Source organism: Mesoplodon mirus (assembly GCF_964341445.2).
Source record: "Mesoplodon mirus genome assembly, chromosome: 4".
NCBI lineage: Eukaryota > Metazoa > Chordata > Mammalia > Artiodactyla > Ziphiidae > Mesoplodon > Mesoplodon mirus.
Window position 1 is genome coordinate 112,898,474 of NC_138979.1, and position 143,276 is coordinate 113,041,749.

Sequence of the window (143,276 nt, forward strand, 5' to 3'; positions counted from 1 at the left end):
CCCCCAGCCTTCCCCATGTGCCTTCCCCTATGCCCTCAAAGCCAGACTGTTCTTCAGAGACCATCTGGCCCAAGTCTTCATGCCTCAGAGAGAGGAGACATTTGCCCAAGGTCACCCATCTGGTCAGCCACCTCTAGCTTGGTCTATCTTAGGGTCTCAGCCTCACCCAGTCCGGGAGCTGTAACACTTATGAAATACGAGATCCAACTGGTCCTTGGGTGATAGACGCTTCCCCTTTATCCCTGGCCCCATTAATCCTTCTGGTAAAAATGCAGAGGGTCCAGAAGGGACAGGCTCAGATACACTTCTCTGACTGAAGTGGAAGGACAGGAGCTGGAGGGCAGCAGGGCAGGGGTGGGATTCTTCCTTCCTGAGGCCAAGGACAGCCCAAAGGTAAGAAGAGGCTAGAAAGGTTTCTGGATGAAGACCAGTCTGGGAGGAAGGAGTGTCCCCTGGGTTTGAGGAGCCCCTGTGCTGAGGGGGGTGGATGGGGGGGAGGAAAGAGACATTGCTTTCTGGTCTCCTCCTCTCTGGTGTCATCAGCACACTTAGTTCCAGCCTCCTTGTGAGAAGTCCCGAAGTTCTTGGGTTTCCTTTGATGTCTTCTCTGGTTCATAGGCCATGCTCCTGTGGAAAGGTGACAAGGAAAGCACCGTCATGTTCCTGAGGAACAAAGTGCTGCTTATTCCTGACCCTCAGAGAACAGAGGGTCTTCTGCCCTCTCATCCCACTCACTAGATTCCCGGAGGCCAGGTACGCAAGGGCCTCCCGCCTGAGTGCTGGGTTGAGAAACAAAGACCTCGGTGTGGACCCCCCCACCAACCCCACCATCAACTTCACTCCAATCGTGATCACACTGACACTCTCACCTGTAACCTCAGGCCCTCTCAGAGTCACAGCACTCCTGGAAATCTATGCATGATGACCCCGAAGCCTCAAACTTGTCAGGTGGGATTAGACAGCATAGCCTGGACTTGAGGGGGTGTGGACCGCCTGTGTCCAGCGGATCAGATTCTTGCTGTAGTTTGTCATGTTGGAAACAAGGGCCAGGCTCCTAACTCTTTTTCATCAACACCTGCCCCTTCATCAGAACCAAAGAGCTAGCTCCCCAGAGCCTGCCAGCCACAGTTTATGATGCCCACAGGCCTCTCAGCCTTGCCTCCACGCACCTGTTGTCCAGGCTGTGGGCTTAGGACACCTTACCATTCTCTCCCTGGAGAGCAGGAGAAGGGAGTCAAAACAGAGAATGCTGAGTGTCCCAAGGCCAGTGTGTAGTTCAGGAAGGGTGGGGGGCACATGAGAGAGACGCATGGGTGTTCCTCGTTCACAGCCCCCGTACACTTGCTCTTTCTGACAGCACAAAGCAGAGTCCAAAACTGAACCCATCTTTCCCCAACTCGCTTTCCCTCCTGCCTTGTCCCTTTCCTCAGTTACTTATGCAAGAAATCTGAGTGGTCCTCGACCCCGCCCTCTCCTTAATCCCACCTGTTTGGAGGCGGTACTGCATGGTGGTTAAGAGCAAAGCTTTTGAGTAAAACAGACCAGGAATTGCATCCTGGCTCTACTGCTTCCAGGCTGTACACCATCAGTCTAAGTTCACTAAACCGGTATAAGCTTCAGCTTCTTCATCAGTTAATGAGGATAATATTCTGTACCTCGTGGCAGTCTTAGGATTCGTTAAGATGTATATCAAAAGCTCTTAGCCCAGCGCCTGGCACATGGTGAGTACTCAATCCCAGCATGAGTCCATCAGTCACGCAGCTCTGACAATCTTTTTTTTTTTTTTATTAATTCTTTAAAAATATTTATTGGGCTTCCCTGGTGGTGCAGTGGTTGAGAGTCCGCCTGCCGATGCAGGGGACACGGGTTCGTGCCCCAGTCCGGGAAGATCCCACATGCCGCGGAGCGGCTGGGCCCGTGAGCTGTGGCTGCTGAGCCTTCAAATCTGGAGTCTGTGCTCCGCAACGGGAGAGGCCACAACAGTGAGAGGCCCGCGTACCGCAAAAAAAAAAAAAAAAAAAAAAAGTATTTATTTGTTTGTTTGGCTGCACGAGGTCTTAGTTGCAGTGTATGCGATCTTCATTGTGGCACGCGGCTCTTAGTTGTGGCTTGCAGGATCTAGTTCCCTGACCAGGGATTGAACCCAAGCCCGCTGCATTGGGAGCACGGAGTCTTAACCACTGGACCACCAGCAAAGTCCCAGCCCTGAGAATCTTAACTAAAACTTTTCCCGAACCAGTCTCTTCCATTCCTATTTCTTCCCCTGCTCAGGCTTTCCCCTCTCCTGGACACCACACACTCTCCAACTCCAGAAGGACTCTACAACTCATAGGACAGAAGACCTCCATGACCTGGCCGCCACCATGTCTCCAACTGCATCTCCATCTCTGCCTGCTTCCCCCACTGGTGCCCACCCCACCTCTCGCTCACGTTATCTCCTCTACGCAGCACGCTGCTCTCTCCTCCCGCTCTCACCCCCATCAGTTCCACTGAGCCAGCTCATGTGAAGATCAGCCCGGATGTCCTGTTTAAGAAGCGTCTGCTCGGAGCACCTCCCCAGGGAAGTGTGCACAGCCAAGTAAGTGAGGATAAAGCCTACACTGGCAGGTAGCTCATCTGTATCCTTCAGGCTGGTGTATCAGCCAACACCCAGTGGGAATCCATGCAGGGTGGTGCCAGAGCCTGGCTGACTCAAAGTCTTTGTTTCGAGGAAGCTAGCACTTTGTGGCCCCAGATTCAGAGTGTGCCACCTCTTCCTTATTTGCTCAAGGCTGCAGCTTCCCTTGGAAGAGAACGGGGCTTGTCATGCCTCTTGATCTTCTTCTTTCTTCATTCCTACCCACCCACCACCGCTAACCTCTGCACACAGTGTTACAGAGATGGAACAGCACATAGTAGAGGAAAGAGTTTAGGACTTGATCTCAGATAACCTACTGAGCTTCTGTTTCCTCTTCTATAAAATGGAAGCCTTCCTTACCTCATGAGGCTGCAAGAATAAAATGAGATGGTCAATATGGAGGTGACTTTTAGCCATTAAACAATATATAAATGGAAAATTGGATATGGTCTCCTAGGTCTTATAACAACTCACTTTTCCCCCCAACTCACTTAACATCTGCAAAGCCTTCCATTTTTTAAAAATTTATTTATTTAATTTATTTATTTTTGGCTGCGTTGGGTCTTTGTTGCTGCGCGTGGGCTTTCTCTAGTTGTGGCGAGTGGGGACTACCCTTCCTTGCAGTGTGCAGGCTTCTCATTGCGGTGGCTTCTCTTATTGCAGACCACAGGCTCTAGGCGTGTGGGCTTCAGTAGTTGTGGCACTTGGGCTCAGTAGTTGTGGCTCGTGGGCTCTAGAGCGCAGGCTCAGTAGTTGTGGTTCACGGGCTTAGTTGCTCTGCGGCATGTGGGATCTTCCCAGACCAGGGCTCAAACCCGTGTCCCCTGCATTGGCAGGCGGATTCTTAACCACTGTGCCACCAGGGAAGCCCTGTAAAGTCTTATATTCCCCAAATGAGCCAAGTGACCTCCCCACATCCCCACTCTGCCGATCTAGAGCCCTCTTTAACACCTGACTTAAATTCATCTTCACCAAGCTTTCTATTAGTCATGCCCCACATTGATTACTTTTAAATACTTTAAATTGTTGAATACTATCTGAAAAGCACTATGACAAATGTTGGGGAAATTAGAAAGGTAAATAAGATAGTTCCAGTCCAGATTAAATTTACAATTCAGTAGGAACAACACACATATGAACATATGTTACAAAGGCCTGAGCACGGGCCCAGGAAAAGTGCTGAGTGTGCGATGGGCCTCCAGGTTCCAACCTACTGTCCTACTGGTCTGGTCTTTAAAATCCTATCCCAGAGGAGCTGATCCATAGGATTGCTTCATCCATTCTGACAAAGCCTGAGATTTGTGGAATTGTTACCCCATTATACTGGACTTTACATATGCAAGAATCATCCTAGAGATGAAGAAACTAAGTTTTAGAGATGGGTGGTAGCTTGCTTGAGGTCATATGTCTAATTCAGTGGTTCTCAATGGGGAGCAATTGGATCACGTCTGGAGACTTTTTTTTGGTTGTCACAACTGGGAGGTGCTACTGGCATCTAGTGGGTAGAGGCCAGAGATGCTGCTAAACATCCTACATTGCACAAGACGGCTCCCACAGCAAAGAAGTATCCAGACAAAAATATAGATGGTACTGAGGTTGAGAAATTCTGGCCTAATGAGAGAATCAGATTTCCTAACAAAAGCAGACTTATTTATACTTTATATATTGAAAAGGATTGGTAAATATCCAAGACTGAGAAATATTTTTGTTAGACTTTGCTTGTGATGGTGCTGTTTCTTTTACCAGCAAAAGGATTATTGATAGTTCATCATTGAAACAACTTTTTGTTATTTTTCCCGTAAAAGTGACTTTCTGCATATAACCATCTACACATTCTTTCCCTTCTCCCCTCCCCAATGGTAGGATTTCTAGAACCACTGACTAGAGTGACAAGTGCAGGGGTGATTCCCTATGATTGACGGGGAGGCTCAAGATTTTGCCCCAAGTGAGCTCACTACAATCTCAGTGGCATCACTTTTGCCCTGTCCAACTCATATTGTTCAAAGAGCAAACTGTCCTGGGTTTTCCTTGAACCCAAAGGATTGCTTCAGCCATTTCAACCTTCTTGTCATAGGTTCACCTCCACCCCAGGGTTAAAGTTCAGGAACTGCCTTGTCAGTTCCTCAACTGGGACTGGGATCATTCAAGGGCAGAATGAATGCCTTCTAACATAGAATTTGAATCATTTAGGGTCCCTTATATGCAAGGCACTATGCTACATCCTGTGGGAGGTACAGAAGTAGTATAAGAGATGGTCCTTGTCTTCTGGGAATTGACAGTCTAAACTGGAGGAAAGCAATACATATATATGAAGAAATAACCAATGATTCAAGGCAGAAAATTATACACCTTGAAGACAGTAAGTGTACGAATTTAGAGGTGAGAGAGATCCCTCTGAATTAGGAGGGTCAGAGAAAGTTTTCTGGGGAGAGAGGGAGTCACCTGGGACCTCGGGATGTGTCTCAAGGAACAGTTGAGTTAAGCGGAGATAAAGAGAATCATGAAAGGTATGTTTGAGGAAAGAGAGAAAACCAGCCTGGCTGGGGTTGAGGCAATCAGTGGGAGAAAAGTCAGAGATAAAGTTAGAAAGACGGGTTTGCCAGATTACGGCAGACCTTGAATATCAGGCTAAGGAATTTATATTTTATTCTCGAGATAAATGAGGAACTGGCAATGGCTTATGAGACAGAGTGACCTGGTGAGGCCTCTCAACCCCAGACCAGGTCCCCCACTCCTACATCCTGGCTTGTCTAAAGGCATCGCGAGCCAAAGATTCCAAACTTCTGTCCCTGCTGCTTCCTCCAGATCCACAGCTGTTCCAGGAAAGGTCATGAGAATTCAAAGACCCAAAGTGAATCCCACATCTGACCCCGAGTTGCTGTTTTTTTCACTTTCCCCGTCTACAAAAATGAGTCAGCTACCTTTATTTATCCCGGGAGCAACACAATCAGGATCACAGAACTTGGATATGCTCCTGCTTGGAGGGAAACTCTCACGGGCTTTCCATCGGTATCCAGAGGCCGTGTGGAACTCCGGAAGAGAGAGAGGCTGGGCTCTGAAGGGTGGGCACCAATCCAGGCTTGGCCCTCGTCTCTCCCAGCCCCCCTCACCCCCTCCCAATGCAGGCTAGAGGAAGTAGCAGCTGTGGTCCTGTGGGGAAGACAGGCAGAGGTCCACCTGGCACTATTGGCATTTTCACAACACCCACCCAAACAACTTTAAACACACACACACACACACACACACACACACACCAGCCTGGGGAGAGGTTAGGCCAAGAGCAGTGACTATGCCACTAGAAGGAGAAGGAGGCTGGGGAGCTACCTCACATCCCTGGAGAGAGGCTGCCATGTGAGGGACTTTCTTCCCTCCCATCTTCTCTCCCACCATTTTATTTTATTTTATTTTATTTTATTTTTGCGGTACGCGGGCCTCTCACTGTTGCGGCCTCTCTCGTTGCGGAGCACAGGCTCCGGATGCGCAGGCTCAGCGGCCATGGCTCACGGGCCCAGCCACTCCGCGGCATGTGGGATCTTCCCGGACCGGGGCACAAACCCGTGTCCCCTGCATCAGCAGGTGGACTCTCAACCACTGTGCCACCAGGGAAGCCCGTCTCCCACCATTTTGTCTTCTGCTCTCCCTTCTTTAATTTTTCTCTTTTCTCTTCTGCCAGACTCCCTGCCCAGTCCTTGGCCTGACGCCTGACTCCTTTTGTTCTCCCTAACCCTGTTCCCCTTCCTCCATTCTTTCCTCTCGCCCTATGAATGTAGTGAAGGAAACATGGCAAAATTATCCTACCGAGTGCAAAGTGAAGCGGATCTTGGAAGCTGGATAGTTTCAGCGAAAAAATTAATCACCTGCCTTATCCAAATAATGGAGGTGAAATAAGGGTTTCAGCTTGAACTGTGCAAATAGTAGGTTCGACTTTTCAGTTTTCACACGCAAACCTAACCCTTTACTCCCTCTTCCCTTTGAACTGGGACCGCACGGCTGTGTTTACTTTCACAGAGCACTAAGGAATCCTGCTGGAGAACCCCACATGATGAAGTTAAAGGGCAAACTGGGATAATTATAATGACAGGAAAATACAAGAGCAGAGGGCAGTGCAAGCCATGGTTTGGAAACATCTCACCCTAGAATAATGAGAAGTGAGGAGGAGTCCGGGCAGGCGAGGAATCCAAATGAGCTCCTGGCCTCCCACCCCCTCCTCTTACCCCAGCCTCCAGTCCAGGGCTGGCCTGATCCACATTCTGTCCACAGTCTTCTTTAAACCATGGATTTTATCTCCAAACATTTGCATTTCTACAGCAGCAGAGGCATAATTCTCTACCCAGAAGTTCCAACTACAAAGATTCAGGCACCTGAACAAAGCAGTGAATGCTGCTCCCCAGCCAAGGCCTCACAGAGCGGGAACCAGAGAAGCCAGAGGCCTGTGTGAACTGGCTCCTGCTTCTCTGTTGCCACCTAGTGGTGCTTCTGCCTCCAACACCATTTTTTATTCCAAAGATACTTCATCCTGACCCACAGCTATGCTCTCTATCTGCTAAAATGATGTCCCCTGACCTCAAAACAAACACCCATCTTTCTGACTCAGAACCCTAACTTCTGGACCAGAACACAAACTGTATGACCCATATGGTTTGTGTGGGCCTCTCTGCAGTCACATCCACACAACAGCCAGGGGATTTTTTTAAAATTAATTAATTAATTTATTTTTGGCTGCATTGGGTCTTCATTGCTGCGCGTAGGCTTTCTCTAGTTGCAGAGAGTGGGCTCTAGGCGTGCAGGCTCAGTAGTTGTGGTGCACGGGCTCAGCTGCCCCGCGGCACATGGGATCTTTCCAGACCAGGGCCGGAACCCGTGTCCCCTGCATTGGCAGGTGGACTCTCAACCACTGTGCCACCAGGGAAGTCCCACAGCCATGGGATTTTTAAACAGATAGGGCTTTTACTCCTCTGCTACTTTTTTTTTTCTTCTTTGGCCATGCCGCACGGCTTGTGGGATCTTGCAGGATCCCAATTCCCCAACCAGGGATTGAACCCGGGCCATGGCAGTGAAAGCCTGGAATTCTAACCACTAGACCACCAGGGAACTCCCTTTATTCCTCTGCTTAGAACCCTCCTAGAGCTCTCCACTCTGTGCACAGCAAAACTCTTAATGGTCTCTGAGGCTTCCCATGATCTGGCCTCTGGTCCCTCTCTGACCCCATCACTCATCCGCTCCAGCCACACTGGGTTCCTTACTGTCCCTCCAACTCCCCAGGCATCCGTCTGCTTTAGAGCCTTTACAGTGCTGTCCTCTATGCTTGGAGCATTCTTCCCCAGACAAGCATAAGTTCACTCTCACCTTGAAATCTTTGTCCCAGAGTCACCTACTTCAATGACCCTATTTAAAAATCACTGCCTGAACACTCTTTGACATAAATCGCAGCAAGATCTTTTTTACCCACCTCCCAGAGTAATGAAAATAAAAACAAAAATAAACAAATGGGACCTAATGAAACTTAAAAGCTTTTGCACAGCAAAGGAAACCATAAACAAGACGAAAAAATCCTCAGAATGGGAGAAAATATTTGCAAATGAAGCAACTGACAAGGGACTAATCTCCAAAATATACAAATAGCTCATGCAGCTCAGTATCAAAATAACAACCCAATCAAAAACTGAGAGGAAGACCTAAATAGACATTTCTCCAAAGAAGACGTACAGATGGCCAACAAACACATGAAAAGATGCTCAACATCACTAATCATTAGAGAAATGCAAATCATAACTACAATGAGGTATCACCTCACACTGGTCAGAATGGCCATCATCAAAAAATCACAAACAGTAAATTCTGGAGAGGGTGTGGAGAAAAGGGAAGCCTCTTACACTGTTGGTGGGAATGTAAATTGATATAGCCACTGTGGAGAACAGTATGGAGGTTCCTTAAAAAACTAAAAATAGAATTACCATATGATCCAGCAATCCAACTCCTGGGCATATACCTGGAGAAAACCATAATTTAAAAAGATACATGCACCCTAATGTTCATTGCAGCACTATTTACAATCACCAGGACATGGAAGCAACCTAAATGTCCATCAACAGAGGAATGGATAAAGATGATGTGGTACACATATACAATAGAATATTACTCAGCCATAAAAAGGAACAAAATTGTGCCATTTACAAAGACATGGATGGATCTAGAGACTGTCAAACAGAATGAAGTAAGTCAGAAAGAGAAAAACAAATATTGTATATTAATTCATATATGTGGAATCTAGAAAAATGATATAGATGAACCTATTTGCAAAGCAGAAATAGAGACACAGATGTAGAGAACAAACGTATGGATACCAAAGAAGGAAGGGAGGGGTGGGATGAATTGGGAGATTGGGATTGACATATATACACTATTGATACTATGTATAAAATAGACAACTAATGAGAACCGACCGTATAGCACAGGGAACTCTACTCACTGCTCTGTGGTGACCTAAATGGGAAGGAAATCCAAAAAAGAGGGGTTATATGTATAAGTATAGCTGGTCCACTTTGCTGTACAGTAGAAACTAACACAATACCATAAAGCAACTATACGCCAATAAAAAACGAATAAAAATAAAAATCATTGCCTACCAATCTCCATTTGTTCTTTTTTCCTTAGCAATGGTGTATTTTTTACTGCCTTTCCTCCAATGAAATGTAAGGATTCCAAAGGTAGGGATTTTTGTATCTTTTATTCACTGATATATCCCAAGCACCTTGGAACATAGTAGATGCTCAATAAATATTGACTATGTGAATGAACCTGAACCCACTATTCTGAGACCACCTACTACTTACAGGTGAAACCTGAAAACAAGAACACTGTTCATCTCAGTTTTCCAGGCCTTCCCATCCACAGATAGTGTTGCTTCTCTTCCTCAGTGTCTCAGTTCTTCTGAGTCTCCCATGCCAAGCTCACTGGAGCTGCCGGAGCAGCATGGACCCAAGCTCTCCACACAACTGTAACTGCTGCAAGGAACAGGGAATACACGGTAGAGGAAGGTCTAAGCTTGCTGTGGAGCAGCACCACCATCAATAGCATTTTCAAATTAGGACACTAAGCATTGCAAATTTTAATAAAGTAGTAATGGAAAGAGTGAAGGGCGAGAGGGGTTGGGTGCCATCTCCAGGTAAAGCCAGATGACCTTGCTTGACCTTGGAACGGGAGGGACCCAGAGGGATGAATCACTGTAGAATAGCTGAGGTGGGATGGTGCTGTGACTTGTGACTCTGGTGATTGGTCCACTTCCCTGTCTCCTCCATCTCCTCCAAAAGATAAGCAGTAAGTCCTGATGACAGGAAGTAACTTTCTAGGTTATTCCATCTTTATCTCAGATCAGAAAAAGCAATCCTTACCACCACAGTGATTGGCTCTTCCCAGAATCAGAACCAGAGGTGTATATAGGAGATGATAAATGGCAGCTCTCATTCAGGGTTGACACCTGAGTCAGGTGCATTATTAGAGTCATTAGAACCATGTGGCTAGGAGTCAGGTCTAGTCTTTGAGTGTGAGGATTCAGGCTTCCTCATTGCTGAAGATGTTTAGGCAGGTGTACTAGCTCCACAGGTATCCACTTAATTGGGACATGTAAGTGAAGAGGCACGAACCTGATTCATTTCCTGATCCACGGCTATTCCCCAGCCTGCCCCCAAACAGAAGCACCACAAGCCGGGCCAGCTCTTAAGGAGTTCGGCGGTGAGAAGAGGCCCTCAGAGGTCTGAGGCCCAGCGGAAGGCAGGTGTGTCCCGGTGAGCCGAAGCCACAACACGAGGATTTGGTGAGGAGGTAAGGCCTGTGGCGGGACGTGAGTGAGGAGATAGGACAGGGAAGGGATGGGTTCTGGCCAGAAAACAGTGTACTCAGGTAAGTGACAAGGTGGACAAAGGAGGGACTCGATGTGGAGGGGGTGAGGATACACACAGGGGAGAGAGGAGAGAGATGCTGAGGGATGGAGGCACAAAACAGGGCTATGGAGGAGATGGGGATGGGGTCATGGAGGGTGTGAGACACAGAGAAAGGAATAAGGACATAGGGACACAGAGGGATGGACCTGAGGGAGAGGAGATAGAGCAAGGAGCAGGAGGCATGAGGGACAGAATGAAGGAGGATAGGGATTCAAGGTGAGGGGGATGGAGCCCTAGGGTTAGGGGGTGGGGTCTTAGTGGTTTGGGGCACCCGGAGGGGAAGGGAGGGGAAAGACACAGGGTGAGGGAGGAAGGAGACAGCAGGGGAGAGAGATGGTGATTGGCTAGAAGGAGCAGGTTTAGCAAGGCTAATTTCCACCTCCTCTGTGCCCAGAGAACCCAGCCCTCCCTTCTGACTGTTCCCCCCAAGAGAGATGGCACCAGCCAGAGCAGGATTCTGCCCTCTGCTTCTCCTGCTGCTGGGGCTGTGGATGGCTGAGGACCCAGTCGGTGCCAAGCCCAGAAACAAGACCTCAGCTCAGTGGTTTGAAACTCAGCACGTGCAGCCCAGGCCTCAGAGATGCAACATGGCGATGCAAAACATCAACAAGTACTCCAATCGCTGCAAAGGCCTCAACACCTTCCTGCATGAATCCTTCTCCGGTGTGGCCGCCACTTGTCAGACTCCCAGCATAACCTGCAAGAGAGGCCGTAAAAACTGCCACCGGAGCCAGAAGCCTGTATCCCTGACCATGTGTAACCTCACCTCAGGGAGGTACCCAGACTGCAGGTACAAGGAGAAGCAGCTGAATGCTCCTTACATCGTGGCCTGTGACCCTCCCCAGAAAGGGGACTCTAGGAAATCCAAGCTGGTTCCTGTCCACCTGGATGATGTCCTTTAGGTTTCCAGCCAGCCACGTGCTTGGGCCGCGCCTTAAATCCCTCTGCAGGCCCCTGGACCACTCCTCCTCAACCCAGAAGGTTCTCTTCTGACATCTCTTGGGGCCCTTCCTAGCTCAGGCTCCTCTGAGAGGGTGGGGCTTCAGGGAGTTGAGGTGATACATTAGTAGGCTAAGCTCCAGAAGAGATGGTGATCTCTCAACTTTTTGTTGCTGTTTTTCCAGAAGCTTATCCCGATGAAGCTTAGGGGTGTGGGTTCCTTAGTCTATGCCTCCTACATCTTTCCCCTACCCCATCTTCTCACGGCAGCATGACGAGAGGAGGAAAGGAATGGAAAAGGAGTGTAGGAGATTTATGGCGAGAGCCACTCCTATTCCTAAACTAGGCCTCTTCCCTAGCTCTGATTGGTAGTGACGTGGCTTGTGGGCAGGGAGGTTGCCTGAAGGGAAGAAGACAAAGCAGCACCACTTCATATTTACATAGCATTTCATGCTTTTCACAGTGTGTCCACGTGACTCCCTTGTGAGATAGACATGACTAGGATTACTCATCTTTAGGGATGAGGACGTTGAGATTATTTTTTTTACATCTTTATTGGAGTATAATTGCTTTACAGTGGTGTCTTAGTTTCTGCTTTATAACAAAGTGAATCAGTTATACATCTGTTCCCATATCTCCTCCCTCTTGCGTCTCCCTCCCTCCCTCCCTATCCCACCCCTCTAGGTGGTCACAAAGCACCGAGCTGATCTCCCTGTGCTATGCGGCTGCTTCCCACTAGCTATCTATTTTACATTTGGTAGTATATATAAGTCCATGCCACTCTCTCACTTAGTCCCAGCTTACCATTCCCCCTCCCCATATCCTCAAGACCATTCTCTAGTAGGTCTGTGTCTTTATTCCTGTCTTACCCCTAGGTTCTTCATGATATTTTTTTTCTTAAATTCCATATATATGTGTTAGCGTACGGTATTTGTCTTTCTCTTTCTGACTTACTTCACTCTGTATGACAGACTCTAGGTCCATCCACCTCATTGCAAATAGCTCAATTTCGTTTCTTTTTATGGCTGAGTAATATTCCATTGTATATATGTGCCACATCTTCTTTATCCATTCATCTGATGATGGACACTTCGGTTGTTTCCATCTCCAGGCTATTGTGAGTAGAGCTGCAATGAACATTTTGGTACATGACTCTTTTTGAATTATGGTTTTCTCAGGGTATATGCCCAGTAGTGGGATTGCTGGGTCATATGGTAGTTCTATTTGTAGTTTTTTAAGGAACCTCCATACCGTTCTCCATAGTGGCTGTACCAATTCACATTCCCACCAGCAGTGCAAGAGTGTTCCCTTTTCTCCACACCCTCTCCAGCATTTATTGTTTCTAGATTTTTTGATGATGGCCATTCTGACTGGTGTGAGATGATATCTCATTGTAGTTTTGATTTGCATTTCTCTAATGATTAATGATGTTGAGCATTCTTTCATGTGTTTGTTGGCAATCTGTATATCTTCTTTGGAGAAATGTCTATTTAGGTCTTCTGCCCATTTTTGGATTGGGTTGTTTGTTTTTTTGTTATTGAGCTGCATGAGCTGCTTATAAATTTTGGAGATTAATCCTTTGTCAGTTGCTTCATTTGCAAATATTTTCTCCCATTCTGAGGGTTGTCTTTTCGTCTTGTTTATGGTTTCTTTTGCTGTGCAAAAGCTTTGAGGTTTCATTAGGTCCCATTTGTTTATTTTTGTTTTTACTTCCATTTCTCTAGGAGGTGGGTCAAAAAGGATCTTGCTGTGATTTATGTCATAGAGTGTTCTGCCTATGTTTTCCTCTAAGAGTTGATAGTGTCTGGCCTTACATTTAGGTCTTTAATCCATTCTGAGCTTATTTTTGTGTATGGTGTTAGGGAGTGATCTAATCTCATACTTTTACACGTACCTGTCCAGTTTTCCCAGCACCACTTATTGAAGAGGCTGGAGAATGTTGAGATTTCAGAAAGATTTGTTAATTAAAGAGATTGTCAGGTTGGTTAGTAGCAGCAGGTGGACTTGAAACTGGGTCTCCTGACTCTAAATACAGCGCACTTTCTACTTTACCACTGGGTGGAAAAGGAGAGTCCTCTGCAGGGACCACAGGGGAACCAGGTAAGATTTCACCTGGGAAACAATGTCCCGAGAGCTCTGAAGAGCCAGTTACCCCATGTTGGCTGCAGTAAAGGTCATTACCTCTCTAGCCAAGGGACTGTTTATGAGATGCTCCAAGGATCTTAATTCTCTCTCTCTCTCTCTCTCTCCCTCTCTCTCCCCCTCTCTCTCTCCCTCTCTTTCTCTCTCTCTCTCTGCCCCACTCCACCTCTCTGCCCTCCCCCTTCTCTAGTCCACTGCTCTTCCTTCCTGGGCCCTGGTCCTGGCTCTAGCTTGATCGCCTATAGCCCTGAAGGCACAGTGTCAGGGGGGTGTCCCAACTTCATCTCCCTGCTCCGGGATCACATTTCCCTTGACCTCAAGGGACTTCCGTGGCCCAGTGCCTGCTTGTCACAAACAAGCTGGTGGGAGCTGCCAGAGCTTCCTTCCTCCTGATAATGATCTCTCCTGCCTTGGTGCTTCCCTGGCTCTCTGCTCTGGCAGTCCGCCCAGGCTGGAGGGGTTGAGATGTGGAAATGCCATCTCCCCGTCCTCCCCCCACCCCTCCAAACCCCGGCTGCAGACACCACTTCTCCCTGGTGAGCAGAACTGGAGAAGCTATGGCTTTATGTAGACTCGGTCCTGATAGCTTCCCACTCCTAGCCCACACCCAGCATTGCCTACAGCCTTGACCATCACCAGCCCCTTCTCTCTTCCTTAATCTCAGTCCCAAACTGCACTAAGCCCCATGCCCGCCCCACGCCCACCCTACTTGAGCACCCAAATACTACCTTGTTAGACCTTCCCTTCCCAGCTCTGGAGTCTACTATCTACTTATCCCTCTCCCATACTCCAGTGCTCCCTTATGCCTTACCAGAGTCAGAGTAAGCTTTGGAGCCAGATACCATTGGGAGTAAATCTTGGCTCAGTCCTTTGTGGCTACATGACCTCAAGAAAACTGCACCTCTTTGCAACTATGTTTCCATATATGGGAGTAATACTACCTACCCAACAGGATTTCAGGAAGATTTAGAAATGACATTTATGAGGCCTTAGTCAACCCCAGGCACTGGTAAGCATTCAATAATGATAGCTAGCTGTAGGTAACAGTAGCAATAGCCCTGTCCAGTCATATTCACCTTTGGCAAACATGCAGATACCCCTTTGGCAAATACCCCATTCAATTCTCCTTGAGGTCTTTCTTCTGCTAGAATGATGTTTATGAGTAGGCTAGAGAATAAGTCTGCAGGCAGAGTCCTGCTAGGTGGGCTGGGTGGTTTGAGATGGTGAGGAGAGAAGGTAGGGAAGGGATGATGAAAAGAAAGGGGAGCAGAACATTGAACAATTCAATTCAAGCAGAGTGAGGGGCCAATACGTTGATGAGTCTTGAAAGTAGAGGGGCAATAAATATACTTTATAGCCAAATGCCAAATGACTGAATGTAAAATCTATATATCCTGTGGTCACTGTACTAGACATTTATCATTCTAAATACATGATTTTCAACTGAGGTGCATAGAAAACCAAGTCTCTTAGGGGTAGCTGATTTTTCTTTTCACTTTATTCTTTCTTCACAACTCTTTTTTTTACTCTTTATTGATGATTTTTCTTATGGGTGTTATGGTTTTGGAGACATCCTCCTCACAAACTATTTAAGTGGCTAAAATTATGCTTTTATTGTATCCTTTCGAAATAAGAAGAATTTCCAAATATGGCTTTTTCTTGAAATACTCATGATCTAAATAGTATTAAATAACTAAACATTAAACATAATTCTAAAGCAATCTATGGTGTGGTGATAGCGGTCAGAATAGGGGTAACCTTGGGGAGTGCTAACTGGGAAGGTGTAGGAGGTAAGCTGGAAATGTTCTATTCTTGCTCTGGATATACTTACTTTGTGAAAACTTATTGAGCTGTACACTTAAGATTTGTGTACTTTACTGTAAGCAAATTATACCTCAATTTTAAAATCTTCCTAAAAAGTATATTTTTAAGGATTAATTTATTTAACATGAGAAATGCTAATATATCAATTCACAAAGATTATAATATAATGAAATCATGGACTCATGATCTAATCTAATTTCTATTGTTCTGCTTTGTACTATTTGTTAAATTAAATAGTAGTTGTGCTAATTATTAAATTGTTGTAAATATTTTTGGTTCAAAAAAATATAAGGTTTTTTCCTAAAGTTATCCAGCTAATCCATGCTCTTCTATTAGTTGTATAACTGTCAACTAATTTTCCTATTTAACTATGTGAAAATTCTTAATAAAATTTATATGCAGTATAAGATTTTACAACCATTAATTATTACAACATTTTTCTTAAAATAATAAATATGCATTTATATTTCCCCTGACTGATAGGATTTCAACATTTTTAAAGCTCATAAGGAAAATTTCACTTCCAGTCACATTCAGAGTACTCACCAATATCTGATTATTCAGATATTAACAATGAACCCAAATGACCTGCCTTGTTTTCATACCAATGCTTTAACAGATTAGATTTGACAGTCACCCATTCCTTCACATGATCCTGATCACAGCCAAGTTCAGGGATGCCAGGAATTATGTTGAAATAAGCATTTGGCTATTCAGCCTTTCAAAGGCTGAAGCTGAGGTCCAAAACGAATAACAGGTTTGCGCCAATTACCAAGGCTGCATCTTGATACATTCCTACTTAAAGGCTGAAAAATGGGGAAAGGAGACTGATTACTTATGAGATTTCTGTTGCTGGGGGTGGGAGCTTGGAGGGGGGAGGAGGGTGTCTAGGGGAGTATTGTCCAGCCTTGTGTAGATGGCTCTAAAGAAAATTGTTTCGACCTGGATCTAAGGAGCAGAAACAGAGTTCTGTAAAGAATGTAACCCAAGAACTGGAGCTAGTGTGAACTAGCTTTCTAGGAGTAAGACTATCTGAGATAGCCTAGGTAGGATACTTTTCTACATGACCCTAGTTCCCCAAAGTCTCCACACTCTGAAGAAAATGACCCATAGACACTATGAAGAGGGCCAGCTGAGTCAACAGAGAGAGAAGGGTCCTGATCTCAAGGGCAGAGTGTAGGAAGAGGAAGTGCCCTTGAGTCTGGGACCCTTTTGCTCACATTGATTCAGACAGCCCTCTTCATAGTGTCTCTGGCCCTAGGGGATGACCTTAGAGCTACAGCAGCAGAAAACAGACCAACGCAGTAACAGCAACCAGGGAGACTTCCCTGTGAGAACCCTGGCCCATTTCACCACATTCCTCCTACGCTCCTGTACAACTGGGCCTCCAAAAGGGCTTCGAAGACTTCAGATCCTCATTTTAAAGTCCTCCTCCTACACCATCCGCCCACCCCCACCCCCACATTCTACCATGGAGAGATAGAAAGAGCAGTCAGAGCTCTTACCAGGATGTGTTCCTGTGCAGGACTCCAAAGCCAGTAAGCTTGGGAGCATCCATGAAGCCATGGGGGCATGAGAAAACATTGCTAGTGAGGTCTTGTAGGAAGTTCACAAGAGGTGAGATAAGGAAAGATGTCTACCCATAATGGATATACACCCATGATGAAAAGTCCTCTTGATTTAGAGAGATTGGAATTTCCTCATCTATGCAAAGATCACCTACTTCATAGAGTATTATGCAGATTAATGTGACAACATATATAAGGGGCTTAGTACAGTGGCTGGTGTGTAGGAAAAGTTTGAGAGATGTAATCATTTATATTTATTACTGTGATGTCAAATGTTGACAGGCCAAACCTGTGATGGATGGAGCAGGCCTGACTTCCATGACAGAAGAACAAAGGACTTAAACAAAGGAGGCCAAACTCCTCCTCAGCCTCCTCTTGCCAAAAAAACCTTCCTAGCCAAGAGTATATAAGGTAGGGTTCAAGGTCAGACAAAAAGGACAATATGTATTAATTTCTCTAGGTAAGGTAATTTGGAGTGGGGTGGGTGGGGGTAATGCTTTCAATTAGAGGGGGAAGAAAAGGCTACTGAGTATTTATATTAAGACTACTTAAGGGGTGTTTTCTCATCTCTACCTTCCATGAATCCAGAGATATGGAAAGAAGGCAGAGGATTTAGGGCCACTAACTTTTGAGGGTGTCCTCCTTACCAGCTCCTCTCCAAAGGGTTCAATTATCACAGCAGTTGATGGAGAGAAGGCTCTAGTGACATTTCCAACTTCCCCTCCTGAGTCATTTAAACTAGTCTTTAGGTAAGCTTACTGTCCCTTCGCCTCCTTTGTGGAAGATCACTTGTATTTTTCCCACCGTCTGATTCAGCTCCATTTCCTAGTTTGTCTTCCATTACACAAGACTACCACCAATGCTGGTTCACTGCTTTCCAATGGATTGGTTACAATGGGAAAACATCACACTTGTTACTTTCTATGGTCTTCACATAGAAACTTAGTTGAAGTTACACCTTTAAAACATAAACTGCACACCTGAAATTAACACAACATTGTAAGTCAACTATATTTCCATTATAAACAAACAAAACAAACAAACAAGCAAACAAACTGACCTAGTGAGAATCAATACAAATTCCTGCTTGGGCCATGGCATTTAGCACAAGACAGAACTTCACATCTGCATAGCTTTAGGCTCTTTCAGTGGATATTCATAAAATCATGTCTTAAGAGATTGTAGGGCTTCCCTGGTGGCGCAGTGGTTGAGAGTCCGCCTGCCAATGCAGCGGACATGGGTTCGTGCTCCGGTCCGGGAAGATCCCACATGCCACAGAGTGGCTGGGCCCGTGAGCCATGGCCGCTGAGCCTGCGCATCCGGAGCCTGTGCTCCGCAATGGGAAAGGCCACAACAGTGAGAGGCCCGCGTACCGCAAAAAAATAAATTAATTAATTAATTAAAAAGAGAGATTGTATCCAGTGACCTCAGAGATCATCTAGTCCTCCCCTCCGCATTTTGCAAATGAGAAAAATAAGACTGAGGGGACCCAAGATCACATGATTAGTTAAGTGAGAATTCAAGTTTCTTGAACCAGTCCAGTGATGTTCCCAAAGTGTCATTCTAGTTGATGGTCCCAAATGGATCTCAGACATCTTCCAAGGCCAAACTCACTATACCTGGACTGGCAAATCAATCAGCAAATGGGCAGGTTCCCAGATTGAGACAAAAATATGTTCATTCAAAAAAGAGTGTTCAGGGCTTCCCTGGTGGCGCAGTGGTTGAGAGTCCGCCTGCCGATGCAGGGGACACGGGTTCGTGCCCCGATCCCGGAAGATCCCACATGCCGCGGAGCGGCTGGGCCCGCGAGCCATGGCCGCGGAGCCTGTGTGTCCGGAGCCTGTGCTCCGCAACGGGAGAGGCCACAGCAGTGAGAGGCCCGCGTACAGCAAAAAAAAAAAAAAAAAAAAAAAAAAGAGTGTTCAGTGCCCATGATCCTGAGGTGTTTACATTTCTGCCTCTCACTTGCGGACCACATCCCCTTCACCTGAATGCTCACACTGTATCAGTGAGATGGAAAAAATAGTAGCACTCCAGAACTTGATGGTAAACTAGTCAAACATGTCCCTTGACCATGCCATTGGCTGTTGGAGACATAAATAAGGGCATGCAGCAAGAACAAAAGTCTTCACTTCCAATCTGCTATTTGGGGCCAGGGTGAAAACATTGCAGAGATCCCATTTGGTGGACCTCCAGATGGGCCTGAAACATCCGAAATATTTTATCTTTGGTAAGTATAATCATTCTTTTTGTTTGAATTTTATTTTATTAATTTTTTATACAGCAGGTTCTTATTATTTATCCATTTAATGCATATTACTGTATATATGTCAATCCCAAACTCCCAATTCATCACACCACCACCACCAACCCCCGGCCACTTTCCCCCTTGGTGTCCATACATTTGTTCTCTACATCTGAGTCTCTATTTCTGCCCTGCAAACCGGTTCATCTGTACCATTTTTCTAGGTAGGATCAACATTCTTTACCCTCAAAGTTGGCACATCCAGGGCTGGGTCTTCATGGTCAACTAGAGCCCACAGAGCAATGTTTCTCAGACTTTTCCCCGAAGTGCTTAGTAATGGCCGAGGGGAATTAAGCACCTAAAGTGATGCCCAGCAGGAATGAGCTTTCTCTGAAGCCTCTTTCTTTTACTTAACTAATATTTATAAAATAACCAAGTGCACAGATTTTTTTCCCCCCATACTGCGAGGCTTGTGGGATTTTTAGTTCCTCAGCCAGGGATCAAACCCGGGCCCTCGGTAGGGAGAGTGCCGAGTCCTAACAACTGGACCACCAGGGAATTCCCCCAAAGATGTTTTATATGTTATCTTCAAACATCATTTGTGGTAATAATGGATCAATATTAATTTCCTGGTTTTGATGGCTGTACTGTGGTTATGTAGGCAAGAATACTTGTAATTAGAAAATATTCATTTCTGTATAAAGGGATAATGGAGCATTTTATCTGTAACTTAGTCTCATATAGTTCAGAAATGTTAATAATTAGGGAATCTGGGTGAAGTAGATAGGGGAGCTCTGTGTACTATTTCTGAAACATATATAAATTTGAAATTATTTCAAATCAGAACCATTTAAAATTATTTTTTGAGGGACTTCCCTGGTGGCGCAGTGGTTGAGACTCTGCGCTCCCAATGTAGGGGGCGGGGGTTCAATCCCTGGTCAAGGAACTAGATCCCATATGCATGTCTCAACTTAGAGTTCATATGCCACAACTAAGGAGCCCACCTGCCACAACTAAGCCAGTGCAACCAAATAAATAAGTAAATAAATTTTTTTAAGTAGTTGATTTGAATTTTTCAATATACTCCATCAAAGTTTTATTTTATATAAAAACAATGTTTTAAATCACTTCCTTTCCCCAAAAAAATAGTTTTGGTAAAATTGGGATAGAAGACATTTATCTTGTGGCTTTGTGTGTACTTTGTGCATATCTGTATTCAACCTAGGATAGGAGTATACTGGCCTTAATGAGGTTTTCCTTAACTTGTTCGCTATGGGTTATGCCTCTGACCAGTATTTCTTTTTTTGTGTGTGTGTGTGTGATCGGTATTTCTCTTTAGGAACTGAATGAGGAAGATAAGGTAGCCATGGAGCCAGGGCAATAGGAAGGTTCCTCATATGCTAAAAAATGAGAAAATAGACATCGAACACTTGCAACAGTGACTGGGACCTAGAAACCCCTCAGTAAGTGTTTGCTCTGCTTTTATCATTGTCATCATCATCCCTGGGAGGTCCAAACACTGAACACAGGCTTGAAATAAGTCAAAGGCAACAAAACACATGTGAGGGGAGCCACATGCCTCCACTCTGGCTGGACAGAAGACTACATCCTCTCCTTCTTGAGGACAGATCCTATAGTCAGGAACTAACAGAGGCATTCCACTCACTGAAGCAAGATCATGGTGGCACTGGGCTCCCTGAGCAGGCCCTAAAGAGCTACACAGTAAAGAAAAATGGACCTGGTAAGAGAGAGAGGGTCAGCCACTGGGTACAGAAGGAGGCTTCCCAGTAGGAGTGCAGCAACCAGATTTCCTGTGATAGTGCTCTGAGGCTCGGAGTTTAGAAACCAGGATCCAGGACATCTCAAGGCCATGGGCCTTCAGAGTCAGGGACCCCTCTTGGAGGAGACTCCTTCTCGGAGAGATTCCCTGTGAAAGCTTCTGGCAATCTGAGACCAACCCAACTCCTCTGGCCTGGCTGTTGACTCATTGCCAAGACCAGAGGTCTCAGCAAGCAGAGCAGGAGAACGTTCGGAGAAGTGGGGCAAGGTAGCCCTGCTGTCCTCCAGAGCTGCTCCGGAGCAGGACACTGCCCTGCAGGCTGCCCATCCTTTTCATTTCCCTCTGGGCTTTTCCAGCCAGAGCTTGCCTCTACCCAGTTTCCTGGACTGTCGTTCCATTTGCATTTTTCTCTTTTTTTCCCTCTTCTCTCTCTCCTGGGGATATCCTTATACATACTCACAAAGTAATCAAGGAGCTGAGTATTCACAGTCTCAGTTTTCTTTCTGAATTAGCATCGCAATAGTGTTTCACAACAGAGCTAGTCAAACGCCAGGGTGGCAGGGCATCCATCATTACGAGTAAGTGCTGCTTCCAGTCAGCTGTCCTAGCCCTAGGTGGTCCTCCTGGATGTGTGAGCTGTTTGGCAGAAGCTAGCTGAAGATCTTCTGTGCTGTGCTCGGAGAAACAGAAGACTATCAGCAGCCACCTGCCTCCTGAAGCTAAAGTTACACCTTCATTCAGCTTGTCTCTCCGGTGAATTTCACTTCAGGGTATCTGCACCCCAGCCCATCTCAGCCTTGACACCTTCAGAAAGCGGCAAGCGGCGTCAGCAATAGCTCTTCTCACAGGCTGTCAGGACTAACTTAGCGGAACAGCGAAGCTTCCAGCTGGTTACTCACAGTGGAACCTGTCCTCAGACACAACCTCTATGAAAAGATCCCATCAGTGCCCTCTACTGAGGGGCCAGGAATCAGTTCTGGACAATCTCACACAGGACCCAAGCAGAGGATCAGAAAATGCACAGTCCCTTCTCCCCTTAGCCACAGCTGGTCATTTGTAGTGGCCCCGGCGCCCCCTACACCAGCCCCGCTCTTCCAGAACCCGCTTCTTCCTGAAGAAGCTACCTCTCACCTCCAGGGGGAAGCCTGACAACCATACTGGAGGTGGCATTTGGAGTTCAAAGGCTACCTCAGGCCAGCAACCCAGACAGACATTTCTGGTCCCCTCACCCATATGCCTCTAGGCTATCCTGAAAAAACTAGTCTCTACAGGATCATTGCATATTCTCTACTCCCCCTCTTCTGAGCTACCTTTGGGGTCTTCCTGAAGGGCCTCTCCTCACATTCTAGCCTAGCTACTAGCACTTTGATGTTTCATCTTGTCTCATAAAGTCTTAGAAGCGGGCGGGGGGGTGCTTTTTAGAAATTATTCAGCTGAAACTCTTTGGGTTACAAATGATGAGGAGACTAAGAGGACCAGAGTGGCGATTCAGTTCAACACACAGTTAACTAAGTATCCCTCTGAGCTATCCATATGCCTGACACTATGGAGATACAGAAGCATGAAAGGGCCTGATTTCTTTCCCACGAGTTTACCATCTAGTTGGGAAGACCTGATACACACGTAAGAGTCAGATAACAAAACAAGGTAGTACACGATGGAGCACCCAAATGAGTGGTACCTGGAGTTAATGCCGAAGGCGGTTACGTTCAGGAAGCGTTCACCCGAGGTAGAGTTGTACAGGAAGGTTCACGCAGGTGGTTATGCACAAGCTCATAGGACCAAGCGGAGATCTGAAGGATGGTAATAGTTGAGGGAGAGCCCTTAAGGAAGAGAAAGAAAAACAGAAGTAAAGTTGAAGAGAGCAAAACCTGTCCAGGAGATGAAAAGGAGCCCTATCTATTAGAATAGTCACAGAGTGACTGTCAGCCCATAAGGTAACTATCAGTAAACAGGGAAGCAGTGTGGCAGGAAGAGAACAATAGCTTTGGAGGCAGACCTCCCTCATTTTCAATCCTGGGCCTGTCACTTAACACATCTGTGACCTTAGCCTCTCTAAGCCTCAGTTTCCTTTTCTATAAAATGGAGGTAATAACATGGAACACACAATATTGTTTTGCATATAGCATTACACATAAAGCACAAGGCCTTGGCACACAGAAGGCACTTTTTAAAAGAAAGCTATTATCCGTAACCAAGTACCTAGCACCGTGCCAAGTGCATATTACATGTTCAGTAAATGGTGGTTAGCAGTATTCCTTTCTTCCTGCAGCTGTGGTACAGCCCTGTGCTGACCTGATCCTAAAGTAAGGTGACGTGTATTCTCCTGGCTGACTTTAGGAGAGTAGTAAGTGATACACTCAAGGCAGCTGGCCCTAGAATGTCAAGGGCTATGTTTAATACCCCCATACCACACTAGACATTTTAACATTTTATCACGCCATATTGAATATATAAAATGTATGCTCCTCATTCAATATCATTCTTGCAGATGTGTACCTGAAATGATTTTTAAAGTTTTACTTCTGAAATTGTTTGACTTCAAGTAATTTGGGATTGGCACTGCTCCTTCTGCAATTGTGGTATTGAGAATTCCCATAAAAGGAGAAAAAAAATCTAACCTAAGATTGTTTTCCAGCATAATAAACTTCTTATGGGTGCCAAATTCCCAAATAAGTGAAATCAACTTACCTGCTACCACCACGTGACTGTGGTAGCATGGAAGTAAATATTTTAAATTTGATTTTATAGTTGACTTTTCCTATATTGGATCCCATTTTTTTTTCCTAGTATCAAATATTGTAGGCCCCTGAAAGCCTCCCAGACCCTAGTCACTGGGCCTCTAGTGCTTAATGGGTACAACAGCCCTGAGGCTGTAGCACTTGGGAAGACATGTGATGAATAACGAGGATCAAATACACAATCAAAGGAACCCCTTCTTCAGGCCTCCCTGAGTGGGGCTGGCCAGCGGCAGGGTCAGCACCTACTTGAGGAAAAGCATGTTTGCAACTTAACAGGATTCAGAGCTTGCAGAGTCTGTGGTCAGTCATCTTGGTCGGCATGAAATGTTCGTGCCAACCCTTGTCTCCTGCCGCCATCCCTACCCTCTTGCACAAAAGCCCAGAGGCTTGGGTCTGCAACTGTAAATGAATAATCACATGGGAATCCTTCCATCCCAATGGGAAAGGCTCAGCTGAGGGCCTGCAAAAGAGAAATGACTTCCTGAATAAATATATATATATATTTGCTCTCTGAGGCCCAAGTCAACTGCTTGCTGGATAATGTTCTCCTGGGTTGAAAAATCAATGTTTTGTTAGCTTTGTGGGGAGGAATGCAGGAAGGGATTCCCCACTATGAAAACGGTGAGCTCTGTTGATGAACCTGGCTCCACCTTGGAGACAGAAAGGCAAACATCTCAGAAGTTTCCCATCTGGCAATGCAGATCATAGGAGCCTAAGTGATTTTTGTCACTTTGCAGAGCATTTTATCTCAAAGGCAGTGAAGTCACATGGAGGTCAAGATGCTGGGGAGGGCTCAACACACCAGCAAAAACCTGAGAGGTCGGGCTTCCCTGGTGGCGCAGAGGTTGAGTCCGCCTGCCAATGCAGGGGACATGGGTTCGTGACCTGGTCCGGGAAGATCCCACATGCCGCAGAGCAGCTAGGCCCGTGAGCCATGGTCGCTGAGCCTGCGTGTCCGGAGCCTGTGCTCCGCAGCGGGAGAGGCCACAACAGTGAGAGGCCCACGTACCGCAAAAAACAAAAACAAAAACAAAACTTGAGAGGCTATAGCCAAAGCAAGATCCCTCACTTCAGTCATTTGCTTCCTCCCTTGATAATTGCTGGAATACTGCCAGTATAATAATTTACTAAATATGTATGTATGCATTTAGTTCAAATAGTTCTTTGAAAATGAAACTGTGTAACATCATATTTCAAAGAATACTAGGGTCACTTAATAAATAGAAGCAAAAATAAATATAGTGAATGCCATCCAATTTTTAAAAATTCTATCCAGATATTGCTTTCAGCTGAAGACTCAGCCTGAGGTCTGTTGTCTGTACTGAAAAGTGGGGAGAAACAAAGCCTAACTTTCTTGCTCTAATAGGAGACCTTCTTCTAAATGTCATCAGAAGGATTAGAAGAGAATTACCGAAAGCAATGTTCATGTTTCATTTAAACCACAAACAGACACACACTGCACTCTGTTTCTACGGGAAACACTTCCTCCTTCCCTTTTCAACCTGGCACTAGACCAAAGGGATGGGCTGAAAGTCAAGAAGCTCTGGCCCCAGCTCTGCCACTCACTTGGTGGCCTTCGGAAGGGCAGTTGCTCTTTCAGGCCCTCCAGGCCTTTCATCTGTAAAATAGAGTTGCTTGAGATGATCTTGAAAAACTCTTCTGCTCTGATTCTCTATGATTCCAAGACTTTCTCCAATAGAGCAATATGTCAGCCACAGAAAGAACCCAACTCACCATACTGCTTTGCTGGCTAGAGAAGTGAGAGTGACTTTTTCTAGCTTCAGAGAGAAATTGGACCACAGAGCAGAGAGGAATTAGCCTGACCCCACAATCTTAATACTGACTTTCAGGAATGACTGAGCTAGACTGGGAGGGTGAGGTACGGATGCTTGGCCTACTTTTCTTCCAAGATTAGTTTCCTTTTGTGGTCTGACTTCTCAGAGTTTCAAACAAGAAACATGGGAGTGTAGAAAGAACAGGGGGTTTGGAAGCCAAGAAGCATTGATTCAGATCCTGTGTTTGACGCTCCCTAGCTGTGCGATGATGGGCAATTTCCTTAACTTTTCTGAGTCTCAGTTTGCTCATATATTAAAAAAAAAAAAAAGAAAGAAAAGAAAGAAAGAAAGAAATCATACCTCATAAAACTCTTATGAGGGAAAAACAGTATAAGTGCTTATTGGGGGCATAAAAATGTACATTATCTGCTGGAACTGAACAATAAACAGCCAGTAGTGTTTTTAAATATCTGAGGCTATACGAGCCCTGCAATAATTGACTTACAGTATGAAATTCTTAGAAGGGCTAGCAGGGCAACACCCATGGTGACCCAGTCACATACCTCCCACTTCTTCTGTGCCACTGTGCCCCTTGGGAGAGATGGCACCAGCCAGAGCAGGATTCTGCCCTCTGATGCTGCTCCTGCTGCTGGGGCTGCGGATGGCCAAGGACCCAGTCGGTGCCAAGCCCAGAAACATGACCTCAGCTCAGTGGTTTGAAACTCAGCATGTGCAGCCCAGGCCTCAGGGATGCAATGCTACGATGGCAACATCAACAAGTACTCCAATCGCTGCAAAGGCCTCAACACCTTCCTGCATGAATCCTTCTCCAGCATGGAGACTCCCATCATAACCTGGAAGAATGGCTGTAAAAACTGCCACCAGAGCCAGAAGCCTGTATGCCTGACCGCGTATAAGCTCATCTCAGGGAGGTGCTCAGACTGCAGGTACAAGGAGAAGCAACTGGATGCATTCTTCATCATGGCCTGTGATCCTCCACAACAGAAGGATGGCCTAAGGTACCAGCTGGTCCTGTGCTTTTGGATAATGTTGTCTAAGGCCAGGTGTTCCCCCACCCCAAGCTCTGCAGACTCCCGATGCTACAGCTGCATTTCCTCCCTTGAGTTCTTCACTAATCCTTACCCTTTTTGCAAATACCACTTCTCTCCCACGCAGCCAACTTCACATACTCTTAATTCCTTACGGGGTTTTGTGGATGCTCCAAATGGTGAGGGAAGAGAGGTGATTCTCCTTAGCCCTTCACTGTTGCTTATATTGCTTTCTGAGTGTGGATACCATGTGGCCCTTCAAGCACTAAGGCTCTTAGCAGAGGTGCATCTAGGTTTTGTGGGGCTTATGGCATATGAAGTTTTGGAGACCATCTTTTTTTGTTGTTGTTGTTTTGTTGTTTGTTTTTGCGGTACGCGGGCCTCTCACTGTTGTGGCCTCTCCCGTTGCGGAGCACAGGCTCCAGACGCGCAGGCTCAGCGGCCATGGCTCACGGGCCTAGCTGCTCCGCGGCATGTGGGATCTTGCCGGACCGGGGCACGAACCCGTGTCCCCTACATCAGCAGGCGGACTCTCAACCACTGCGCCACCAGGGAAGCCCTGGAGACCATCATAAAGAAGAAGAATAGTCAGAACCTTAGAAGAGCTGTGGTTGGACAGTTCAGAGGGAACCCCGTCGGGGGAGGCAGAGATTATCTAAGGACGGAGGGCTGGAGAATCTGTGCCGGGTTCCCTGTGTTGGGCAAAGGAATGTGTCTGATTTTGTTGCAATAAAAGACCCTGCTTTTCCTGACTGAGTGTGTGTATTACTATCCAAGTGAAAGTATGGAGGTTTGGAAACCCCTCCTTATCTCTGTGAAGCTTCAGTATCACATGCCCTGCAGGCAGAAGGGAGGGCAGCTCCCTCAGCAGGCTTGGGCTTGGAGGAGCAGCCTGGGCTCTGCCTTCCACCCCCTTGAAAATTGCCTGGTGGTGTCATGTCATGTGAAGGGGAGGAAGGCAAGGAAGGGCAGGCGGAGCCCTGGGATGCCAGTCAGACCTGAGGCTGGACCCCCTTGTTTATGCTCAAGACCTGACCTTATGCCTCATTGGTATGACCCAGAGCAGGAACCTCAGACTTCTGAAGTGAATTTACCCCCCTTGGAAATTTCAGAATCAGGACCTTCTAAAAATCTTGATCTGATTCTAATTAGTGCTTCTCCAACTAACTGTGATGATGGAGCAGTTTTATATGAATCTGCCATAGACCAGCACTTTCATAAAATACAATAAGATGAATTGCTGGAAAAATGAAACAGAACATACAGATATAGAAAACACAAGGCCAAATTTTTTATTATTAGATTCAATTAACATAAAATCAGCGTATCAGATTGGCATAAAAGTTTCTCAGTGCTTTCTCTCAATTTCTATACTTATCATGATAGATACACAGCGAAAAATATATACATGTACACATATAAATTAAACACCAACATAAGACATACACGCCCACACACATATACATACACAGGGGCACATACTCACATACGTGCACGTGTGTACACAATACAAATGCACGTATACAAGTACACACACTCAACCATAAGGCAACCACTGTCCTTCCCTCTTCTGACTCTGCCTCCCCCATACACTTCCCTTCCCATATTTAGAAAGAGATTTTCCTACACAGACTAGGGCTCAGAATAAGAAAAGGATGATTGGTGAAATGGGAAATGGCAGGAAAAGCAGAGAATCCAAAAATTCTGACTCCCAGCCTGCTTCCCTGCTTTCTAGAAAGAGATCTAAGGCAGAGCTCCTTGCTACCTACCACACCCACACTATCCTATCCCAAATATAGCTTCCCCAACAGCGGCCCTGCCATACCACAGTCTGCCCATCACCATCACTATTGAGCCCACCCTGTGCTTCTGACCAAGGAAGACATACTGAAAATGAGAGGAAAACAACATTCTTGTACTCCTCTGGCTTCGCCCCAGTATCGTGGGCACGCTCCACTTTCTCCGTCTGCACCTTAAATGATGGTGTTTCTCAGGGTCCTATTCTTAGCTCTCTTTTCTTCCCACACTGTACTCTCTCTTTTTTTTTTGTGGTACGCGGGCCTCTCACTGTTGTGGCCTCTCCCGTTGCGGAGCACAGGCTCCGGACGCGCAGGCTCAGCGGCCATGGCTCACGGGCCCAGCCGCTCCGTGGCATGTGGGATCTTCCCGGACCGGGGCACAAACCCGCGTCCCCTGCATCGTCAGGCGGACTCTCAACCACTGCGCCACGAGGGAAGCCCCCGGAAGCCCCCGGAAGCCCCCGGAAACCCCCACACTGTACTCTCTTGAGTGACTTGATAAAGTTCCATGGCTTCAAGTGCCACTTACCTGCTCCCAAAAGCACCTCCCCAGCTCCAGTCTCCCAAGTTCCAGGCACATATATCCATCTCCCTACTGTTACTAGCTGCCTCAGCATCCTGCAGACATCTTAACAAAAACACTCAGAACTGGGCTCAAATCTGCCTGGCTGCCAAACTCGCCCCTCCTCCTGCCATCTCTCAGTCTTGGTTAGGGGAAACATCAGAGCCAATCATTCAAGATCCTAATCTAAGAGACACCTGTGTCTACTCATTCTTTTTTTTGTTTGCTTGCTTTTCCAGTAATTCCCCATCTATCCCAGATACTACCTTAGGAGGGCACAAAGGTTCTTGGATTTTCTTTTTTCCATATATCACTGGGTTCCTAACATAGGTCAAACACACATTATGATTTTGGAGGGGGTTGTGAATTGAAGCTAAGCAAAGACACCTAGGTGGTTGCAATCAAGGATTTACTGTCTAGCTTAGGAGGCAAGAAAAAATAATACCTTTAAAACACTATCAAACAATAACAGAAGAGTATAATGAATCAAATGGATTCTGTAACATTTTTCTGCCACCTCTCCCAGGGTTTCATTCATCCTAACCTTGTTCCCTGTTAAATGTTAATATTCCTGATACATGTCTCTGACATAATGTTAGGTCTGTAACCAGAGTCAGGCAACACCAAGAGAAATTAAACCACTCAATATCTGTAAGAGTTGTGGCTCCAGAAGCTGGCAAGAGTGTGGAAAGAATCCAGAATAGAATGGATCCTTAAATAGATTAATTATATCCAAACAAGTGGTGTAGCAGCCTGGGTAGGAGTTTCTGACTTCCGTGTGTAGGTTGAAGAATTAGAGGGAGTGTAACTTGAATCTAGGGGCCATGGACTATGAAACTGGCCCATTCAGAGACTAATGACACAGCATCCATAAAACAGGGCCCAGTGGGGAAGCTGAGGCCTGAGAAGAGCTACCCAAAAGCCTTGGGACTAAATCTCTGCTGGTTATACTCTCTGAGCCACTGAGAATGTGTTTGCAAAAAAGTCACTCAGGAAGGAACTTCCCAGATATTTAGGATGACATAATTATTACCTAGTGGGTAAGTTTGTTTTAATATCCAGAAATTTTTAAATTAAGGATAAAAATATTTACGTGAATCAAATACATGGCATTAATGTGTCTGTATTAAGGACTTTGTGCATATTTGGTATTTTAGGTATTTGCAATGTTTAAGAGAATTTAGCCTGTTACAGTAAGAAATTGGTCTTGCCATTCTAATTTTTTTTAACTTTTAAAAAATACATTTGTTTGTCTATATATTTATTTGTTTGTTTGTTTGTTTGTTTTTGGCTGCATTGGGTCTTCATTGCTGCACACGGGCTTTCTCTAGTTGCGGTGAGCGGGGGCTACTGTTCGTTGCGGTGCGCGGGCTTCTCATTGCAGTGGTTTCTCTTGTTGCGGAGCATGGGCTCTAGGCGCGTGGGCTTCAGTAGTTGTGGCATGTGGGCTCAGTAGTTGTGCCTCGTGGGCTCTAGAGTGCAGGCTCAGTAGTTGTGGTGCACGGGCTTAGTTGCTCCACGGCATGTGGTGTCTTCTTGGACCAGGGCTCCAACTCGTGTCCCCTGCATTGGCAGATGGATTCTTAACCACTGCACCACCAGGGAAGTCTGCCATTCTAATTTTAAACGTATAATTAGTTTAGATGTGTGGTTTGAAATAGAATTTTCCTTTAAAATTAGTTTTGGAACATTTAAGAAAACAGGAATTTAATCACCATATTCATAAATTGTCAGATTTCTAAGAATTTTTTTAGGTATTCAGGAATGTGTAGTTGGTTAGCACGGATAACTGAATTACTTTGTAAGGACATGGAATATGTTAAACTTATATAGTATATTTTTAAATGTTCAAAGGAGTATTTTAAACTACATTTATAAATGGTACCAAATAGTCATCAAATACAACCATTTAAAGTGATTATTAAAATATACTTGTTTGTAAGTTAAACATAAAAGCTTAAGGAAGAACTGAGCTTCTGATCTGCATCTTTAACATAGGGAACATACATTTGAAAAAGCCAAAGTAGCCCCCTAAATGTTCTTTCCTGGGCACAAAAGAACATTTTAAAAATTTGCATTGACCCTGCGAGACCAGTCCATTTTCTGGACTGTTTTCATCTACACAGTGCAGAGTAGTTTCATTGATTGTATTTCCTGGTGTTCCCATGTTTGCTGGTTTTACTGAGCCTTCAGAAGAGAGAGTGGCCTCTGATGATGCAATAGCTGAAGCCAGGGACTGGCACAAAGCTGGCAGTGGTGGCACTGGAACTGAACCCGGAACTGTCTCTCCCCAGCGCCCCCCTTTCTCTGCATTGTACTGCCTCCAGGTGGATCATTCTGCTGACTTGAAGAGTGTCTCCCACTGCATTGTGGAAGAACTGAGAAACGGGAGCAGGGCTCCCCTGCCGCCGGTGTGGTGGTTGCAGAGGAGTTCAGCTAAATATACTCTAAGAAAAAGTAAAACTCAGAGACCATATAATTGAGTCTCCATCCTCAATAGGGACTTTTCCTCCCTGGTCAAAATTGGAGTTTTGAGACTACATATTTCCAAGTAAGGTGGCTTTAAAAAAACAAAAACAAGAAAACAACAGATTGTTAAGCAACTGGTTTCTTCAATAAATCAGGCTGCTTGCCTGGAAGTGTGTGTGTGTGTGTGTGTGTGCGTGTGTGTAAACACACGTGCTCATGGTGGGGAGAAGTTATGTTAGTGGAATTAGGAGTGCTATATTCCACCAATTACAGATTCTTTGGGGACCAAAACTCCTCATTTGAAGTACAAATATCTTTTGACAGAAATAAAAAACAAGATAATGTAACAATTACTTGGAATCAATCAGTTAGGTACTGGTGCATTTGGCTTGGGAGCATTTGGATGCATTGCATAGTGTATTGAAAGTTTTGTAACAAATGTCTTAAAAATAGGTGGAATATGGGCAGAGATGTGGAAGTAGAAAATGAGCACAGAAAACGAGATGTCAAGGAACTGGAGACAAATTTGCACCCACCTGCTTAGCAGTTCTGAAGACAGGGGTGTTGGGAGTGGGGATGGAGGTATGACTTCATGCTGTTGTATTTCCCAGGTTGCCGGCCCCTGGAGGCTCAGGTGGGAGTCTGCCAGTGAGAGCTGCAGCTGCCACTGGATATACCTGGCACATTTAGATCTTAATAAATGTTCATTTAACACAATTTGTTTTCAGAGCAAAGGAATGGGGCTAGGAAAATATACAAATCACAACTCTGGAAAGTTTATAAAACAATTTATTTTAAAACTCTCGGCGTTTCCGTGGTGGTGCAGTGGTTGAGAGTCCGCCTGCCGATGCAGGGGACACGGGTTCATGCTCCGGTCCGGGAAGATCCCACATGCCGTGAAGCAGCTGGGCCCGTGAGCCATGGCCGCTGAGCCTGTGCGTCTGGAGCCTGTGCTCCGCAACGGGAGAGGCCACAACAGTGAGAGGCCCGCGTACCGGAAAAAAAAAAAAAAACAACAACTCTCTCATTATGCTTTAAAATTTCCAGAGAGGGGGAATTTACTACCTATGGAGACAGCCTGTGCCATTTTCTGGCAGCTCTAAATATTAAAAATTCTCCTGTAGAGAACCTAATCTATATCTCCATCACTACAGCAATTCACTGATGCCCTATCACTTTGAGCCATTCAGAATAAATCCAATTCCTCATCACACTCAACTTTTTCAATATTTTCAAGAGTGTTTCATGCCCTTTGCCCTCCAAAATTGCCTCATCAGACAACAACACAAGCTATAAAATGGCCTCTAATGTTTGATCCAATAACTCTACCAAGTAAAGTATGCTAAATGGAACTAACTCAAAGTGAGGAGGAGTGAACTTGTGCAACCTGTTTATACTTTTCTTTTCGTAACCAAAAAAAAAGCTTAGAAATAATACAAATTCCCCAAAATTGAGAGTGACTAAACAAATGATGGGGCAACTACTTACAGTGCTTTAACTGAAGTGTCAAGTCATCACCTTAACTGAAGACAAATACACAGAAATTACATTGATGCATGGAAATGTGTGTGGGCAATGCTACATGAAGAAAAGAGAACATAAAACTCTATTTCCAAGGGACTTCCCTGGCAATGGTTAAGAATGGTTAAGTGGTTAAGACTCCACCCTACCACTGCAAGGGGCACGGGTTCAATGCCTGGTCAGGGAATTAAGATCCTGCATGCCTCGTGGGCAAAAAAACAAACAAAAACAAACAAAAAAAACCCCGTATTTTCAAATGGATTACAACTATGTAAAAGAATCCCTGGTTTTGTACACCAATAAAGTCCATAAGTGAATTTGGAACTTTTCCAGAATTCCATCTCCAAACTAATGTTTCCTCCAGATTCAGCTAGCCCAGTGAACCTACATCTGACCCAGAAGACATTCCACATGTGCTTTTTTTTTCTTTTAATTAAAGTATAATTGACATATAACATTTTACCAGTTTCAGGTATACAACATAATGATTCAATATTTGTATATACTGCAAAATGATCACCGCAATAAGTCTACTTAACATCCGTCACCATACATAGTTACAAAAACTTTTTTTCTTGTGATGAGAACTTTTAAGATCTAATCTGTTGGCAACTTTCAAATACACAATACAGTATTATTAATTATCGTCACCATGCTGTACATTGCATCTCATGACTTATTTTATATGTGGAAGTTTGTATCTTTTGATCCCTTTCATCCATTTCACACACACCCCATGCCTCTGGCAAGGCAACCAGCAATCTGTTCCCTGTATCTATGAGCTTTTTTTTTTTAATTTCACATGTAAGTGAGATCACATAGTATTTGTCTTTCTTTGACTTATTTTACCTAGCGTAATGCCCTCCAGGTCTATCCAAACTGTTGCAAACGGCAAGATTCAATTCTTTTTTTACAGTTGAATAATATTCCATTGTATATACATACCATATTTTCTTTGTCCATTCATCTATCAGTGGACACTTGGGCTGATTCCATATCTTGGCTATTATAAATAATGCTGCAATGAACATGGAGGTGCATATATCTTTTCAAGTTAGTGTTTTCGTTTCTTTTTTTTTTTTTTTTTTCCGGCCACACTGAGCAGCTTGTGGGAATCCTAGTTCCCTGACCAGGGATTGAACCCAGGCCCTCGGCAGTGAAAGCAAGATGTCCCAACCACTGGACCGCCAGGGAATTCCTCAAGTTAGTGTTTTCATTTTCTTTGGACAAATACCCAGAAGTGGAATTGCTAGATCATATGGCAGTTCTAGTTTGAATTTTTTGAAGAACCTCCATACTGTTTTCCATAAGGGCTACACCCCACATTTCTTTTTAATTCTGTCCTGTGTATTTTCTACTTGCAAATATCAACCAACAGACAAAGAACTTGGGAGAGCTAAGGCCAGGAAGAAAGGAAAGCTAAGCAGCAGACTCCATGCCTTGGCCTCCCCACTTGCTCCTGGTTTCTATCTCTCACCTGTTCCCACCACAATTCTTATTATATGGGGATTTCTGCTCCCCCTACAGTCTTCACCTGGATTGGTGACATCTTTTGGAAACTTGTCAGACACTATCTAGAATACAGCGGTGACAAAACAGACAAGGTCCTTGACTTCACGAAGCTTGTTTTCAAATGATATGTGGTGGCAGAGGTGGGCCTATTATGAGAGACAAGAAATATCCAAAGAAATGAATACATAAACAAATAGAGATAAATGCTGTGAGAAAAACAAAACAAAAACATACATTATTGGGAGAGACAACAGGTGAGAGACCAGTTTAGTCCACTTTAGGTCAGGGAAGACATTTGAGAATGTAAAACTTCAGTTAGGACCTGAAGGATGAGAGCCAGCCCTTAGAGTTGTGAAAAGAAGCCTCCAAACAGAAGGAAAAGAGAGTAAGAAGGCCGCAAATTAGGAATAAGCAAGGCCTGTGTGAAGAACTGGAAGGCCACCACGGCTGGAGGATCACTAGTGGCTTCCCACAACAGGGTCATGGTAAGAGATGAGGCTGGAGAGATAGGAGAAAAGGAGTCATGATGCAAATGGGAGGCCGTTAGAAAGGGTTGATGTGATCTGATTGAGGTTTTCAGAAGATCACTCTAGTGAGGGTGCAGGGAACGCCTTCTCGGGTGGGGAGAGTGGAGCATGTAGACCAGTATGGAAACTAATGCACTAGTGAAGGCAAGATGGTGGTGGTGTGGGCCTTGGCGACACCCAGTTCAGAGCAGACAAGTTAAATATAAATGTTTAAAGGAATATTAGCAATAAAATAAAACCAAAACTAAGGGGAAATTAAACAAAAAATAGAATCAACGTATGTATACTATACAGATTTCTTATCCTGCAATAGCTAAGGTTTGGCCCCCAGTTTCCTTGGAAGGCATGAGTAACAAGAACATGTTCCCTCAAGTCTGTCCCTTCCTGTCCCCCCAATTCTCCTTTGTGGTCCTTCATTAATTCCCCCTTAACTTGAGGCATGCAGCTCAAGCAGAGCCCTAGTCACTGCTACTCTCCAAGTGGACAAGTAGTGAGCAGCCTGAAGTCCCAACCCTATGTAGAATGGCCATTACACCTCTTGGTGCACATAAGCCAGGTAATAAACATTAAAGACACAAATGTTTCTTTCACCATCTCTCATGTTTGCATAACACTACTTTCCCATAAGAACCACACTGGAAATTTCTTGGGGATTATTTTAACTATTACTTACTCTAGAACAAGACTAGGGGGGAAATGGCTTCAAATTCTGACCCACAGTGACATATTTAACACTTTTAGAAACTTTTTCAGCACTGGCTACTATAAAAATAAACATTTTTTAAACATCTTTATTGGAGTATAATTGCTTTACAATGGTGTGTTAGTTTCTGCTTTATAAGAAAGTGAATCAGCTATAAAGTTAACACTTTTTAACATGATGGTTAGGTGGTGGAAAAGGTGATAAAGTGTTCAAAATGCTTCTTTTATGGACCCTTGACAGCTTAGATGAAACCCTATAACTTAGTGGTTGAGAATGAAGCCTCTGGCGTCAGACTGCTGGGTTTCAAATCCTGGCTTCTCCAGTTACTGTGTAGCTTACAGCTAGTTTTTTAATTTCAATAAGCCAGAATTTCATCTGTAAAATGGGAGTTTGAGGGCTTCCCTGGTGGCGCAGTGGTTGAGAGTCCGCCTGCCAATGCAGGGGACATGGGTTTGTGCCCCGGTCCAGGAAGATCCCACATGCCACGGAGCGGCTGGGCCCGTGAGCCATGGCCGCTGAACCTGCGCGTCCGGAGCCTGTGCTCCGCAACGGGAGAAGCCACAACAGTGAGAGGCCTGCGTACCGCAAAAAAAAAAAAAAGGGGGGAGTTTGATAAGCTCCAAAGACTCTGAAATTGGAGAAATATAGTGAGAACTGTTTGTGAATGCTGGAGAGAGCTTCTAAATCTGGTCTATTCCCAGCCTCTATTTCCTTCATTTTAATCTTTCCACTTCACATCTCCCCAAAAACATACACATCAACACACACTCTATTGCACAGACACACAGGTAGCACACACATACACCCTCTATTAGGTAAGAGCCTACAATCTTGGAGAAAGTGGTATTTAACCACTGTAAGCATGTCTGTCACCTTATTTAATAAAATAAACCTTTCTAATTTAGCACAGATTAAAACTCCTGGAAAGGAATAATTGGATCCCAGACGCTGCATCCAAAATCCCTCACCCCATAGGCTCAAAAACTTTCAATAAGTCCCCTTTTTTTCCCATGGGGAAAAAATGATCCACTCATTTTTTCCCCAGGAGTCCACAGACTCCAAGAGCCAGTTTAATTTGTATGCCACTTCCTAATTGTGGGAACCTTGGATTCTACAAACTGTTCCCCAATTTGCTTGAGTATAAAGAATGTAAGACCTGGTAAGGGAAGGTTCAGACTCTGTCAACACTAGGAATGGGCGAGCTGGGTTTGAAACAAGTGAATAAGGTTCATAATGCACCCCCTAAGAAAGTTCCCTAAATTCTGGTCTCTGTAACCAACCGCTGGGCAGCATTTACAGAGTGGACACCAGGGGGTAGCAAAATCTCACTCTCCCAGTTCTCGGCACTAATTATAAGGAAGCTGGAGAGTCTGGATGACTAGAGGGCCCATAACCCATTGATGGAAAAGATCTCCAGCTCCCTGCCTCTAACTCTGCTGGGAAGATGGTCACTGAGGTTCGATGCCCTAGATTATGTTTGGGGTTTTTTTGTTGTTGTTGTGTTTTGCTTTGTTTTGTTTTTTTGATGCTATGGAGCAGAGGGATTTTCTTGCCTCCAAGAAAGATGAACATTTTCTCTCTCCTCTTTTCCAGACCCGGAGGAGTGGAGAAAGGACGGAGATTAGCGTTCTGAGGAGGTGAGAGAAGAGCCCATCACCTAGGCGACGCCGTGCCCCCCTGCTTCCCCCCCCCCGCCCGCCTCTGTGCCAAAGACTTCCCTGAGGCTCCGGCCTCCTGGCTTCGTAGGAGCTGCATCCACGGGCAGGACGTTTTCCAAACGCCACCCCGCAATCGCAGTGGTACTTGCCTTCACGTCTGTCTCTGGGGTCTATTTGGCTTTCCTACCTTCTCAAATGCCCACCCTTTAGAAGCGCCCCTCCCCACGCCCCCCAGCCCTGCAGGGCTTCCCGGTGCCTGCTCAGAGGAGGGGCAAGGCATCTCCCTGCTATGTCTAAGCCTCTTCCAGCCCTCCTGGGGGACCCTCGCCAGGGCTTCATTTCCCATCCAGACGCGGTGGAGGATGGGTGAGAATAGAACTTTCTTAACTAGCCTACCCCCTTTGTCTACTGCGTCAGACAGCCATCCCCGCCGCCAAGAGCCCTAGCGACCCTGGGAGACTCTCTTTCGCCACCCCATAAGAAGGAAGGGTCTGGTATCCAGTGCCGGATCGTGGGGCTGAACGGGGGTCTGGTGCCTTCCCTCCGCTAGCTAAGGGAGAGATAGGGGATGCGGAGGGGAAGGGGCAGCGAGGAAAGAACTCAGAAAACGTCCGCCGAAGCGCACGCCCCTGCAGGAGGATCCTAATCCCGGGACCCTGCGCGCATTCAGCCTCGACACCCACCCCCCTCCCCAGGCCTTCACCGCTCCCTAATTCCCCCACGCCTCCGCCCTCCCCAGGCCGCACAGAGGAGCCCATTGTCGGAGCACGAAGGCTCGAGGCCCGAGGAGATGGGAGGGGAAGGAGGAAGGCGGGCAAGTCCCTGGAGAGTGGGAGGAATCCCCCGATTTTCCTGCCCTCGGCTCCACGGGAAGCGGGCAGGGATTTGGGGCGGAGGTCTCTTCTGATCCCCAGGTGCTGCCAAAGTCTGGCAAAGGAGGGGTGAAGAGGTTCCAAGGCGAGTTGGAGTCAGGAAGCTTCCGGCCATCAAACGACACCAGTCCTAGGCTGGGGACCCCACGGATTTCACGCACGCCCCAGCCTCTGGACTGTCCCTTGCGGAGACTAAACTGATCCCGTAGGGAGCTAGGCGGTGGCGGGAAAAGAGGGGCGTCCTCGGCGGGACGGGCCTCCGAGGGTCAGGGTCGGGGCTACCGGCTGGAGGGCGGGGAGAAGGAAGAAGAGGGTTGCGGGAGAGCTGGGCAGATCGGGTGGGGGCGTAGGGGGAGCAGCCAGAGGCAAGGCGCGGGAGAGGGAGTCCCGGCTGGGGGTCCGACGCGGAGGCGGAGGCGGGCACTGAAGGGCGGGGCGGGGAGGGGCGGCCGTCTCGACCCTCCCTGGTGGGGCCCCGCGGCCTGGGAGCCCGAGCTGGCCGAGCCGCCACCGCGGCCGGAGCTGTCCCCTAGCCAGACCCGGCGAGACGCGAGCGGTGGGAGGGAGGCGGCGGCGCGCCCGGCCCCGCCCGCCCGCCCGAGCGTCGGACGCGGCCCCGAGCCGAGCCATGGTGAGTCCCGCGTCGCAACCCGGTGTCCCCTCCGCCTTCCCGCAGCCCGCTGTGGATCGCCAGACCCCAGCTGGGTGCCTCTCGCTCTTGCTTGGAACTCTTGAGCGCTCCTGGGACTCTCCTCCCTCCCATCCCCCCTTCTTTTCTTTGATCTGTCTGTCTGCCCCACTGTCTGGCTCTGTCCCCACTGGGTATTGCCCTCACTCCTTTCTTCCTCCTCTTCTCCGCCCCTTCCCCCAACCTCCCTTAGGTCTCTCCCTCTAATCCACACACCTCCCCTCGACCTCCTCTGTCCCGACCTGTGCCTTCCTTTGCAGGATCTTCCCTCCCCCTCCCGGTCCCAGCTCCTCACCCGCGGGAGACCCCCGCGGGATTGGGCTGCAGCGGCCCTGGCAGGGGCCCGGGCTCAGGTCATGAGAACTGACCTGCCTGGCACCACCATTTTCCATCCCAGTCCCCAGCCCGGTGAGCCGGGCCCACCCATCCGGCCCTGGGGGACCGGCCACAGCTGTGGCTGGGCTGGGGCCAGGGACCTGGCCAAAAAGGGAAATTCCCGCGGAGAAAGAGAGGCTGCCTCAGAGTGGTGGACAGAGTGGGGAGAGGGCTCACGGTGCCCGGGGGCGTGACGCTGCCAGAGGCGACACGAGATGCTGTGCGGGGGGAGAGGAGTGCCCCCGAGCTCACGCTGCAGGGGACAGAAACACTGTCCCAGAGCATTCCCGCTGCAGAGGGGAGGGGACACCGGCAGGAGCTCCCTGCCGCGGGTTGGGGACCCTGGCAGCAGCAACTCAGGGCACAGGAAGCAGGAGGGCGCTGTTAAGGGACGTCCATGCCAACAGGAGTGGACACTATCCTGTGAACTCTCGCTCCAAAAGTACTCTCTGAAGAGTAATTGCAGGTGTGGGCACTGCCAGGGAGAGCGCCCACTGCGGGAGGGATGGGTGGATGGGGGGGTACGGCCAAAGGGGCGCTCACCGCAGGGAACAGAGGAGGGGGAGAGGCCCTGCCAGGGGGCGCTCACCGCAGGGTGGAGAGGGGGAGGAGAACCACCGGGGCTGCTCCTCTACAGAAGGAAGGGCACCCCCTGGCAGGGAGGCTGGAACAAGAAGAAAGAGGAACTGGGCCAGGGAGAGCTGACTCAGTCTCTCTGGTCTCCTCTTTGGTCCGGGCCGGCTGGAGGCCGGTCTCTGAGCTCCTGCCCGCCCTCTCCCACCCCAGACCCCTCCTCCCCTCCTGCCGCTGCCGTTTCCTGTGGCTGAGACTCTCACTCAGCCATGAGCTCACCGCCTCTAATGGGTTGCAGCTGCCTCGCAGCTCCAACTCTAGCTCCCCCTTCCAGGCCTCGGAGAGGACGGCCCACTCTGCCTCCCTCCCGCCCATCTCCACCCTCCCCCCACCCACGCTCCCGGCGCTGGCCGGGTCCCCGGAACACTGGGGGGTCTGTCTGCTCGCCCACACACCTTGGGGCCGGGTCTCTGTGCTGACGCACTGACTGTCGGTCTCCGGAGTGGCTGCCTCGCTTCTCAGACGGTCGGGACAGGCAGGCAACACTCAGGCTGAGAGGACTTAAAGTGAAATATGCAGTATTGTCCTCAGGGCGAAGGCGGGCGGTGGGGGCGGGTTGCAATGGGGAGTAGAGAACTAGATAAACACTTCAGCGAGCATCCCCCTTGCCCGGTTACAGCAAAGAAATCGGATAAAAGGAATTTCACAGCCACCTTGAAAGACAAATAGGTTTGCAGAGGAATAGCCTGAGGGGTGGCTGTTTGGGGTATGAGATGGAGAAAGATATCCAACTGATTCACTTAGGGATGCGAGTCTGGAGGAAGCAAGGCTGAGACTTTTGAGATAGTGGCTCCGGGTGGAGGTTGGTGGAGAGGCCCTACAGGAATCAGAAAATATTTCAGCTCCAGTACATACCAGCAAGGCCTCCTCCTCCCTTCCCTACAAGTTCCCTTTGTGGCTTTTTCCTCTTTCAACTGTCCCCACCCAGGTCTTTGTAACCCAATCCCACATGCTCCGGGAATGGGTGATTGCTTTAGAGCCACTCTGGGAGAGGATGAGGGGTGCTCGAAAGACTCAAGACAGATAGCCCTTCAGTCCTTCTTCCCACCCAATGAGCATCTCTAGCATATGATTGTTCATGGGTGGTGGCACCTCTACTTAAGATGGGGGTCTCTGTGGGAGGCCCTGAGAAGAGGGACTGGCAGGAGGGCTGTGTAAAAGGGCTCCACCCTCCAGCGCTCTCAGCCATCAGTGACTTCCCTGATGGCCCAGGGGCCCATCTCTTCCTGAGGAGTGCCTATTCAATCCTTGCAATTTACAAGAACCAGGCTCAGCCCTAATCAAAGTCCTTCACAAAAGAGTCTCCTCAGATCTCCAAAGCCAAGGTCTCAGAGTACACTGCTAAGGCTGTGCACTCTGACTGGGCCAGCCCCACTCCCATCTCATTCAGCCAGCCTTTCCTGTCGTCTCTCTGCACACACTCTGTACATGATGGGGCCCCTGGGGGACACAGCCAGCCTCCAAGGAGCCATGCTCGGGTGATCTCTAGGGATCTGCAGCCCGGTCTTGTGTCTCCCAGGAGCCTGAGCCAGTAGAGGACTGTGTGCAGAGTACTTTGGCCGCCCTGTACCCACCTTTCGAGGCAACAGCCCCTACACTGTTGGGCCAAGTGTTCCAGGTGGTGGAGAGGACTTATCGGGAGGATGCGCTGAGGTACACGCTGGACTTCCTGGTGCCCGCCAAGCACCTGCTTGCCAAGGTCCAGCAGGAAGCCTGTGTGAGTGAATGCATCCCTGTTCTATCTCCCCTAAGAGCCACTGCCTCACCCGAGACACCAGTCAGACTGAATAATTTCCCCTCACCCAGAGACATCGCCTCCCCTGATACTGGTCCCCCCATAGGCGCTTGCCATTTGCATGCTAACACATAGACACTCATCTTCCCCAAACACTGACCCCTCAGAAACATCAGCTCCCAAAGACCCTGACCCTCCAGACCCAATTCCAGACATTCCCTCCTCATATCAATTTTTCAAGGTGCTAACTCCCCCAGAAATGACTCAACAGAGTCACTCCTACAGATATAAAGAACTTCTAAGAGTCTCCAGCTCCTCCAAGACAATGGCATCTGCTGACCATGTCTTTATAATGACTCAGTTCTTACTCTCCCACTCATGGAACTAGCTTCCTAGAGAAGCTTCCTACCACCAGAAAACTGATCAGTCCCAATCCTTTCCTCTGTCACATGCACACCCCAAGATATCTCCTCCCCCTCCCCTGGAGTTATAACCCCCCAGGCATAAGGCCACTCCTGCCTCGGGTAGCGCCATTCTAACTGCCCCCTCCTGCTGGTTTCATCAGCAGAGGCCTGAGCACAGCCTGCCACCTCTCTCCCCAGGCCCAGTACAGCGGTTTCCTCTTCTTCCACGAGGGCTGGCCCCTCTGCCTGCACGAGCAGGTAGTGGTGCAGCTAGCAGCACTCCCCTGGCAGCTGCTGCGCCCAGGAGACTTCTACCTTCAAGTGGTGCCCTCAGCAGCCCAAGCGCCCCGCCTGGCACTCAAGTGCCTGGCCCCAGGGGGTGGGCGAGTGCAGGAACTGCCTGTGCCCAATGAGGCTTGTGCTTACCTGTTCACACCTGAGTGGCTACAAGGCGTCAATAAGGACAGGCCGACAGGTCGCCTCAGCACCTGCCTTCTGTCCGCACCCTCTGGGATTCAGCGACTGCCCTGGGCCGAGCTCATCTGTCCTCGATTTGTACACAAAGGGGGCCTCATGGTTGGACATCGGCCAAGCACACTTCCCCCAGAAGTGCCCTCCGGGCCCCCAGGGCTCCCCAGCCCTCCACTCCCTGAGGAGGCCCTGGGCACTCGGAGTCCCGGGGATGGGCACAATGCCCCTGCTGAAGGACCTGAGGGCGAGTATGTGGAGCTGCTGGAGGTGACGCTGCCTGTGAGGGGAAGCCCCACGGACGCTGACGGCTCCTCGGGCCTCTCCAGGACCCGGACGGTACCCACACGCAAGGGTGCTGGGGGGAAGGGCCGGCATCGGAGACACCGGGCGTGGATGCACCAGAAGGGCCTGGGGCCTCGGGACCAGGATGGAGCCCGCCCACCCGGTGAGGGGAGCAGCACTGGAGCCTCCCCTGGGTCTCCCCCGGGAGCCGAGGCTGAGGCTCTCCCTGCGGCAGCAGCCCTGGAGGTATCTGAGCCCCCAGCGGAGGCACTGGGGGAAGCCTCTGAGTTTTGCCCCCTGAGGCCAGGGGAGGTCGGAGGAGGAGCAGGCCAGGGGGCTGAAGGGCCACCCGGTACCCCTCGGAGAGCAGGCAAAGGAAACAGGAGAAAGAAGCGAGCTGCAGGCAGAGGGGCTCTTAACCGAGGAGGAGACAGTGCCCCACTGAGCCCTGGGGACAAGGACGAGACCAGCCACCGGGAAGCCCTTGTCAGTCTGCCCCTACCAAGTGAACACGAGCTTCCAGGATGCGGCCCAGTTAAGGAGGAGCACGAAGGCTCGGGGAAGCCAGACCCTGAGCCGAGAGAGGAGCTCAGACCACCAGATGAAGAAGAGCCTCGGCCCCCAGAAGCCTGTGGGCCTGTAGAAGAGAGGGCCAGAGAAAGAGAGCAGGAGGGGCCGAGGCTGGTGCGCGTGGCAGGTGAGATGACACCAAGGCCCGTGGGGCAAGGGCCAGGGTAGGTGAGGCCTAGGGAACGGGGCTGCGGGAAGAGCAGAGGTGAGGGTGGGAGCAGAATAGCCAGACCTGTCCTCACTCCAGGCCCATAGCTCTGCCTGTGCCTGCAGGGCCCAGCAATCCAGAAAGGCTCCTGTCTGAGCCCCTGGCACCATCCCCAGAGACTGTGCAGGAAGTGAAAGGGGACAGCATCCCGGAAGAGGCCACTCCAGTCTCCAGCTCTGATGACCCTGGTGTAGCTTGGGACTTAATGTCGTCTGGATATCTCGTCCTGACTGGTCAGTGGGCAGCAGTGGCTGAAGGGAAAGGGGTCGAGGAAGGAGAAGCCTCCAGGGTGGGCTGGGGAGGGAGGCAGGGTGGATGGGAGGTAGCCAAGGCCTGCCCCCAGTCGGGACCATTTTGTGTCTTCAGGAGGGGTGGATCAGAGTGGGCGAGCTCTGCTGACCATTACCCCACCGTGCCCTCCTGAGGAGCCTCCACCCTCCCAAGACATGCTGAGCACTGCTCTTCATTACCTCCACTCACTGCTCAGGTAACTGAGGCCCAGGCTGGCAGCTTACACACTAACCTCCTGGGGTCGTGAGCACCCTGCCCTCCTCTCTCCTCAAGATATTGACCTCTAGGATACCTACTTCTTCAACCCTCAGATTTTCAAGTCATTGCTCTCTGACCTTACCGACCCCTGACTTGCAGCATATCTTCATCAATCCTCAAAATCAACACTGCTGACTTTCAGTATCCTAAGACACAACCTAGTTTATCAGAACCTTGATTAACTCATTCAACAACTCTTTCTTGAGCACCAGAACCGATTAGGCAGTATGCTAGGTGCTGGCATTGAATTCATACCCTTCCAGAGCACAGAATTCCTAACTTTTATTTATTTATTTATTTTTATTTTTTTTACATCTTTATTGGAGTATAATTGCTTTACAATGGTGTGTTAGTTTCTGCTCTATAACAAAGTGAATCAGTTATACATATACATATGTTCCCATATCTCTTCCCTCTCGCGTCTCCCTCCCTCCCACCCTCCCTATAGAATTCCTAACTTTTTAATCCCTGATCCCATGACCCAGTAGCCATGTGAATATAGACTCCTAATTGCTAGGTCACTACCTCTTGGACACATGTCTGAGACTTTGACACTTTGCCCATCGCCAGGAACTAACTTCTCCTGAGGATGAGTAACATTAATACACACACACACACACACACACACACACACACACACACGCACAACCTCCTTGGCTCTTCTGCCCCCACAGGCCTGACCTACAGGTACTGGGGCTGTCCGTCCTGCTGGACCTTCGCAAGGCACCCGCACTGCCTCCAGCACTCATTCCTGTCCTGAGTCAACTTCAGGTAAGCAACCGCTTGAGACAAATACTTCTTCTGGGTCCTGACTCTTCCCTAATGGTCATTCCAGGCTACCCCGTTGCCCACAATCCAGGGTTATTCTTCTCTGCCTTCAGGACTCAGGAGACCCTCCCGTCATTCAGCGGCTGCTGCTTCTCACTCATGATGACCCTCCAACTGAACTCCATGGATTTCAGGTTTGAGCCCCTCACTCCCACCTAGAGAGAAGAAGAACTGGCTGGAGCCCCAGGCCAGTCCCTGAATCCCTAGGTGCCCAGGCCAGAAACCCCCTGCCTTCACATGTCTACAGGGTGCTGAGTTGCTGTCAGAGAGTGATCTGAAAAGAGTGGCCAAGCCAGAGGAGCTGCAGTGGGACTTGGGAGGTCACAGGGACCCCTCTCCCAGCCACTGGGTAGAGACACACAAGGTAAGCTTCACCTCCCCCACCCAGGACACTGGGAGCCAGGAGTGACCCAGCAGAGGACATTTTAGGAGAGAGAGGACAGATCTGAGACATGACCAAGGGGTTGAGAAAAAGTGGTTTCCCTTCCATTTAGTTCAATAAATATTTATGGTTCACAATTCAACAAGTGTTTATGAGCAAATTCAATTCAACAAGTATTTATTAGCAAAAGACTGTGCATGTGCCCTGGGCTACTGGGGAGATGAGACGAGTATGTTAAATAAATTCTTTCTTTTTGCTTCTAGTTTTGAGTTATAATTGAACAAGCACTGAACAAGTTTGAGGTGTACAACATAATGATTTGACTTACATACAATCATGAAGTTGTTACCACTAGTTTAGTGAACAGCCATCATCTCCTATGGATACAAAATTAAAGAAATAGGAAAAAAAATTTTTCCTTGTGATGGGAACTCTTAGGATTTACTCTTAACAACTTTCATATATAACATACAGCAGAGTTAATTATATTAATATTTATCATGTTGTACATCACATCCCTAGTGCTTACCTGTCTTATAACTGGAAATTTGACTATCTTCATCCAATTCCCCCTCCCTCTCATCTCCTGCCTCTGGTAACCACAAATCTGATCTCTTTTTCTATGAGTTTGTTTTGTTTGTTTGTTTTTGAGGTATAATTGACCTACAACACTATGTTAGTTCTTGGTACACAACATAGTGATTCAATATGTCTATGCATTTCACCATAATGTCTAGTTGTCATCTGTCACCATACAAAGATATCACATAATTATTGTACATTTTATACCCGTCGCTCATTTATTTTGCAACTGGAAGTTTGTATGTCTTGATCTCCCTTACCTATTTCTCTCCTCTCCTCACCCCCCTCCCCTCTGGCAACCATCCGTTTGTTCTCCGTATCTATAACTCTGCTTCTGGTTTGTTATGTTTGTTCACTTGTTTTTAAGATTCCACATATAAGTGAAATCATACAGTATCTGTCTTTCTCTGTCTGACTTCTTTCACTTAGCATAATACCCTCTAGTCCATCCATGTTGTCACAAATGACAAGATTTCATTCTTTTTTATGGCTGAGTAATATTCCATTGTATGTATATACCACATATTATTTAGCGGGAATTTAAGTTGCTTCCGTATCTTGGCTATTGTAGATAATGCTGCAATTAACACAGAGATGCATATATCTTTTCTAATTAGTGCTTTCACTTTCTTGGGATAAATACCCAGGAGTGGAATTGCTGGATCCTATGGTAGTTCTATTTTTAATCTTTTGAGGAATATCCATACTGTTGTCCATAGTGGCTGCACCAATTTACATTCCCACCAACAGTGCATGAGGGTTCCCTTTTCTGCACATCCTCACCTACACTTGTTATTCTGACAGGTGTGAGGTGATATCTCACTGCGGTTTTCATTTGCATTTTCCTGATGATTAGTAATGCTGAGCATCTTTTCATGTGCCTGTTGGCCATCTGTATGTCTTCTTTGGAAAAATGTTTATTCAGATCCTTGGCCCATATTTTAATTGGGTTGTTTGTTTTTTTGATGTTGAGTTGTGTGAGTTCTTTGTATATTTTGGATATTAACCCCTTATAAGATATATCATTTGCAGATATCTTCTCCCATTCAGTAGGCAGTCTTTTCATTTTGTTGATGGTTCCTTCGCTGTGCAAAAGCATTTTAGTTATACATAGTCCCATTTGCATATTTTTGCTTTTGTTTCCCTCGCATAAAGAGAAGTATCAAAAGAAATTACTAAGACAGATGTCAAAGAGTGTATTGCCTATGTTTTCTTCTAGAAGTTTTATGGTTTCAGGTCTTACATTCAAGTCCTTAATCCATTTAGAATTTATCTTTGTGCATGGTGTGAAAGAGTAGTCCAGTTTGATTCTTTTGCATGTAGCTGTCCAGTATTCCCAATACCATTTATTGCCGAGGTGGTCTTTTCCCATTGTATATTCTTGCCTCCTTTGTCATAGATTAATTGACCATATGTGTGTGGATTCATTTCTGGGTTCCCTGTTCTGTTCCACTGATCTATGTGTCTGTTTTTGTGCCAGTATCATACTGTTTTGATTACTGTAGCTTTGTAGTATAGTTTAAAATCAGGGAGCATTATACCTCCCTTGACTTTGTTCTTTGTCAAGATTGTTTTGGCTATTCAGAGTCTTTTGTATTTCCATACAAATTTTAGAATTATTTGTTCTAGTTCTGTGAAAAATGCCACTGATATTTTGATAGGGATTGCCTTGAATCTGTAATTGTCTTGGGTAGTATGGACATTTTAACAATAATAATTTTTCCAATCCATGAGCACGGTATATCTTTCCATCTGTTTGTGTCATCTTCAATTTCTTTCATCACTGTGTTATAGTTTTCCAAGTACAGGTCCTTTACCTCCTTAGTTAGGTTTATTCCTAGGTATTTTATTCTTTTTGATGCAATTGTAAATGGAATTGTTTTCTTAATTTCTCTTTCTGATAGTCCAGTATTAGTGTATAAAAATGCAACAGATTTCTATATATAGATTTTGTATCCTGCAACTTTACTGAATTCATTGGTGAGATCTAGTAGTTTTTTGGTGGTGTCTCTAGGATTTTTTATGTATAGTATCATATCATCTGCAAACAGTAACCATTTTACTTCTTCCTTTTCAATTTGGATGCCTTTTATTTCTTATTCTTCTCTGATTGCTGTGGCTAGGACTTCCAAAACTATGTTGAATCGAAGTGGCAAGAGTGGGCATCCTTGTCTTATTCCTGATCTTAAAGGAAATGCTTTCAGCTTTTCATCATTGAGGATGATGTTAGCTGTGGGTTTGTCGTAAGTGGCCTTTATTATGTTGAGGTATGTTCCCTCTTTATCCACCTTGTTGAGAGTTTTTATCATAAGTGGATGCTGAATATTATGAAAAGTTTTCTCCACATCTATCAAGATGATCTTGTGATTTTTATCCTACATTTTGTTAACGTGGTGTATCACATTGATCAGTTTGCAGATGTTGAACCATCCTTGCATATCTGGAATAAATTCCACTTGATCATGGTGTATAATCATACACCATGCACTGTTGGATTTGATTTGCTGGTATTTTGTTGAGTGTTTTTGCATCTATGTTTATCAGTGATATCAGATGATATCAGTGATATTGGCTTGTAATTTTCTCTTTTTGCAATTCTTAATATGACATTAAACAGCATATCATTTTTGGTGGATGATAAGTCAGAAACAACTGGAGAAGAGTACAAAATAGTATCACTGGGGTTCTAGAAAGAGCTGAGAGTCAGAGAGCCTGGTTCTGGTTCCATGTGATCTTGAGCAAACTAATGTACCTTACTTCCGGAGATGGTGCCTTTCTGTACCTGCTCCCTGCACCAGCATTCCAGCCTCAAGATCATTGCCCTCACAGTACAGCAACTGTGACATAATCTCTGATTCTATGAATCTAAATTCTGTGAGTATTCAAGAAAAGAGGTATGAGCATGATCTGAGCCAAGTATTAAAGGGGGTCTGTAACATGGCCTCTAAGCTGTGGATCAAAGGGGAAGTGCATCTGAAGAGGCAGAGAAAAGGGTTTTATAGGGTCAAGAGCCAGTGCAGATGAGGGAAAGGAGATTCATGTTTACTCAGCTGTAAGATGTGCCAGGCCCACGATACCTGCTTACCTTTAAACCTTTAAATCCAGTGTGTCTTATCATGACTTTACAGTTGAGGAAACTGAGGTTCAGGAAGGTTTCTGGACCTGCCTAAGGTCATACAATTAGTAAGCGACAAAGTCAGGAACTGAACCCAGCATTGCCCCCATAACAGTCTCTGGGGTTGCCCCTCCTCCACCCTAGGGCTTAGGCCCCTTATCCTGAACTCTGTCCCTGGACTCCATTCCTGTGTGTTTGTCTCAGGAAGTGGAAAGGTTGTGCCGCCTGTGCCGAGGTGTGCTGGGCTCTGTACGGCGAGCCATTGAGGAGCTAGAGAGAGCAGCAGAGCCAGAGGGAGAGGTAGGAAATGAGATGGGACAAGAGGGGATGAGGTGGGGATGGGGCTGGGCTGAGCTGAGGACCTCCTGGTGGAACCCCAACTGTCAACTTCTCCCTGCCCCGCAGGAGGCGGCAGGAATGCCTGAGCCCCTACAGAAGGTACTGGCAGATCCCCGGCTGACGGAGCTGCAGAGAGATGGGGGAGCCATCCTGATGAGGCTGCGCTCCACCCACAGCAGCAAGTACGAGGGATGGGTGTGTGGGTGCAGGTGGACGTGGAGGATGGAGACACAGCAGAGGGCCGCCAATTCACCTTAGCTGCCAGATAATTCTTACTAAGCATGTATCTGGACAAGATATGCTTCTCCACTCATAACTCTCACAACATCCCTAGGTGCTAGTTATGATTATCAATGGGGATTTGGAGGATCAGAAATGTTTAATGTCTTGGCCAAGATTGGTCAGTAAATGGAAGAGTAAAGATTCAGATCCAGGCCCATACTCTGACCCAGGATGCTGTGCCACTCCTCACGTTGGGATGCAAGGATGGGATGGGGTTGTGGGGCAGGCTTGACAAAGGCAGTGGTTCATTCTGCCCCCCTCCCTACCCAGGCTGGAGGGCCCAGGCCCAGCTACACTGTATCAGGAGGTGGACGAAGCCATTCACCAGCTTGTGCGCCTTTCCAACCTACATGTGCAACATCAGGAGCAGCGGCAACGCTTGCACCGACTCCAGCAGGTGAGCCAGGACCTCCTCCCCCCGCATGCTTAACTCCACCTGGGGGCCTGGCCTCCAGCACCCTTTCCCACTGATACTTACAGTTGATGGTGTTCTCCTAACCTGGCTTGGTCGAAAGGCCCTCCCTCTCTCCTCATCTCCCCTGGAAGTTGACCATGGTCAGTGTGAGATTCAACAAGAGGGAGGTAGCATCTCAGCACCCGCTAAGAAGAGAAGCCAGATCTCCCCCTCCCACTGTTGATGTTTGATCAAGGATCCTTAGAGACTGTGAGAGAGGCTTAGGTGCCCTAGGGGATTCTGGGAAGAGCCGATTGATTCTGAGTGCCTACCTCCTTAGCTTAAAAGCAACAAATGTCTATCGATACCAGCTCCTTCCACCCCTTGTGCAATGTCATCCCCAAACCTGAGGACGGAAAGGTCCCATCTCCCTCCACCTTGGAAGGAGAGGACAGTGGAAACTGCTAAAGGCCTTGGAAACCAAGGCCTCGTTGTGGGTAAGATTCAGGAATAAAGCTGGCTTCTCTGAGCCTTGATTCTTTTCTCCTGGGGTTAAGAACTCCATAGGGATTTGCTCTCCACCCTACCTTGTGGGGTAGCAGGGGCACTGAAATCTGATTGCTCCTCCATAGCTCCTAAGTGTGGTAAGTGAACACCTCATGGACCTGCATGTGGCCTTAGGGGAAAGGTCATCTCAGGGTCAGTGTTAAAGCAGGGTGGGGGCAGGGGTCTCTGTTCCTGAGATTTCTGCATATTTAGCTTCCTCCATCCCAGCATCCAAAGGTTTTTACCTCCTACTGTTTGTTTGTTTGCTTATTAGCTGTTTTCCTCCTGTCTAAAAACTATTAGCACACAGGATCTGGAGTCTAAAGTGTTCAGCTTGAGTTCTCTGCTAGGAGTGAGATATTGGACAAGTCTGGAAGCATCTCTGAGTCCCCAGGTCCTCATCAGCAGGATGGGGGGTGATAGTAAGGCTTACCTCACAAGGGTGTTCGGGTGATCAAATGATTTCAGCAAAGGACTGTAGAAGTGTTTATTGTTGGCACGGGTTATTGGGAACATTCTCAAACTTCCCGTCCTCAGGCTGTCTCACCCCAGATTCCAGCCTTTCTTCAGAGGGAAGAATTACCATCCCTTTTTGGTCAGATATCCCAGAACCAACACGAGAGTACCTAGAGCCCCATAATAGGCAACTGGAGCTACACACACACACACACACACACACACACGCCTGGGGTGTCTCTCCAAGCCTGGTCCCTGTCTCTAGGCTCTATGAATGTGAAATTTCTCCTGGCCCTCGTGCCTCTGGCTCACCCCAGTTTTATCTATTTCACCTGGAGGCATAGCCCTGGAACCCTAGCATGCGTCTCTCAGGGCTTCCTGCCAGCCCAGCCTCCCCTTCAACTGGTGCTTTACAAAGATGGCTTACTCACTTTACTTGACCCTTGTGGAAACTACCACCATTCCCTGTTATCACTTCCACTTTACAGCTGAGATGAAATGGTTTCCCCCAAGGTTCTACAGGGTGGGGCGGTGGGGTCAGAGCTGGATCTCAGCTTTCCTTTCCACTGCACGGCCCCTTCTCCCTCATGGCCCCGCTCTCCCACCCTGTCTGCCCCAGGTGCTGCAGTGGCTCTCGGGCCCGGGGGAGGAGCAGCTGGTGAGCTTTGCTGTGCCCGGGGACTCCCTGTCTGCCCTGCAGGAGACAGAGCTACGATTCCGGGCTTTCAGTGCTGAGGTTCAGGTGAGAAGGGGGAGAGGGGCAGGTGAGAGGAAACACGCGGGGAGGGAGGGGGAGACTGACTGGACTGAGGGCCAGGTCTGAGAGCAGCCTCCCTTCTCCAGGAGCGCCTGGCTCAGGCGAGGGAGGCCCTGGCCCTGGAGGAGGACCCTGCCTCCCAGAAGGTTCTGGATATCTTTGAACAGCGCCTGGAGCAGGTTGAGAGTGGCCTCCACCGGGCTCTGCGGCTACAGCGCTTCTTCCAGCAGGTATGTGCTGAGCCTCTTCCTTCTATGCCCACCACTGCCTTTCTTCTGCCTGGAGAAGCTAATGGGGTAGTTGTTAGAAGCAGGGACTTAGGAGGCCGTCTTCTGGGCTTTGACTCTTGGCTCTGCCGCCTACTTGATGAATGACCTGGGACAGGATACTAAACCTGAGTGTGCCTCGTGGCACCTACCTCACGGGGCTGAGTGACGATTACGTAAGCAGTATGTAACAGGTACTTAGTACAGAGTCTGCCACTTGTAAATTCTGTGTAAGTATCGGCCATCCTTTCGTCTAGGCCCCTCTGTCTCCATACCAGCTCAGAGTGACACGCTAGGCCGTGATGCCGGGACAGTGAGGGGAGGTGTTCTAAGAGGACTGGGGTGTGGTGGGCCTTGGGAAGCCATCAGCGAAGGAGGACAGGAGCTGTCATCGGGCAGCGTGTGGGAGTGGCACAGGACCTCACTCCTTCCCCTTGCCACTCCCCACCCCTTTGGCCTTGTAGGCACATGAATGGGTGGACGAAGGTTCCACGAGGCTCGCAGGAGCTGGGCCGGGGCGGGAAGCAGTGCTGGCAGCCCTGGCCCTGCGGCGCACCCCGGAGCCCAGCGCTGGCACCTTCCAGGAGATGCGGGCCCTGGCCCTGGACCTGGGCAGCCCGGCGGCTCTGCGAGAGTGGGGCCGCTGCCGGGCCCGCTGCCAAGAGCTGGAGAAGAGGGTTCAGCAACAGCTGGGAGCGGAGGCGAGTCCACGGGGCCACCGGCGACGACGGGCAGACAGTGCCAGCAGCGGAGGGGCCCAGCGGGGCTCCCACAGCCCCTCACCCAGCCTCCGTTCCCTGCTGCTCCCCAGCAGTCCCGGGCCGCGGGCAGCCCCGTCCCACTGCTCCCTGGCGCCCTGTGGGGAGGACTATGAAGACGAGGGCCCCGAGCTGGCTCCGGAAGCAGAGGGCAGACCGCCGAGGACGGTGCTGATCCGAGGCCTGGAGGTCACCAGTACGGAGGTGGTAGACAGGACGTGCTCACCCCGGGAACATGTGCTGCTGGGCCGGGCCGGGGGCCCAGAAGGGCCCTGGGGAGTAGGCACCCCCCGGATGGAGCGCAAGCGAAGCATCAGGTGAGAGCCCAGCCCAGCTGGTGCCCAAGAGGCAGGCCCAGCTGGCCCGCGGGAAAAGAATATGATACTGTTGGCATGGTCCTCCCATGCCACAACCTCCCCTGTCACTCATTGTACCTGCAGCGCCCAGCAGCGTCTGGTGTCTGAACTGATTGCCTGTGAGCAGGAGTACGTGGCCACCTTGAGTGAGCCAGTGCCACCCGCTGGGCCTGAGCTGACCCCTGAACTGCGGGGCACCTGGGCCGCGGCCCTGAGTGCCCGGGAGAGGCTCCGCAGTTTCCACCGGACACACTTTCTGCGGGAGCTTCAGGGCTGCGCCACCCACCCCCTGCGCATCGGGGCCTGCTTCCTTCGCCATGTGAGTCAGCCTCTGAAACTCCTTCCAGGGCTTCTCCCTTCACATGTCTCAGCCCCATCTGCTTGTCCCTCCTTCTCAGTATCTGCCCCCCGACCCCACCCACCACCAGAACGTGTGGCCCCAAACGCCGGCGCCTACTGCCGTTTGCTGGGCTCCTGGATCCACTCAGCTCATGTGTCCCTGACATCCAGTGCTGCCTGGCCTTCACTCTCTCCACGGGAGCCTGTCATTCCCCAGGCAGACTGAGTGTTCCCTGGTGGCCTGTCCCTCCTTCGGGCTCTACAGGATGCGGAGGAGGAAAGGGAGAGGCTTGTCTGCAGGGCCTCACTGGAAATGACTTACCGCTTCCCTACCGGCACAGGGGGACCAGTTCAGCCTTTACGCCCACTATGTGAAGCACCGGCACAAACTGGAGAATGGTCTGGCTGCCCTCAGCCCACCAACCAAGGTAACTTTTTCTCCAACCCTCACGAGAAGCGGAGGGGCCGGGAAGACCTAAAATCCACCCAACCTCAAAATCTCTCAGGGAAAAAAAGCTTTCCTGGATGTAACCAGGAACGTCACCTACCAATAATCTCCCAGAGTTGCTGAGGGTGGGACAAGCACTGGACTGGGAGCCAGGTGAACCCGGGTTCTTATCCAGCCCACCTGAGGACTTTGGGCAATAGTATTGATTCCTGTGGGCCGCTGTTTCTTCATCTAGTGAATGGTGGCAGTATTCGCTATAGCTAACTAAGAGAGTGCTCTGAGGGTCAAAAGGCCTCACATCAAAAGATGTGAAAGTGATTTCAAAAGTTAAAAGCCAGAGAATATAAGGGATTACTTGTATTCCTCTTCCACTCTCCCTCAAGATATAGAGAACAGCGGAATCTCCTGCAGCCCTCCTGCCTCCTTTCTTTCTGGCGGAAGGTTTTTCGCCTTACCTTTGGGTGTATCTGGGCTTGACCTACCCCTAAAAACCCGGAATACCGCGCATCTTCCCCGAAGGGCTCAGACCCGAACAGCTCCAGCCCCTCCCCTCATTCCTATCTGTTTCCGCCCCAAACTAGGGCACCATGGACGGGGGCCCTCATCTGCCCCGGGCCCTGCAGCAGCCCCTGGAGCAGCTGGCCAGGTATGGGCGGCTCCTGGAGGAGCTCCTAAGGGAAGCTGGGCCTGAACCAAGTTCTGAGCGCCAGGCCCTTGGGGCTGCCATGCAACTGCTCCGGGAACAAGAGACCCGCGGCAAAGACCTGCTGGCTGTGGAGGCGGTGCGTGGCTGCGAGGTGAGGCCGTGGCTCCAGACACTCCAGCTTGGGCTGCCTAGCCTTGTAGCCTGTGGGCTGGTGACCAGAAAACTAGACTCAGGGTCAGAGGGCTCCAGGCTGTAATTTCTAACCAGCTGGATAGCTTTGGTCAAGTCACTGAACTTCACTGGGGCTCAATTTCCTCGTCTATAAATAAAGAAGCTATGTCCTGCCCGACATCCTGTGGCCCTATATCTGCCTGTGCTTTCCTACTCCTTTCCTAATTCTCATCTCTATCTACCCTGCACTTCATCCTGTATCTCAACATTCAACATATACCTTATTCTCCTCTCCTTAGTCTCTTTCCAGTCCTGAGGTTCCAGAACAGGTTGGAAACCTACCTCCTCTAGGATAGACCTCTTCTCCTTTCGGTTCTTTGCTGATTTGATTCTCTTCCTGGGGCAAAATGGTGCTTTGGTCCCCAACATGCAAAGGCTTACCCATTGGAGGCTATGAACCCTACTGTGTGATGTACCTTCTATCTTCAGGGCTGTGCTGCTGGGCCAGGTGTGCTGTGCGTGGTGACCAGTGGATGGATTCTAGGCCAAGGGCTTCCCTGATTTCCTGACTCTGCCTGAGAACCAGTGCATTCGGCCCCTGGCCCTATAAATCCCATTTTTACTCCCCGTAAAATATATACAAAGGGCTCCAGGGCCAATGACCTTTCCTTTTGCTTTCCCCAGATAGATCTGAAGGAGCAGGGACAACTCCTGCATCGGGACCCTTTCACAGTCATCTGTGGCCGGAAGAAGTGCCTTCGCCACGTCTTTCTCTTTGAGCATCTCCTCCTGTTCAGCAAGCTCAAGGGCCCTGAGGGGGGGTCAGAGACCTTTGTTTATAAGCAGGCCTTTAAGGTACAATGCCTGGGGGTGGGGTGGGGGTGGGAAACCATGGGGATGGGACAGGAAGTCATGCTCTTCTTGGGAACGCAGGATGTTCTGGAAATTCAATCCCAACCCAGGTTCAGAATCTGTATCATCTAGAACAGGCTTTGGCCTGTAATCAAACATCAGGTTAGGGTGCCGAGGTGACAGAAGTCCCTGTCATTGGTCTACTCCATGGGGTTCTCCTTATTCATGCAGGAGATTCATGAGGCATTCCAAACCAGAAGCGGGGAGGACCTTTCCCATTAGGAACACACATGCTTTCTGAGTTAGGGATGGTCCCTGAGGGAGGAAGAGAAAGGACACTATAAATATAGCTTAACTTGATGGAACTGAAGAACCCAAGAGGAGGGAGGCCTTGCTTTAGGGAAACAGCCTTGATATCCAGATAAACATCAATAGCGGCCTAGTCCCAGATCAGGCGTTGTGGCATGACTCTTAAGAGTTTCTGACTTTGTCCCCCTACACTAGTTCCAGCAGAGTCCAGTATAGAGAAAAAAGCCTAAGTTTGGAATAACATAGCCACGAGTTTGAACTCTTTCTCCAATAAGCTATAATAAGCCCTTGGACAAGTTGCTTTGTGTGTCTGGGCACCCCCCTTCTGTAAATCGTGCTTGTTATAAAGACTAAACGCAGAGCACTTGGCTCATGGTAGGTGTTGAGCAAACATTTACTAAGCATCTACCAGATGCCAGGCTAAGTGTAGTGCTTTTCCACGTGGTATCATCTAGCCAGAATGCACTCCGTCTTCACCCACTCTCCTCCGCTTTTTCTCAGACTGCTGACATGGGGCTAACAGAAAACATCGGGGACAGTGGGCTCTGCTTTGAGCTGTGGTTTCGGCGGCGGCGTGCACGAGAGGCGTACACCCTGCAAGCAGCCTCACCAGAGATCAAACTCAAGTGGACAAGTTCTATTGCCCAGCTGCTGTGGAGACAGGCGGCCCACAACAAGGGTACCAGGCAGAGCTGGGAGAGGGTGTGCTTGGGATCAAGGTTATGGCAGGTTAGCTGGAGAGTGTGGAGAGTGCCCAGGGGAAAGAGGATGTAGGATGGAGAATGACGTACGAGAAGACTGAAGATCTGACATGAGAGAGATTGCTGAGATAGAACTTAATCTAAGGTGCACCAAAAGGAAAGAGGAAGCTAGCAAATTTCAGGGAGGCAAGCGCAAATGGCCGGGCAAAAGAGAGTGAGAGAGTGCTCACCGGACTTGCCTTCCAGAACTTAATTGCTGTGTTACCAGGATTAGTTTGTTTGTTTTGTTTTTGGGGGGGGTCTTTTGCTAGTTTTTGTTTTTTAATTCTCTGAACCTCATTCCACTAATCTGAAAAATGGAAAGCAACATCTACATCTTGGTATGATAGGAAGGATTAAATAAGGTGATATATATGGAAGCACTTGATAAACTGTAAAGGTATGTAAAAACGTGAGTTTTGCTCTTAATGTCCAAGATAAAGGGAAGAAGGTATTAGAAGAGAAGTTGGGAAGCCGGAATGACAAATGGGCAGGATGCAACATATAGGAGAGAAGAGACAGAAGTCTGAGGGGGAAGTCGAGGACCACGATCACCATCCATGTCATAACAGTCAACAGGAAGCATAACAAGAGATACCAGAGGAATGAGAGGGAGGAATGAGAGTTGGGAAGGAGCAAAGAGGTTGGTAACAGGGTCTCTGTTCCCTAGAGCTCCGAGTGCAGCAGATGGTCTCCATGGGCATTGGGAATAAACCCTTCCTGGACATCAAAGCCCTTGGGGAGCGGACGCTGAGTGCCCTGCTCACTGGAAGAGGTGAGGGCCAGAGTGCTGGGGGTGGGGGGGTGGCCTCCAGCAGTCAAGACCTTGAGAGTGAAAGTACGGTGAGGAGGCATGGTGGAAAATGAGCAAAGGTCATGAGTGGATATGTCTTCCCAGAAACTGTGGGACTGACTGGGAGGCCCTCTATGAACTGAGGGGCATTTCAGGGAGCCAGGAGGGCTTTCCACACCAGCACCCCACCCCTCCATCCCCACCCCCCCGCTCTCTGCAGCCGCCCGCACCCGGGCCTCGGTGGCCGTGTCATCTTTTGAGCATGCCGGCCCTTCCCTTCCCGGTCTTTCCCCGGGAGCCTGTTCCCTGCCTGCCCGCGTCGAGGAGGAGGCCTGGGATCTGGACGTCAAGCAAATTTCCCTGGGTGAGGCACCTCTCAAGGGGTGGCTCCCAACAGCTGGGTCATCATGGTGATGTTCAGGCTGCTTGCTGCTGAGCAATTCCTTTCTCTAGCCAAGGGGCCCAGCTGCCATGACAACTATGTACAGCTTCCCCATTGCTAAAAGAGCCTTCCATCTGGTTGCTAGGGTAATGCTTACAGCAGCCTGTTGCTAAGAAGCACTTCCTCTGTACCTCTCTCTCTCTAGCTCTCCTTGGGTTTCTATGGAAACTGCTTCAGCTTCCTGTTGTACCCTCCTGGTTCACCACGGCAATCCTTACAGTTTCCTGTCGCTTCCCCTCTGGTTGCTCTAATGATGCTGCTGACAGTTTCCTGCCTCTTGGTAGGGGGTTCTCTTGCAACTGGATTGCTATGGTGACTTACAGCTTCCTGTTGCTCTGGAGCTTTTTCTTCCCTGATGGAGCAGCTTGGTTACTTAAGGTAATCTAGAGGGGTTCTATACCCTGCTCTCACCCTAGCTTCCCCTCCAGCCCCAGAAACATTTGCCTCTTCTGGAGATGTGTCCCCAGGACCAAGAAACAGCCCCAGCCTGCAACGCCCACACCCTGGGAGCAGCACTCCCATCCTGGCCAGTGGAGGGATCTTAGGGCTATCCCGACAGGTAAGTCCTTGCAATAGGGCTGAGAATGGGGTAGTCTCTTCGGACACTTTCTGGGTGGGCTCTTCTGATCATTCAACCCATGAGGGGCAGGGGGACCAGTGAGCCTGTGCTCCCAGCAAGGCTACAGGTTGGAGGGATGTATTGTCCAGTCTACCCTTCTCCTCTTCCCCAGGCCTGGCTGAGAGGGCTCAAGGTCAGAAGTGAATCTTTAATAAGGAGTGGAGGGCAGGAGTGATAGAAAGGGGAGAATTCCAACAGCCTGGACTTGGATTAAATCAGCAAAATTCAGGAACGCTGGGGAGGAAAGAGGGGTGAACTGACAGGCTTGGGAGAGAGAGAAAGGTTATATAACCTCTCTATATAAGAGGTCGTTTCTTATCCTTTAAATTCACCGCAGTTTCTCTTCCCTCAGAGTCATGCCCGAGCCCTGAGTGACCCCACCACACCTCTGTGACTGGTGAGTTGGTACCCGCTTTCTACCACATACTACAGCCTTCCCTCTTCCCTTCCCCAGCGGCTTGGGAGTCAGCTTCTTCTCTCTCCCAACTCATCTTCCCTCTTCCTTCCTGGCTTCTAGAGAAGATCCAGACCTTGGCTACAGGCCCTCCTCTCAGCACGCTTTGGGCTGGGATGCTGGGGGGACATAGTGGAGGACTGGAAGAGCATTGAATTCCTTCCCTCTGCTTCTTGGACAGAAAGGAGGTCAAAGGACCAGTGTGTTTCCCTGCTACTGCTGTCTCTAGCTCTCCCCAGCCAGGTGCCTTCCTGCAGGAACCAGAGTGTCCACACTTGCTTGCCTTCATACCCTGGAGGTGGGGAAATTATCCCTCGTCCAGTCCTTCCCCATCCGGGGCCACTGCATACTCCCAAGACACCGCTCCGTGTCAGCCCTTCCCCGACAGCCTGTGTTCGCCCCTTCGTCCTGCCCCCTGACCCTCCTTGAGAAGACTCATCTCTGCCAGTTCCTGGTGACTCCATTCTGGGGTGTCATAGGAAACGGAGCTATGCAAACCATTATAGAAGGGTGGGCTAGGGAACTGCAAACTTTATATATGTAATAACTGTTATTTTAATACTATTGTTATATTAAATATATTTACTCACACTTTGTCTCTGAAGAGCTAGAGCAGACCTCAGGGTTGAGGTGATACCACTAACTTGAGCACTTCCACTCACCCAACCATTAACTAGAACACAGAAAATAAAACCAAGGCTGCAAGGTACCCTGTACCCCTTACTGGGCCAAAGCTGGGCCCGTGCCTGGGTGAATGTGTGCCCTCCCAGAGGAGTGGCCCCCAGAGGTTCAATGCACCCTTTGAAGTTCCTGCTCTCATGCTGCACCCACTTCTTGAGGCTGAGCTGGTCACAGTCAAGCTGGGGTCCAGCACCATTCAGCAGTTCTCAAAATGAGGTCCTCAGATCACAGTACATGAGAATCCCCTAGGCTACTTGTTAAATGCTAGTTCCTGGGCCCTGCCCCTGAGCTACTTAAGCCAAAGCCTGAGGGTAAAGCCCAAGTTTCTTACCAAGCTCTTTGGGTGATAAAAAGTGCCTGAAAAGATGACTATTTTCTGGACACAGTGGCCCAAGGAGGACAGGACATAGGCAGGCAGACACAGTGCCCTGTGCCTCAAGACACCTGTTTATTGGGGACACAACTCTGCGACAGGGATGACAGGAATCGTACCAAAAATAGCAACGTCTACAGGGCCCCTGGAGGGGCTAGAAGGGTACAGTGCCCCCACCCCCACCCATTGTACAAAAATAAACTCTCACGCCTATGGACCAGCAAAGACTGGCAAAGCTGCCCCTCACCAGGAACACTCCTCTCTGCCAGACCTGGGACCCCGTTCTTTGATCCTCACCCCTGCCACTTCTAAGGCACTGTGACTCTCTCTTGGGCTGAGTGGGTATCGCCGACCCACCCTCCTAACGCCCTCTGCCCCCTCCACCTCTGATCCGCCCGGGGCTGGGATATGGGTCCCACGCTGCCCCCTGCTGGCTGCTCTACCCAACTACCTCTAGCGCGGCCCCGCTCCTGCGGGGTAAACTCACTAAGCTAACAGCCCGTAAGAGGGCTCCCTACCTTTCTTGCCCCCCCAGCCCAGCCTCTCCTGAACGCAACAGCCCGGGGCCCTCCTCCCCTTCCTGCGGAGGACTGGGAGGGGTCTCTCCGGACGGTGCTCGGGCATAGGGCGGGGATGCATCGGCCTGGGGCGGCCTTCGGCCCCGAGCCCTGCGGCTGTGGTGCACTTGCAGGTGCAAGGCCATGAGCTCGGGGGCTCCAGTGGCGAAGGGACAAAAGAGGCATCGGTGGAGGGCACCCCCCGGCCCAACCTCGCCTCCCGGCCCTGCCCGCAGGGACAGGTCGAGGGGTTCGGCCTCACCGCCTCGCCCGTTGCGCAGGGTCCTCCCGGGGCTGGCGGGCTTCCGACGGGACCCCGAAGCGGCGCCGCTCGAGGGAGGCCGGGAGCTCGCTGTGCCCTCCACCCAGGTCGCAGGCTGCGCAGCCGGCTTGGCTCCCGACGACTGGGTTGCACCCCTCTGGGAAGGGGGTGGCGGCTCTGGAGGAGGCCCGGGGCCTGCCCCGCTCTTCTGCTCCCGGTGGTGGCGCTGCAGGTGATACTTGAGCGACCCGGACTGGGTGCCCGCGTAGTCGCAGTGCGGACACTTGTAGGGGCGCTCTCCTGGAGGGCGGGGGGTGCGATAGGGCCCGAGTCACAATCACTGCCAGCCCTAACCCGCAATTCACTCCGAGTACAGACCTCCGGGCCAGGAGGAAAACCGAGCCTCTCCCACGCCTCTCCCACGCCTCTCGTTTAATTAAGAGGCGTTTCCTAACGATCTCATCTGGACAATCCGAAGGCTGCAGAATGTCATCTCCCGGCGTTTCCCATGGGCCTCTCGCCCCCCTTCCTGCCCTCCAGTCCCCTCCCCACCCCGGAGGCTGCCCCCCTCACCTGTGTGCACTCGCAGGTGCACTTTGAGGTGATGCGCTGAGCGGAATGATTTTCCACAAAAGGGGCAGTCCTTGCCGCTGGCCCCCCGGCCCCCTTCAGGCCGGGCCCCTCCAACTAAGAGCCCATTCTCTTCTGCAATACACACATTACAAGAAGTCAGAGGGACCCTTTGCCCTAACCCTATTAGGGCCATTTGTCCCCATACCCACCCACAGGACTGCTTCCCCTCCCAGCCCAGAAGGAAACAGCATGTTTGCGGGAACTTGAGAGGTCTGATTTGCTGTGAGTGGAAATGTACCCTCAAAAGGTTGTAAAGCCTCCAGGGGAGGAAAATTGAGAAATAAGAAAATTCTTAAAAATAAGAAATAAGAAACTGCCCTCCTGTCCCCACTCAAGGAGGGCAGTGGTGGTGACAGAGTGCGCCCAGGATGCCGAAATCCTCAGAGAAAGGGGACCCTTACGTACCCTGCGTGGCGGTGGACCTCGCCGGGGCCCCCGCAGCAGTCGCAGAGTGCCCTGGGCCCTCGCCTGGGCGTGGGGGCAGTGAAGCCAGAGGGCCCACCGCCCTGCTCCGGGCCCAGGTCTCTTCCTCTGCCTCCACCACCTCCTCTTCCTCGTCTGGCTCCTCCGCGCGGTGCCGGCGAGCCCGGCCTGGGAGAGCAGAGGGCAGTGGGCGGAAGCCTCCAAAGCTGCGGCCAGCCCCAGGCTCAGCGCCCTCACCATTGGGCCGGGCCTCGCCGGCTCGCAGACTCAGGTATCCCAGGAGGCTCGGAGGCTCACGGCGCTCAGCTGGGGTGGGCGCCGGGGCCAAGAGGAGTGCGGGGCCCAGAGGCTCATAGGCCAGCAGGCCCAGATCAGGAGGCTGGGGGGCCCGGGCAGGCCCAGAACCAGGCCCCGGGGCACGCAGTGGGCCCAGCTTGCTGGCGTGCACTTTCATGTGGTTCTTAAGGAACCAGGGCTCCTTGAAGCAGCGGCCACAAACAGGACATGCATGATCGAAGGAGGCCTTATGCTTGCGCATGTGGCCCTTGAGAAACCAGGACTGCGTAAAGCTCTGGCCACACACTTGACAGCGGAACTCCGGAGGCGCGGGGGGCTCCTCGGGAGCAGCAGGCGCGGAGACGGGGGTTGCCTCACGTTCAGGCTCCGGCTCGGGCTCAGGGACGGATTTGGGTTCAGGCTGGGGTGGAGGCTGAGGCTGGGGTGCAGCCGAGGTGGCCGCCAGGGGGCGCTCAGGAGCTCCGTGGGCTGTCAGGCTGTGGTGCAGCAGCTCCTCCTCCTGGCTGGAGCCGAAACTGCACAGGCCGCACTTCCAGGGCCTGTGCAGAATGTGCAGGTGGCGTTCGCGCTCCGCCGCGGTGCGAAACTTGCCTTTGCAGAAGGGGCAACGGAAGGCGGACGACGAAGGAGCCTGGGACCGCGCCAGGCCCTCAGTGGCAGGGGTGGCCTGCAGGCCCCCTGAGCTTCGGGGTCTCCCCAGCCGCGCTTCCCGCAGTAGCGCGCGCTCCTCCAACTCCAGCAACAGGCGCGCGGCGGGGCTTCGCGGGCGCTCAGGCTGGTGCGTGCGCAGGTGCGAGCGCAGCAGGGCCCGCTGCGCGGCACGGTGGCCGCAGTGCGGGCACTGGAAGGCCTGGGCGCCTGGGTGCGCCCGTAGGTGCAAAGCCAGGATAGAGTTGAAGCGGAAGCGCTTCCCGCATACAGGGCAGGGGAAGCGCCGTTCGCCTGTGCGACTCTCAGACCAGCCCACTGCTCCCATACCCGGAGACCCGGCGCTTACGCCTGGGCCGTTGGAGTAGCGTTGCAGATCCAGTTCGCCGTCGAAGGCCGGTGGCGACGGCGCTAGGTGGCCGCCCGGGGCGCGGGGACGTGAGCCCTGTGGAGAAAGATGTGAGTAGAGCAAAAGGTGGAGAAGGGAGAGCTGTGGGGAAAGCAAGGGCATGGAGAGCCAGAGGAACCCGAGGGAGGGTGGGTCAGGGCCTGAACCACGAACACCGGGTGCCCCTCCCACTCACCTTGGGGAGGCTGGGGGATGAATGGGAATTGAGCTGTGAGGGCCACGAAAACAACTTCTGATAATGGGAGGCCAGAGAGAGAGAGAAAGAGAGAGAGGTAGGGAGGGGAGGAAGTATAGTTGCAGGTACTCATAGGTTCAGGCCAGAGCTTCACTCACCTCCATGGACCCCCTTCACATTCTTTGGTTCTGAGGAGTGCAGGGAAGAGGAGGAGGAAAAGCTGCTAGTGAAGGCAACAGGTGCTGAAGAGCTAAAGCAAGAGAGACAGATTTGGAGGAAGAGGTGAGCCCTGATTTTCAGCAGTGGGAAGAGTCACCCCGAACCCCAGACTCTTAGCACTCTGAAACCTATCCCTTCTCCTTCCTTACATCCTGAGACAGGAGGGGGCTGCTGTCTTCAAAACTTGTACTCCTTTATTTGCCCACAAGTCTCCCTGATAGCCCAGATTTCTTCCCCCAAATTATTCATATTAAATGCCTTGTCCAGAACAACCACTACCATCACCAAGCCCCCCCCCACTTCCTCTCCACCCTCGTGGTGGAGGAGACCATCACAGTATACCCTTCTCTCATTTAGGTTGGGCTGTGCAGCTTGAAGAGCAAATGGGGTGGGCTTGCCATGCTCCCCAGTTATCCAAGTGGGACCAGTTGCTCTCAGACCGTTAACTGACCAGCCAGCCAAACATTCTTCCAGGCTCCATAGTTCTTCCTTCTGCCTTTACCCTGTCTTTCTGTCTTTCCCCCTCTTTCTTCCTCCCTCCGCCTGGATTCCTGATCCATTCATTTCCATTCATTACAGAGACTCATTCATGCATGGGAGAGAAACACCTCCCAGCAGCAGAGTCTGGAGACAGACAGAGGGGGAGGGGCATGAAGGGGGAGAGAGCCAGAGGGAGACGGAATGAAGAGAGAGTTGGGGGAGGAGTGGAAGTTAAGGGGCGCTGCTGGCTTTGGGAAGGGGTTAAAAACTGCAAATACCAGATAGGATTCATCCCCTTGTTTCAAACCTTGGAGCCTGCAGTTTGATGGGGCATCTCAGCCCCTTTGTCCAGGGCTGTTCCAAAGCAGGCTTTCCTCCTCTCTGCAGGGGAGAGGCTCCCTCACACAAGAGGAGGATTACACAGGCTCTGAGCTCAAGAGGCTGGAGTGAGGGATGGGGGGCGGGGCTGGGCCATCTGCACAGATAGGGGCTCAGCACATACTCTGAGCTGGAAAGGGTTAAAGTTCTCCAGGCTAAAATTCTCTGGGCCTGGGATGTACAGAGCTCCAGTTCTGAGGATGAAGAGCAGTGAGAGGAAGAGGACTTGGTGGCCGGTGTGTGTGGGTGGGGAATCTCCTGATTCTAAGCTGCAGAGGAGGTTAGCATTAGGACTTAGAAGCAACCCCAGAATTAAGATTCATGGAAATAGGCCTAGGAGAATGGACCAGAAGTCATCCAGTCTATCTTTCTTACTTACATACAGAATTGTTTCTGGTCAAGGCTAGACAAATGTGGGCCTAACCTTTTTTTTTTTTGTCTGAGACAGAAAGAATATTTGAGATATAAAGAACTTCCTTACAATAGGCATTGTGAAACTGAAATCGGTTACTGAGAAAGAAAAGGACTCAGCATTACTTTGCTTAAGGATCTTTAATAAAAGAGAACTGAGCCAGGAGTCAGCCCTGCAACGAGAAAAGGCTCTGGAGATCCAAGGCTTCTTTAATTTTTGACATTTAGTAGATAGGATAAGACTCTATGAAGGGGCAGGTACCTGTTACATTTGGAATCTGTGTTATGGGAATTTTATTAAGAGATTAATTAACAAAATATCTTTGTCCAAGGATCAGTAAACAACCTCCAGCACCACTTTTAATATCTGTATTTCTGTAGCTCCAAATTAAGGCATCCACCCTCATTTTCTGGATCCTCCAAATAAGCCCCTTTACTGAGACCAAGAGCCTAGCCAAATTCGCTGAGTAGTATAATGAAAGGTGAATTAGAGTATGACTGAGGGGTGCAAGACTACTGTGGGCCCAGTCAGACCATTAATAGTTCTGCAGTCCTCAGTAAATCACTTAACCTCCTGGTTTACTCATCTGTAAAATAAGAGGGTTGGACTAATTTATACTGATGGTCCCTTCCAGTTCAAAAGTTTTGTGGTTCTGAGTCACAGGACTCTTCTGGACCCCAGAGAGGTGCTGAAACAAATGGTCATTCCTTCAGTACCATGGAGAGTGCAGTGGGCTACCAGAGGAGCCACTTTGGCCACCTCCGTACCATAGAGCAATGAAGTACTAGAGGGGCCACATTTGCCATTTTAGCGCCACAGATAAGGCACTGAGAAAAGCCAGAGGATTTGTAAAAATTCCTATCTGGAAACCATAGAGGGGGAGAAAAAATAGTGGTACCAGAGGGATTATTTTGGCCTTTTGGATGTCACTGAAAATAGACAGATATAATAGAAAATAGATGTAACTAGAAGAATTTTAATTAGCTATAAGGAGTGTTCTGACAGTTACAGTTTGTACATCCTGGAATGAGTTACTGAGGCATCGTATTTGGGTCCATCACATTCTGTTGCTCTCCTGGGGATTCCCGGAACATCCTGGTGTACAGCCAATCTGGTATATTCAGAGGAAGCAGATGGTGGGGGAGGAGGGGGGAGGCTGGGAATACTGCATGGTCATAGCTGACTAACCTATGGGCACATACTCTGATTCTGAGAAGATTCTAGGGCCCCTAAAACTGCCTATAGGATAGTAAACAAAATACCTCATGGGAGGCTGACCTCATATCCAAGGCAAGTAGAGTAGGAATTGGGCAAAAGCTTCCTCCCCCAAAACAAAACAAAAACAAAAAACCTGCTTTGCACATAGCAGTTTCCAGGATGGAAATCCAGTGATATACAAGAAGGCCCAAATTGAAGCTGAATTCCCAAGAAGGGAAAGTTTCCCCAGAGGGTGGCCTCAAATCAACAAAACCACTGAGAGACCCTCCTAGGCCCAGTCAAGGTCTCCTGAATCATCTCCTCACCAAATGGGGTCCCAAGAACCTGATCCCATGAGTTTTTCTCAATAGGAGAAAGCACTGACAGAGCCCCAGATTTTATTAACTGACCTGGGACCTAGATCATGCATGTATTGCCTGTGGGCAATAGTCAGAGTTTTCTATAGTCAGGACAATTTCTATAGTCAATTTCTATAGTCAGGACTAAACACCATCCATGAGACTTAGCCAGACAGTAGCACTGACCTACTTTCCACCCCCACTGGGAATCAAGGGTTATCTTACCCTTATTTGGGTTCTATAGGGATGCAGGGCCAGGGATAGGGATCCAAAATCTTTCCAAAGCAACAGGCCAATTCCTTTTATGTGCTAGGAGAGCTGGCTGGTGTGGACCATCAAACCTTACTGAGCAGGGAAGGATGGAAGGGTTGGTGAGAAGACTCTTAGAAACAACTGGGACAAGTACACAGAAACATCTGCTGACTGGAGGACCATGAAGATTGTCCCTCAAGCTTTGTGGTTCAAAAGTTTTTAGGGTCAAAGTGTAAGGGGCAAGTGTTCAGGACTTGAAGTATATTTGTGACTAGGTCTCCGCCTCTGGTCATTTCTAATATTGTACTTGATGTTTTCCCCTCTGAGAATCCTTATACCTTCCAAGTCCCCTAACAATTGATTAACGCTGCACTAGATGGAGTTAAAAGGGAACTCCTTAGGTGGTCTAGAGTCAAGACCACCTTTATCACCAGACATGCCAGTAGTTCACTTTTATGGTCTCCTCTCCATGAGCCTCTGAACCTCCTTGCTCAGGCGGCTCCCCCAAACTGACCCCACAGCATAGCTTGCCCACCTTTTAGATTGAGTTCTTGGGAAAGACTCCTTCCCTCCATCCTCACTGCCCTGAGTTGGGGTTACAGACCTCAGTCATGGGTTTCAAATGTACAGCATGAGGTGAGAGGAAGGTACACCTGCTCACCTACTGCCACCCCACCATGGAGAATCTTATCCCAGGGGCATGTCCCAACTTGACCCCTCTTCTGAAAGTTCTGGAACACCTGGATTTGGGGGAGGGGGCATGTAGCCAGCCCTAAGCCCCTTTAGCTGGAGCTGACCCTAGAAAGGTCAGAGTCTTGGCACCCATATGAACCTCAGTTCTCAGATTAGGGGGTGGGGAGTGGGTAGGAGAGCCTCTGGGAAAATCTCCCTCCCAGAAGTAGACTGGCAAGTAGGGCAAGACCTTTCATCCTGTGCAAGAGCTTCTTCCAGCAGCACCCCAGACCCCTCCCGGGGAAGATAAACCAGAAGGATGATGGGGGACAGGGTTGGGAGACTGGGAGGCCAGGGCTCAGCTACCCGGGCCGGGAGAACAAAAGCTGAGTTGCAGCCGCCTCCGCCGCTGCCGCCGGCCGAGCTCTTTGTGACACTTTGTTTGGGACGCAGAGAGGGAAGCACCCCCCATCCTCTCCCCTCCCCCACCCCCCCGCTCCCGGAGAGTTTGGGTCCCTTCCCCCTCCTCCAACAGCCCTACCTGGGCCGGGGGGCACTCATCCACTCTGGCTCCCAGCTCTGCCGCCCCGCACCCCCAGGCCCCTCGCGCCCTGCCTTCGGGCCCCTACAAAGACGCCCGCCCCCCCGCCCCCGCTGGCCTTTCCCCTTTGGTGTCCGCTTTCCCGGCTCCCCCACCTGCCCCCCTCCCTCGAGGCCCCCCTAGCTCTCCAGGCTTCCGTGGCCGCCGCCCCCACCCCGCCCCCCAGGAGCTCTGGGCGAAGTTTGCTTGGGGCCGAGCCGGCGCCCCTCCCCCGCCCCCGCCCCCTGCACCTGCTCCGAGCCGGGAGCGCGTAACGGCCCCCCCCTCCGGGAGGGGGGGCGGGGGCCGGGGGCGGGGGCCGGGTGGCGGAGGGGGGGCCGGGAGTGGGGGGAGCGGCTACTCACGAGCCCCGGGCGGGCGGCGGCGGAGCGGGCGGCGGCGGCGGCGGCGGCGGGCGGCGGGCCGGCGGCGCGGGCGTCAGCGTTACGTGGGGCCGGGGGAGATGCGCCGGGCCCCGGCCCCCCCGCCCCCGGCCCGGCCCCCGCCCCCTCCCCGGTCCCCCGCCCCCGGCCCTGGCCCGCATTGTGTGCGGCGGGAGGCGGCCCGGCCATTAGCATGCGGGGGGCGGCGCGGCGGGGCTGGGAGCCGCGCGGGAGCGAGAGCGGGAGCGGGGCTCTGGCTCCGGGGACAGGGAGCTGGGGACCCCGGGAGCCGCCAGAGGCGGCCGCCAGGGGCGGGGTGCGGGCCTTTTGGAGACTGGGGGCGCTGTCGGAGGGAAGGAGGGAGGGAGCGGGGGTGGGGCGCACGGATGATTCCAACAGGAGACTGGAAGAGATTTTGAAAGGTCATCTCGTCCTTCCCCCAGCCTCCAAGCGGACTGCCCCTCCCACCCTAAACCCGGACATACCAGGGAAGGAGCTGGCTCTGCCGCTCTTTCTGCCCCAACATGCACAGACTCGGGAAGTTCTTCCTGGGGTTTTATCTCAAAGCCTCTCCCTTACAATTTCTGTCTCTCTTTTGGGGGAGGAGGAGGGGCGATTATAGAGATAGTTAATGTCTGCCGTATAAGAAACATTATTAAAGTTACTCTCCGGTCCTTTCTCTTCTTGATAAACAATTTCTGCTCCTTCCTCTCGAATTCTATTTTTCCATTCCTTAAGTCACTTTAAAGGCTGTTCAATACAACAAATATTTACTGAGTGTTTACTAAGTACCAGGCACCTATGCTCAGCGCCGTGGGGGATGAACACATGAGGGGAATGTAGTACCCTCTCTGGAGGAGATTGTAATCCAGACAGGGACTACAAATTTGTAAGTAGGATACTTAGATTTAATCAGTATTTACCGAATACCTGTTCACATATTTAATAGTATATAATCTTTCTAATAACACTGTGAAATATAATTGGTCTGCATTTACAGGTAAGAGAAATGAGGCTAAAAGAGTCGCTTTCCACTGGCCTACCAGCTCAGGGATACTCAACCCAACATCTCACATTCTATCAGGCCATTGCCACAAAATAAAATTAATGTACATAAGGATCGAGGAGGGGGTAGACACACAGCAGTTCTCAGGATCCCTTTAAATGTGATTTCCACTCCCCAGGAAAGAAGGGTGGGCACAGTGTTCCCGTGAGTGTTGGCCCAGCACTGAGCAGGGCAGAAGTGGCTTACAAAGGCCACTTGCCTCCCAGGACCCTGCCTCCTGGTACTAACTCCTGGGGGTCTTCTGGCTCAGTCGTCTTCTGTCATCAATAATAATAATAATAGCCACTAACATTTATTGAGCATGTATGTGCCAGGTGCTGGACTGAGTTAGTTCATATGCATTTTCTCTTTTAATATTTAAGGCAATCTCTTGAGATTGGTATTCCCCTTATTGATAAGGAAACAGCGAGATTAAGTACCTTGCCCAAGGTCACCCAGGTAGATCTGGGCTTTGAACATATGTCTGATTGCCCCCAGACCTCAGGCTCTGCACCAATATGGACTGTTCCTATTTTTGATGTACAGAATATATATTTGGGCCCATGTGATTCTGCTTCTTATTGTATGAATAAATGACCCCAACTTAGCTTCTGAATAAGCCCTGTAGTATATGAGGTACATCAGTATGACCTCATCAGCACCATTAATGGTTATTATGCACCTACCCTGAGTTAACAACCCTTCACAGTCATATTATTATCCCCCTTTTAATCACTCAGTTTCAACAAACTGAGGTTCAAATTGGTAGAATAATGTATCCAAGGCCACACAGCTCGGAAAGTGGCAGAGCTTGCCTGGCTGCAAGGCAACTTCTGTCCCTCAAAAATATTAATTGTTGCAATAGTGTCCTTCCCGAGACTGACCATTTAAGGACCATCTTCTATACATGTCTAGCTGCAGGTTATCACTGAGTCAAAAGCAATCCCTACTATAAATAGGGCTCTCCATCCACTTAGTCAGTGTCCGATCCAGAGTAAATCCTTCAAGAAAGGAATGAGAGAGGAGAAACTGTCCAGAAAGTGAGAGACAGGAAGCCAGGTCTTGGCTGGTCTTGGGACAAATCTTCAAGCAGTAATGACGGGACTAATTCAGAGAGTAATGTGGGATTCCCCTAGGGAACAGCAAGTAATTTGAGGAGGAAGCCCCCTAAAAAAAGGAGAAAGATTAGATGGAAATGGGGGGGAAATTGGGGCCCAGGGGGGTAGTGTCCATGTATAAGGTGAGTGGATGAGGTGAGTGATCAGAAGAGGAACCCAGGATGGGCAGAGATGGGGTCAGTAGGAAACAGGAACAGAATGAGTTAGGGCTGGGTGTCTTGTGGAGTGAACTGAGGCTGGTGTCTACCCAGCACCACTCCCTGGATCCTGAGGCCCTCATAGGGACCTTTGCCCCACCACACCCCAGCCCTGATAGCCTGTCTCTGCCAGGACAAGTTTGTCTTCTGCTCTGAGCTACCAGGCCCTACCAGGAGCTCCAGGGCCAGCTGGGACCCATCCCTTTAGAGTAGCTGCTTCAGACTAGGTAAGTGTGAGGCCCTGAGCCTCAACTCCCTGGATATTGGAAGCAGGCAGAGGGGCAGCTGAAAGAGATGTTGCTGTATGTCCTGTCTCCTGATAGGTGCCATAATGAATTTTTCCCAGGCTAGGAAGCACTGAGCTCTGGTGGTCAAGGGAGCCATGGAGGAGAGAGCTGGTCAGCGAGAGCAAGACAGACCAAGCCTTCGTCTGGAAAAGCTACAGCACTGGGCCAGGCACAGGCAGAGTGGGCACCTCTTGGTGCTGGCGGTGAGGCCAGGCTGCCCCACCCCAACTTGTACCCCAGTTCAATTCCACCCATGTTTAGTGAGCACCTATCATCTGCCTGAAACTGTGCTAGGCTCTGAGTGGGAGGAGGGTGGAGGAAACAGAATAAACAATGCAAGACCCTTAATCTCCAAGTAGCTTCCATCATGTGGGGAAAACACATAGTTAAGTAACTGAACTATGACATGAGGCAGAAAAAATTAAATGATATCCCCTTCTTTTATGGCTCTTGGTTGACTACTCTCCACCACTTGGGAGGATGGAAGGGAATCCCTAACAGTTCTCCTTCAACTACCCTGCATCCGGCCTCCAGGTGAGCCAGCTATGGCTGGCAGTGGCTGTGGTGCCCTTTGCTATCTCAATTGCCTGCCTGAACTCTGCTTGTCACATGGCCACAGCACTGCCACTTGGGCCTGGCGTACTGGTAAGAACTACCATATGGGAGGGTGGAAGGAAGGTCCTGGGGGCCCCTCCCTAATGGGCCAGAGCTCACCACTTGCCTTTCTCATCATTCAGGGTCTTGTCACTGGAATTGTAACCCTTGAGCTGCGCAGAGCACCCCGTCTCTGGAAGGTGAGAGGGGAAAAGAATGCAGTACTATTCTCCCACCCCCTAAAACACACACACACCTCAGCCCAGGAAGTGGATTTCTAACTGTTGACTAATTGTGTTAGTTATCTGCCCGTGACTGGTCCAAAAGACTGAGGAGGGAAACAAGAAAGTTAGAGGGCTGATGGTCCCGTTTGGAGGTGGAAAAATAGGAGCTGAGTTTTGTTTTCAGCTAGGCTACAGGTGGGGCTTGGGGTTGCAGTGAGTCCCCTAGGCTGGGCAGGGCTGAACTAACTCACTGGCAGGTGCACGCCATGATGCTATTCAACACCTTCAATCTGATCTTGGGCTTCATCGTGTTGGTGGTCGAAGTGGTGAAGACAGCCTTGTTGTCTGCCCCAACTGTCCCCTCCCAGGTACAAGTGAATAAAGGAGAATGTGGGAGGATGAGGAGGCCAGAGGAGGGGAGAGGGCAGGGGCAAATAGGTGCAGGGTCCCCTGCAGCACACCCTCAGCCCTATCTACCTACAGCTAGCCGGCTTGCTGGTGCTGGAGCTCAGTGCTGAGGCCTTCACCCTAGGGGGAGTGCTGGTCTCAGCATACTCCCTGTTCCTGCTGAGCCAGAGGAAGCCAGGATGCTGCTGGAGCCAGAGTCTGCACTACCAGGAGCTGCAGGAGGTACTGAGGGCAGGGAGGAAGCAGCTAGCTAGCAGTTCATTTTTTCACTGGCTATCCTGGTCGATGGTACTTAAGGGAAAACAATGGGGCAGCCCGGAAAGGAAGGGGTCCTAAACTGAAACTGATTGGTTTTCTGGCTTTGGACATTTCTCCCCTAGTGGTGGGTAAGAGTGAACTGGGTATCTAAATGGGGCTAAAAATGTGGGAGAGCATTAGAAATCTGCGTAAATATTGGAAGGGCTATGGGAACACGAGAAAAAAAAAATGGGAGAGGAGGAAGCTGCATCTGTCTGGGATTCCTCATTTCTCACCCTTACAGTTTGCTTGCCTCACACCTGTCTGGTTTTCAGGGTCTCTCAGAATTAGAGGAAGTTCCTGATTTGGAGACTGGTCCCACGGTGTCTAGCAGAGCAAACAGAACAAATGAGTGAGCTTGCAAGGGGAAGCTACCTGGTGGGAGCATTCTCCAGACCCTCCTGCACCCCATCCCACCGAACTCAAACTAGATGGAGTCCCCTGAGACCCACTTGAAGTCTGGTGGAGTGCCTTCAATCTTCACTCACACTAGGCCCCTTTCTTTTTCCTCCCCTGCTGCGGAAAGCAATACCTAGACCGAGTTTTAAACCACCTCACCGCCCTGAAAATCTGCCCGCCTGCAGGATATCCTTAAGCCAACTTTCAGCTAGACCCATTTTCTCCCTTCTATCCTCACCCTCCTTCCCCACTGCCTCCCCACCCTGCTTCACATGTGCCTCATCTCACTATTTCCAAGATTTCCACCTTTCACAATCCCATCCACTAAAAACCCGTACACGCCCACTCTCTGAAATCAATTCACGACGGGTGCTTTCGTTCTCTCGCTTCGATCCGGTTCCTTTCTACTCTAGCGGAGACTACAAATCCCAGGATGCCCAGCTACCCTGTGGCCCGCTGGGAAATAAAGAACCTTCCCTCCGCGGTAGGGGCGCTGTGCATCGGCTAAGTGACGCGAAACCCTGGAAGTCGGGGCTTAGCTGAGAGTTTCTTCGGACGCGACCACTGGCCCAGCGTGCAGGGAGGAGCCGGACGGGCTATTCTGCGCGGGGGCGCCACCACCCCAACCTCGGTAACGGAGAGATGATTGTGGGTCTACATTCCTACATCCGGCAGCTTCGGAGACGGGCAGGGGCTGAGGGCTGGCCGTCGGCAGAGCTAGGGTTTCCCAGATGCTGTCGCTGTGCCCCCTCCCACAGTGCCCAGGTGCAAAGTCCTGAGACTTGGAGCGCGCGCGAGAAAGGGGTTGGAGATGATGAGTCAGAAGCCCAGGGCACTTCTCATCCCCCTCCCCCAGGGCCTACGCGCCTGAGGAGGACTGACTGGCTGGGCAGACGGGTGGACAGGGCAGGAAGAGGGAGGGACACGGCGACCCGACCTAAGGTTTCCCGCCTCTTGCGAGCACGCCGGTGTAAGGAGCCCGCGTTGCCGCCACCCTTTCTCTCCAAGGTGGGAGCGGGACTGCGCAAGCTCAGCCTCTCGGCAGCCCAGCCGACCTTTGATCCCAGCTGTGGGGCGGTTGCTGAAGTTCTGGTTTTGCTCAAACCCCACCGTTTATGATCTTTGCAAGTGTGCAAGGATGGCAGGCTCAGGTGGGCTTGAGAAAAGCCCAGAAAAACGGGGGCACCCTGTAGCACCAGCCCGACAGCTTACTAGCGGCTAGAAAAACTAGAAGTTGACCAGAGCTACAGTACTAAGAGAACTCACCCCAAATTCACATAGTGCCCAGGATGGGTGTGCGCCTCACACTCATTTTTGTTCCCACTTGAGAAGGCTTCTTTCCCTAGAGAATGCTGCTTCTCCGGGCTTAGCCAAGCCCAGGCACCAGTGAGGAAAGAGCGCAGCCTGGCTGCGTTGCCCTGACATTGCAGTGGCGCCAGCTGCAGCTCCTTTCTGTTTGTGACACCTTGGGTAATAGTCGCCCTATGACAAGATTGTGTGACTATTAGTGGGTGGGAACAGTTCTGGGATTAGGCTCTGGAATGGTGAAAACAAGATCTGGGCCTCCCCCTTCTCCTCCTCCCAGTCTAAATGCCAGAATAATGGAGAGCTCATCTGTGAAGGATTCAAAATGCTTTCTTCAAAATCAGAAGGTGGTGGTAGCTGAGGAAGCTGGGGGTAAAAATCAATTCATTCTCACTGTCTTCAACTTAGGAGCAACAGCTTTTCGTGATATGATCAGATGTCTAGAAATTGCATTTTAGTTCTTGGAGAAGTTCAGTCACCGCGCAGATGAACCTTGTATCAGGTTAGGCTAGGTTATGCTGTGGTAACAATGCCAAAATCTCAGTGGCCTAAAACTGCAAAGGTTTATCTCTCACACTACATGTCTAGGGTAGTCTGGCAGGGTTCTGTGCTCCTTGTAAGTGATTCAGGTAACCAAGCCCATGGAGCGCCACCATTTTGAGATCCTATCATGTAACCATGAGACTAATCCCCCCTATCCCCACCCCCTTCCCCAGTTGTGAAGTAAGCATGAAGAATTGTTCGTGGGCTCTTAAATGTTTCTGCCTCAAAGGGATACATATCACTTCCACACACACTTCATGGGCCAAAGCAAGTCATATAGCCGCACCCAATTTCAGGATGGTTAGAAGGGCAATCTCTTCATATGCCTGGAAGGGGGGTAGAAATACTTCATTAAAAGAAGGGGAGGTAGTAATTTGCAATGATTCTTGAACAGCTTAGCAGTTGGAATTCATCCATTCCAGCAGTTATGCCCACATCTACTTCTTTGGTTTTGTTCCATGAACCACTAAAATGAAGTTCTTTTTTTTTTTTAATTAATTTATTTCTTTTTGTTTGCGTTTGGTCTTCGTTGCTACACGGGGGGCTTTCTCTAGCTGGGGTGAGCTACTCTTCGTTGTGGTGCACGGGCTTCTTGTTGCAGTGGCTTCTCTTGTTGCAGAGCATGGGCTCTAGGTGCACGGGCTTCAGTAGTTGTGGCACGCGGGCTCTAGAGCACAGGCTCAGTAGTTGAGGCACACGGGCTTAGTTGCTCCGCAGCATGTGGGATCTTCCCGGACCAGGGCTTGAACCTGTGTCCCCTGCATTGGCAGGTGGATTCTTAACCACTGTGCCACCAGGGAAGCCCCTAAAATGAAGTTCTTAATAGAAATTTTCCTCCCAGAATAATACTGGGAGTCAAGAAATCTAGACTGTGGTTTTGATGTGTAAGTTTGGGCAAGTCAGACCTCTCTGAACTACATTTTACTTAAATGGAGATTATAATATTTACCCTCTCTACCTTACTGGAGTACCAAGGCTCAAATAAAATCACACATGAAAAAATACTTTAAAACTATAAAGCACTTCAGAGGTTGAAAATAAATTGCCTATAGGGATGAGGAGTGGTGTAAATGAGTGAAGCAGATTAGGTATGAGTTCATAGTGAGTGGTGGGAACTATGGCAAACTAGAGAGCCCACATTCTGTTTAAAGACTAATCGCACTCATCTCTACCCAATTGCCATGTGGGACTGTGGGCTTGGTATTGCCATTGTTCCAATTTTCCTATAAAAGAAATTGACTTTTTAAATGTGAAATCTTCTGATTTTAAAATGTTGATAACTGATTTTTTTAAAATTGAGGACCAGATTTGGCCTATAGTCCTTCAGTTATTGTCTCTCCATTATACAAACATACGGTAGAAATTCAGGTTTTAGATACGCAATATGGTTCTTGTAGGCCCTTGAGGCCTGTTCTGAAATTCAAGAGTCTTGGAGAGATTTAACATTAGGTTCTTAAAACCTTTTTTTTTTTTTTTTATCATATCCCTCTCATATTGGTTCTCAGGGAGGGGGCATTTTGCCCCCAGGGGTTATGTGGCAGTTTTTGGTAGTGACAGCTTTGGGGGGAGGAGGAATATATAACCAAAGGAGCATTAGGTGATAAGTTGGAAGATCAGAGATTTAGCCCCAGTGCTACTGATCCCCCTTTCCTGTGCATTATCCTCTGCCAACTGCAAGTGAAGACTGTGTGAGACTTGGACTGTGGGCCTCATTATGCCCACCCCCATCCCACCCAACACTGCCTATTGCCAGAGTCCCTAGCTGCTCCATGAAAGCATTCTGCTTTGCTGCAATGCTGCCCAGCAACCTCTGTATCTGCCCCTTCATCAGTTTGGCAGCCTCTGTGAAAGTCACTCATATTTTACTTGAATTGCTGCCCATTGGAACTTCACAAAAAGAAGTGACTGTGACAAGGTTCCTGCTGACGTCAGTTTTTAAAGGCCTTGACCCCTATCAGTTCTTTAAGCATTGGAGAAATATGTGGCTTCATATGCAGCTGAATTCTGTGGTGGTTGGGAAATTCTCCATGTTGATGAATTTTACCCTCATTTCTTTGAAATTCAGTAATGTATTCTGGCCTCGAATACATGATTATAGACAAGTGACCTTTCCCCAATGAAATATCTGCTTTTGCAGATGGTTCAGGATTTGTGTCCTGGGCTGTGTCCTCTGCTGCCATCTCGTGGCCTCTTTGCTGCCCCGGTCGAGGTCTCACAAAGGGCCTTCCCGCAAGGTAATGGCGTGTGTCAGCGGCTTAGTTGGAAAAGGAGCCTCTGCTCTTTGCGGGGCGTGCTCCCAAATCCCTCCCCTGCTGTGAGTCCACCTGAGCAGCCACACATGCCGCTTGGTGCGTCGCGAGTAGGCTGGAGGCGCAGGGCCCTTCCGGGTCATTCTCAGCCCCTTGGGCCTCTATGTGTTATGCAATCCTGGACTCGAGCCACGAAATCAGTAAACTCAACTACCCAGGAGTAATCGGAGCTGACCTCGCCTGCTTGGCCTGATGAATGCCCCGCAGCCTCTCACCACTCGCCATCCGGGGCTGGGATGTTCTTTATCTTGGGGCAAAGAGATGATTGCCCCGTCAGGTTTCTGGATTTCGTTTTCTTGTCTAGGCCCATCTTGGGTTGCTTTGTGTACAAGCGCTTCGTTCTTGACTTGCCCAGCAGTGCTGCCTCAATTTCGATGTTTGATTGCTGGATTAAGCAGGATGGTGGCAGTGTGTCACTGTTAGGCAGTCTCCTTTAAATATGACAGGATCTGAGAACTGTAGTGATCAGAGGTCCATCTCCAGGGCACAGGGAATCTAGGAGACTGCCCTAGTAGCTGGGTTACTGGTGACTGAGCAGTGAGTGACTCATGCAGGAGGAAAGGCAGGAAAATTTTATTTGGTGCTCATTTTTTTTCATTATAATAATGTGTTTAAAACCTTCCAATTGTTACAGTAAATGTGTAGAACTGTCCCTTAGTTGTTAGCCTCAGCTGTATGCTTTACACATGTTTGGCTTCTTCTGGAGAGCCCTGACTCTACCAGGCCCCCCTTATCCCTAACCCCAGAATTGGAGGAGGAAGAGGAAAAGGAAGGAAGAGAGGAGGAGGAGGGGGAGGAGAAACCGCTGCCTTTAGTGTTTGTTTTAATCTGCTTTTCCCTGTATAAAAATTCAGGGGGGGCTTCCCTGGTGGCGCAGTGGTTGAGAGTCCGCCTGCTGATGCAGGGGACACAGGTTCGTGCCCCGGTCCGGGAAGATCCCACATGCCGCAGAGCGGCTGGGCCCGTGAGCCATGGCCGCTGAGCCTGCGCGTCCGGAGCCTGTGCTCCGCAACGGGAGAGGCCCCGGCAGTGAGAGGCCCGAGTACCGCAAAAAAAAAAAAAAAAAAAAAAGCAACAAAAAGTCAGGGGGAAGGGCCTCCTTGTATGGCCTCCGCCATTTCCTAGGCTACTAAAACTGGTGTGCATTGCCGCTCTTTAAAATTCAGATGCCGCGTACTTAATGAGAGTTGTCTTCTGTTTCTCTTGTTTTTCCTTCTTTGCCTACATTTTTTCAGCCATATTTATATTTTGTGTTGCATGTTATTCTTGATTCTACTTATCATCTGAATCTTTGGTTTATTTTTCTTATCAGAAACTTCCTGTGTTCTGTCCAGAGGGAATGAGTCATCTTTGTTGATTCTTGTTTGTTTTTCCTTGCCTTTGTAAAGTTTTCTTGTTTATAATATTTTTCCACAAGTCCAAGCTCCCCAGATATGATTTAATTTGTTTTGCTTCTTTATAATTATGTGTTCACTTTATAAGGAAGATGCTCACTTTATAAGGAAAATGCTTTGCACCCACTCTTATGCTTTAGGTAAAGTGAGAGGACTCAAAGTCATGGCATAAGAGAAACAGGATTGATGTCTTTGTAAATCTCAAAGATGATTATGAGGAAGAGAAACTGTTCTTTGTGAACCTAAGAAGTGAAGCTGGATCCAATGGTTATGTATTATAGAGAGGCCAGTTTTAGACCAAAAAAGAGAAGCTGAACACCTTTCAAAAGATGAGCTGCTTTGAAGTTAGGCTGTCAACCTCTGGGTATGTTTGAGGTGTTTTGTGCAATGCACTTCTGCACAGATAGGTTGTTGAAGCAAGTTTTCAAATATCAACTGAATGGTTGGAATAGATAACCTTTAATTTCTCCTCCAACACTAATATTTGGTTTCTCAGCAGTGGTGGTGTTTTTTTTAGTAGACCCATCCATACTCTCTAATCTGAATGACCGGAGCTGAGCGAAAGTGTAAAGTATTCCTCTAGTTCCTAGAACAGAGTTTATCAACTGTGGCACTACTGACATTTGGGCCAGATAATTCTTTGTTGTGGAAGGCTGTCCCTTATACTGTAGGATGTTTAGCAGCATCCCTGGCTTCTAACCACTAAATACTAGTAGCACTCCTCCCCTTAAATGTGACAACTAAAAATCTCTCCAGACATTGCCAAATACCCCTTGGGGAGCAAAATTGCCCCCTCATAGGGCATGAAAACCAACGCCCTAGAGAGATATGATCAGAAAGATTTCAAGAACTTAGTGTTTAACTTCTCCAAGATTCTTATATTTAAAAAGAACCTACAAAGACCTGCAAGAACCATATTGCACACTCAAAACCTTAAATCTTCTCTTTGTGCCCCCATTCTCCCTTCTGGATTTTCTGTCATTTTTTTTCCTTTTTTTTTAAAAATAAACTTATTTATTTTTCGTTTATTTATTTTTGGTTTCGTTGGGTCTTCATTGCTGCTCACGGGCTTTAGTTGCAGCAACCAGGGAGCTACTCTTCATTGTGGTGCGCGGGCTCCTCATGGAGGTGGCTTCTCGTTGCAGAGCACAGGCTCTAGGCACGCGGGCTCTAGAGCACAGGCTTGGTAGTTGTGGTGCATGGGCTTAGTTGTCCTGCAGCATGTGGGATCTTCCCGGACCAGGGATCGAACCCGCATCTGCTGCATTGGCAGGTGGATTCTTAACCTCCGCGCTACCAGGGAAGCCCCTGGGTTTTCCATCTTAACTGGTATTATCACTTGGTCATATAAGCTGAATGCTAAACTCTCCCTCATTTCCTGTAGCCAAAGGCTCACCACACTCTATAGATTTTCTTCCTGCTCTTGAATCAGTCTTCTCCTCATCACCACCACCCCTGCCCTAGTTCAGGCCCCCACCACTTCTCACCTACTACAGAAAAAGCTTCCTAAATAGTTTCTGTGCTTCCAGGATCATCCTCCTGGAGGATCTTTCACATAGCCACATAAACATGACCACATAGCTTCCCTGCTTAAAAGCTCTTCAGTCATCTCCTTCCTGTAAGATCAGCTCCAAGCTTTTTAAAATGGTGCAGTGATCCCTGTGATCTGGCCCATGCCTTTGCAGTGTCATCTCCACATCCCCTCCCTTGCACTACACTCTTCAGTGACAGCAATCTGAGGAAGGTGGCATTGGTGTGCAGCCTTAAAAGTTTGTTTTAATTATTAATTAATATGTATGAGAAGCACTTCCACCCCATCTTTGAGCTTTACCCTCTCCCTCTTATTTTTTCTTTTTGATTAGCCCAAGGATGATGATGATGACAGCAATGACTCAGTGATGGGCAGGGTGGGGGTCAGGGCTGTTTTTTGCGCACGTTAATAAGTCAGAACAATTAAAACACCGGTGATAAGTCAAAGCCATGTCATGTCAAAATAGCTAAGTCAAAACATCTCACTTTGGCACATATGTTTCTTTCTTTTTGGACCTTTAGTAATTTTTATTTTTGCAGTTACAAATAATGCTTCATTGAACATTCCTATACATGCATCTTTTCATAATTCATAGTATTATCAGCAGGTTAAATTCCTAGAAGTAGAATTCTTGGGTCAATGGCACATATGTTTCTTACTTCCATGCCTTATTCAAGCTGTTGTAACTAGTCCTAACCCCATATTGCTAACTGGTACTGTTTCTTTAAGACTCAGCTTAGTCTTCACCTACTTTGGGAAGCTTCCCTGACCGCTCCCATCACCACCAAGACTGTACTCTTACAGTGCTCTACACACAGTTCTATACGTATTGTGAAGAGGATCAGAATTCACCACCCCAAAATATGCCACATTGGCATGGGGATTGTTTTTATTGGAAGACAAATAAGAAGCAGCAAACTCAGAAAATGCTCTCTTCCCTCCCCCATCTGAATAAAAATGAGATGTAAATTTCTCTTTGTGAAGGTCTTCCCTGCCCTCTCTCATAGCAGGAGGAAGAAAAACAACCATTACACTGCAGACAGAGAGTCAGCACCATGAATGGGTCTATACAAACAAACCTTACTAAAATCACACTTACCTTCCATCAGTTTCCCCTATATAGTTACTTTCCTGCAATCTACGACCCCTAGGAGCCCAAAATGCTTTTTCTTTGTCTTGTCACTTCTCCACAATTTCTCACCCTTTGTTAAAATGGTATATAGGACTTTGCTGGTGGCATAGTGGTTAACACTCTGCCTGCCAATGCAGGGGACAAGGGTTTGAGCCCTGGTCCAGGAAGATACCACATGCCGCGGAGCAACTAAGCCCGTGAGCCACAACTACTGAGCCTGCGTGCCACAACTACTGAAGCTCGTGCACCTAGAGCCTGAGCTCTTCAACAAGAGAAGCCACTGCAATGAGAAGCCTGCACACTGCAATGAAGAGTAGCCCCCATGCAGCAATGAAGACCCAATGCAAAAAAAAAATGGTATATAATACCCTGTGTCTAATCACCCCCGAGCCTTCATTTCTTTTCTGTGAAGATCCTCTGTATACATAAAAATTGAAATATTAACATCAAGTGAAATGTGTATGCCTTTTCTCCTGTTAATTTGCCTTTTGTCAATTTAATTTGCAAGCACCAGCTACTAAACCAAAGAGGGTAGAGAAAAGTTTTTCCTTACCCTACAATTGAAATTATCATTTATGTGCCCACCTTTGAAGAGAGAACCGTGTTTTATTCATCTTTATAACCCCAGAACCTAGCTAAGTGAATGGCATAAGGAGACATTCAATACATGTTTACTGAATGAATGAATAAATTAAATCAGAAGGAGTCTTAGAAGGCATTCTACTCAACACAGAAACATCTGTGCAACATTCTGATAGTCATTCAGTCTCTGCTAAAACATTAACAGTAATGGTGCTACTAGAGAAAATCACTCAAACATGGCAGCTGGTGCCACAAAAAATTCATGATCTCAAACTGCAACTAGATCCTAAAGGCAACCCCATAATACTACTATTGGCAGTTCTAAATTTCCACAGCTTCTACTTCAAGTTTTTTGTATTGTTTTGTTTTCAGTAGTTATTCTAAAGTGCATCTGGAAGAATAAACAAATGATAAAGGGAAGGAAGAAAGGAATGAAGGAAGGAAGGGAGAAAGAAGGAAGAAAGGGCTTCTAACAAGAAGAGTAATAAGGTGAGACTTGGTCTATCAGTTATTAATGTATATTATAAAGATGAAAAATTAAAACATTATGGTATTGACATCAGAATAGACAGATAGATGAATGGAATAGAATAGAGTCAAAAAAAGAGCTCAAGTATATACAAAGATTTAATATATTTTAGTAGCACTATTTCTTATCAATCAGTTAATCATAAACTAATTTTTTTCAATAAGTGATGTTGGAATAACTGCATAACTATTTGCACTAAGTTACACTTCTGTCATACTCCATGCACCAAAATAAATTCTAGACTTAAATGGAAAAAATCAAAACCATAAAAATATGAGAAGAAATATAGGTAATTACTTATATAACCTGGGGCAGATGAGAGCTTTTAGATATAACACTAATAGCAGAAACTAAAAAGAAAAAGATTGATTTTACATTAAAAATTTTAGGCTTTCTATCAAAAAAATCACACTAAAGATAAAGTTCAAATGTAAAGTTAAGGAAGGATGACTGAGAGTAACATATAGCTAAAAGATTGTTAGTATTAATATTGAATCTTTTCTTGTAGAAAAACTGATAAAGACAAAACAGCCAATTTACCAAATAAAGAAATTTAAATGGCCAATAAATCTATGAAAGATGATTTGTATTCATAGTAGTTAAATAACTACAATTTATTTATTTTTTGGCTGCACCTTGCAGCATGAGGGTTCTCTGGTTGGGGAACTAAGATCGAACCTGTGCCGCCTGCAGTGGAAGTGCAGAATCTTAACTACTGGACCACCAGGGAAGTACCTAAATAAATGCAATTTAAAACAGTAAGATGCCATTTTGTGCCAATCACATTGTTATTTTTAAATGCGTAAAACCCATCACTGGTGAGTGTGCAAGGAAATAGGCACTTTCTTATACCTCTGATAGGACGGTAAATTGGTACAACTGTAATGGAAAACAATTTAACATCTTGTATATACAGGTTAAAAATTACCTACCCGGGCTTCCCTGGTGGCTCAGTGGTTGGGAGTCCGCCTGCCGATGCAGGGAACACGGGTTCATGCCCTGGTCCGGGAAGATCCCACATGCCGTGGAGCGGCTGGGCCCGTGGGCCATGGCGGCTGAGCCTGCGCATCTGGAGCCTGTGCTCCGCGACGGGAGAGGCCACAGCAATGAGAGGCCCGCGTACCACAAAAATAAAATAAAATAAAATAAAAATTACCTACCCTTGGCCCAGCAATTCTGCATCTAGGAATTTTCTGCAGGAATACTTTTGGACATGTATAAGGAGTTACCTATTGAAATGTTCAGTACAGCATTAATTTTTCAAGTGCAAGCAGTTCTAAATGTCTAACAATAAGGTAGTTGGTCTTTAAAGTATAATAAATGTAGAGATTGAAATATTATACTATATTATACTGGCATAAAAAAGACTAAAAGATGTCCATGGTATATTCCTAAGTGGAAAAAAAAAAAAAGCACACTGCGTCATTGCATCCAGTTAAAAAATGGCAAAAGTCTTGAATAGACATTCCTCCAAAAAATTTGCAAATGACCAAAAAACACATGAAAATGATGTTGCACATCATTAGTCATTAGGGAAATACAATTCAAAACCGCAACAAGATACTACTTTACCACTTCACGGCTACTAGGAGAGCTATAAAAACAACAGCAACAAATGGAAAATGACAAGTGTTGGCAAGAACGTGGAGAAATTGGAACTCTCATGTATTGCTGGTAGGAGCGTAAATGCTGCTGTGGAAAATAGCTTGGCGATTCCTCAATAGGTGAAACATAGAATTGCCATGTGAGCCAGCAGTTCTGCTCCTAGGTATATACTAAATAGGTGTTCAAACAAAAAGTTACACATAAATGTTCATAGCGAAAAGATGGAAACAACTCAAATGTCCATCACCTGATAAATGGATAAACAAAATGTGGTATATATCCATATAATGGAACACTTCTTATTCCACTATGTACAACATGGATGAACCTAACAACTATGCTAAGTGAAAGAAGCCAGACACAAAAGGTCACATATTGTGTGATTCCATTTATCTGAAATATCCAGAATAGGCAAATCCATAGAAACAAAAAGCATTTTAGTGGTTGCCAGGGGCTGGGAGAAGGAGAGAATGGGGCATGACTACTTAATGGCTATGAGGTTTCCTTTTGTGATGCTAAAAGTGTTCTGGAAATACATAGTGGTAATGATTGCACAGCACTGTAAATGTACTAAATGCCACCAAATTGTCTATTTTAAAATAGTTAAAATGGTGAAATTTATATTATGTGAATTTTACCACAATACAAAAAGTGCATTACAAAACAGTAGGTATAGTTAGTTTTGTTTTTCTAGAAGTATATGCATAGGAAAAAAAGTGTAGAAGGATAAATATCAAACTACTCTGGTCATCCATGGTTGTCATTTAGGACTAATGTCCTAAATTTTCTACAATAATCCTCAATTACTTGACTCCTTTTTAAAACATGCTGTAGAATAATATTTAATGAAAGAGAGGAGCGTTCATCATGTAATGCCCTCCAAGTCCATTCATGTTGCTGCAAATGCAAAATTTCATTCTTTTTTTAAGGCTGAGTAGTATTCCACTGAATAGTTATACCATTTCTTCTTATTTGTTCATCTGTTGATAGACCTTAGGTTGCTTCCACCTCTTGGCAACTGTGAATAATGCTGCACTGGGGTGCATCCAAACCAGTATATTTGAACGAAATCAATTTTATTGTAAAAACACACATATTGCATAGAACAAAAACCTACTGGAAGTATATATGCCAACGTATTAATGGTTATATTTCAGGGGGTGATTATAGGTGAATTCTATTTACTTTTAAAAACTACATTTTCAAAATTCTTCCAGTGAAGCTGTATATATATATATATATATATATTACCTCCACAATCTGGGTTTTAATTATTTAAAGTTTTCCTGGGGGATACATGAGGATCGTGGTAGTGTGAGAAGCTCCCTTTGTCTCACCCCTTCAATTTACAACTAGTAAAACATCCCTAACTCAAGAAAATTTCCCTACCCAACACAGCAGGATGCTAGAGAGATCCACACATCTGTGCATGTGAAGGTGGGTGCATTGGAACACATAGAGGAGGCAGAAGCGGGGTGAACAGCAGAGACAGTGCCCATGATCCCAGCCCCCCGGCCACAGCAGCTGAACCCGGAGCTCCAGAGAACCCTGTGGCAGGAGGAGGGGCAGCAGGCACAGCTTCAGCCTCCTGGCTGCACCAGTGCCTATTGGCGCAGGAAACTAGGCAGCAGCACTGGTGAGGCCGAGACTCAGTCCTTCCAACCCTGGAGACGCCCACAACGCTTCCCCCTCCCCCTCCCTCACCCACAGCAGCGGCGCCTGCAAACCAAACAACCCCAGACATGGCGGAGGTGCCCATGACCCTGGATCCCCCACCAATCCTCTCCCCTCACTATGGTGGCAATGCCTGCAACCCAGTCAACCCTGGACAAGGCAAAGGTACCCCCATCCCAGTGCCCCTGGTGGCGACGCCAGCAACGCCAGAGGCACAAGCAGCTATGACAAGGCCACCAGTGACACCTCTGACAGAGGCAGTGGAAGATGGAAAGTGCCGATTCTCAAATATAGACAGAACAGCTCAGGTAAGAGAAACCAAAAACTTGTGCTATAGCGCCACCTACTGAAAAACAAAAGAAAGGCCTTCTAGTGACCAATCTGTTAAATTGTTATAATCAAAGTAAACAAAACTACCTAAAGAAGAAAGGTGTTCGCTACTTCAGATACTCTGGCAGAGGACCAATTCATCAAGCACCATAAAAGAAAACATGCTAACACAGTATCAAAAAAAAAAAAAGAAAGAAAATGACAAGTCTACAGAAATCAAAGTCACAGAAGATTTTAATCTATTAGAGAATTCGAAAATAGCTGTCATGCAGAAATTCAGCAAGAAAACACAAAAAGGAAGCTCAATGAGCTCAGGAATAAAATCAATGAACAGGGGCTTCCCTGGTGGTCCAGTGGTTAAGACTCCACCTTCCAATGCAGGGGACATGGGTTCAATCCCTGGTCACAGAACTAAGATCCCACATGCCAGGTGGTGTGGCCAAAAAAACAAATAAAATAAAATAAAATAAATGAACAGAAGGAATATTTTACCAAAGAGATTGAAACTCTAAAAAAGAACTAAGTAGGAAATCTGGAGCTGAAGAACTCAATAAATGAGATGAAAAATGCATTAGAAAGCACTGGAAATAGAGAAGACCATATGGAAGAGAAAATTCACAAGCTCAAAGACAGAAATCTAGAAATGATTCATGTAGAAGAGGAGATAGAACTAAGTTTTGTGTTTTGTTTTGTTTTTTAATGAAGAAATTCTATGAGAACTATCTAACTACCTTAGGAAAAGCAACATAAGGATAATGGGTACCCCAGAAGGAGAAGGGGGGAAGAAGGGAGCAAAAAACTTATTTAAAGGAATAATAGCTGAGAATTTTCCAAATCTGGGGAAGGAACTGGATATATACATTCATGAAGCTAATACAACACCTAATTATATCAATGAAAAAAGACCTTTTCCAAAACACATTATATTAAAACTGTCAAAAGTCAGTGACAAAGAAAGAATTTTAAAGTCATTGAGGGGAAAAAATACAGTAACCTAGAAAGATACCCCAATAGGCTATCAACGTATTTCTCAACAAAAACTCTACAGGCCAGAAGAGAGCAAAATGACATACTCAAGATACAGAAAGATAAAAACTGTCAGCCAAGAATACTCTATCCAGAAAAGTTATTCAGATATGAAGGAGAAATGAAGTCTTTCCCAGACAAACAAAAGCTGAAGGATTTCATTACCACTAGACCTATTTACAAGAAATGTTGAAAGGAGCTCTTATACCTGAAACAAGAAGGCAAAAGTACACAAAACTTTGAGTAAGGTGACAAATAGAATAAGAAAATTAGAACTCTATATCAGAATAGATTATAGATTGTTAAACAATTATAGCATAAAGGTTAAAGGGGAAAAAGTATTAAAAATAACTATAGCTACTTCAATTTGGTAATGAACTCGTAACATAAAAAAGGACAATTTGTGACAATAAAAACATGAAAGGGAAGAGGAAAAGGACAAAATCTGTATAGGCAAATGAAGACAAGATGCTATCAGCAGAAAAAGAAACTATAGTCCTAAAAAGGACTATTTTATCTATGAGATGTTTTATACAAATCTCATGGTAACCACAAAAAAAATTTGGAGCAGAGACATGAAACATGAAAAAGAGGAAACGGAAAAATATCATGGAAAACCACTAAACCAAAATGACAGACAGAAACACAAGGAAAAAGAAACAATGGAGATAAAGAGGAACCAGAAAACAAAAGGTAAAATGGCAGGACTAAGTCCTCATCTGTCAATATTCACCTTAAATGCAAATGGATTGAATTCACTAATTAAAGGACAAAGAGTGGCTGGATGGATTAAAAAATAAGACCCAACTCTATGCTGCCTCCAGGAGACTCAGCTCAGCTCTAAAGACAAACAGGCTCAAAGTGAAGGGATGGAAGATGATACTCCAAGCAAATGGCAGCCAAAAGAAAGTGGGTATAATTAATACTCATATCAGGCAAAATAGACTTCAAGAAAAAAGGTAACAAGAAATAAAGATGGACATTATATAATGACAAAGGGGACAATCCATCAAGAAGATAAAACATTTATTAATATATATGAACATAATATAGAAGCACCAAAATATATGAAGCAATTATTAATAGACCTATAAGAGAAACTGACAGTAGCACAATAATAGTTGGGGACTTTAACATCCCACTACATCAATGGATAGATTATCCAGACAGAAATTCAACAAGAAAATACCAATCTGAAATCATATGGACTTAATAGATTTATACAGAAGACCCCATTCAAAAGCAGTAGAATACACATTCTTCTCAAGTGCACATAGAACATTCTCAAGGATAGACTAGATGCTGGGATACAAAACAACTCTCAGTAAATTTAAGAAGACTGAAATCACATCAAACGTCTTTTCCCTACACAACAGTATGAAACTAGAAAGCAGTTACAAGAAGAAAGCTGGAAAAATCACAGATATTTGGAGACTGAACAACATGCTACTGAAAAACTATTGGGTCAATGAAGAAATCAAAGGAGAAATTTAAAAAATATACGAAGACAAATTAAAATATGACATACCAAAATCTATGGGATGCAGCAAAAGCAGTACTAAAAGAAAAGTGTGTGGCAATACAAGCCTACCTCAAGAAACATGAAAAATCTCAAACAATCTAACCTTACGCCTAAAGGAGCTAGAAAAGAACAAATGAAGGCCAAAGAAGGAAATAATAAAAATCAGAGCGCAATTAAATGAAATAGAGACTTAAAAGATATCAGAAAAGATCAATGAAACTAAGAGCTTGCTCTTTGAAAAGATAAAAAATAGAGAAGACTCAGACAAAATCAGAAATGAAAGAGAAATTACAACAGAAACCACAGAAATACAAAAGATTATAAGAGAATACTATGAACAGCTATAAAACAACAGTTACACAACCTAAAAAATAAATCCTTTGAATCATACAGCAAAGACTGAATCATGAAGAAATAGAAAATCTGAATAGACTGATCTATAGCAAGGAGATTGAAACAGTAATAAAAAAAACCTCCCCAAATACAAAAGTCTAGGACAAGGTGGCTTCTGTGGTGAATTCTACCAAACATTCAAAGGAGATTTAATACCAATCCTTAAACTATTCCAAAAAATCGAAGAGGAGGCAATGCTTCCTAACTCATTTTACAAGGCCATTATGCTCATACCAAAACCAGACAAGGGCAACACAAAAAAGAAAATTACAGGCCAATATCACTGATGAATATAGATGCAAACATTCTCAACAAAATATTAGCAAACCAAATACAATAATACATCTAAATGACCATGCACCATGATCAAGTGAGATACATTCCAGTTATGCAAAGATGGTTCAACATTTGCAAGTCAATCAACGTGATACACCACATTAATAAAATGAAGGATAAAAATCATATGATCATCTCAATAGATGTAGAAAAAGCATTTGACAAGATTCAACGTCCACTTACGATAAAAACTCTCAATAAATTGGGTACAGAGGGAACATACTTCAACAAAATAAAGGCCATTTATGACAAGCCCACAGCTAATACCATACTCAATGGTGAAAAACTGAAAGCTCTCTCTCTAAGATCAGGAACAAGACAAGGATACCCACTCATCCTGGGCTTTCTCCAGTTGCGGCGAGTGGGGCTACTCTTCATTGCAGTGCACAGGCTTCTAATTGCGGTGGCTTCTCTTGTTGTGGAGCACGGGCTCTGGGCATGCAGGCTTCAGTAGTTGTGGCACACGTGGGCTCAGTAGTTGTGGTGCACAGGCTTAGTTGCTCCACAGCATGTGGGATCTTCCCAGACCAGGGCTCGAACCTGCATCCCCTGCATTGGCAGGTGGACTCCTAACCACTGAGCCACCAGGGAAGTCCCCACTCTCATCATTTTTATTCAACATAGCATTGGAAGTCCTAGCCAGAGGATTTATGCAAGAAAGAGAAATAAAAAGCATCCAAATTGGAAAGGAAGAAATAAAACTGTCACTATCTGCAGATGTCATGATTTTATACACAGAAAACCCTAAAGATTCCACTAAAAAACTATTAGAGATAATAAATGAATACACTAAAGTTGCATGGTACAAAATCAGTATACAAAAATCAGTTCCATTTCTATATGCTAACAATGAACTATCAGAAAGAGAAATTAAGAAAACAATCACATTTACAATTGCAACAAAAAGAATGATATACATAGGAATAATTTTTTTTAATTTTAATTTAATTTTATTTTGCTATACAGTAGGTCCTTGTTGGTTATCCATATTCATAGGAATAAATTTAACCAAGGAGGTGAAAACCCTGTACACTGAAAACTATAAGACATTGTTGAAAGAAATTGAAAAAGACACAAAGAAATAGAACCATATTTTGTGCTTATGAATTGAAGAACAATTTTTAAATGTTCATATTACCTAAAGCAATCTACAGATTCAATGCAATCCCTTTCAAAATCCCAATGACATTTTTCACAGAAATAGAACAAAAAATTCTAAAATTTATATGGAACCACCAAAAAAAAAAAAAAAAAAAAAAACCTCAAACAGCAAAGGCAATCCTGGGAAAAAAGAACAAAGCTGGAGGTATCATACTCCCTGATTTCAAATTATACTACAAAGCTAGAGTAATCAAAACAGCATGGTAGGGACCTCCATGGTGGCACAGTGGTTAAGAATCTGCCTGTCAATGCAGGGGACATGGGTTTGAGCCCTGGTCTGGGAAGATCCCACATGCTGCAGAGTAACTAAGCCCGTGCACCACAACTACTGAGCCCACATGCCACAACTACTGAAGCCCGTGTGCCTAGAGCCTGTGCTCTGCAACAAAAGAAGCCACTGCAATGAGAAGCCTGCACACTGCAACAAAGAGCAGCTGCTGTTGGCCACAACTAGAGAAAATCCATGCACAGCAACGAAGACCCAATGCAACCAAAAATAAATAAATAAATAAAGTTATTAAAAAAAACAAAAAACCAGAAAAACCCAGCATGGTATTGGCAGAAAATCAGACATACAGATCAATGGAACAGAACTGAGAGCCCAGAAAAAAAACCCAAACATATATGAACAACTAATTTATGACAAAGGAGTCAAGAACATACAATGGGGGAACAGAAAGTCTCTTCAATAAATGGTGTTGGAAAAACTGCACAGTCACATGAAAAAGAATGAAGCTAGACCACCATGTTACACCATACACAAAAATTAACTCAAAATGGATTAACAACTTGAATGTAAGACCTGAAATCATAAAACTCCTAGAAGAAAACACAGGCAATATGCTCTTTAACATTGGTCTTAGTAATATCTTTTTGGATATGTTTTCTTAGGCAAGGGAAACAAACTCAAAAATAAACAAATGGGTAGGAATTCCCTGGTGGTCCAGTGGTTAGCACTCTGTGCTTTCATTGCCAAGGGCCTGGGTTTGATCCCTCATCAGGGAACTAAGATCCCACAATCAGCTTGGCACAGCCAAAAAATAATAATAATAGAATAAACAAATGGGACAACATCAAGCTAAAAACATCTGCCTAGCAAAGGAAACCATCAGCAAAACAAAGACAGCCTACTGAATGGGAGAAGACTTTTGCAAATCATATATCTGATAATGGGTTAATATTCAAAATATATAAAGAACACATGCAACTCAACAAAAACAAAAAAAAACCTGATTTAAAAATGGGTGGAGGCTATGAATAGACATTTTCCAAAGAAGACATACAGATGGCCAACAGGCAAATGAAAATAAATTCAACATCACTAATTATTAGGGAAATACAAATCAAAACCACAATGAGATATCACCTCACACCTGTCAGAATGGCTATTATCAAAAAGACAAGCAATAACAAGTGTTGGAGAGGATGTGGAGCAAAGGGAACCCCCATACACTGTTGGTGGGAATGTAAATTGGTGCAGCCACTGTGGAAAATAGTATAGAGATTCCTCAAAAAATTAAGAATAGATCTGCTATATGATTCAGGCATTCCACTTCTGGGTATTCAAAGAAAACAAAAACACTAATTTGAAAAGATATACGTACCTCTATGTTTATTGCAGCATTATTTACAGTAGCCAAGATATGGAAACAACCTATGTTCTTATCGATGGATGAATGGGTAAAGATGTGGTATATATATACCATTCAGCCATAAAAAGATGAAATCTTGCCATCTGGACAACATGGATGGACCTTGAGGGTATTATGCTAAGTGAAATAAGTCAGATGGAGAAAGACAACTATCGTATGATTTCACTCATGTGGAATATAAAAAATAAATAAATAAATGAACAAACAAAACAAAACAAGGGGACTTCCCTGGCAGTCTAGTGGTTAAGACTCCACCCTTCCACTGTAATTGATGAGGGTTCAATCCCTGGTCCAAGAACTAAGATCCCACATGCCACATGGCATGGCCAAACAAACCCAAACAAACAAACAAAAAAACCTCAAAAAACCCACATAGACACAGAGAACAGATTGGTGGTTACTAGTTGGGAAGGGGGTTGAGAGGGAGGGTGAAATAAGTAAGTGGGGTCAACTGTACAGTGATGAATAGAAACTAGACTTTTGGTGGAAGGCACACTGTTGTGTATTCAGAAGTCAAATTATAATGTTGTACACATGAAACTTACCTCAATTTAAAAAAATAAAATAAAATAAATATGCCATTTCCCAATCAAACTGAAAAAGGAAAGTTACATCAACTTGAAGCGGAAAAAAAAGTTTTCCTTATATTGAGGCCAAAACTCGTTTTACTTGTTAAATGAAACCTTTAGTTGGGGAAAAATTGATAGAGTTTTAAAGGTAAGTAACACCAAAGAATCTGGAAACTACTAAAATTATGATGGAAGAGAACATTCAGAGAGACAAGTAAGCATGTGCTTAGAAAGGAAAAAATCTCTTTTATAGCTGAGTCAAAGATGTTGTTATTGCAGGGGAGAAATACCTTTCAAAAAGAGAAAGGCAAGCAAAGAAAAGAGAATAAGGATGCAACAGAATCATATTAAGAGGTACAGAGTAGAAGTTCCTTTTGCAATAGATTGTAACAAACAGTGCCAGGGAATTAAAAAAGAACTCAGGAAGAAATTAGAAAACTATTGACCGAATCTGTGATCTCTGACTACAGCTGCCAACTGGGTTGCAAGACATATGGGTTGCAAGTGTGGTTTGTGTTCATGAAAAAGCCTTCAGAAGGGGTCTGAGAAAATAGCAGTTATGAGCAGTCATGTAGCATTTATAATAATAATAATTATTATTTTCTTTCTTTTTTAAAAATTTATTTATTTTTGGCTGCATTGGGTCTTCGTTGCTGTGCGCAGGCTTTCTCTAGTTGTGGAGAGCGGGGGCTACTTTTCATTGTGGTGCACATGCTTCTCGTTGTGGTGGCTTCTCTTGTGGAGCACGGGCTCTAGGCACGCGGGCTTCAGTAGTTGTGGCATGCGGGCTCAGTAGTTGTGGCTCATGGGCTCTAGAGCACAGGCTCAGTAGTTGTGGCTCACGGGCTTAGTTGCTCCGTGGCATGTGGGATCTTCCCTGACCAGGGATCAGACCCATGTCCCCTGCATTGGCAGATGGATTCTTAACCACTGCACCACCAGGGAAGCCCCCAATACCTTATTTCTAATGATAATATTAACATGTGCCTTTGTCACGCTTACTCTGTGCTTGACCCTGTCTTAAGCACTTCTAGTGTTTTAACTCACTTAATCCTCACAACATCCCTAAAAAGCAGGCATTATTATCCTTTTTTACAGTTAAGGAAAATAAAGCACAAGAAAGTTAAGGTCACACAGTTAGTCAGTAAAGAGCCAATTCACATCCAGGAGTCCCTGATCTAGAGTTCAGGCACCTTAACCACTGTTACACTGCCTCTACAGCCAAAACATCCCCTCCAGCTGTGGTTCACAAAGGACAGTCCTTTCAGGAAGTCCAGGAGGTCAAAACTATTTTCAAAATAATACTAAGATTTTTTTTCTTCCTTTTTCATTCTCATGTTTTTATGAGTACACAGAGGAAATTTCCAGAGGCTACAGGAAGTGTGATGACATCATCACTCTAGATAATAGAAAATGTGTTTGTATAGTCTTGTGTTTTCTGGAATTTTCTAAGGCAAGCTGTTTGGGATCCTGAAACCAAAAAATTTGAGAACCATTGCCCTAAGGTAAAGTGTTCTCTGGTTTCTTAAGGAATAATCAAGACTGATTGCCATAATTTATTTATTCATTCATTCATTCAATAATTATTGAGCACTACATTCCAGGTATTGTGCCAGGTGTGGGGATTACAGTGGTGGGCAAGAGTGCCATGGTCCCTTGACTCATGGAGTTTGGTGAGATGGTCCTAAAACATTAGGGTGCATGGGAATTACTTGGTAAATTAATTAAAAGTACAAATTTAAATGCTGATTCATTTTTTAGGGGATGGGACTCAGGAATTTTTATTTTTTTAAAAAACAGCTGTTAAGTCAATTCTGAAGCAAAATATCCACTAACTACACATTGGAAAACACTGGTCTAGTGGTTGTTTAGCTTGAAGAGAAAATTTGGGGAAATGAAAGTGATCTCCATATATAAAGACCTGTGTGACTCCAGAGAGCAGACTAGATACCAGTAAGCAAAGCTAATCTGGAGGCAGATTTCCATCTAGTATTAGTTAGGAATGGTCTTCCACGTGAGGCAGAGAATTCCCAATTAACTGCAAGTTTTGAGTCAGCTAGAGGGCCATACCATAGACATCATCATAAAAATTCTTACATTGGGTGTGGAATTTTTCTATATGACCTGTAAGCATGAGGGAATTTTATAAGAACCAAAAGGAAGGGCTGATAAAAGTCACAACTAATTTAATGCACTATTTTAACCACTAACTTTCTCCAAAAAACTATGTCAACTCAGATGATAATACAAATTCCAAAGTGACCACTTAGGTTACGACAGACTACAAGGGCTGGCTAAAGTTCAAGAACTTTGAAAATGAGAGGATGAGGACTTTGGGAATGAGGAAAAAGTGGAAGCAGCTTCCCAGACCTTCCCTTGTTCCTCATGGGGCTGCGCCCAAAGTTCAGTGTAGCAGTAAGGGCCTTACCTCTGCAGTAAGAACCAAGAACAGCATTCTTCCATCTTGGGAGAGGAGTTCTGTCAGGCTTCATCATCCCAGCTAACACCTGAGTTCCAGGTTCATAGATCCTTTCTGTGCCATAGAAATATAATCTAACTAAGAAACCCATACAAAACATTTTATGTAACTTAGCTACTTGCAAGTTTCATCTCTTGCTGGCAATTAGGCCTACTAGAGATTTCAGTACAGCAAACCTAGCCATGGCCTATATACTGTACATGACCTACCTGCACGTGCATTACCCCTTGGAAGCAAACACTATTATCCACATTTTAGAGATGAACTAGAATTAAGTTTATGACTCATTTCATATTTTACTGAGAAAATAGGAAAATCTAACTAAAAACTACTTCGTCTTCTTCACCAAGCTACCGAACTACCTGGGCCTATACCCGTCTGCCTTCTTTCCTGTTACAATGGATGAACTATTCTCACTACCATCTAAGGCCAATCCCCTCATTTGTGTACAAGACTCCAAACCCTTTTCCTTACTCACGGGCTCTGCTCTTCTAGTTATACCCTCTCTCTTCTGCGCCATCAATTTCTTCCTCTATAGCCTACAAATATGTTATAGTAACTCCCATCTTTGGAGAAAAAAAAAATTTGTTTCTACCATGACACTGCCTATTTTCTCTGCTCTCTTATGTCAATGTCAGTGTGAATTATGTTTAGTCACATATAACACAAAATCCAGAATAGAGTAGTATATATAAGGCAGGGTTTGTTTTCTTTTATATAAAGGAAGCTCAGAGGTAGATATTATGGGTTCATATTGTCCCTAGGGACCCAAGCTCCTCTGTCTTCCTGCTCTGCCATCCTTAGCGTAAAACTTCCAGCCTCAATATTACCTCATGACCCAATATGGCTACTGTACTCCAGACATTTTATCTATGTCCCAGGAAAATAGAAGTAGAAAATTGGAGGAGGGAAAAAAGAAGTAAATCCTAGGCTTTCCTCTGCACCACTGTACTGAAAATGCTTTTGCGAATTTCACCAGTTACTTCCATATTTTCAAATTTCATATTAAATTTTCTGTTCTCATCCTATTGAACTCTCAGCAACATGGGACATACTAACCCCTCCTTAGTTTTGAAACAATGCTTTCATCTGACATCAGAGACTCCACATTCTCCTGGTTTCTTTGTACTTCATTGGCTGCTGCTTCTTAATTTCCTTTACTGGATCCTCCTTCTCTTCCCAATCTCTAAAGATCAGTTGCCTCAGGCTTCATTTCTTGGTCCTCTTCTTTATATACTCTGTTTCCCTAATGATCTCATTCAGTCCCATGACTTTAAATACTCTCTATATACTGCTGATCGCATCAGTTTATATCTCCAGACATGACTCTGTCCTGAATCCTAGACTCATATATTATCTCCACTTGGATGCCTAATAGGGATCTCAAGTATAACATGACCAGAACAGGACTTCTAATTCCTACCTTTAAAAAAAAATCTTCTCTTCCCCCTCAATCTTTCCCATTTCAATTAATGGCACTACCATTCACACAGTTCTGCTGGACAAAAACCTCAGAGTCATCCTTGATTACTTATTTTCCTCCCCTTCCTCATCCAATCCTTTAGAAAGTCTGGTCTACTTAATGTCCAAAATGTATCTCCAATCCAATAACCTCTTATACCGCCAACATTCTTGCCCACACCATCATTGCCTCTCATCTGGTTTATTATAATAACCTCTAACCCTTTCCCTTCCTCCAGGCTTGTTTCCACTGATGGTCAGGGTTAATAGTTACAAAAAACAGAAACTAACCACTGATTTAAGCAGAAAAAGAAATAATTTGAAGGAATATGGGCAGGGAATTTGGAGGTAAACTGGTGTGCAGCATTGGTAGGGAGGATAAGAGAACACAGCAGATAAAATCATGACATGCCATGCATGGAAACAACCCCCATGGATACCATCGCCAGTGGTCTAGGATGCTGCCACTAGTTTTACCATGAAGGGGCAGGCAGTGACTGTCTCAAAGCAACTCTGCAGAAGGAAAGAGCAGAACTTTAAGAAGCTTTTCTTCACCTACCTTCTCACTGCTACCCTCCACCATAGTGTAGCCCCCAGTCTCTCTTTCTCTCCTCGATACCCATCTTCTTCCCCCCTTCCCACACACTCTAATTCAAGATAGACTTTTTAGTTTCCCTAAGGGTTTCTCACAGAGGTAGTGATTATGGTGGTTCATTCATGGACTCTATGCTTCCCTCTTACTTTACATTTTCTCCACGGTTGATTTTAGAGGAAAAAGCCAGTGACCTGAGCTTATTTGCCAGTTGCTGGTGTTTTCTGGTTCTTTACAAGTTCCTGTAGTTATTGGAGGAGGTTACTGCATTGTTATTGAAAGGAGGGGTTGGCCCAGAGGTATTTTTAACCCCCCAATTGTACAACTTATAGGAGGCTGATTTAGTGTCATCGATGCAATAATCCCTGGGAAAGGATCTGGAATACATTGTGGATTCACGTTCATCTTAATTAACTCAACGAATACTTAGGTGGTTATTGTAAGCTAGGTGTGGTGCTGTGTACTAGGGGAAAAAAAAAAAGGAATTGTCCCTGCCCTCTAGTGGAGGAGGAGAGGAATTACCTATTATAATTATAATATTGTAAATAAAGATAATTACATACCTTAATAGAGACATGCACAGGGTCATTAAGTATATAGGATCCTTGGCAAAGTGCTGTTTCATGGAAAGGTAACATGTGAGCAGGGAACTTGAAGAATGTGTAGGAGTTTTCAAAGAAAGCAAACAGAAGGAAAATGTTACAAGCAAAGAAAAAGTACAGTATGAGGCAAAGAAAAAAGGCTTGAGAAAGCATGGGAAAATACAAAATAGATCAGTATTTCTAGAACATAAACTGAATGAAAATAGGTGCTGTAATTCATCGCTGATAGGTGTGTAAATTCGTTCGACTCTTCAGGAAGGCTATTTAGCAATAACTCAAAATATTAAATACATATACTATTTGGTCAGGAATACGTATCCTCCAGCATTGTTTGTAATAGCAAAAGATTTGAAACCACCTAAATATCCATGAAAGAGGGAATTGGTTAAATAAATGGTAGGATATCCAAACAATGGAAGAGTATGAAGTTATAAAAAAGAATGAAGCAGATCTGTAGGTACTAATATGAACTAGTTTTCAAGACATACATTGTTAAATGAAAAAATCTGGGTGCTGAGCACTGTGAATACAACATTATAATCTTTGATTGTTTGTTGGAGGGGGCGGGGCGACTTCACACAGATGCATAGAATATCTGGATGAGTTCACAAGGAATAGGTAACAGGAGCTGCCCCCTGAAGATAGGAACTGGGGATCTGGGGTGGGAGGCAGTGACTGACAGGTTCTAAAATGGTCCCAAATCATCTCTGCCTCCTAACACTCATGCCCATTGTAATCCGTTCCCCTTCGAGTGTGGATAGGATCTGCAACTTGTTTCTAGACAATAGAACACAACAAAAGTGATGGATGTCACTTCTATGATTATGTTAAATAGGACTGTAATTTCCATCTTGCTAGCAGACTCTACTGAACCTCACACTTGCTGGATTTTATAAAGTAAACAGCCATTCAGAGAGGTCATATGCTAAGGAACTGAGGATACCTCTGGCTGGTAACCCACAAGCACAAGGAACAAATCCTGCAACAATGACGTTAGCTTGGTATCCTTTCCCAGTTGAACCTCAGATGAGACTCCAGTCCTGGCCGATAACTTAATTGCAGCTTGTGAGACCCTAAAGCAGACGACCCAGATGAGCCACCACACCCAGGACTCAGGTGAGTGATGCTCATATTCCTGATGCACAGAAAATGATATAATAAATGTGTGTTGTTTTAAGCTTCTAAGTTCACAGTAATTCATTAACACAGGGTTAGATAACTAACACAGAACCTGATTTATTTTTCTTGTAATACATTTTTAGTGTTTTTAATCATGTGCCTGTAAAACCTACTTAAACAGACTTATTTTTCTTGTAATACATTTTTTAACATCTTTATTGGAGTATAATTGCTTTACAATGGTGTGTTTCTGCTTTATAACAAAGTGAATCAGTTATACATATACATATGTTCCCATATCTCTTCCCTCTTGTGTCTCCTTCCCTCCCACGCTCCTTATCCCACCCCTCTAGGTGGTCACAAAGCACGGAGCTGACCTCCCTGTGCTATGTGGCTGCTTCCCACTAGCTATCTATTTTACATTTGGTAGTGTATATATGTCCATGCCACTCTCTCACTTTGTCCCAGCTTACCCTTCCCCCTCCCCATGTCCTCAAGTCCATTCTCTAGTAGGTCTGCGTCTTTATTCCTGTCCTGACCCTAGGTTCTTCATAACCATTTTTTCTTTTTTTTAGATTCCATATTTATGTGTTAGCATACAGTATTTGTTTTTCTCTTTCTGACTTACTTCACTCTGTATGACAGACTCTAGGTCCATCCACCTCACTACAAATAACTCAATTTCGTTTCTTTTATGGCTGAATAATATTCCATTGTATATATGTGCCACATCTTCTTTACCCATTCATCTGTTGATGGACACTTAGGTTGCTTCCATGTCCTGGCTATTGTAAATAGAGCTGCAACGAACATTGTGGTACATGTCTCTTTTTGAATTATGGTTTTCTCAGGGTATATGCCCAGTAGTGGGATTGCTGGGTCATATGGTAGTTCTAGTTGTAGTTTTTTAAGGAACCTCCATACTGTTCTCCATAGTGGCTGTATCAATTTACATTCCCACCAACAGTGCAAGAGGGTTCCCTCTTCTCCACACCCTCTCCAGCATTTATTGTTTGTAGATTTTTCAATGATGGCCATTCTGACTGGTGTGAGGTGATACCTCATTGTAGTTTTGATTTGCATTTCTCTAATGATTAATGATGTTGAGCATTCTTTCATGTGTTTGTTGACAATCTGTATATCTTCTGTGGAGAAATGTCTATTTAGGTCTTCTGCCCATTTTTGGATTGGGTTGTTTGTTTTTTTGATATTGAGCTGCTTGTAAATTTTGGAGATTAATCCTTTGTCAGTTGCTTCATTTGCAAATATTTTCTCCCATTCTGAGGGTTGTCTTTTCGTCTTGTTTATGGTTTCCTTTGCTGTGCAAAAGCTTTTAAGTTTCATTAGGTCCCATTTGTTTATTTTTGTTTTTATTTCCATTTCTCTAGGAGGTGGATCAAAAAGGATCTTGCTGTGATTTATGTCATAGAGTGTTCTGCCTATGTTTTCCTCTAAGAGTTTGATACTGTCTGGCCTTACATTTAGGTCTTTAATCCATTTTGAGTTTATTTTTGTGTATGGTGTTAGGTAGTGTTCTAATTTCATTCTTTTACATGTAGCTGTCCAGTTTTCCCAGCACCACTTATTGAAGAGGATGTCTTTTCTCCATTGTATATTCTTTCCTCCTTTGTAGTAAATTAGGTGACCATATGTGTGTGGGTTTACCTCTGGGCATTCTATCCTGTACCATTGATCTATATTTCTGTTTTTGTGCCAGTACCAGACTGTCTTGATTACTGTAGCTTTGTAGTATGGTCTGAAGTCAGGGAGCCTGATTCCTCCAGCTCCATTTTTCTTTCTCAAGATTGCTTTGCCTATTCGGGGTCTTTTTTGTTTCCATACAAATTGTGAAATTTTTTGTTCTAGTTCTGTGAAAAATGCCAGTGGTAGTTTGATAGGGATTGCATTGAATTTGTAGATTGCTTTAGGTAGTATAGTCATTTTCACAATGTTGATTCTTCCAATCCAAGAGCATGGTATATCTCTCCATCTGTTTGTATCATCTTAGTTTTTTTCATCAGTGTCTTATAGTTTTCTGCATACAGGTCTTTTGTCTCCTTAGGTTTATTCCTAGGTATTTTATTCTTTTTGTTGCAGTGGTAAATGGGTGTGTTTTCTTAATTTCTCTTTCAGAGTTTTCATCATTAGTGTATCGGAATGCAAGAGATTTTTGTGCATTAATTTTGTAACCTGCTACTTTACCAAATTCATTGATTAGCTCTAGTAGTTTTCTGGTAGCATCTTTAGGATTCTCTATGTATAGTATCATGTCATCTGCAAACAGTGACAGATTTACTTCTTCTTTTCCAATTTGGCTTTCTTTCTTTTTTTTTTTTTTTTTTTTTTTTTTGCTGTCCACGGGCCTCTCACTGTTGTGGCCTCTCCATTGCGGAGCACAGGCTCCGGACGTGCAGGCTCAGCTGTCATGGCTCACAGGCCCAGCTGCTCCGTGGCATGTGGGATCTTCCCGGACCAGGGCACGAACCCGCATCCCCTGCATCGGCAGGCGAACTCTCAACCACTGCGCCACCAGGGAAGCCCTTTTCTTTTTTTTTTTTTTTTTTTTTTTTTTTCTATACACGTGTTTTATTTTATAGAAAATTATTTTAAAAGCAACTAGATAGATAATATAATTTAATTAAAAAACATAAACGTCAAATATATAGATACATATTGAACATATAGAACATAGATATATAAATAATAGATAAAACTGTAGCTAAAACTAATACTCAATCTGCACAATGAAACAACCGAGCTTTTATTAAATGAAGAGGCCTCAGGAGACTAGAAGTGATGTCGCTCCCGATCTTGGTTCAGATGACGCTCCTGGGCTCCAGGTCCAGGCCTTTACAGGAGTGAGACCAGAACCTTTTCACCCCCAGCCCTCCACGTTCATGCTTCCTCTTCCTGGGCTTCCTCTTCAGCAGAAAGGAATTCCTCAAAAAGTTCTCTCCAGAAGGGGGACAGAGAATATCTTGACATCATCCACATGTTGCTCTCTTTGTCACAAACGTCGTCATCTGTATCCTTTTCCTTATCACAGCCACAAATGTTATCCAAAGTCGATTCTGAGAGTTGTTCGCTACGTGAATCGTCATCAGCATCACTGCTATGTATGCTCTCCACCATGCATTCTGAGAGTTGTTCCCTACGTGAATCATCATCAGCATCGCTGCTATGTATGCTCTCCACGATCCATTTGTTTTCACGTTCTGTGAAGGCCACCTTGATTTTCCACGGAGGCTTTTCTTCTGTCCTATCACGGTGCAGGTCATCCGCCACATCCTCAGGGAGACCTGTATCCTTTTCCTTATCGCGGCCACAAATGCTATCCAAAGTCGATACTGAATCGTCATCAAAATCGCTGCTATGTATGCTCTCCACGATCCATTCGTTTTCACGTTCTGGGAAGGCCACCTTGGGGATCCACGGAGGCTTTTCTTCTGTCCTATCACGCTGCAGGTCATCCGCCACATCCTCAGGGAGAGCTGAGAGTTGTTCCCTATGTGAATCGTCCTCAGCATTACTGCTATGTAGGCTCTCCAAGATCCATTCGTTTTCACGTTCTGGGAAGGCCACCTTGGGGATCCACGGAGGCTTTTCTTCTGTCCTATCACGCTGCAGGTCATCCGCCACATCCTCAGGGAGAGCTGAGAGTTGTTCGCTACGGGAATCGTCATCAGCATCACTGCTATGTATGCTCTCCACGATCCATTCGTTTTCACGTTCTGGGAAGGCCACCTTGATTTTCCACGGAGGCTTTTCTTCTGTCCTATCATGGTGCAGGTCATCTGCCACATCCTGAGGGAGAGCTGTATCCTTTTCCTTATCACGGCCACAAATCCTCTTCAAAGTCAATTCTGAATCGTCATCAAAATCGCTGCTATGTATGCTCTCCACGATCCATTCGTTTTCACGTTCTGGGAAGGCCACCTTGGGGATCCACGGAGGCTTTTCTTCTGTCCTATCACGCTGCAGGTCATCCGCCACATCCTCAGGGAGAGCTGAGAGTTGTTCGCTACGTGAATCGTCATCAGCATCACTGCTATGTATGCTCTCCACCATGCATTCTGAGAGTTGTTCGCTACGTGAATCGTCATCAGCAACGCTGTTATGTATGCTCTCCACGATGCATTCTGAGAGTTGTTCGCTACGTGAATCGTCATCAGCATCGCTGTTATGTATGCTCTCCACGATGCATTTGTTTTTACGTTCTGTGAAGGCCACATTGATTTGCCACGGAGGCTTTTCTTCTGTCCTATCACGGTGCAGGTCATCCGCCACATCCTCAGGGAGACCTGAGAGTTGTACCCTATGTGAATCGTCCTCAGCATCACTGCTATGTATGCTCTCCAAGATCCATTCGTTTTCACGTTCTGGGAAGGCCACCTTGATTTTCCATGGAGGCCTTTCTTCTGTCCTATCACGGTGCAGGTCATCCACCGAAACCTCAGGGAGAGCGGTTTTGTTTGCTGTCCAATCCACCCTGGAGGTAGCAGGAGCCACTTTAATTGTCCTCACATGGGGCAGTTTCTCCAACAGGTCCTCAGGGGGCTCTTCAGCTGGGTCAATTATAGGGTGCATCCTAAAATGTGGCCGGATGCCGATCTTTTTCAGCCAGCCTGGGGTTGATATTCTTGACCTCTGATGAGTGTTTCTTCTTCTCGCATTCTGGGAGCAGCATCCGTTTTCACGTTCTGGGAAGGCCACCTTGGGGATCCACGGGGGCTTTTCTTCTGTCCTAGCACGGTGCAGGTCATCCACCGAAACCTCAGGGAGAGCGGTTTTGTTTGCTGTCCAATCCACCCTGGAGGTAGCAGGAGCCACTTTAATTGTCCTCACATGGGGCAGTTTCTCCAACAGGTCCTCAGGGGGCTCTTCAGCTGGGTCATTTATAGGGTGCATCCTAAAATGTGGCCAGCCTGGGGTTGATATTCTTGACCTCTGATGAGTGTTTCTTCTTCTCGCATTCTGGGAGCAGCATCCTGTCTCGACAAGCCATGGCTGGAAGAAGCTCTGGATACAAATCAGGGGCAGCGGGTGCTCAGGAGCGGCGCCAAGTGCACCCCGCGGAGGCAGTCGGCCTTAAGTCCAGCGGGGCATCCCGCAGGGAAGCGCGCACAGAGGGCAGAGGCACCAAGTCCTGCAGCGTGCACAGGTCCTCAGAGCGCGGAAAGAAGTCGGCCGCGCTGTCCCGGCGCAGCTTCACCGAGTGATCATGGCCCAAGCACGGCCTCGGCCTCGGGAACGCTGGCTGCGGACACGATGGCCACACCCGCCTGGGGGCCCCGGCCCCTCGGGCGCCCACCGCCTGGCGGCTGCGGCCCCGCAGCCTGCACAGGACCGGCGTCGCAGCCAGAAGACATAGGGCCACGGGCCCCAGCTACGCCGACCCCCCCATGCCGCGCTCCAGAGACCCCGCGCGGCCTGGTGTTGGCGCAGGCATCTGGGAAGCCCTTTTCTTGATGAGTCTGGCTAGTGGTTTATCAATTTTGTTTATCTTCTCAAAGAGCCAGCTTTTAGTTTTATTGATCTTTGCTATTGTTTCCTTCATTTCTTTTTCATTTATTTCTGATCTGATCTTTATGATTTCTTTCCTTCTGCTAACTTTGGGGGTTTTTTGTTCTTCTTTCTCTAATTGCTTTAGGTGTAAGGTTAGGTTGTTTATTTGAGATTTTTCTTGTTTCTTGAGGTAGGATTGTATTGCTATAAACTTCCCTCTTAGAACTGCTTTTGCTGCATCCCATAGGTTTTGGGTCGTCGTGTTTTCATTGTCATTTGTTGCTAGGTATTTTTTGATTTCTTCAGTGATCTCTTGGTTATTAAGTAGTGTATTGTTTAGCCTCCATGTGTTTGTATTTTTTACAGATTTTTTCTGTAATTGATACCTAGTCTTGGTTATTAAGTAGTGTATTGTTTAGCCTCCATGTGTTTGTATTTTTTACAGATTTTTTCTGTAATAGATATGTAGTCTCATAGCATTGTGGTCAAAAAAGATACTTGATACGATTTCAATTTTCTTAAATTTACTAAGGCTTGATTTGTGACCCAAGATATGATCTATCCTGGAGAATGTTCCATGAACACTTATGTAATACATTTTTAATGCTTTTAACCATGTGTCTGTAAAACCTACTTGAACATGACAATGCATTCATTCATTGATAAACAATAAATAAATTAATAAATCAACCAATAAAATAATCTTAAATAATATCTTAATGATTTATTTATTAAGAGCTAGTTATGTCAGATGACTTCTGGGATGATGGCAGGAGAATCTCTGCAGATCTCTTCCCCAGTGAAACATCCATAACTGGCAAAATTATAAACACACATTTATATGTTCTGGAAATTGTCACAAGGACATACAGCAAATGAAGAAACATTTATTCAAGAAAATGTACTCAAATCACAGTAAGAAGAACAAGAGTCCATAGCAACTGAGCCGTGACCTGCTCTTTCCCTAAATTCCCCAGCTCAGTGTGATGGAAAGTCCATTCCAAGCAGGTTTGGCCAGTAAGACAGGTACCATCTCCCCCCAGATTCCAGCCAATGGCTATCGTATCTCACTGGGAGGGACATGCCACCAGCATTTCTCATCTCTCCAAATTCCATGTTGCAGAGGTTAAATTTGAGACAAGTGTGCCAAGATATCAATGTCTCCCTTCTTACACCTGGTTCCCACTCATTGAGCAGAGGCTCTACCTGAAGCATGGCAGGCTGAGAATACTGGGACCCCAATTACCCTCACCCAGTGTGTTCATAGGGTAGTGTTATGGTGGAGTTCCACAGCGAGAGGCGAGCCAAGAAGACCAGAGATTACTGCCCTACCCTGTGGCCTGCTAATAAAGCAGGGGAATCATTCCAAGAAAAGCAGGCTACTATCTCCACCTGAGTCCTGAAGCAGTGGCTGAGATTTTTCTCAGTGCCAGGGGTGGTTCTTAAGAGCTGTGGCACTCTCCCCAAGTGAACTGACTTTAACTGAACAAAGAGCGTGGTGGCAATATATGGCAGGTCCACAGCTAACATCATACTCAATGGTGAAATGTTTAAAACCTTCCCTCTTAGGTCAGGAAAAAGACAAGGGTGTGCCCACTCTTACCACTCCTATTCAACATAGTACTGGAAGTCCTAGCCAAAACAATCAAGCAAGAGAAAGAAATAAAAAGAATCACAACTAGAAAGCAAGAAGTAAAATTGTCCCTATTTGCAGATGACATGATTTTATATATACAAAATCCTAAGGACTACGCCAAAAACAAAAGAAAACAAAACTGTTAGATCTAATCAATAAATTCAGTAAAGGTGCAGGATGCAAATTTTTTTTTAATAAATTTGCTTTATTTTTATTTATTTTTGGCTGCGTTGGGTCTTTGTTGCTGCGCATGGGCTTTCTCTAGTTGTGGCAAGCAGGGGCTGCTCTTCATTGCGGTGTGCGGGCTTCTCATTGCGGTGGCTTCTCTTGTTGCGGAGCACAGGCTCTAGGCACACGGGCTTTGGTAGTTGCGGCACATGGGCTCAGTAGTTGTGGCACACATGCTTAGTTGCTCTGCAGCATGTGGGATCTTCCCAGACCAGGGCTTGAACCTGTGTCCCCTGCATTGACAGGTGGATTCTTTTTTTTTTTTTTTTTTTGTGCGGTATGCGGGCCTCTCACTGTTGTGGCCTTTCCCGTTGCGGAGCACAGGCTCCGGACGCGCAGGCTCAGCGGCCATGGCCCACGGGTCTAGCCGCTCCGCGGCATGTGGGATCTTCCCGGACCGGGGCATGAACCCGTGTCCCCTGCATCGGCAGGCGGACTCCCAACCACTGCGCCACCAGGGAAACCCAGGATGCAAAATTTACATGCAAAAATAGGTAGCATTTCCATACACTAACAATGAATTATGTGAAAAAGAAATGAAGTGATCCCATTCACAGTAGCATCAAAAATAATGTGAGGAATTTCAAGGCTGAGGGTCAAAAACAATGGAGATTTAAATTGTAAGCCATTAAGAGGTGGCTGGAAGCTCCATGAAAGGGACAAAGTAAACTGTAGGCCAGCTAGTTTACTAGAATCACAGAAAGAGACAGCTATAAAGAGTCCTCAGAACAAACCCAAAGACTGGCCTCAAAACCACCTGTAGGAAGAGGCCTGAATTTAATTGACTGGAAGAATTTATGCCCTAGGGCATTGTCAAAAACAATAAAACAATCAGCCACCAATTAGTGAAGCCTAAGAGCTGGGTATGATATAGAGGCAGACAGCTGAATAGAGAGATCAGGGAAACAGTCAAAAAGAGCCCTGCTAAATACACCCAAGATGATTATCCATATTCCTAAACCTGCACTCTTCAGGGTGTGACATCAGAGGCTATATGCTGTGGAGGAAATAGACATCCTCAAAATAATCCAGCCAAGTCACTAAACAAACAACAACAAGCCTTGGATGGGGAGGATGACATTAGTATCCAGAATTGCTTTATCATCTCAAACATCCAGTTTTCAACAACAACAACAACAAAATTATGAGAAATGTAAAGAAAAGGAAATTGTGACTCATATGTGGGGGGCTGGGGGTGGGATTGGGGAGGGGGAGGCAACAGAAACTGCCTATGAGCAGGCCCAGATAATGGGCTTAGCAACCAAAGACTTAGCAGCAGCTATTATAGATATATTCAAAGAACCAAAGAAAGTCATGATTAAAGAAGTAAAGGATTATACGTTGACAATTTCCCATCAAGTAGAGGATATAAATAGATAGAAATTACAAAAAAGAACCAAATGGAAATTCTGAAGTTGAAAAGTAAAATAACCAAACTGAAAAATTTACTAGAGAAACCCAATGGTATCTTTAAATTAGCAGAAGAATCGGTGATTTGAAGACGGATTGATAGAGATTTTGTAATCCAAAGAACAGAGAGAAAAAAAATGAAGAAAAATAAACAGAGACTCAGAAAATGTGAGGCATACTTAAGGGCACCAGCATATGCATACTTGGAGTACAAACAGAAGAGGAGTGAGAGAATAGAGAAGAAAAAATATACAAAGAAATAATGGATTAAACATTCTCAAATTTGATGAAAATACTAATCTACACACCCAAGAAACTTAATGAATTCCAACTAGGATAAATGCAAAGAGATTCAAAAACAGACACATCATAATAAACCTGTTGAAAGATAAAGACAAAAAGAAAATATAGAAAATGGGGGTAGGAGGAATCTGCTCACAAGATACAGATTTATTGTAAAGATAAAGTAATTAAGACAGTGTGGTATCAGTGCAGAGAAATACAAATGGACCAATAAAACAAAATAGAGAACCAAGAAAAGGACTCATGCATATGTGGAATTTGATTTAGACAGAACTGGCATTGCAGATCCATGCGGTATTGAGTGCCTATGCAAGAAATGGTCTGGGACAATTGGGTATTGATTTTGAAAAAAAAGAAATTTAATCCCAACCTAACAGCAAAACAAATGTGAAGGCAAAACTTTTAAAAACATTTAGAAGAAAACATAAGAGAATATCTTTATGATTTTACATTTGGGAAAGATTCTTAAGATGCACATTAAAAAAATTCAAACCAGAAAAGAAAGTATTGCTAAATCTGCTCATATTAAAATTAAGACCTTCTGTTAATCAACACATCATAAAGAAAGTAAAAATAAATAACATATTTAGAAGACATAAATAGGTGAAGATACTTGCCACACATTCAACCAACAAAAGATTAGTTTTTAGCATACAAAAAACTAAAAAAAAAAAAGATGTAACTTATGAATAAGCACCCCCTAGTGATAGGCACAGAGTAAAGGGACAAAGTAGGTGATTAAATAGTTAATCCCACTAGGGAATTGTAAATAAAGAAAAAGTATGGGAGATCAGTGTAAGTTAATGATCACTCAAGAAAGCAGGTTTGCTTAACCACAAAATCAAGCAGGCTTGCTTAGCAACAAAACCATGCAACAGAAGCATGAGACATGCCCCCAAATTATAAAACAATGGTGGCATGAGACCCACATCCTGCCCAGTGAGCTCAGTAAGTTAATGACTCCTAGGACATGCTCTCTGCACACATAAAAAACAATAATTTATGGAAAGGTGACATTTCAAAGTGAAAGACCCTTACTGTACTGAGACCTGAAATAATTTTTCCATAATGCCATGACAGTCCTGGCTTGACCATGTAGGGACAAGAAATCTCCCCTGCCCAACCTGGAGGAGGAGATGATGATGGAAGCGTGACATCTACTCAAGAATGAGGAAGAAGGTGGTATTTCCCCCCTCCCCACTTTTCCTTTGATTATAAAAATGTAACCCACTAAGTACTCAGGGCAGCGCAATGCTCACCTGTCTGCTTGTAAGCCTCACAAGCGTCCTATTCTAATAAATCACTTCGTATCTATCACTTTGCTTTGAATTCTTTCTGCAAGGAGACATAAAGGACCAGAGCCCTCCGAAACGCCACCTAGTGGTTTCACTAGAAGATAAACAAGAATAGTTCTTAGTGAATCAGTAATATTGTCTCTTTAGCTGGATTGTGAGTGATTGCATTTAATTTTTAATCACTGTATGGTAGATAGACATGAATATGTTAAAAATATTCTTTTGTGGATTTTCAGTATTTAATAACGATAACATGACAAAAAACCCAAAATAAATGAAAACAGAAAGAAGGAATTAATAAAGAAAAACCTGACATTAATAAAATGGGAAGCTGATACATTGTAGAAATAAGAAAAACCAGAAAACAGAATGTTTTAAAAGGTTGATAAAATCTTCTGTTAAGCATTATTAAGGAAAATAAAACAAACAAATATATGAAGAATGTATAAGGCAATATAACCACAGAAACACACAAAAGAAATAAAAGTAGCTAATACAGACTTAGGAAAGGTTTACTATGTGTCAGACAATGTTTTAGATATTACGTCATTTAAATTCCACAAGTATAAGTATTATGTCATTTAATTTTCACAACAGTTTTATACATGAGATAGCTTTTATTGTTACTTCTATTTCCCAAATGAGAAAAACTTAGCAGAGAGAGGTAAAAGAACTTCCCCAAGTTTACATTGCTAGTGAGTGACAGGTCTGGGATTGGAATCTAGGCAGTGTACGTGTTTAATCCTTCCTCAACATTGTCTTTCTTCAAATGTTTATCTCGTAGAATATTAGAGTCCAGAAGATCCTTACAGACCACTTAATCCATTTCTCTCATTTTGTGGTAGAGGATCTTTTTTTGGATTGTCCTAAAAAATGGAACAAACTCTCTGGAGAGACTTAGAAGAGTAAGTGCAGATGTTACTGACCTAAAGAACAAATACAAAAATTATAAGAGAATGTTATGTGCAACTCATGGCAATAAATTTGACAACATAGAAGAAGGAAACAATTTTTGAGCAAAATACAAATGATGAAACTGACTTAATAAGCAGGGAAAAAACCTAAAATGAAACCAATAATGATATAAGAAATTGGAAGAGTAATTAAAGATCTACCTTTTAAAAACCCACCAGGGCTTCCCTAGTGGCGCAGTGGTTGAGAGTCTGCCTGCCAATGCAGGGGACACGGGTTTGAGCCCTGGTCTGGGAAGATCCCACATGCTGCAGAGCAACTAGGCCCATGAGCCACAACTACTGAGCCTGAGCGTCTGGAGCCTGTGCTCCGCAACAAGAGAGGCCTCAATAGTGAGAGGCCTGTGCACCGCAATGAAGAGTGGCCCCTGCTTGCCACAACTGGAGAAAGCCCTCACACAGAAACGAAGACCCAACACAGCCATATATAAATAAATAAATAATTAAAAAAAAAAAAACAAAACACCAGTCTCAGATGGTTTTATAGCAGAGCATGTATCATTTTTAAAGAACAGATATTCCTATCTTATTTAAATTATTCCACACTATAGGAAAAGAAGAACTTAAAATACATTTTATAAGACTAACTTACACTTAGGGCCTCCCTGGTGGCGCAGTGGTTGAGAGTCCGCCTGCCGATGCAGGGGATACGGGTTCGTGCCCCGGTCTGGGAGGATCCCATATGCCGCGGAGCGGCTGGGCCTGTGAGCCATGGCCGCTGAGCCTGTGCGTCCGGAGCCTGTGCTCCGCAACGGGAGAGGCCACAACAGTGAGAGGCCCGCGTACAGCAAAAAAAAAAAAAAAAAAAAGACTAGCTTACACTTAATATTAAAACATAATAAAGATAATACGAAAGGATAATAGATCAACTTTATCTTTGAATACAGATGCAAATAGTCTAAATAAAATCTTTGCAAATCAAATCCAACATTCTATTAAAAGAAAATCATTTCATGACTAAGTAGGACGCCAGGAAACAGTAATAGTTTAACATTAGAAAATCTATGTCTTCAATTCACCATGGGAACAAAATAAAGGAGGAAGATCACATGATTATATCGAGTGATATAAGGCATTGTCAGCAACCGTTTCTAATAATAACAGCTAATGTTTAAGTGCTTGCTATGTGCCAGGCGTCGGTTCTAAGTGCTTTGTTTGCATTAACGTACTTAATTTTCCTAACAGCTGTATTGCTACAATCATTATTATTGCTATTTTACAAAAGAGAAAACTTGAACTCAGAGAGGTTAAATAATGTCCCACATATAGGAAATGATGGAGCCAGGATTTGAAGAAAGGTTGTGTTTCTCTAGAGCCCACATCCTTATCAGCTAGACTACACTGCCACTAAGAAAATCTCTAATTAGCACTAAAAAAAAGTCACTATCCTTAAATATGATCAACATTCATTATTGAAGGCTAACAGTAAACTCTACAATAAAAGGTGAAATTTCCATTAAAATTCAGGAACAAGTTCAGTGTCAGGATGTGTGGGTGTGTCAATATATATAGCACCATTCTTTCCCTTGTGATTCTGAACAATGTAGAAAAAGCATAAGATGTAATCAGGGAGAAAAATATCAGTCATATTACCATTAAAGGCTAGATTAGAGTTCATGGATTGCATCTGTGGGAAATGGACTTTGGAAACTAAACTCCAGAGTTAGGCAGACCTTGCTGACCCAGTCATGGAAGCACCGGCCCGAGGCAGGTCTCCCCTTGTCAGGGGACTAGCCAAGCGTGCCTGATTTATTTACCTCAAGTGTGTCAATGAGCACAGAGAACCCAGGAATATTATGTTTGATTGAGCTCCCTCTATGTGATCCTTCTTATTTAAAAAGATTTAATTTGATTCAATCACAACTTATAAACTACCAAGAACAAAGGAGGGACAACAAACCTTTGTGAATGGTGGAACATGTACTCCTCTCTCTCACTTTGTGAGAACTTAGGGACTGATAGAAAGGAAAAGATGGGGCATGTGGCATGCAGGATCTTAGTTCCCCGACCAGGGACCAAACCCGTTCCCCCTGCAGTGCAAGTGCAGAGTCTTAATTGCTGGACCACCAGGGAAGTCCACAAATGCCTATCTTGTGCTGAATGATTTACATGCAATATCTCATTGAATGCTTAGTTTAAAACTCACACCAATTAAAGGATGAGATATCTGTGGCTCAGAAAAGCTAAGTAGCTTGCTCAAGTTTATCCAGTTTGGAAGTGACTAAGTAGTTATTTGGCCAGGAAAAAAAGTCAGTGAAGACAATAGAACATCATCTGAGCTTTTGAAATTGTTGTTACAGTCTCATTCAAATAATTAGTCAATCAAAAAAATTTAAGTCAAGGAGTCAACCTTTACAAAGAAGAGATTGTAAAGAATGGGGAAGATTTCCCCAAGACGTGAAGGTCTTCAAGTTAGTCAAGGGAAGATTTCATTATGAAGAATATAAATGTCAGTTTGTAATAATAAACTAAAATATTCACAAACATGGAAATATGAATGAAGCATCTGAACAAAGGCATGACTAAATATTGCCAGTGGGTCCAATTATGCAACAAGCTGACACTCCTTGCTTCTTTTTAGCCTTTATGACACCATCAATTCTTTCTGTGGCAGGTAGATTCAGAAGCACCTGCAGACCAGAGAGTGCCCCCTATAAATAGGGGTGAGCATGGGATTGTACTCAGGTTGGCACTACATAAAGTACCCTCAGTTTTCTAAAGATATGTGGTGATGAACTGAGAAGATCATTCCATTATTTTCCTTCCCCAGACCTTTCTTAAAGCTTCTTTCACATCCTTGTTTCTCAAAGAGTAGATAAGGGGGTTCAGCATTGAGATCACCACTGTGTAGATCACAGCAACCATACGGTCTTGGGTCAGGGAGTGGCTGGACCTGGGGCACAGGTACATGAAAAGTGTTGTGCCATAGAAGAGCCACACAGCAGTGAAGTGGGAAGCACGGGTGGAAAAGGCCTTGAACCTGCCCTGGGCTGAGTTCCTTCCCAGGATGGTGACGAGCATGAAGAGGTAGGAGACCAAGATGGTGAGGGTACAGCTCAAAAGGTTGAAACCAGCAAAAATAAAGAGCAGGATTTCACACCGCGAAGTGTCCACACGTGACGGAGACAGGATGGGCGGTCCATCACAGAAGAAGTGAGTGACCACGTGAGCACCACAGAATTTCAGACTAAAGATACAGCTCATGTGGATTAGAGAACTGAGGAATTCTGCACGGTAGGAGCCCACAATCAGAGAGGCATAGACCTCAGGAGACATGGCAATTGAGTAGAGCAGGGGGTTACAAATGGCCGCATAGCGGTTGTAGGCCATGGCAGCAACGAGATAGCACTCACTGGTGACAAAACCCTCATAGAAAAACATCTGAGCCATGCAGCCAGGATAAAAGATCACCTTCCTCTTGGCTAAGAAGTTCACCAGGGTCTGGGGGACAACTGTGGAGGAGTAGCAGAAATCCAAGAAGGAGAGGCTCTTCAGAAGGCAGTACACGGGTGTGTACAAGGTGGCACTCAACGTGGATCATAATGAATGATCAGATTCCCCAGCAGTGTGATAGTGTACACGCCCAGGAACACCATGAAGAGCAGCCTCTGGAGCCAGGGGTCACTGGTGAGGCCCAAGAGCTCAAACTCAATCCCTTGGCTCAGGTTTGCCCTTTCCATATTTCTCCAGTGCTCTGCGATGTGGAAAGAGAGGACCACCAGAAATGAGGTGAAACACCCAGGGGCTCTCACTTAGGGCTGGGCTCTCACCAGCCCTAAGGACAGGCTTCTGAAGATGATTGTGATAGAACTTTGTCATAGAGAAGTCCTCCACTACTTGGCTGGTTGGTTAGTTAGGAAACATGACTTGAGCAGCAATGGAAAATATAAAAGAAGTATACACAGTTTGCTTTCTTAGGGATCTTAAAAAATTTTAAATAATGAAACAGTTACTTACCAAGTATTTATTGACCATCTGCCATATGCTTAGCTCTGTGTTCTTCCTGTCAGGAATTCAAGAGTGTCTCACCTCAGGAAGTTTATATTCTAGAGACAGTATATTTTGCGTTTAGGCACACAGGTTCTGGTGTCAGAGTGCCAAGTTTCCAAGCTGGGACCTCACTACTAACTAGCTGTGTAAACTTGGGAATGTTTCTTAACCTCTCTGATTTTCAGTTTTTGGTAAAATAAGGATAATAGCACTAATCTCAAAAGCTTGTTTTAAAAATTCAATGACTTAATTCATGTAAAGCACTTGAACAAAGCCTGGCACATTGAGAAAGAATGTTAGCTTTGATTATTCTTGTTGGAGAGATAGATCTAACACAAAACTAAACAACAATAAAATGAATAAATGAAACAATGACAAGATTTGGCAAGCAACCTACCACCAGACAAAATAGACAGAGACACGTGTACTAAGCAAGAGTGACTAAACAGGCCTTCAGAGGATCCTGAGTGTTCTAGAGGAGTTGAAGGTGGTTCATTGGCTCAGCTATAAAATTGCCTCTCAGAACTTGACCCAAGCCAGGCACTACCATGGGCTCTAAAGGTGATGGGGGTCGGGATGTGGAGAGATGGGGATGGTGGAGGGCTGTAGAGAGCGGGCTGAGACCTTGCACTCTCGGGAGCATCAGCCAAAGGGAAAATGCCACCCGTCGTTCACGAAGTCACCATCGTTTCCAGTGAGTAGAATCACCTTGTTCTCAAGGGCTGTTGGGCCAGCAGGGAAGGAACAGCCCCTCCCTAGGACTAGGGCTTTGTAAAAATGCCTTTTCTATTCAGAGAATGAACAAAGTCATGATGCATCACCTAAGCACCACACTTTCTTCTACTGCATTGGCTGCTCTGTTCCTGAATTACCTCTGGGCTCTGGAGTCAGTTAAGTACCCTGTGCTCTTTGGTGAGGATCTTTAGTTGTGAAGATTTTGAAACCAGCAGATGTGATTGGGGTAGGATAGAAAGGGACAAAATTGAGCCCCCTCCTTCTGCCTTGAGGAGAGTAAATGAATAATACAGCTGTGAAAGATGTTGAGAGGATTCCAGAGAGGAAAGAGCTGTAATGAACAGGCAAAAGATTCTAGTTTTTCCCACTGGCAAACTTTCCAGAATCAGCAAACTGCCAGAGTAGCGGAAGACTCTGCACATATGGATAACTAAATTTACCTGTCAAGTAGGTAATGAAGGCACTATGGCTGTTGATAGAACACTGTGAGTGGTGAATGGTGACAAGAAGAAAGCATTGTAATGCCCGAAGAGGTAACATGCCCTAATGAAGTTAAGACACAAAATACGAGGGCAAATTTGAATACCAAATTGGAGCCTCGGTAACTTCTTTTAGAGCACGTGGAGCATAACTGATTTATTTGGTCACTGAGATGTAACATTCAGCCATTCTTAACCCAACAGTTTCTAGTTTATAATAAACCCCATTATTGCAGGAATGTGGACAGCCCTAGATTTGGGTTGCAAATGTCATTGGCCCTATTGGTGTCAAAAGCCAACTCAGCTTCAAGGCAAATTACAAGGATTTCAAAGAATTGACTGTAAAAATCCTAGGATGGAATAATTTACAGGAACTTCAAGGAAGTTGAGGAATTGTTGCTAAGAGTGAAGTAGAACTTCTTAAGACGCAGCTTCATATCTTCTTCCTCAGTTGACTGTTTCAGTGTGGGTAATGAGTCTGCAAGTACCTTTCTGATTAAAAGAATGGACAAAAGCAGAGAAGAGAAGGAATGTGGCCAACACTCAGGCAGGGAGGTGGGTTGGAATAGGGTAGGGTAGGGTGGTGGTTAATACAATGGGTAGCTGATCAGAGCCTCTGATTTATTACTTGCTTTAAATCTACTCTCTCTTTCTATTCTTCTCCCCTTTCCTCTCTCATCTCTCTTCTCCAGCCTGCACTGAATTCAAAACTATTCAGAATATAGAGAGTTAGTCAAGCAAGAGATTGTGGAGAAGTTGACATCTCTGACAGTCTTTCAAAGGATGCTGGAGTAACCACTATTTCTGTTGGCTGCAGTTTGTACCTGTGAATGAAAACGAGGAAGAAAATTTGAGTGGTCTTATCATATGGAAACAGATTGTGGAGTGGAGTGTTTATGAGTGAGCAGGTGCCTGGGGCCTGTAGATGAGGGAGAAGTAAGCAAGGGATTTTATTTCTACCTGCTTCTTTGCCCTCCTCCTTGGGCTAGCAGAGTGGGGGTACAACGGAGAGCCGGCAGTCAGAGGGAGCAGCCAGTATCTCTGAGCAACAGTGATCCGAAGCAATGGTTTTTTTTTTTTTTTTTGCGGTACGCGGGCCTCTCACTGTTGTGGCCTCTCCCGTTGCGGAGCACAGGCTCCGGACGCGCAGGCTCAGCGGCCATGGCTCACGGGCCCAGCCGCTCCACGGCATGTGGGATCTTCCCGGACCAGGGCACGAACCCGTGTCCCTTGCATCGGCAGGCAGACTCTCAACCACTGTGCCACCAGGGAAGCCCCCAAAGCAATGGTTCTTAAACATTAAGGTGCCCTGCCCAAGGTTCACTGGAGAAGCTTGTTTCTGTGCAGATTCCAGGTCCCAATCTCAGAAAATGTGAGCCAGTAGGTCTATAGCCAGGCCCCCAAGTCTGGTGAATCTGAAACAGGTGGTTGCTGAACCATACTTTAAGAAACACTAAACCATGGGGTAACTTCCCCCGAGCCACATATAAATATCTGTTCTAAGTTGCTAGAATTCTCCATGTCCTGGAAAATCAGATCAGCCTGTGGGGTAGGATGGTTGTCCTGGACATTCTCTTCCTTCCAGGATATGTGTCAGTAGTTAACAGTTCCCAGAAATCTGAGTACTACCTGACGATAATCAAACACCAGCGAATTTCCTCCTTCAAGGTTGCCTGAGATGTCCTTAAGCAAACCATTTAATTCCAACAAAGCATGTGACTTGGTGGCAGAGCTATTGCTCTGGGGTCAGAACACAAGCCTTCATTAGAAAAACAGTAAAGACAAAGCCAGACTCATTCGGTCCATAGACTGAGTCTGGGGATTAGAGCCTGCTACTGACATTAACCTCCCACGTGGTGAGGGGAGGGAGGCAGCCCCCTCCCTGAGAGGCACTCACAGCTTATCCTGTACTGGGAAGAGACACCCCAGAGCCATCTTTTCCCCTGGGCGGCCCATCAGGTCACAGCTGGGGAGGACGATGTGTTCGTTAATGAGGGCTTAGCAGGCAGGTGAGGAAGTGAGAATAACTGGTCCCATGTAGATCCATTAACATGTTTGCAAAGTTACTAGCTCCTCTACCCTTGAGGAATCTGGCGATTGGGAAACTGGAAATGAAGGGAATGGTTCCACACTAGATATCTGACAATACACTGATCATTAGCCCCAAAGGACTTCTCTACCTCAACCCCAAACTGAACTCTTGTGTAATTATTATCTGTATTTCTTCTACACTGGAAAACAAAGTTTTTACAGTTTTTCTTTCTTTTATTCCAGTTACCCAATGTACACTGGGACCTAGATTACAGCTGAGGACCTCTATACCCATCAAGATCATAATAAAATTAGAGGTATGTGATTTACTTAACAAATACTTAGGGATTTTCTAGGGATCTTTCGGTTATTGATTTCTAATTTAATAACGTGATCAGAGAACATACTTTGTATGTCTTGAATGCTTTTGGATTTATTGAGATTTGTTTATGGCCCACCCAGAATATGGTATATTTTGATGAATGTTCCATGACCACTTGAAAAGAATTATATTCTGCTGTTGTTAGGTCAAGTGGTCTATCATTGTCAGTTAGGTCATATTCCTTGATAGCGTTGTTCAAGTCTACTATATCCTTTCTAATTTTCTGCCTACTTGTTCTATCAAGAGTTGAAAGGGGAGTACATTGAAATCTCTAACTGTAATTGTGAATTTGTTGATTTCTCCTTGCTGTTTTTCAGTTTTGCTTCATGTATTTCGAAGTTTTGTTATAAGGTGCATAAACATTTAAGATTGTTATGTCCTCTCGATAAATTTCCCCACTTACATTATAAAATGACCTTCTTTATGCCCGCTAATATTTTGGCTCTGAAACATACTTTTCTGAAATTAATACTGTCACTACAGTTTTATTTTGATTACTCAGCATGGTATATCTTTTTTCATTTCTTTACTGCTAACCCTGTATTCCCAACTTTTCTGCACCATTACGTTTGCAGAATTTCCCCAGGCAGACCTGAAATCTTGGTCTTCCAGGATGATGATATGCCTGGAAAATTGATTTCAGATGTACCTTGACACACAGTAAGCATTCAGAAATATTTGGGGGCTTTATCAGAAGAGCTGGTATGGGCTAGGCAGAAATCAAACAAACCCTGTGAAAGGCAACTTTGCAAAGGATGGGATGGGAGCCTCACCCCAATCAGATGGCATCATAGGCAGCCTTTGTGGAGCCCTGAAAGCCAGAGATGATTGTCACTTTGATAGAGTGCTGCTGCATCTTCTTCTCCATGCAGGTATCTTTATTCAGTTGATTTCTCACATCCTTTACTTACAGTAAAGGAATTTTTGCCCTTTATTTGCGTCTGTTAGCTTGTTTCACATTAAAATCACTTTGGGGAACCAACACTCAAAGTTCAGGTGTGTGTGGCTTTTGTAAACAGCATATATCTAGAATATTCTCTTTTAACTAATCAGAGTATCTGTTTTTATATAGGTGAGATTTTGGGGTATTGGTTTTTTGCTTTTCAACTTTTGGGGCTTTCAGGTATATTGAATTTGTTTTATTTCTCACCTTGAGTTTTCCATTTATCATACTTTTTCCAGTTTGCTTCCCTCCCCCACCCTCTGATCCTGTTCCTGTTTCCTTTTGGATTAAGTTTTCTTTTTTTGTAATGTACATTTTTCCCCTTCTACTGATTCCTCTATTTCTATTAGTAGCTATCCTTAAATATTTAACAATGATATTTAGTTTAACAAAGTATCAAATATGATTAAATCCATAAGTTCATGATGATATTTAAATTAATTGGTCACTGGATTAGTTATCTATTGTCACACAACAGATTATCTCAATAAACATTCATTTTCTTATACTTTGGAAGTGACACAGTACTGTAATTTTTGCAGTATCCTCCTGGTTACACAGGTCAGCCCCATTCACTGTGGGAGTGGACTACACAAGGGCATCAATACCAGGAGCTGAGAATCACTGGGGCCATCTCAAAGACTGGCTATCATAGTCCTCCCTCTGGTCCTCACTGATTCATGTCCAACTTACACATGAATATACGCTCAAAATATACTCACCCCCTCCCAAGAATCCCAAAAGTCACGTTCCATTACAGTATCAGCTCAAGGTCCACAATCACATCATCTAAGTCAGGTACAGGTATGGATGAAGTGCATCATATGTGGTTTCTTACATAGAGTTTCTTGAGTACAGTTCCTCTCAATCGTAAGATTAGTGAGCTAAACACACAAGTTACATCTGGCTTCTACACATACAAAACACATAATGGCAGGACAGGTATGGGAAAACCACTATAGAAAAAATGGGGGGTAGAGGAAGGTGGGCACACAAGAGTCACTGAGGCACAAAAATTCTAAAATCCAGTAAGACACTTGTTGGCAAGTCCTTGATTAGGACTCAAATCCTAGGAATAATTCTCTGTGGCTCTTGGCTCCACTCTGAGATTATAGTTCTGCCCACTAAATTATCCTTCATTTTATATGAAAGCTAGCCTGTGTTTGTAGCTGAGTAGTTTTCTTAGCTTGCTTCCTGTCTGAAGGAGTTTGGGGATTGAAAGGCTTCTCTTCATTTTCTACTGTCTTACAGTTCAAGCTGGTGGTGATTCTGCCACCATGACATTCTTAAAAACTTAACAAATCTCTCTGAGATAACACTCTACCTTGAACCTCTGCTGAGACTGCTGAGGGCCTACACTCTGAAGCTTCCTGGAAGTCCTATCATTTGTCTGAACTGTTCTCTGAGGCACCACCTTGGATCTTCCTAAGGTCTTAATGAAAGATTTTACTGTCACCCTCAGCTTCATCTTTATTGATTGATTGATTGATTGATCGATCAATTGATTGATTGGCTGCACGCAGCTTGCGGGATCTTAGTTCCCTGACCAGGGATTGAAACTGGGCCCTCGGCAGTGAGAGCATGCACTCCTAAGCACTGGACCACCAGGGAATTCCCAGATCACCCATTTCATTAGGTACATTTTCTACCACCTACACTACTGTAACAACAGAGTTGCTAAACTCTCTGCCAATGCATAACACAGATTTTTTTTTCTCCAGTTTCCAATAACACTATCCTCATGTTTATTTAAGTCCCATTGGCAGCCTTCTCAAAGGCTATCAGAGTTTTGCTAACAGTCTCCTCAAAGCCTTTTAGACTTTCACTGATACTTTCCTCAAAGTTCTTTCAGCTTCCTCCCACCGTACTGTCAAAGACACTATAACTTTTCAACGTCTCACTTCCATGTACCAAAGTCTGTATTACTTATCTGTTGCTGTGTAATAAATTGTCCTAAAATTTAGCAGCTTAAAAGAACAATAAACACTTAGTATTTCACATGATTTCTGCTGGTCAGAAATTTGAGAGACCTTGGCTCTCACCACCAGGAAAGTCCGTCAGGTGGATTCTTAACCACTGCGTCACCAGGGAAGTCCAAAAAACATTCTTAAAGAACATAACTTACCAAAACAAAGAGGAAATAGATAATCAGAATAGTCCTAAAGCTAATAAAAATTTTTATCCATTATTGAAAATTTCCGGGACTTCCCTGGTGGCATAGTGGTTAAGAATCTGCCTGCCAATGCAGGGGACATGGGTTGGAGCCCTGGTCTGGGAAGATCCCACATGCCGTGGAACAACTAAGCCTGTGTGCCACAACTACTGAGCCTGCTCTCTAGAGCCCCAAAGCCACAACTACTGAGCCTGCGTGCCACAACTACTGAACCCCACATGCCCTAGAGCCCGTGCTCCACAAAAAGAGAAGCCACTGCAGTGAGAAGCCTGCGCACAGCAACAAAGACCGAAAGCAGCCAAATAAATAAATAAATAAATAAATTTTAAAAAATTCCCTACAAAGAAAAGTCTAGGCCCAGATGGCTTATCAGTAAAATTTCCCAAATATTTAAAGAATAAATAACATCTATATTACACAAAAAATTCCAGGGGATAGAAAAAGAGGAAATTCTGTTCAGTTCATTGGAAGAGGCCAGCATAACCTTGACCACCAAACTTGAAAAACACTGTAAGAAAGGAACCTACAGGTCAATTTCTCTCCTGAACATAGATACAAAAATCCTAAATAAAATATTACTAAAGCGAAGACGGCAATATATAAAAAAGGTAAATCTTACATCAAGTTGATTTTATTCTAGTAATGCAAAGTTGATTTAACATTCAAGATAGAATCTAAAGAAAGGGTACAAATGAACTTATTTACAAAACAAAAGTAGAGTCACAGATGTAGAAAACAAACTTATGGTTACTGCGGGTAAGGGTGGGGAGGGATAAATTGGGAGATTGGGACTGACATATACACACTACTATATATAAAACAGATAACTAATAAGGACCTACTGTATAGCACAGGGAACTCTACTCAATACTATGTAAGGGCCTATATGGTAAAAGAATCTAAAAAAAGAGTGGATATATGTATATATGTAACTGATTCAATTTGCTATACATCTGAAACTAACACAACATTGTAAATCAACTATACTCCAATAAAAATTTTTTTTAAAAATTCACAATAAAGGCTAAAATATATAATTGTCACAATTGATGGAGAGTAAGCATTTGATAAAATTCCATATCCACTCATGATTTTTAAAAACCTTTGCAAACTAGTGATAAAAAAGAATATCCTTAATCTAACAAAAGATAAATACAAAAACTTTACAGCAAGCATCACATTTATTGGCTTTATTAAAATCCAATAAATAGTAAAAGTTTTCTCCCTGAGATCAGGAATGAAGCAGGGTTGTCCTCGATCACAATTTTGTTTTGATATTGAACTGAACAATTTGTATTCAGTAATGTGTAATAGGCAGGAAGAAGAAATAAGAGGTATTGAAAAAGAAGAAACAAAAGTTTTATTATTCACAGACATGATTGAATACATAGAAAGTCCAAAATGAATCTACAGAATTAATAATTTAATTTTACAAGGACCTGAATACAAAGTTAATGCATAAAAAATAAATTATTAGAAAAGATCATTAGAAAATGAAACATCAAATGATAGCATTTCTACTGGTATCCAAAATTAATGACTTCTAATGACAGATGTATATGAAAGCTACTACATAATACTAAAACTAAAGAAGACTAAATAAATAGTTATATTATTTTCATAGATTAGAAGATTCAAAATTATAAAAATTCATTCCATTTTGATCTACAGATTACATTCAGTCCCACTCAAAACCCCAGCAGTTTGTCTTTGGAAATTGCAAGCTGATTTTAAAATTATTACATATTTTGGGGGCTTCCCTGGTGGCACAGTGGTTGAGAGTCCGCCTGCCGATGCAGGAGGCATGGATTTGTGCCCCAGTCCTGGAAGATCCCACATACCGTGGAGCGGCTGGGCCCATGAGCCATGGCCGCTGAGCCTGCGCGTCCGGAGCCTGTGCTCCGCAACGGGAGAGGCCACAACAGTGAGAGGCCCACATACCACACACACACACAAAAATTATTACAGATTTTTAAAAAAGGCCTTCCCCAAATCCTCTCTTTAGCCAAAGGACTGGCAAAGGGTGGCCTAGCAGAATAGAAAATCTTTGGACAATATTCACACTGCTACAAACCACCATAGCAAAAACTGCAATCAGCAGTCCCAAATGAGGAACCTAGAGTTCCAACCCATCCAGCAGTAATGAGGCACCATTCTCCCTCCCTGCAGAAGCTGAGTGGAGGGTCTAGACTTCCATTCCTGCCTGACAGTAACAAAGCGCCCCTCTGGATACCCATGATGTCAGTAGAGGCTGAATCAAAAGTCTAAATATCTACCCCTACCCAGCAGTAATGAAGCATTTCTCCCCATGTAGGCAGAGGCTGAGTGGAAAGCATAAACTTTCACCCCCACCCAGTGGAAAAAAGAGGTGTCCTCCCTTACCCCACCAGCAAGGTGTCATTGGAGGCCTGCTAAAAGACAAGATTTAAATAAGATCCAGAAAATCATAAAATAATACCCAGTATGTCCAGGATACAATAAAAAAAAGTTGTCATACCAAGAACCAAGGAAAGCCTCAACTTCAATGAGGCAACACCAAATGAACACCAAAATGACACTGTTGGAATTACCTTAGAAAGATTTTAAAGCAACCATCATAAAAATACTTCAATAAGAAATTATAAACATGCTTAAAACAAGTGAAAGAGGGCTTCCCTGGTGGCGCAGTGGTTGAGAGTCTGCCTGCTGATGCAGGGGACACAGGTTCGTGCCCCGGTCTTGGAAGATCCCACATGCTGTGGAGCGGCTAGGCCCGTGAGCCATGGCCACTGAGCCTGCACATCCAGAGCCTGTGCTCCGCAACGGGAGAGGCCACAACAGTGAGAGGCCCACGTACCGCAAAAAAAAACAAGTGAAAGAAAGGAAATCTCAGCAAAGAAATAGAAGATATAAATAAGAACCAAATTCCATTTCCATGGAAATCTAAATTTCCAATTTAGAACTTAAAAATAACTGAAATTTAAAACTAACTGGATGGGCTAAAATAGTACAAATGGAGATGACAGAGGAAAGAATATGTGAATGTGAAGATAGAACAATAGAAGCTACCCTATCTAAACAACAAACAGGGAGAAAAGGGACAAATATTAAAAAAACAAAACTAAACAAAGAAAACACCACCAACAACAGAAAAAAAAAAAACAAGAAAAACCCCCAAATCCCCCAAACCTCAGGTACTTGTGGGACGATAACAAAAGATCTAACATTTGTATGATCAGAGCCCCAGAAGAACAGAAAGAGAATGAGAATTTTTACATTAAAAAAAAAAAAGCTAAATTTCCCCCAAATTAGGTGACAGGCATAAACCTACAGATTCAAGAAGCCTAGCAAATAATTCCTAACAAGATGAACCCAAAGAAATTCACACAGAGAACATCATAATCAAAACTTTTGTTATCTAAGAATGAAGAACACCATCTTGAAAGCACCTAGAGAGAAAAGATACATTACCTATGGGGGAATAAGAATTCAAATATTAGACTTCTCATGAGAAACCATGGAAGCCAGAAAGGAGTGGCACACTTCAAGTGCTGGAAGAATGGTCAGCCATGAATCTTTATCCAGGGAAAATATCCCTCAGGAAGGAAAGTTAAATAAAGATATTTTCAACTGAGGTAAAACTAAGAATTTTTGTCAACCAACCTATTCTAAAGAATAAAGCAAGTTCTTGAAAAAGAAAGGATCTTGAAAAAGAAACTTTGGAATATTAGTAATGAAAAATAGGAAAATGAAAAGGGTAAAAATATGACTAAAGGTAATACACTATCCTTCTCTTGAAATAAAAAAAAATTCTGTTTGATGGTTGAAGCAAAAATAAAATTGTCTGATGTGGTTCTCTATGCAGGTAAAGGAAATATTTAAGACAATTTTATGATGAAGGAACAGGGTAAAGGGATCTAAATAAGGTTTCCAAATTTTGCTCAAAATGGTAAAATAAAAGCAGTAGACTATGGGCTTCCCTGGTGGCACAGTGGTTTAGAATCTGCGTGCCAATGCAGGGGACACGGGAGCCCTGGTCTGGGACGATCCCACATGCCATGGAGCAACTAAGCCCATGCACCACAACTACTGAGCCTGCACTCTAGAGCCCACGAACCACAACTACTGAGCCCACATGCCGCAATTACTAAAGCTCGCATGCCTAGAGCCTGTGCTCCACAACAAGAGAAGCCACCACAATGAGAAGCCCACACACTGCAACAAAGAGTAGCCCCTGCTCGCCACAACTAGAGAAAGCCTGCACACTGCAACAAAGACCCAACACAGCCAAAAATAAATAAATAAAATAAATAAAAATTTTTTTAAATGCAGTAGACTGTGGTCAGTTTTGTATGTATAATGTAATATCTAAGCAATCTCTAAAAATCTCTATAGAAATCTATCAACAGAGTGAAAACACAATCCACAAAATGAAAGAAAATATTTGATTATAGCTCATAAGGAATTGATGATATCCAGAATTCATAAAGGACTTCTATAATCCAACAAGAATGAAACAAACAAGTCAATTAAAAAATGGGCAAAGGAATTGAATAGACTTAATCCAAAGAACATATAAAAATGACCAATAAGCACAGCAAAAATGCTCAACATCATTAATCATTAGCGAAATGCAAATCAAAATCACAGAATTCCCTGGTAGTCCAGGGGTTAGGACTCTGTGCTTCCACTGCAGGGGGCACAGGTTTGATCCCTTGTCAGGGAATTAAGATCCTACATGCTGTGGTGTGGCAATAAATAAATAAATAAATAAATAAATAAAAATAAAAAACATTAAAAAAAAGAGACTTTATAAAAAAACCCACTTTTTTTACATCTTTATTGGAGTATAATTGCTTAACAATGGTGTGTTAGTTTCTGCTTTGTAACAAAGTGAATCAGTTATACATATACATATGTTCCCATATCCCCTCCCTCTTGCGTCTCCCTCCCACCCTCCGTATCCCACCCGTCCAGGCGGTCACAAAGCACCGAGCTGATCTCCCTGTGCTATGTGGCTGCTTCCCACTAGCTATCTACCTTACGTTTGGTAGTGTATATATGTCCATGCCTCTCTTTCGCTTTGTCACAGCTTACCCTTCCCCTCCCCATATCCTCAAGTCCATTCTCTAGTAGGTCTGTGTCTTTATTCCTGTCTTACCCCTATGTTCTTCAGGACATTTTTTCTTCTTAAATTCCATATATATGTGTTAGCATACAGTATTTGTCTTTCTCTTTCTGACTTACTTCACCGTGTATGACAGACTCTAGGTCCATCCACCTCATTACAAATAGCTCAATTTCATTTCTTTTTATGGCTGAGTAATATTCCATTGTATATATGTGCCACATCTTCCATTCTTATCCATTCATCCGATGATGGACACTTAGGTTGTTTCCATCTCCAGGCTATTGTAAATAGGACTGCTATGAACATTTTGGTACATGACTCTTTTTGAATTATGGTTTTCTCAGGGTATATGCCCAGTAGTGGGATTACTGGGTCATACGGTAGTTCTATTTTTAGTTTTTTAAGCAACCTCCATACTGTTCTCCATAGTGGCTGTACCAATTCACATTCCCACCAGCAGTGCAAGAGTGTTCCCTTTTCTCCACACCCTCTCCAGCATTTATTGTTTCTAGATTTTTTGATGATGGCCATTCTGACTGGTGTGAGATGATATCTCATTGTAGTTTTGATTTGCATTTCTCTAATGAGTAAAGATGTTGAGCATCCTTTCATGTGTTTGTTGGCAGTCTGTATATCTTCTGTGGAGAAATGTCTATTTAGGTCTTTTTTTTGTTTTGAATTTTCCAGTTTTATTATTCTTTTAAGAAATTATTTTACTTATTCTGGTTCCTTTGTATTTCTATACAAATTTTAGAATAATCTCATCTATATCTATTTTTAAAGTCTTGCTGTAATTTTTTTTTTAATTTTTTTTGCTTTATAACAAATTTAGTCAGTTATACATATACATATGTTTCCATATCCCCTCCCTTTTGCGTCTCCCTCCCACCCTCCCTATCCCACCCCTCCAGGTGGTCACAAAGCACCGGGTCTTCTGCCCATTTTTGGATTGGGTTGTTTGTTTTTTTGTTATTGAGCTGCATGAGCTGTTTATAAATTTTGGAGATTAATCCTTTGTCAGTTGCTTCATTTGAAAATATTTTCTCCCATTCTAAGGGTTGTCTTTTGGTCTTGTTTATGGTTTCCTTTGCTGTGCAAAAGCTTTTAAGTTTCATTAGGTCCCATGTGTTTATTTTTGTCTTTATTTCCATTTCTCTAGGAGGTGGGTCAAAAAGGATCTTGCTGTGATTTATGTCATAGAGTGTTCTGCCTATGTTTTCCTCTAAGAGTTTGATAGTGTCTGGCCTTACATTTAGGTCTTTAATCCATTTTGAGCTTATTTTTGTGTATGGTGTTAGGGAGTGATCTAATCTCATACTTTTACATGTCCCTGTCCAGTTTTCCCAGCACCACTTATTGAAGAGACTGTCCTTTCTCCACTGTACATTCCTGCCTCCTTTATCAAAGATAAGGTGACCATATGTGCGTGGGTTTATCTCTGGGCTTTCTATCCTGTTCCATTGATCTATATTTCTGTTTTTGTGCCAGTACCATACTATCTTGATTACTGTAGCTTTGTAGTATAGTCTGAAGTCAGGGAGCCTGATTCCTCCAGCTCCATTTTTCGTTCTCAAGATTGCTTTGGCTATTCGGGATCTTTTGTGTTTCCATACAAATTGTGAAATTTTTTGTTCTAGTTCTATGAAAAATGCCAGTGGTAGTTTGATAGTGATTGCATTGAATCTGTAGATTGCTTTGGGTAGTAGAGTCATTTTCACAATGTTGATTCTTCCAATCCAAGAACATGGTATATCTCTCCATCTATTTGTATCATATTTAATTTCTTTCATCAGTGTCTTATAATTTTCTGCATACAGGTCTTTTGTCTCCTTAGGTAGGTTTATTCCTAGATATTTTATTCTTTTTGTTGCAATGGTAAATGGGAGTGTTTTCTTGATTTCACTTTCAGATTTTTCATCATTAGTGTATAGGAATGCCAGAGATTTCTGTGCATTAATTTTGTATCCTGCTACTTTACCAAATTCATTGATTAGCTCTAGTAGTTTTCTGGTAGCATCTTTAGGATTCTCTATGTATAGTATCATGTCATCTGCAAACAGTGACAGCCTTACTTCTTTTCCGATTTGGATTCCTTTTATTTCCTTTTCTTCTCTGATTGCTGTGGCTAAAACTTCCAAAACTATGTTGAATAAGAGTGGTGAGAGTGGGCAGCCTTGTCTTGTTCCTGATCTTCGTGGAAATGGTTTCAGTTTTTCACCATTGAGGACGATGTTGGCTGTGGGTTTGTCATATATGGCCTTTATTATGTTGAGGAAAGCTCCCTCTATGCCTACTTTCTGCAGGGTTTTTATCATAAATGGGTGTTGAATTTTGTCGAAAGCTTTCTCTGCATCTATTGAGATGATCATATGGTTTTTCTCCTTCAATTTGTTAATATGGTGTATCACGTTGATTGATTTGCATATATTGAAGAATCCTTGCATTCCTGGAATAAACCCCACTTGATCATGGTGTATGATCCTTTTAATGTGCTGTTGGATTCTGTTTGCTAGTATTTTGTTGAGGATTTTTGCATCTATGTTCATCAGTGATATTGGCCTGTAGTTTTCTTTCTTTGTGACATCCTTGTCTGGTTTTGGTATCAAGGTGAGATACCACTTCACATCTTTTAGGATGGCTATCATCAGAAAAAGAAAGAAAGAAAACAAATAACAAGTGTTAGTGAGGATGTGGAGAAATCTGAACCTTTGTGCATTGCTGGTGGGAATTTAAAACGGTGCAGCCAAGGGAATTCCCTGGTGGTCCAGGGGTTAGGACTCGGTGCTCTCACTGCCAGGGGTCCGGGTTTGATCTCTGGTTGGGGAACTAAGATCCCACAAGTCACATGGTACAGCTAAAAAATGGTGCAGCCACTGTAGAAAATGGTGTGACAACACCTCAAAAAATTAAACAGAACTGCCATATGATCCAGCAATTCTACTTCAAAGTATATAGCCCAAAAAAATGATAGCAGAAACTTGAATAGATATTTGTACGTCCATGTTCATAGCAGCATTATTCACAAGTCAATAGGTAGAAGCAAACCAGTGTCCATTAAGCAGATGGATAAACAAAAGTGGTATATGAAAAAAAAAAGTGGTATATATACCTAGGAATAAACCTACCTAAGGAGGCAAAAGACCTGTACTCTGAAAACTGTAAGATGCTGATGAAAGAAATTAAAGATGACACAAACAGATGGAAAGATATACCATGTTCTTGGTTTTTTTTTTTCACCTTTTCAAGAACTTTATTTTAGAATTGACTTTTTTCCCTTATATATATATTTTTTAACATCGTTATTGGAGTACAATTGCTTTACAATGGTGTGTTAGTTTCTGCTTTATAACATAGTGAATGAGCTATACATTTACATATATCCCCATATCTCCTCCCTCTTGCGTCTCCCTGCCACCGTCCCTATCCCACTCCTCTAGGTGGTCACAAAGCACTGAGCTGATCTCCCTGTGCTATGTGGCTGCTTCCCACTACCTATTTTACATTTGGTAATATATATAAGTCCATGCCACTCTCTCACTTTATCCCAGCTTACCCTTCCCCCCCCCACATCCTCAAGTCCATTCTCTACGTCTGCGTCTTTATTCCTGTCCTGCCCCTAGGTTCTTCATAACCACTTTTTTGTTTTAGATTCCATATATATGTGATAGCATGCAGTATTTGTTTTTCTCTTCCTGATTTACTTCACTCTGTATGACAGACTCTAGGTCCATCCACCTCACTACAAATAACTCAATTTTGTTTCTTTTTATGGCTGAGTAATATTCCATTGTATATATGTGCCACTTCTTCTTTATCCATTCATATGTCGATGGACACTTAGGTCACTTCCATGTCCTGGCTATTGTAAATAGAGCTGCAGTGAACATTGTGGTACGTGACTCTTTTTGAATTATGTATACTGTGTTCTTGGATTGGAAGAATCAATATTGTTAAAATTACCATACTACCAGGAATCCCTGGAGGTGCAGTGGTTAGCACTCCATGCTTCCACTGCAGGGGGGCATGGGTTTGATCCCTGGTCGGGAACTAAGATCCCACAAGCCATGCAGCACAGCCAAAAAAAAAAACCAAGGCAATCTACAGATCCAATTAAATCCCTATCAAATTACCAATGGCATTTTTCACAGAAATAGAACAAAAATTTTAAAATTTGTATGGAAACACAAAAGATCCTGGATAGCCAAAACAATCTTGAGAAAGAAGAACGGAGCTGGAGGAATCATGCTCCCTGACTTCAGACTATACTACAAAGCTACAGTAATCAAAACAGTATGGTACTGGCACAAAAATAGACATATAGAGCAATGGAACAGGATAGAAAGCCCAGAAATAAACCCATGCACTTATGGTCAATTAATCCATGACAAAGGAAGCAAAACTATACAACAGAGAAGAGACAGTGTCTTCAATAAGTGGTGCTGGGAAAACTGGACAGCTACATGTAAAAGAATGAAATTAGAATACTTCCTAACACCATACACAAAAATAAACTCAAAATGAATTAAAGACCTAAATGTAAGACTGGATACTATAAAACTCCTAGAGGAAAACTTAGGGAGAACATTCTTTGACATAAATTACTGCAATATTTTTTTGGATCCATCTCCTAGAGTAATGAAAATAAAAACAAAAATAAACAAATGGGACCTAATTAAACTTAAAAGCTTTTGCACAGCAAAGGAAACCATAAACAAAATGAAAAGACCTTGTATTAGACTGGGAGAAAGTATTTTCAAAGGATGCTACCAACAATGGATTAATTTCCAAAATATACAAAGAGGTCATATAGCTTAATATAAAAAAAAACCCAATCAAAAAATGGACAGACCTAAATAGACATTTCTCCAAAGAAGACATATAGATGACCAACAGGCACATGAAAATATGCTTGACATTGCTATTTATTAGAGAAATGCAAACCAAAACTACAATGAGGTATCACCTCACACCGGTCAGAATGGTCATCATTAAAAAGTCCACAGGGCTTCCCTGTTGGCACAGTGGTTAAGAATCAGCCTGCCAATGAAGGGGAAATGGGTTCAAGCCCTGCTCCAGGAAGATCCCACATGCCACAGAGCAACTAAGCCCATGCCCCACAACTACTGAGCCTGTGCTCTAGAGCCCGTGAGCCACAACTACTGAAGCTCACTTGCCTAGAGCCCGTGCTCTGCAACAGAGAAGCCTGCACACCATAATGAAGAGTAGCCCCTGCTCGCCACAACTAGAGAAAGCCCATGCACAGCAATGAAGACCCACCACAGCCAAAAATAAATAAATAAATAAATAAATTTATATTAAAAAAAGTCTACAAATAATAAATGCTGGAGAGGGTGTGGAGAAAAGGGAACTTTCCTATACTTTTGATGGGAATGTAAGTTGGTGCAGCCACTATGGAAAACAGTATGGAGGTTCCTTAATAGACTAAAAGTAGAGTTGCCATATGATCCAGAAATCCCACTCCTGCACACATATCTGGAGAAAACTCTAATTCAAAAAGACACATGCACCCCAATGTTCACAGCAGCACTATGTACAATAGCCAAGACATGGAAGCAACCTAAATGTCCACTGACAGATAAATGGATAAAGAAGATGTGGCATATATATACAATAGAATATTACTCAACCATTAACAAAGAATGAAACAATGCCATTTGCAGCAACATGGATGGACCTAGAGATTATCATAGTAAGTGAAGTAAGTGATACAGAGAAAGACAAATATATGATATCACTTATATGTGGAATCTAAAAAAAATAATACAAAGGAGCTTATTTACAAAACAGAAATAGACTCGCAGACATAGAAAACAAACTTATGGAATGGAGGGGTGGGGTGGGGTGGGAGATAAATTAGGAGTTTGGCATTAACATACACATACTACTATATATAAAATAGGTAAACAACAAGGACCTACTGTATAGCACAGGGATCTATACTCAATATCTTGTAATAACCTATAATGGAAAAGAGTCTGAAAAAGAATATATATGAATAACTCAATCACTCTGCTGTACACTTGAAACTAACATAAAATTGTATATTAACTATACTTCAATAAAAAAATTTTAAAGCGATGTATTTATAGATATATATGTGATATGATAAAAAAATAAATATTTATACTTTGTTCCTAGTTCCTGGCACAGATTTCCTAAAACCCTTGGAATCTCCTATGTGAAAAGAGTGTCTTGTATGCAAGTGAGATTACTCATGGGGCGGGGGGTTGCACCTAGATATCTTCAGGATGGGGACTGGTCGCCAGAAAAACTAACAACTGATTAGAAGGCTAAAACTTTCAGCCTCACTCCCAAACCTTGGGGAGAGGGGAGGGCCTGGAGATTAAATTCAAGCATCAGTGGCCAACAATTTAACCACTCATGCCTATGTAATAAAACCTTCATAAATATCTCTAAACAACAAGCTTCAGTGAGCTTTCAGATAAGTGAACACATCAGTGTGCTGGGAGGGTAGCATACCTGGTAAAGGCAGGGAAGCTCTGCATCACCCCACCCCCACGTCTTTCCAATACATCTCTTCCATTTGGCTGTGCCTGAGTTGTATCATTTATAGTAAATCAGTAAAAGTAAGCATAGCACTTTCCTGAATTCTGTGAGTTGTTCTAGTGAATTATTGAACCTGAGGCAGGAGGTGAGGGTTGTTGGAACCCCCAAATTTTCAATAGGCCAGGCAGAGAGTGGCTAATTCGGGCACTGAATTTTCAGCTGGGGTCTGAAGTTGGGGCAGTCTTCTGGAATTAAGTACTTAACCTGTGGGGTCTGCACTAACTCCAGGAGTTACTGTCAGAATTGAATTATTGGACATCCAGTCAATGTTGGAGAACCAGAATGAACTGGTTGGTGCTAAAAAAAACCACATATATTTAGTGTCAGAAACACTTTACACCATACAATGGAATATTATTCAGCCTTAAAAAGGAAGGAAATTCTGACACATGCTGCAACGTAGATGAACCTTGAAGACATTATGCTAATAAGCCAGTCATGACAGAACAAATATGGTATGATTCTACTTATATGAGGTACGTAAAGTAGTCAAATTCATAGAGACAGAAGGGGGCTGGGAGGAGGGAGAAAAGGGGAATTAGTACTTAAATGAGTAGAGTTTCAGCTGGGGAAGATGAAAAAGATCTGGGGATGGATGATGGTCATGGTTGCACAACAGTGTGAATGTATATACTTAATGCCACAGAACTATATGCTTTAAAATGGTTAAAATGGTAAATTTTATGTTATGTATATTTTGCCACAATTTTTAAAAAAGACTATTTCTAAAAACATTTTAAGTTAACCAAATTATCCACAAAAACTACCAGAGCTAAATCAAGATGAAATTCTAAAAAGTGTTCAAGTAACCCATAAGACATCAGGAAAATGGGGAGGTGGGGAGAACAAAATAGAGAGGAAACAAACAGAAAAAAAAAAAAAGCAGACTAAAGCCCTAACATACCAATAATAACATTAAGTGTAAATGGTCTAATCCATCAAGAAGACATAGCAATCCTAAACATGTATGGTCCAAATAATAGAGGTTCAAATGCATGAAGCAAAAACTGATGGACCGGGCTTCCCTGGTGGCGCAGTGGTTAAGAATCCGCCTGCCAATGCAGAAGAGATGGGTTTGAGCCCTGGTCCAGGAAGATCCCACATGCTGAGGAGCAACTAAGCCCATGCACCACAACTACTGAGTCCACGTGCCTAGAGCCCACGCTCTGCAACAAGAGTAGCCACTGCAATGAGAAGCCCACACACGGCAACGAAGAGTAGCCCCCGCTTGCTGCAACTAGAGAAAGCCCGCATGCAGCAATGAAGACCCAATGCAGTCAAAAATAAATAAACAAAATAAATAAATTTATTAAACAAACAAAAAACTGATGGACTGAAATGAGAAATATATAAAATCATAATTATAGTTAGAAACTTCAATATCCCTCTCTAAACAATGTACATAACTATTAGATTAAAAACAAAGATATGGAATATGTGGGTAACACCATTAACCAACAGGACCTAATTGAAATTTATACAACACTCCACCAAACAACGGAGTAGAATACACATTCTTTTTAAGCATCAATGGAACACCTACAAAGATGGACCATTTCCTGGGTCATAAAACAAACCTCAGCAACTTTAAAAGAATTGAAATAATACAGAATATGTACCCTGATCATGATGTCAACAAACTAGAAATCAATAGCAGAATGATAATAGGAAGACATACAAACACTTGGACATTAAGCAACACAAATCTAAATAATCCATGGATGAAAAAAGAAGTCTCAAGAGGAATTAAAATTACATTAAACTGAATAAAATGAAAATACAACATACCAAAATTTGTGGGACACAGTTAAAGCAGAGAGAAAGGGAAATTTACAGCAGTAAATACTTATATCTCAAGGAACTAGAAAAAGAGCAAAACAAAAAGCAAGCAGAAGAAGGCAAATAATAAAGATAAGAGCAGAAATCAATGAAATTGAAAATAGAATAAGAGAAAATTGAACAAAAAAGTGCCTCTTTGAATAGATCAACAATCTTGATAAACCTCTAGCAAGACTGACAAGGGAAAAAAAAAGAGAGAAGACACAAATTACCAACATCAAGGATGAAACAGTGGCCACTACAGAGCCCACAGACTTCAAAAGGATAGTAAGAGAAAAGGTCAAACAACTCTACACACATAAATTCAACAACTTAAATAAAATGGATCAATTCTTTAAAAAAAAAAAACTAACTATTAAAATCACCCAAAACAAAATAGATAACTGAGTTCCTAGTTTAAAAAAATCCTTAAGGGCCTCCCTGGTGGCGCAGTGGTTGAGAGTCCGCCTGCCGATGCAGGGGATACGGGTTCGTGCCCCGGTCTGGGAGGATCCCATATGCCGCGGAGCGGCTGGGCCCGTGAGCCATGGCCGCTGGGCCTGCGCATCCGGAGCCTGTGCTCCGCAACGGGAGAGGCCACAACAGTGAGAGGCCCGCATACCGCAAAAAAAAAAAAAAAAAAAAAAAAAAAAAAAAAAAAAATCCTTAAAAGTAAATCTCTAGGTCTAGATGGTTTCAGTGGACAATTCTACCAAATATTTAAATAAGAATTCACATCTATTCTACATAATCTCTTCAAGAAAATACAAGAAACCCTTTCCAACTCATTTTATGAGACCAGTATTACCATAATACCAAAAACAAAACAAACAAAACAACAAAAAAAAAGGAAAATGGAAAAAAAAGACCATACTTTAAAAAAATCTGTCAAGAATATAGACACAAAACTCTTCAGCAAAATATTAGCAAACAGAATCTAACCATGTATAAAGAGAATTATGCACTATGACTAAGTGGTGTTGATTCTGGGAATGCAAGATTGGTTCACTATTTGGAACACAGTTTTTGGAATCTACCATATTAATAAGCTAAGGAAGAAAGTCACACAATAATATCAATTGGTCCACAAAAAGCACTTGACAAAATTCAACACTCATTCATGAAAAAACACTCTCAGCAAGTTAGGAATAGAGGGGAATTATCTCAACTTGACAAACAGCATCTGTGAAAATCCTACAGCTAATATCATAATTACGACTATTTTCACCCCTAAAATTGGGAACAAAGCAAGGATGTCTGCTCTTACCACCTTATGCATCATAGTACTAGAAATCATAGCCAGTGCAAGAATGCAAGAAAAGGAAACAAAAGGCATACATATTGGAAAGGAAGAAAATCCCTATTTGTTGATGACATGACTGTCTAGGCAGATAAATCTACAAAATTCTCAATGCATTGAGAAAATTCATTTCTCAACGAAGCTACAAAAAAACACACAAAACTCCTAGAATAAGAGAGTTCAGTAAGGTTGCAAGATGCAAGATGAAGATATAAAAATGAACTATATGGGCTTCCCTGGTGGCGCAGTGGTTGAGAGTCCACCTGCCGATGCAGGGGACGTGGGTTCGTGTCCCGGTCTGGGAGGATCCTGCATGCCGCGGAGCGGCTGGGCCCGTGAGCCATGGCCGCTGGGCCTGCGCGTCCGGAGCCTGTGCTCTGCAACAGGAGAGGCCACGATGGTGAGAGGCCCGCGTACCGCAAAAAAAAAAAAAAAAAAAAAAAAAAGAACTATATTTTACATACTAGCAATGAACATGTAGAAACTGAAATTAAAATAAAATACCATTTGCAATTGCTCCAAAATACTTAGATGTAAATTTAGTAAAACCTGTACAGAATCTGCTTTGCTATATGCTTAAAACTACAAAACATTGATGAAAGAAATAAAAGATCTAAACAAATGGAAAGTCATGCCATGTTCATGGATTGGAGACTCAACATGGTAAAGATGTCAATTTTCCTAAATTGATCTACAGATTTAACACATTTCCTATCATAATCCAAGTAAGATTTTTAACATACAAACAAGCATATTCTAAAATGTATATGGAACTGCAAAGGAAATAACTAAAACAAGTTTGAAAAAAATAAAAGAATAAGTGGAAGGAAACATTCTACCCAATTTTAAGACTTTCTATACAGCTACAGTTAACAAAAGTATGATATGGACAAATGGATAAATACACTGAACAATGGAACAAAAGAGAGAACCCAGAAACAGACTCACTCCAGTATGCACAACTGATTTTTGACAAAGGTGCAGAAGCATTTCAGTGGAGGAAGGATAGTCTTTTCAACAAATGGTGCTGGAATAATTGAATAGACATAGGTTAAAAACAAACAAACAAACAAACAATAACATCCTTCAATCTAAACCTCACATCTTATATCAATACAAAAAATTTTAAATGGATCATAGATTTAAACTTAAAAGTTAAAACTATAAAACTTTTAAGAGAAAAACATAGGAGAAAATTGTCAGGACCTAGGTCTTGGTGAAGAATTCTTAGAAATGACACTAAGGGACTTCCCTGGTGGTCCTGTGGCTAAGATTCCGTGCTCCCAATGCAGGGGGCCCAGGTTCCATCCCTGGTCAGGGAATTTGATCCCACATGCCGCAACTAAGAGTTCATATGCTGCAACTGAGACCTGGCTCAGCCAAATAAATAAATATTTTTAAAAAAAGAAAAAAAAAAGAAAAGAAATGACACTAAAACATGATAATAAAAGAAAAAAATTGATTACTGGACTTCACCAAAATTTAAAACCTTTGTTCTACAAAAGGCTCTATTAAGAAGATGAAAAGACAAGCTACAGACTGGGGGAAAATATTTGCAAACCATCAAAAGGATATGTATCTAGAATATATAAAGAACTCTCAAACCTCAGCAGTTTAAAAAGAATCCAATTATAAAATGGATAAAAATATGAACAGACATTTCACCAAAGAGGGATGTATGGATAGCAGATAAGCACATGAAAAGATGGTCAACAGCATTTGCCATTAGGGAAATACAAACAACCAAACAGAAACAGAAAACCACTACATACCTATTAGAAAAGTGAAAATAAAATCTAGTGACAATCCCAAATCCTGGCAAGAATGCGGAGAAACTGGATGTCTTATACACTGTCGATGGGAATGTAAAGTAATACAGCATCTCTGGGAAATAGTTTGGCACTTTTTAATAAAAATAAACATATACATACTTACCATACTACTCACCAATCACCACCAAATGTCCACAAAAACTGATACATGAATATTCATGGCAGCCTTGTTTGTAATAGCTCCAAACTGGAAACATCCCAAATGTCCTTCGACAGATGAATAAACAAACTGGTACATCCACAGCAATAAAAAGGAACAAGGGCTTCCCTGGTGGCGCAGTGGTTGAGAGTCCGCCTGCCGATGCAGGGGACATGGGTTTGTGCCCCGGTCCGGGAAGATCCCATGTGCCGCGGAGCAGCTGGGCCCGTGAGCCGTGGCCGCTGGGCCTGCGCGTCCGGAGCCTGTGCTCCGCAACGGGAGAGGCCACAACAGTGAGAGGCCCGCGTACCGCAAAAAAAAAAAAAAAAGGAACAAATTATTGATACACGTTAACAACTTGGATGGAATTCAAGGGCATTGTGCTGTGGAGTAAGGAGGAGCCATTCTTAAAAAGTTACACACTGTACAATGCCATTTATATAACTTCTTGAAATGGCATAATTATAGTGACCAGGAACAGATTAGTGGTTTCCAGTGGTTAGGGATGGTAGTGGGAGGATGGCGCGCGTGTGTGTGATGAGACAATAAATAGTACAAGCGTTCCTTTGTGGTGATGGGACACTTCTTTATATTGATAGTGGTCGTGGTTACATGAATTTATACATGTGACAAAATTGTGCAGAAACACACACACACACACACACGTGCATGTAAAAACTGGTGAAGTCTGAATAAGGTCTGGAGTTTAATAGTATTGTACCAGTGTTGGTTTCTGAGTTTTGATAAATGTGCCATGGTAGTGTTAAGATGTTAACATTAAGGGAAACGACAAGGGATATACAAGGAGTTCTCTGTACTGTCTTTGCACCTTTTCTGTAAATCTAACATGATTCCAACATTAAAAGCTTTTTTTTTTTTAAAGAAAAAAATTTTAGGGCTTCCCTGGTGGCGCAGTGGTTGAGAGTCCGCCTGCCGATGCAGGGGACATGGGTTCGTGCCCCGGTCCGGGAAGATCCCACATGCCGCGGAGCGGCTGGGCCTGTGAGCCATGGCCGCTGAGCCTGCGCGTCCGGAGCCTGTGCTCCGCAACGGGAGAGGCCACAACAGTGAGAGAGGCCCGCGTACCGCAAAAAAAAAAAAGAAAAGAAAAAAATTTAATGTGATTCCACTAGGCACCTTTAAAATTAGAGAGAATCTAGGTAGGCAAGGGTGTGGGGAATACTCTTTATCCCAGTGATTTCATTCTTAATTTCATAACCAGAATAGATACATATGTTCAAAAAGACATGCTCTAGAATGTTCATAGTAACTTTATTCATAACAGCTAAAATCAAAAACAGTCCAAATGCCTATTCACAGAACGAATAAATTGCAATATATTTTTACAACGTAATACTATACAACGGTATGAACTACAACATGCAACAATATAGATGAATTGCACAGAATGTTGGATCAAAAAGCCAGACACAAAAAACTACATAATATTATATATTATACCATTTATTTGCAGTTCAAAATCAGGCAAAAAGAATCTATGGTGTCAGGATAACATGTTCCTGGGACGGTGGTATAGTGATGGGAAGAGGGCATGCATGTATGGGGCTCTAGTGCTGATTTTCCAATTCTTGATTTCTACCTATTGTGTGTGTGTTCAGTGTATGAAAAGTAACAGCTATACACATGATTTGTGCACTTTTCTATACGTAAATTATACTTCAATAAAAAGTTTACCAAAAAGCAAACAAACACAAAGTGAGATACCACTACATGCTCATCAGAAAAACCTAAAATTAAAAGGACTAACAATATCAAGTGCTGGCAAGGATGTGGAGCAACTGAAAATTTCATTTACAGCCAGTAAGAATATATATTAGTACAATCACTTTGGAAAAGTGTTTTGCAGTATCTGTTAAAGCTAAATATACACAGCATATGATCCAACAATTCCACCCAATTATATACCCAACAGAAATGTGTACAAATGTGTACATATGTGTTTTCCAAAGACATTACCCCAAACTGAAAATAATCCAAATGTCCTTCATTGCTGCTGGAGCCTAAGATCAATTACAGCCCAGAATTGTATATAAGTTAACCTTCTTGTGGCATCCCTCAGTGAATGGGGAAGAGGAGCCCATGGCTAAGTATTCCAGCCTCCCATTCTCCCAACCTTCAGATAATTCTGGGAAGCACTGTGTCCAATCTCAATAACACACCTTTATATTGGTGTTTCCTTCTTAACTGTCTCACTCTCCCCACTTCATCACTCCTGTCTCCTGGGATCATCCTCCCCCAATAAACTACTGCATCCAAGTGTTTTCTCGGGGGAGCCCAAACTTCCACGATCCAATACTATTACATCTACACATAGTTCAAAGACAGACAAAATCTATCTATGGTGACAGAAGTCAGAATAGTGGTTACCTAGTGCTGTAATGATTGGAGGGGGCATGAAGGAGGTTTCTGGGGTACTGGTAATGTTCCATATCCTGATCAGGGTGGTGCTTAAACAGGCATGTTCACTTTGAAAATCTTCACCAAACTGTATGCTTCAAATGTATGCATTTTAGTATATATGTATAATTTTAAAAATTAAAGACTGCAGGTGTTGAGTAGAAGAGCTGCTTACCAATGGGAGAGTGGGGGCTGTGTCAGGGAAATCAGACATACAGGTATTGCAATAGGTACATCCATCCTTCTGGATAATGCCCTTTCTCTCTCATCCTTGGCATCAGACACAGATTACTGAGGGATTTGTTGGAGGCTGACATTGGGAGAGGATTGTGAAACATTACAGTGGAAGCAAAGGCACCGAAATTCACCTGTTAGGAAAGCACCTCCTTGAGACAGGCACAAGCATTACAACATTCTTCCAGGTGTGCAGTGAAGTCATTTCTTCAGCCTTGCTTGGCATTCCTGCTGCCTGTTTCCAAGACTGCCTCACTCAGGGCTAACCCTCCCCACCTTCTTCCTTTCCCTTCATTCATTCATTCATCCAACATATATTTGTGTTTCAGATACTACGTTAAGCACTTGGGATATACTGGTGAACAGTAATAGATGTGGTTCCTGCTCTCACTGAGTTCCATTCTAAAAGAAAAACTTAATCAAATAATCAATACAAATTGATGAGTCTGACTGTAATCAGTGCTACAAAGAAGAGATTCCTGGTTCTATGAGAGCCTATTGGTCTACTTAGGAAAGGTAGGGAGTGACACTTGAGCTAAACTCTAAGGATGAATAGAAGTTAGCTAGGGACACTTGAGGGCAAAGGTGGAGGGGGAGAGCATGGGGAATAAGAGGGACAAAGAAAAGTCCCATATGGTTGCAAAAGGCAAAGTGCAGGAGCAAATGGTAGAGAGGCTGGACAGATGGTCAAGGGAAGACCATTTTTGTCCATGTACACTGTGTTAAGAAGTTTTGTCATTATCCTAAGGACAAGTAAAGCCAGGGGGGTTTTAAGCTGAGAAGTGCCATCATTACATGTGTGTTTTGAAAAGATTACTATGGCTGGTGTGTGAAGTGACGGGAAAAGGATCACAGTGGATGTGGGTATACAGGAGGGTACTAAGCCAGGAGAAAGGTGATGGTAGCATGGACTGGGATGGTGGCAGTCAAGATGGAGAGAAACAAAACAGTTGAACAGATATTTAGGAGGCACATGAGCTTTAAAAGTAGCTATTAAAATATGGTGTGTCATCTTTATTTCTGAACAAATATAATTATGTGTTTACATAGCTAGATGCAAAAGCATACATACATATTGTTAACTTCTGTTATTGTTTCACTAGCACATTTCTTAGGAAAAAAGGTGTGTGACCATGTTGCAACTGAATTGTGCCTGGGATATTCTGAAGCTGCTAAGTACCAATATTGCTTAAGGAAAGAATTGAAGATTGCCATAAAGATGCCAAAAAAGGGAGCAGGGGGAGAACATGGCTAGGGAACCACCAATGAAGAAAAAACACCCTAAGGGCACAATGCAAGGGAGGCAAAATGAAAAACAAGTGTACAAAGGGCAGGCAGGAGGCTGCCATCTTGGTGGAAAAAAGTTGAAACAGGACTCCAGGTACACCAAAGCTAAGACAAAACTTCTCAAGGTCTGTAGAGATTTTGGGAAAACGAACCTTTGAGTCATTTGCAGGAAGAATGCAGAATCCTTGAGAAAGTGAGGGACTCCGCTGAGGGTGTTAATATTTTGAAGGAAAGATGTATATACTTACACTCAGGTGGATGCTTAGGAGGACAAGACAGAACAAGTTCAGGAGTGCCTGCCACGTGCCTGATCCCAGGCTGAGGGGCAGACAGCAGGGCCCCACCAGAATGGATCAGGATTGTATGCCCAGTTAAGAGGGAATGAAAACACTGACAGCAAACACTGAGGCTGTCTCTAAAAGTGTCATGAGAAAACAAAGTGAGGATGCTGCTAGACTTCCCCTGGGGGAGTAGATGCTGCCAAAGGCTGTTCCTCTGCCCAAGGGAGAGAGAGTTGGAATACCTCCAGCTGGAAAAACACTGCGGGTCAGTCCAAGATGGGGGACCTGGAAAGGACCGTGCAGAACATCACAGCATTTCCAGCAGTTATGCAGACAACTTCCTGGCAATTAAACGCCAGCAACTTCTGGGACCTGGGAACGACCTAGCTGCTGCTACCCAACAGCTTTTGTGAAGAATGCGTATAAAATTCTGGGGAAAGGACAAATTTAGCTGGATGAGGAAACTAACAAAAAGTAATCACACGCAGGTTCCAAGCAGGGAGAGGAATTTTGTGGGCGAGGTTGGGCTGGAAGCTGGCTCTAGACAGCTATTTAGCAGACCACCTGGTCCACTACAAGCTCTCTGGTTAGCGTAATTTCTCCCAGCAAGACCAAGACAGTGTTTGAAGTATTACATTCATAACTCTGGAGCAAGTATCCTTGAAGGCAGAGACAAAACAGGCAAAAAAACAAAAACAAACCAAAAAACAGACATTAAGGTCCACTTCTAAGTTTGGATGGGAACTAGTACAGCTGTTAACCAAGGACCAAGCTGGAAATCAGCAGGCTCACCTTCCTCCCACCCGCAATGTGTCTCATAGCCACACCAGCAACTCATTACTGTGGCTTGTGTGGGTCTGCAAAGGTGAGTCAATGTGTGTCATCGAACCCCTTACAGATGAAGAAGTCCTTTCGGGAGGGACTCATCTTGCAATGGCGCTGCCAGGCGCTTTTTATGAGTCATGCAGCCTCAAGGGATGTGTAGTTGTTGTACTATCCTGACACAGAATAATTTTTACAAGGTATTTGGAAAGTTTATGTTGTCTTAAGTGGAAGAAATGGCCTAAAATAGGGGCTCTGGGTGCCCCAGAAGAGCAAAGGAAAATGGGTGAAAATGTATTTTCTGTATTCTTCCTACATTTCTAAAGCCCAACCATGTAGCATAAAACAGCAGCATTTCAGCCCTGCCAGGCATTTTTCAACAATGTGCTTTTCCAATGATTAGGTCTATGAACCACTCTAGTACTCAGTGGACAGAAGGGAAAGAAAAATGAAGATATTTTTTCTCTTTTAAGAGAGTAGGTGCTGACAGTAGGTTACTGTAATTTGGAAATAGTTTTGTCATTTTCTA

At 45.0% G+C, this 143,276-nt stretch overlaps 6 protein-coding genes, 1 long non-coding RNA gene and 1 pseudogene across 13 annotated transcripts; 5 read left to right on the forward strand and 3 right to left on the reverse strand.

The window, feature by feature from the left end:
- Positions 1–10,991: 10,991 nt before the first annotated feature.
- On the forward strand, positions 10,992–11,459 carry LOC309803289 (ribonuclease 8-like; the record flags this gene model as incomplete). Its single annotated transcript, XM_082619298.1, has 1 exon — positions 10,992–11,459. The coding sequence occupies one exon, from the start codon at positions 10,992–10,994 to the stop codon at positions 11,457–11,459; it is 468 nt and encodes a 155-aa protein (XP_082475424.1).
- Positions 11,460–26,172: 14,713 nt separating this feature from the next.
- On the forward strand, positions 26,173–26,629 carry LOC309803110 (ribonuclease 7-like; annotated as a pseudogene). Its single transcript has one exon. The product of its transcript is annotated as a ribonuclease 7-like (transcript).
- Positions 26,630–34,481: 7,852 nt separating this feature from the next.
- On the reverse strand, positions 34,482–40,419 carry LOC309803350. The gene is made up of 3 exons (XR_014293932.1): positions 40,335–40,419; positions 39,896–39,970; positions 34,482–34,629 (listed from the first exon to the last, which is right to left on the reverse strand). It is a non-coding gene; the product is annotated as an uncharacterized lncRNA (long non-coding RNA).
- Positions 38,726–60,287, forward strand: ARHGEF40 (Rho guanine nucleotide exchange factor 40). Of its 4 annotated transcripts, none has more exons than XM_082619408.1 (24): positions 38,727–38,874; positions 41,459–41,656; positions 42,277–43,528; positions 43,675–43,842; positions 43,976–44,096; positions 44,833–44,929; positions 45,040–45,120; positions 45,234–45,350; positions 49,270–49,365; positions 49,471–49,586; positions 49,957–50,083; positions 51,702–51,824; positions 51,926–52,069; positions 52,570–53,180; positions 53,304–53,538; positions 53,900–53,986; positions 54,588–54,803; positions 55,508–55,678; positions 56,486–56,663; positions 57,395–57,499; positions 57,738–57,881; positions 58,388–58,518; positions 58,931–58,975; positions 59,214–60,287. In XM_082619408.1, the coding sequence occupies exons 1-23, from the start codon at positions 38,872–38,874 to the stop codon at positions 58,970–58,972; spliced, it is 4,563 nt and encodes a 1,520-aa protein (XP_082475534.1). In that variant the 5' UTR covers positions 38,727–38,871; the 3' UTR covers positions 58,973–58,975; positions 59,214–60,287. The 4 variants fall into 4 exon arrangements, with proteins under 4 accessions (XP_082475535.1, XP_082475534.1, XP_082475536.1 ...); XM_082619407.1 differs by having other exon boundaries at positions 38,728–38,874; positions 59,096–60,287; XM_082619409.1 differs by lacking the exon at positions 57,738–57,881 and having other exon boundaries at positions 38,726–38,874; positions 58,376–58,518; positions 59,096–60,287.
- A 150-nt stretch (positions 60,288–60,437) lies between these two features.
- On the reverse strand, positions 60,438–68,429 carry ZNF219 (zinc finger protein 219). Of its 3 annotated transcripts, none has more exons than XM_082619418.1 (5): positions 68,405–68,429; positions 63,649–63,740; positions 61,944–63,351; positions 61,479–61,610; positions 60,438–61,205 (listed from the first exon to the last, which is right to left on the reverse strand). In XM_082619418.1, the coding sequence occupies exons 2-5, from the start codon at positions 63,652–63,654 to the stop codon at positions 60,601–60,603; spliced, it is 2,151 nt and encodes a 716-aa protein (XP_082475544.1). In that variant the 5' UTR covers positions 63,655–63,740; positions 68,405–68,429; the 3' UTR covers positions 60,438–60,600. The 3 variants fall into 3 exon arrangements, with proteins under 3 accessions (XP_082475544.1, XP_082475546.1, XP_082475545.1); XM_082619420.1 differs by lacking the exon at positions 68,405–68,429 and having other exon boundaries at positions 61,944–62,129; positions 62,199–63,351; positions 63,649–67,865; XM_082619419.1 differs by lacking the exon at positions 68,405–68,429 and adding an exon at positions 66,761–67,864.
- Positions 68,430–71,164: 2,735 nt separating this feature from the next.
- TMEM253 (transmembrane protein 253) lies at positions 71,165–72,948 on the forward strand (the record flags this gene model as incomplete). Its single annotated transcript, XM_082619426.1, has 6 exons — positions 71,165–71,272; positions 71,604–71,714; positions 71,807–71,863; positions 72,145–72,255; positions 72,371–72,517; positions 72,868–72,948. 6 exons carry the CDS (start codon positions 71,165–71,167, stop codon positions 72,946–72,948), a joined length of 615 nt encoding a protein of 204 aa, XP_082475552.1.
- A 624-nt stretch (positions 72,949–73,572) lies between these two features.
- Positions 73,573–104,449, forward strand: LOC309803347 (uncharacterized protein). The gene is made up of 4 exons (XM_082619427.1): positions 73,573–73,622; positions 82,163–82,276; positions 98,734–98,834; positions 103,822–104,449. The coding sequence occupies exons 3-4, from the start codon at positions 98,810–98,812 to the stop codon at positions 104,304–104,306; spliced, it is 510 nt and encodes a 169-aa protein (XP_082475553.1). The 5' UTR covers positions 73,573–73,622; positions 82,163–82,276; positions 98,734–98,809; the 3' UTR covers positions 104,307–104,449.
- Positions 104,450–112,930: 8,481 nt separating this feature from the next.
- OR5AU1 (olfactory receptor family 5 subfamily AU member 1) lies at positions 112,931–113,928 on the reverse strand (the record flags this gene model as incomplete). Its single annotated transcript, XM_082619428.1, is given in 3 exon segments — positions 112,931–113,713; positions 113,715–113,733; positions 113,735–113,928. Coding segments are annotated over 3 exon segments (933 nt in total). The 5' UTR covers positions 113,866–113,928.
- Between the last annotated feature and the right edge of the window lie 29,348 nt (positions 113,929–143,276).

Excerpts from the sequence above, each read along its gene's own strand:
- ARHGEF40 (XM_082619408.1), top strand. Across the intron at positions 45,121-45,233 it reads CTGAACTCCATGGATTTCAG|GGTGCTGAGTTGCTGTCAGA; the intron begins GTTTGAGCCCCT and ends ACATGTCTACAG. Across the intron at positions 52,070-52,569 it reads TACAGCGCTTCTTCCAGCAG|GCACATGAATGGGTGGACGA; the intron begins GTATGTGCTGAG and ends TTGGCCTTGTAG.
- ZNF219 (XM_082619418.1), bottom strand. Across the intron at positions 61,611-61,943 it reads GAGGTCCACCGCCACGCAGG|AAGAGAATGGGCTCTTAGTT; the intron begins GTACGTAAGGGT and ends TGTGTATTGCAG. Across the intron at positions 61,206-61,478 it reads GCACCTGCGAGTGCACACAG|GAGAGCGCCCCTACAAGTGT; the intron begins GTGAGGGGGGCA and ends CCCGCCCTCCAG.
- LOC309803347 (XM_082619427.1), top strand. The coding sequence starts at position 98,810 with ATGAGCCACCACACCCAGGACTCAG. Across the intron at positions 98,835-103,821 it reads CCACCACACCCAGGACTCAG|CATCCTGTCTCGACAAGCCA; the intron begins GTGAGTGATGCT and ends TTCTGGGAGCAG.